The following is a 143,543-nucleotide window of genomic DNA, read 5'->3' on the forward strand; positions in this document are numbered from 1 at the left end:
AATCTATCTGCAATGCAGGAGACCAGGGTTCAAAATCTGGGTTGGGAAGATCCTCTGGAGAAGGGAATGGCAATCCACTCCAGTATTCTTGCCCAGAGAATCCCATGGACAGAGGAGCCTGGTGGGCTACAGTCAGCGGGATTGCAAAGAGTTGAACAGGACTGAGCGACTCACACACACACACACACACACACACATACAGCACTTCATCAGATGTGTTTGTATGGAGAGCATCATTCTTAGTGGCGAACCATATGGCTAAAACTAAGAAGCCCTTTACTATTGGGTGAAAAGCTAATCGTGCGTGCTGCTAAGGACATTTGTTGTGAACTTCTGGGAGAGACTGCAGTTCAAAAGGTGACACGTGCATGTGCTCCTCTTTCGGCTAGCACCAGAGCTTCCCTGGCGGCTCAGATGGTAAAGAACCTGCCTGCAATGCAGGAGAGCTGGGTTTGATCCCTGGGTAGGGAAGATCCCCTGGAGAAGGGAATGGCAATCCACTCTAGTATTCTTGCCTGGAGAATCCCATGAACAAAGGAGCCCAGCAAGCTATAGTCCGTGGGGTTGCAGAGAGTCGGGCATGACTGAGCGTGCACACATAGCTAGATGAATTGATGAAATAGCAGAGGACATTGAGGCACAATTGTTGGGATTAACGAGTCACCGTGGTATGGAATCCAGGTTAATGAGTCTACAGGTGTTGATAAGAAGGCAACAATACTTGTTTTTGTGCGACATATTTTTCAAGAGAATGTGCATGAAGATACGTTATGTGGGCTTTTGTTGCCACCCAACCCTACAGCTGCAGAACTATTCAAGTCTTTGCATGATCACCTATCAGGAAAACTGCACAGGTCATTTTGTGTTGGAGCAGATGGAGCGCTGCCCATGACTGGACGGCTTTCTGGTTTCACTACGTGCTTACAAGAGGTCACTTTTGAATGTGAGTGTACACACTGTGTCATCCACAGAGAAATGCTGGCTAGCCAGAAAATGTCACCTGAACTGAACAACTTTTTGCAGGATGTGGTTAACATTATCAACACATTAAAGTCTACGCCCTTGGGCTTCCCCGGTGCCTCAGTGGTAAAGAATCTGCCTGCCAATGCAGGAGACACAGGTTCGATCCCTGGTCCGGGAGGATACCACATGCCACGGAATGACTAAGCCTGTGCACCACAGCTATTGCGCCTGTGCTCTAGAGGCTGGGAATCACAACTACAGAAGCCAGCATGCCCTAGAGCCTGTGCTCCACAACAAGAGAAGCCACTACAAGGAAAAGCTGGAGCACCGAAACTAGAGTAGCCCAGGCTTCCTGCAACTAGAGAAAATCCTGCACAGCAACAAAGACCCAGCACGGCCAAAAGTAAATAAATAAAATAATAAAAAGGACATACCCTTAACTCATGTCTGTTTACGCAACTCTGTGAGGAGATGGACGCAGAGTACACGCGTCTTCTCTGATACAGAGAACTGACAGAGCTTTCTAAAGGTAGATCACTGGCCAGAGGGTTTGAGTGACAAAGGCTAATCCAGAGATTTCTTTTAGAAAAACAGTCACCACTGGCAGCATACTTCAGTGACACAGAATGGGTTGCAAAACTTGCTCCCTTGTGTGACATATTCACCCTGCTCAAGAATCTCATTCTGTCACTTCAGGGAAGAGTGACAACCGAGTTCAAACTGGCAGATAAAGTGGCTGCATTCAAAGCCAAGCTGGAATTATGGGGGTGATGAGTGAGCATTAGGATTTTTGACACATTTCAAACATTAGCAGAGATTTTTGGAAGACACTGAGCCAGGGCCCTCTTTCTCCCAGCTGGTTCATGATCACCTATCACAGCATTCCAAAGAATTGAAGCTTTACTTTTCAGCCTCAACAGACCCCTGAACTGGGAAGCAATGGGTCTGTAAACCATTTGTGAATGTCAGGTGAATCGACTTTGTCTATGCTAGAAGAGGATAAGCTGTGTGAAATTGCAAATAACAGTGGCCTTAAAAGTATGTTCAAGACAACTTCAAATCTCCAGACATTCTGGATTAAAGTCAAGGTGGAATATCTTGAGACTGCCACAAAAGCACTGAAAACTTGCTTTCATTTCCAACGTTCTGTTTTTCTGAACCTGGAGAAGGGCATGGCAACCCACTCCAGTATTCTTGCCTGGAGAATTCCAGGGACAGAGGAACCTGGTGGGCTACAGTCCATAGAGTCACACAGAGTTGGGCATGACTGAAATGATTTAGTATGCATGCATGCATCTTTCTGAGCCCGAGTTATCTGCAGTGACAACAACCAGAACAAGATTATGGAGTAGACTGGACTCGAGCAACACACTTTGGGTGTCACTGACTCCCGTTATCCCCAGATGGGAGCATCCAGTTGCAGGAAAAGAAACTCAGGGCTTCCACTGATTCTGAATTATGGTGAGTTGTATAGTTATTTTATTATATATCACAGTGTAACAATAATAGAAGCAAAGTGCACAATAAATATGCACTTGAATCATCCCCAAATCACCCCCTCATCACTGCACTATTGGTCTGTGGAAATATTTCCTTCACAAAACCAGTCCCTGGTGCCAAAAAGGTTGAGGACCACTGGTTTTAAGGATGAAATGATGGAAAACAAAGTGATTAAATCCATGCATAGAACACAGTTAGAGTTATGGAATATTTTTTTTCTTTTGGAGCATGTGGAATTATTATTAGTCTACTCCCTAGTAAGTGGAGAAATGTCATAATTCATTCTGAGTTAAATTGCTACCGCTGCATTCCATTCTTCATTGTAGCTTGGCTTAACTATGGCCTTCCAGAGAGTTTGAGAGTATTATCCAAACTAGGATAATTGCCTGCAGACAATTCTTTCAGTGTTTCAGAAGTAAACAAGCCTCTGTTCTAGAACTTATATTTTAGTGAGGGAAATAAATAATCAACAAATCAATAAATAATGTCAGACAGTGTTCATTGAAACCTTGCCAATGTAATAAACTTTACACTAAATTCACTGTGGTTTTCAGCTAAGAAAGGCAGAGGGGAAGGCACTTCTGTTTCCTAAAAAGGAAGTGTACTTTCCAAAGAATAAAACAACATCTTTTCATAAACAGATAAGTCATAAGTCTCATACAGATACAAAATAAACAGTGTAAAAATTTTTATTTACTCATTAACGAGGGGACCAGTGAAATCTTATAGAGTTGGTTTAAAGGACAATGTAAAGTACCCATTTATATCATTCAAATCAGGATTGGGAAATGAATTTACAAGTATCTGCAAAATGGCTTTTTCCAAGGAGGGGGATTCAATATGAAGTTTAAAGGACAAGACTATTTCCTCTTGCTATCAGTTAACTACATTTAAGAGTTGAACAGATGTTGCTTGAAAAAAACACACATAACCTAAAAGCTGAGAATTATCTTTTATTTGTTGGACTTAACTGAGGATTTAAGCCTAGGAGACATTCTCTCAGATAGCTCTGAGGGCCTTTTCCAAAGATGCAAACGGAGAAGCCAAGATACACAGTTTTGGGGGGAGGAGGGGCGGAATCGCAGATAGCAGAACACCAAAAGATTACTGCTAGTTAAAGATAGACCAGCTAACCCAGGCCAATGATGTTTTTCCATGTATGGGAAGATGCAAGAGTCTGGACTTATTAAAACTACTCCCTTGCATTTAGGCCCAGTAGCCTATTTTTCTCCATCCTGAATCCCGCATCCCTGGTTGTGGTTGCAAAGGCCACACTTGGTTTGAGGGCCACAGTTGACCACCACAATAGCCTCTGTTTACTTAAATAACAGGTTACGCTCTCTGGTCACACTTGACTGCACAAAAATGGAGCGCTCCCCTAGATTCAGAATACCCAGAAAGGTGAGCCAGACTATGGCCCGTTTTTCATGGAAGACCCCCATGAACCTCAGTCCATTTCATTATGTTTCACAATTTTTCCTTATAAAAGTCACTCAATCTGTAAACACCCAGCAGCTAAACAGTTCTGCCCTATGTTTTCCTCAATTCTTTTCTTCTCTGGCTGAGTAGCATGGTATTTCTTCGCTCCCAACAAAGAGGTACCAGAGTGAGAGGGGAAGGTTAACATCTGATCCCTCTAAACTCTGCCATTTAAGCAGCCAGGAGGGCCCCAGAGCAGGGGTTAGCCCCGCCCCCTTCTCCACGGGCACCGCCCCTGGCCAGCCCCATAATTGAGCTATGACGCAAAGGTCACGTGAGCAGCCGCGGTCCCGTGATGCGTTCGAGCAGTACGTGGCAGATTCACTCAGACAAGTCCTCCGTGCCCGGTTTCTGCCACCTACTGCATCTAGACTTTCTTTTTTCCCGTTAAAGGCCTCTCACCTCCCCGTTTTCACCTCGGGGATGGTGATGTACCAGGGTCCCTCTCCAACCCGAACTATCCTAGGCCCCTGAGCCTGCCCCCGCCGTCTAGTAAGAGGAGGGGAATCCATTAGCGCCGAGGAGAGTTGCGTCTCTGATTGGGTGTGAGATCCTGTCAATCCTCTAAGCTTTTCCAATCAAAACTCGCTTCCGCCTAGCTTCCCGCTCTTCCATTGGCCTGAGTGCGGGTAAGGCTGAGGAAAGGGGTAAACGGAGCTATCGCGGGAACAGCGCTCTGCCCTCAGTGCGCAGGTGCGAAGACTTTTGGCTTGAGGGCCCGGGCAGGAGGCCGGGCTTGAAGACGCGTCGTTTGGTTTGGCCTCGGTGACTGCGCTCTCCGTCTTCAACCGCTGGGCGGAAGGCGTTTGTTAGGGGTCCGGCCAAGAAAGAGGCCCTCGAGGTTCCCGATGGTGTCCATGACTTTCAAGCGGAGCCGCAGCGACCGGTTCTACAGCACCCGGTGCTGCGGCTGTTGCCATGTCCGCACCGGGACGATCATCCTGGGGACCTGGTACATGGTAAGGGCGGGCGAGGAGGGAGGAAAGGGGCCATGGTGGGGGGAGGATACGCCGGAGCGGGAAGCGGGAGAGAACTCGTATTCGAACGAAAGGATCCACTGGGAGGGGATGGGGCGGGGAGGCCTCGGAGACCTTCTTTTTAGTGGCCTCTTAAATTTGGAGGGGAAGAGATTTGTGACTGGGAATCGGAGTAGGGGTGGGAGGGAACAGGGAAATTGTTTTTTTTTTTTTTTTTTTTGGCAAGAATAAGAGGAGAAAAGGGTGTTGGGGAAGGCACTGGCGTTGCGGCCTGGGGTGGAGGAGGGCTGCGGGAGGAGAGAGCTCGATTTTGCTGTGGTCAGTTCTGGAAATGACCAGGCTGCGGGATCTTTTTGTGTGCTTCGGCGATCTAAAGGAACTTCCCCCCCTCGCCACCCCGTCAAGTGCTTCCTGGAATTTTTTTTTAACCCCCCCCTCCCCCCGGAAAGAATTAGGAGCGCACCTTCAGAGATGCAACCTAGTTTTAAACATTATTGTCTTACCTGAAGGGAGAGGTCCAGCTTAAGAACAGTTTTCTCTTGTTTCTGGAGCTTATTTGTTACAGTGTGTTTGGGATGTAGGCAGACAGGTCTCTGTTGTGAGTCTGTAAATTCGCTTGGAGTTAATACCTTTGGCCAGGATTTACTTACTATCTGCCTTTTTCCTAATGCAATAGGCTTTCTCCTGCCCGCTCGTGAGACGCTTTTCACCACAGACCCATTCAGGTTTTTGAGACCTTTGTCTAGAACCTGCTGTGTTTTGGTAACGTGCTAACGTTCCCTGGGTGGGGGTGGGGCGGCAGGATTTGTGTAATTCTGTGTCATAACCAGGTTGACAGTGTTACTGATTGGTGGTTCACTAGTAATGCCTTTGTGATTTCTTAGCACCATCTCCACTACTATCCATTTTCATTGAAGCTCATTTGTGATTTGTAAATATGTGATTCCGTTTAGGTAGTCTGGGGTTATGATGACTTCACAGAAGTTTTGACAAACTTCTCATTTTGGCGGCTTGGTCATCTTCGCTAATGACTGTGATTTTTAAAATTTTTATTTGTTTTTGTTTTGAGAGGTTGTGGCATAAGTGATAATGCAGCTTCTGATAACTGTGAACTGCAGAAAAGGAAGAGCTATATTATAGTCTTTTGTGTGTGTGGTTTTTTTTTTTTTTTTTTTGCCTTTCTCTGCTCTCATTTATTCCCAACCCAGAGGTTCCATCAAAATTATTACTGTTAGGCAAACACAAGATGAGAATCATCTTCAGTTAGGCAGATACAGTTTCATGCCCACGCACAGGGGACCTGAACTCCACGTTATTCCGTATTTACATTTTTTTTTTTTACCATCTTCTTTAATGTACATTAAAAACGAAACTTGAATGGGTAGGCTTATTTGCTTGTTTCTAAGCTTATTTTAATATTTCCTCTACTTTCATCTTCAGAAACATATTGCTATAATTATATCACCTTTCCCGCAAAGACCCTCACCCCTTTTGTATTTTAACTGATTTGTAATACTGGACATGCATTATATTTCTAATTTTGTTGTTCATTTTTTTTAAGGACTGGGTCTATGTTTCTTTTGTTTGTTCTTAGCTCTGCCTTCCCTAAATGAAGAATTCAAATCTTTGAGGTCCTCTTTACTATTCAACCTTGTTTCCCTCATCCCTGGAAGATGACCTTCCCTTTTACTTAGTTGAGAAAGAGTCCAGCAACCTGGGACTCTTCCATGCAAACTTAATCTTCCCGTTTCTTCTCAGATCCTTCCCTCCATTCACAGAACAAAGGATCTCTAACTCCTCGAAAAGAAAGTAAGCACCATCTCAATTTCAGCCATCTGAATGTAATTGGCTGTGTTTCTTTCCAAGGCAGATTTTTTTTTTGCTGCTATGGACTCAGTTCATAAAAAAGAAAGGAGTAGCAAGCAAAAGTGGGAGTTATAAACCATGAAACTCAACATACAGAGAGAAGAATTTTAGTAAGGGCATTTATTCTTTCAAAATAGAGAACAGGGAGTTTTACATCTGTTTCCCACTGGAAGGACTTGATGTGAAAACATTTTGCATAGCTCCGTTTTTCCATGCTTTAGTTTCGTAAAAAGATGCCATGAACTATTCTTTCTTTACATGGATTTTTCTAGTTCATGGAATATAATATGCTGCTTACATCAGTTCATCTGCTTTAAGAGATCTATTGCTCAGCTACAGTGCAAATGGCCGCGGTGCACATATGAAAAGAAGTTACAGGGACATGTGTTATTCATCTTTTGTCTTCCTATCAGCTGCCACACAGAGACTCTGAAGTGTTTTCTTGTCTTGACCGTGGCATCTGCCCTTAAGATACTGATGGCATTGCAATGAAGTTTGGAGCAAAGATCTGAAAGTGCCTTGTCAAGGAACGAGAAGATAATAAGTAATAACAGATTCAAATTAGGTTAAGGATTGGAAAAGGGCATTGGTTTTGTTGATTATAGTATTGCTGGTGACATTCAAAACTGTGGCTTCGGGATCCTGGCAACGTAAAGACATAATTTCTGCCTTGTTGGGGAGACAACATTTAAAAACCAAGACCACCAAGACACAAAGAGGACTTGTCCAAACAGAGCACTTTTTTTTGGCCAGAAGCTTCTTTACTAAGAGAAATGATATGGGAGTGGGTGAAGTCCAAGTACCTTGTCAGGATACGCTTCTTCCTGTATTTCAGGTGGGAGAATATTTATGATTCTCTTTGAGGTTGCCCCGTGCTGCTTGGAACCAACCGGGGGTGCAGTCCTTGATCCTGCTGATTGCAGATGCTGTAGTAGTAACTTTCTATTGGATACAGTGTCACTGCTTTCTAGCATTTGCTTCTGCTGAGGTCAGGTTAGGTGATTGTGCACTGTGTACCAAAGGGTTAATTATATGGTAGTAAATAGTGCAGAAGACACTGTGAAGCCAGAACCAGTTACTATATGTATCAGCCCTGAAGTGCTAGCCTTTGGCATTTAGATTTGAAGAAGCATGTCTGGCTTAATACCTAGTTTAAATAATAGGGAATTTCAGAATGAGTTCCAGATTAAACTCTGACGTTCATAAATTTGTTTTTTCTATCATTTAGTGAAAAATTTGAAGCCAGATTATTTTTAAACATTTTCTTAGGTTGGAAAAAGCCATTGGTTTTGTTGATTATAGTATTGTTGATGCTGTTCAAAAGTGTGGCTTTGGGATCCTGGCAATCTAAGGAGATATAAGTTCAGATGTTTATTGAATGGTTGAAAATGAGCTTTAAAGTCTACAGCAGCAGTGTCCTCCTTCATGGTTGATGGTGTACTACAGGAAGGCATTTAGAGCACTGGTTAAAATTGTAGATCTTGGAAAGGTGTAATAATATATAGCTAATTTTTTATGAGTGTCTTCACCATAAACAGTCTAAAAGTGAGGTAGCTAGGGAAAAAGTGAAGACAGGCTCCTCAAGCTGTATTCCTTCCCAGTCCTCACTCCTGACTCTAAATCAGTATGGCTTACTTATATTTCAGAGTCAGTATGTTTCCCCAAACACTTTTCAAAAACTTCATTGACAAAAACCTCAAATTATAAAAAGAGTGAAATAGTATAAAAGCCTTTCATTTACTTATACAATTTCAACTACTCACAGCCATTTTGCCAATTTCAGTTAGTTTTGTAATAGTTCAGTTGTTTTTTTGGTGAAGCTTCCTTGCTTCCAAGCCAGAAGCAGCTGGTTTCCCCACTGTTTATCTGGAAGAATTACTGCATACTTCTTGTGTGCACTTATTAAAAATGCTAATTACACATTTGACTTTTTCTCCCTACAACAGGATATCCTCTTTCAGGGAGAAAGATGCTATGCCTTTCTCTATAAAATGTGTGTGTAACAGTAACTTATTAGAGCATTTGAAGGATTCATTAGGCTATTGTTAAATGAATTGTCTCCTCCAAAATTAGTAGGAATATCTCATTTGTGTAACTGCACAAAAGGGTGAACAGCTGTTATGCATACATTAACTACATACACATTTAACAGCATTTTTAAAGACAGTCAGTTTTGGTCTTTATCTGATGACAGCTGTCTGCTGACTTGCCTGAGACCCTTATCGCGATACCCTAAGACATTGTTCTAATTATAGTCTGAGCAGAAGTTGGGTTGTGGCAGAATATGCTATGGGAAAACTAAAGAATAAGGATTTAAAAAAAATAAACGAAAACCAGTCCTCAGGAAACTTCTAGGATGGGTGTGGCTATGAAATGAGAAGCAAAGAGGAATTATTCTCCCGAGGCTGAGTGCTTCCAAAGATCTGATCCTATTCCTTTGAAACAAGTGAAATGTGACACATCTGTTCTTTGTTATTGTTTGTTTACTTACATAAAGTGTGCAAAAGGCTTATAACACAAACCATATTGTTTACCCCAGTAAATGCAGTACCCCTTCAGCATGGATGTGATCATTGCCCAGGCTGTTGATGTATATGCATATTTTCGGCATTCTGTACCTTTCCGTGTGACTAGATTTAGAAGTCAGTCATTATTTTAATTACATTTTTTGCTAATTTTCTTTCTTGAATGCAGTAAAAGGGAAAAATGAATCAGGAATAAATATGCTGGAGTTGTTTGTATGTAGTTGCTCTCTTCCGATTTTATATTACAAGATCACAAAGTTAATCTTATTTGTGTTTTGAAAAATGCTGCATGGAGCTTAATCAAAAGTAAATAGAACGGAGTCTATGAGCATAGGATAGGTACTTGGGTGAAGATAAGCTCACAGGATGAGTTTTCCAGATGAGTGCTTTAAAATGTTACATTGAAATGCTAATGAAATATAATTAATCAGTGAAGAGTTGAAAAATCCTTTTGAGCTTGTAATGAAATAGTGCTGAAATTTATCATTTCTTCTTTTGATTAGACCTATGATTTATTTTGTTTAATATTCAGGAGAATGACTCACAATGAAAAGAAACTTGAAGTGTCACTAATACTAGAAGATAATAGTGGGTGAGTCTGTGACGTACCCATGAAAGAGAAGAAAAGATTTTTATAAATCCTACATGTGATGCAAATATTTAAGGAAAAATAAACTCCTAAATATTTTTGATGTGTCATTTCCTTCACTTTGTAATTGAGTTTGCATGTTATTCTTCACATAAATATTTTTCTTTCCCATACAGAGCTTTTAAACTATGACAGTATTGTATTTAGTAAAGAAGGGTTTGCTGAATTGATCTTGAACTGATTTCCGTACACAGAATATACAGTGTCTTAGTAGAGATAACTGTTCAATAGTTAATTTACTTAATTGTATTAGCTCATAAATTACCTACCCTGTTCAAAACCCACTGCAATAAAAATGGGCAGTTAAAAATCAGCCATCAACTGGGGAGTCACCTTGAAAATATGATTGTCTCTTGTAAGATCTTTCAAGTGTTGAAGGCTGAAATACCTTGCTTTTGAGCAGTGCAAGGAAAAGGCATGTACCTGAATGTATTTAGAGAGTAGCAAACATTTTGTAGCCTTAGATAATGGTTTATTTTGGAAAGATCTCAAAAGAAGAGTTGCTTAGGAATGGTTATAAGTGATCCTGTAGTAGTAAGAAGGAAGATGTTTTTAAAAGAATGAGATTGCTATCCCAGCTCGGTCCTGTTATCACCTCAGTGAGCTTAACACATGGTATTTCACTTTGCTGAACCTTAGTTTAACTGTCAGCAAATGAGCATAAGTCATACTTTCTTCACAAGGTTGTTGTGAAGAATAGTCAAATAATATATGTAAATTTACTTGAGTTATAGTGTATCTTCAGAAATATCAATTGATTCTGAATTAGGTATTGTGACGTTTATCTTATTTAAAAAACTTGGGCTGCTTGTCTTCGAGAATGTGAAATGCCTTTAGCTGATAAGCTTGTTTATCATTCAGGGTGGACAGAAGAGAGCTCCATGATAGAGATTGTTTAAAACACTATTGATAAAGAAGCTCAGATGTCCCTTGAAAGTATCCCATGTTCACAAAGGGAAGGAAGGCAGATGCTGTGGACTTTAGATAGGGAAACCTACTCCAGTTCTTAAATCATTAGCAGGGTTGTTTTGAGCACTTAAAGGAAGTGGTGCCTCTTGGGATAACTGTGTAATTCACTAACAACTAGAGGTGTAAAGAATTTCCTTTTTGAATTGGAGTTACACCTTGGTAAACTAGGAAAATTCACCAGATACCAGTGATAGGATTTCAGCAGGATGTTTGAGAAAGTCTCTAGATGTTATTTTGGATCAGATATAGACTTTATTCAAAAGCTGCTGACCAATGGGAAGAGAAGAGCCTCTATCTGGCAGCTTGTCCTCAGCCCTGTTCTCTTGCTAGTGACTTAGGTGGAGAATCTCATTACATGATAATCATATTTTCAAATGCAGGAAGCTGAGAGAGCAAAAATCTATCCATAGGGTGTCAGAATTCAGATGGAGAAAATATTGATAGGCAAGAATGTTATAAGATGAAATTTGATTGCAGATAATATATAAGGGCTTATGCTTGGGCCTCTGAATCCAACTCTACAGGTAGATATAGGTGGTAGCTTCGCAGGATCAAGTGTGAAAAAGAATTGGGAGTTTTAGGGAGTCACTCATGTGACACCTAAAAGATTTATGCAGCCAGTGCATAAGAGAACCAGACTGTGTTAATTGAAATTTGTTTCAGACATGTTAATTGAAATTTGTTAGTTAGGATGTGGGATCTGAGATCCTGATGTGCTGTGATCAGATTGATCTTCTCTCATTTTACTAGTTTGTTGAGCAAAGTTGGCTTAAAACTCAACATTGAGAAAACTAAGACCAGGGCATCCAGTCTCATCACTTCATGGCGAATAGAGGGGGAAGCAGTGGAAACAGTGAGAGGCTTTATTTTGGGGGGCTCCAAAATCACTGCAGATGGTGACTGCAATCATGCAATTAAAAGACTCTTGTTCCTTGGAAGAAAAGCTGTGACCAACCTAGTAGACAGCATATTAAAAAAAAAGCAGGGACATTACTTTGCTGACAAAGGTTCATCTAGTCAAAGCTATGGTTTTTCCAGTAGTCATGTATGGATGTAAGAGTTGGACTGTAAAGAAAGCTGAGTGCCGAAGAATTGATGCTTTTGAATTGTGGTGTTGGAGAAGACTCTTGAGAATCCCTTGGACTGCAGGGAGATCCAACCAGTTCATCCTCAAGGAAATCAGTCCTGAATATTCATTGGAAGGACTGATGCTGAAGCTGAAACTCCAGTACTTTGGCCACCTGATTTGAAGAGCTGACTCATTGGCAAAGACCTGATGCTGGGAAAGATTGAAGGCAGGAGGGGAAGGGGATGACAGAGGACAAGATGGTTGGATGGCATCGCTGACTCGATAGACGTGAGTTTGAGCAAACTTCGGGATTTCGTGATGGACGGGGAAGCCTGGTGTGCTGCAGTCCGTGGGGTTGCAGAGTCAGACACACTGAGCGACTGAACTGAGGTGTTAGAGGAGCACTTATTCAGACGGGATAACAAAATATCTCAAACCATAGAATTAAGACCAGCAGGCGGAAGTTAAGTGATATAGTCAGTCTTTTTAAGCATTTGAGTGTAGCTCAAGAGGAAACAATTCCTTACCAGTGTACAGGAGATACTGTGGAGAGGCCTTAGACTTAACCTGATGGATCATTACGTACCTCGACATGGAAATTATATTTATCTGATTGATCAGCTTCTTCAAATCCAGAAATTCTGAGATAGGAATATGAATAAATATGTGACTCAAATGAGCAATTTGTGATCTCTCATTTTTCATTGTGCCTTTTAATTGTTTTATTAATATAGGATCAGTCCAACATCTTTTCTCTGAAATGACTAAGTTTATACTTTATGAAATATTTTAAGTGTTTTTAAAGTCGTGTATTTTATCTCACAGATAGTCCCCATTTTATGTCTTTGTTACTTCAGGGAAGATGATAGTTAAATAGAGGATATCTAAAGATTGTGTTGGGGACTGCTTCCTGATTAATAATATAGTTGATAAAATGTTATCTTTCATAGGTGGTCAACCTGTTGATGGCAATTCTGCTGACTGTGGAGGTAACACACCCAAACTCAATGCCAGCTGTCAACATTCAGTATGAAGTCATTGGCAATTACTATTCGTCTGAGCGAATGGCTGGTATGTTTTTAGTTGAAATTTTCGCCTGCTAATCACACACAAACACACACTTGTTAGGTAAAGGATTGATTGTTATACTTGCTGAGGCACAAAATGTGTGTGTAGGCTTTTCAGAAATACTCAAAGAGTTGAGCATTTGTAGTCAGAAGATCTAGTGGACTGCTAGGAGATTTCTGAGAAATGTGCATTGTCTGCATTGAAATACTGTGGAAAGAGGAGGGGAGAAGAAATTAGAAGACTGAGTCTTTGAGGGTCAGCTGGTAAGTATAGTAGAGGCTGGGAGGTTTGCTCATGGAGCACAATCCTACAGTAAAATATAGAATACGAATTATTTGAATATTTGGTGGTATCTTTTGCTCAGGGTCTCAATTCTCAATATATTTTTATTGTTTAGATGAAGATTTGACATTGGACTTAAAAATAGATTATTCCTAGAACATTCATGGAAATTACTTTTTAAAATTATTTATTCCCAATAGTATTTTTATTATTTTTCTCTAAAATGCAGTTTTAATTTTACATTAAAAATCATGTTAAAAATTTAATATTTGAACAGAAAATTATGCTTCAGACTTTTAGTGTGAACAGTTTCTTCAGAAAAATGTTCCCAGTTCACATGTGTTTTATATTTATAATATTACAGGATCTTAATTATCATATTTTTAGATTAGTTTTTGTCATAAACCCTGCACATTTTTACATTATGATCCCCTCTGATCCGTTAGTGAAGTGGTCTTTTTTAAAAAAAATTTGCTTATTAATTCAAATAATTATTGTCCTCAGGCCTAAGCTATTTCTCTAGAGCAGGTAGAGTTTTGTGGCCATTAATAATACGTTATAGTATGATGACACAGTTGTTCATATTGTGTTTTTTTAAGTGTTTTTGTTTTGTTTTTACATGAGTATCCTAGTTTTACTTTCAAACATATATAATCTTTTAATTTTGCTGTCAAATTCATACAGAGATACCAAGAATATATGGAAACATTCCTTCTGGCATTTGATTTTTTTTTTTTTTCTGAATAAATCTGTTTTTAATTAAAAATCAGAATAGAACAATAAATGAAACTTTAGCTTCTGATAATGATATTTTTTGGCATTTATAAACTTTAGGCTGTAAAATTTTACTGAATCTGCTAATGTCAGCATTTTCCTTTATCATGTATGTTGCTCTTAAAATTGAGGTGTAGAAAAGATTTATGGTTACTGATATTCTTGTAGGTCTATGCAACTGGCTCTTAAGTCACAAGTTTATTGTGTGTTGCGTGACTGTTGTTGCTGCTGCAGAGAAAATCACATTCATTATATTTTTGTTGATCATATTCTACTGAAGTCCTCAGTTCAGCTCAGTTCAGTCCCTCAGTCGTGTCCGACCCTGTGGACTGTAGCACGCCAGGCTTCCCTGTCCATCACTTCCAAAGCTTACTCAAACTCATGTCCATCAAGTCGGTGATGCCATCCAACCATCTCATTCTCTGTAGTCCCCTTCTCCTTCCGCCTTCAATCTTTACCAACATCAGGGTCTTTCAGATAAGTCAGTTCTTCTTATCAGGTGGCCAAAGTATTGGAGTTTCAGCTTCAGCATCAGTCCTTCCAATGAATGTAAGCAAATATAAAAATACATAGTTCTTGGTAATACAGTAGTTGGTATTTCTTTGGAAGGTAAAATTTTACCTTCCTACAGACCCGGTGTTGCGAAGGAAAGTTAATTTCTGATCACTGGCCTGATAACCAATTTTTTAAAAAATGAAGTTTGTGATTAATTATTTTTAATCAGCCAAACAGGCTATAACACTCAGTTTATATGAAATACTTCTGCAGCATATGCAAGCTGTTTTTCAGATAGGAATTTATTGTTAGTTATACTCACCTAGGAGATGGGTAAACACTTGGGACCTCCCAGAGGAGGTTCTGAATATGGTGCAAATCTGAGGATCTTCTCTGGGCTTTGAGCCCCTCTTGTTTTGCTTGCTTTATTGATTGACACCTACTGGAATGTCCCTTGTTCCAGGCATTAAATGTGTTTTGCACCCACCACCCCATCTCTCCTCTGTTTTGCTATTTGTTGCTCCAGTGGAAGACGTTGAGCTTCACTTTAATTATTTCAGTATTTTAAGAAGTCTAAATCAACTCGTAGTCTTCCAGTAACGGATTTTTGAAAGCTAATTGTTTGAATTACACATTTTGCTTTCAAGTTTGTTTATATCTGAATTCTTCCCTTTGAGAGCCATTGTGTGCTGCAGCAGGGAAGTTCTTTAAATCTTTAACTTTTAGTTGTCCTATATCCTCTAGGAAAATTTAGAGAGAAGTCTTCTTAGTTCAGTGCCAGATACTGATGCTGTTTGTATTTCCAAGTGATACATAACACTTAGCCACTAGTGTGAACACTGAGCAGGTAGTCTAATCATTCATTGTCATTAGTGCCTTTCAGGTTTTGATATCTAGCCAGAGCCAGAGAATCAACTTTAGACTCTTACAGTGCTAAGAAGCTCATCAGGTCAAGTGTGGGTGCTTTTTGGTTTGTTTTGTTTGAGATTACATGAGCACTTTGTGAAAAAGTTTAGTGGACGTGGATTAACGTAGAGAAAGGCAGCAACCTGAGGAAGGATTGAGGAACAAAGAAAAAAATAGACCTGGATGTAGCTGAGAAGCCGTGGTGAAGGGATGCGGAGCAGGGAGTTTGGATGTTGAGGTGGAAAAGAGGGATTGAGGGAGAACTTTGACTTGCAGGAGATTTATCTTAGACAAGAGGGGGCGTCTGTACAACTCCGTGTTTAAACAAATACCAACCTTTTGCTCCGGTTGAACCCTGCTTATCTCACAAGACTCAACTTGTGTTATTTCATTTATATTTTTTCCCTGATGCTAAAGGCAAAACTAATTGTTTTTTTGCTTCTGTTGTAGCACTTGCCACATTGCATTATAATTATCTGTTTGCCCATATTCAAAACTTAGACTCTGGGCAGAGAGCTGTCTCTGGCAGAGTACCAGGTTCATGTGCTGTCCTAAATCAGTGGCCATGAGTTGTAGCAGTTTAACAAATAAGAAAGAGCAAAGGCATGAAATTTTTTTTTTTTAAGGCATGAATTTCTTAAGCTTCGTTACTTAATAACATTTTGTCATAAAGAGTTATGCTTTTTGTTATATAAGTAGCTTAATTAGATTTTTGCTTCTGTTTTCATAGATAATGCCTGTGTTCTTTTTGCTGTGTCTGTTCTTATGTTTATAATCAGTTCAATGCTGGTATACGGAGCAATTTCTGTAAGTATTCTATACTTTTCTTTTAGAGTTTTGACTTTTACTGCGTGGTACTTAGTCATTCCATATATGTGATGTAATGTTGTGATTATTATTTTTCCCTCAGTATCAAGTGGGTTGGCTGATTCCGTTCTTCTGTTACCGGCTTTTTGACTTTGTTCTCAGCTGCCTGGTTGCTATCAGTTCTCTGACTTATTTGCCAAGAATCAAAGAATATCTGGATCAGTTAGTAAGTGTGTATGCTAATAAAACTTTAAAAATTTTTTTCATTTGTTAAAAATCAAAGCTTTTGGGTACTATTTTTATTTAATCTACGATTTTTTAAAGCGTTTTAAAGTAATTATCATTGCTACTGTTACTGACCATATTGAAATAAAAAAGATGAAAATAGAATATCTTCTTACATGTGGATAACTAAATATTAAAAGTCCTTAAAGATGGATATCATAGAACTTAAGGAGTAGTTCAACTTCTGAGTGTATGAAAAGGAAATAAATAATTGGACTGTGTTTGGCACTCTTTGGAGTTGTACTCATTGGTACTGTCAGAGACTGTACCGTCTGTCTTTGCAAGCATCTATAGCAAATATGTGAGTGCCTCCTGTATTCTTCACTCTATCCTAGGCAAACTGTTGGTATATGGTGTATAAATATAACATCCTTCTCTTCAAGGAGTAAACCATGTATTTGGGGAGTTAAGACATGAAAATCTTATTTGTAATAATAAACTAGGGCTTTTCCATGACAGCAGGAAGTGAGCAAAGGTTAATGCTATGGGATGGAGGGGCTGGGAACACTGTGGCCTGAAATAAGGTCTGGTGGATAGAGGTGTAGGATCCAGATAAATGAAAATTAGTTTCAAAAATGCGTCTTTTAGGTATTTTATTGCAACTTACTTTAGAGAGTCCATCTTGCATACTGCAAACTTATTGTTCATTCAAAAAAACATTTATTGATTGCTTCCTATGTGCAAGGCACTCTGCTCGAGGACTCTAGAACTCCTTTTCTGCTTTGCCTATTCATCCCTGCCTTTTTTTTTATAGCCTGATTTTCCCTATAAAGATGACCTCCTGGCATTGGACTCCAGCTGCCTCCTGTTCATTGTTCTTGTGTTCTTTGCCTTGTTCATCATTTTTAAGGTGAGTTGCTGACTATTTGGTGGGGAAGGGGGGCATTTGGACTGTGAGAGTGTCCTTCCAGACCTTCTTGTTGCCGTGTCTTCTCACAGCTCTCCCAGACTTGGGTTTCTCTGTAAAACAGTGGTGATAAAGCTTGTGACATTTAAGTGAGGGCATATAGGGAAAGCTGGCCTGTACTTGGTCCAAGTGGATGCCGGTTCCCTTCTCTATGGAGAAAATGTGGGGAGAGCATTATAAGACTCCTTAATTTTAGAGCAGGTAAACTTAAAATTAAATTTATAAATTAAAAAATAAAGTTAGTTGCTCAGTTGTGTCTGACTCTGTTCAACCCCGTGGATTATAGCCCACCAGGCTCCTCTGTCCATGGAATTTTACAGACAGGAATACTGGAGTGGGTTGCCATTTCTTTCTCCAGGGGAGCGTCCCATCCCAGGGATCAAACCTGCATCTCTTACATCTCCTGCTCAGGCAGGCGGGTGCTATACCAGTGGAGCCACCTGGGAAGCCCTAAAAGAAGAAAAGGCAATTGCCGCCAGTGGCTGCGCGGTGCAGCCACATTAAAACTGTAATTTTACATACAGCTGAGTTCCGAGTATATGTAAATTTTGTTTGTATTCCTTTAGGCTTATCTGATTAACTGTGTTTGGAACTGTTATAAATACATCAACAACAGAAACATGCCAGAGATTGCTGTGTACCCGGCCTTTGAGGCACCTCCACAGGTGAATGATCTTTTATGATATTAAAGCTTCACTAGCCATTATTGAGAATTCCCAAAAGAAGAATCTAAACCTTGACTTTCTCTTCAATGCTGTAAGTATGGTTTAGGGTACGAATAGCTTAAATCTACAAGTTTCAGCATTTCCCAGTTGGAATCCCGGGTATGTGGGCTGGAAACACCCTGCTCTGCTCATCTCATTCCATCTGGCCAATGGTTTTGACTCATGGTCAGTCTCCAAGTATTGCATTTTGAGGGGGAGATGAGTCAGTGAACAGCGGTATGAGTGATGCCAGGCCCTTGGCTTCTGGAACTTCTGACGATAGGATACCATCAGCTGAAGCTTGTGGTGTTTTCCAAAAACATCCATAGGATCCAAAGGGGAAGCTGACTTTCCTGTAGGGAGAAGAATGCAGTAGGTTCCAAGAGTCTGTTGGGAGGCCTCCTTCTCAGACCCTCTAGTTGCTGCTGTATTGCCTTCCAGCATGTAGAGTATATATGGCCCATGTAGCATCAGCCTGTCACGTTGGAGTCACTTAGCTTAAAAATGCCACTTTTTACTTAGGTATGCCCTTCACCTTAGAGCAGGCGATACAAGTGCTTGATGCTTTGACTACAGATTCTGATAAAATACAGCCTTGTACTGGAGGGTTCCTGTGGCAGGGTTCAGCGGGCCCTTCGCCCAGACCCTCCATTCCTGAGGTGACTTGGCCTGGCTGCTTTATCAGTCACAGTGGAGTGAGGGGAGGGCACTACATGTTGCCTATCAGGGTGTCCTGGTGAACTCAGGGTCTGTTCAGAAGCAAAATTGTTTCTGCCTTCCCTTCTTACCTTCCTCTTCTGTTATCCTCTCTAGTGATCTTGAATCAGACATATCCCCTGCATGTAAAGCTCCATGTTATTAGTTATCTCTACTCCCAAGAACTATAGTTGACCCTTGGACACCACAGCTTTTAACTAGAAAATCCACTAGTATGTAGATGTTTCTCAGTAGGAAATACTACAATACTACCCAGTCTGCATTGAGTCCATAGATGTGGAACCACAGATACGGAGGGCTGACTGTGTGCAGTGTTGGCTCCCCTAAAGCTCTCATTGCTCAAGGGTCAGGTATCCTGAGAGTCAGGTGTACTTAGGTAACAGTTTCTTTAGCTCTCCTCTGTGGGTTGGTATACCCCTGTTTAAGATATTAAATCTGAAACCTGAGTTATTAAGATAGAAATTTAAAGGAGAATTAAATCCAATATAATTTTTTCTTGTCTCTTTTCAGTATGTTTTGCCAACCTATGAAATGGCAGTGAAGATGCCTGAGAAAGAACCACCACCTCCATACATACCTGCCTGAAGAAATTCTGCCTTTGTCAATAAACCCTATACCAGCTTTTTGTCTTGTTCATTTTACAGAATGCTGCAACACAGGGCTCATCATACTTGTTTGATACAAAGTACATTTTCCTTTGTTTAAGCATTTATTTTCAAACACTAACAAGCTTTTTGGATATGTATTAAAAGTCAGATTTTGTTGTTGTTAAGTATGTTACATTTTAGTAGTTTTTTAAGACAATCTAGGTTAAGCAAGAGCAAAGTGCCATTGTTTGCCTTTGGTTGGGGGTGGGTGGGAAGGGGGCATTCTCTACACATATTCTTTTTTAACTTTGCACTTTCTTTATATAATAGTTTGCATTTTGGTTATTCGCTGCCCTGGATACTTTCAGGAAGAATGAGTTAAATATTCAGGGTGAATAAGTTCAGTTTAAGATCTGAAGTTTTCAGCTATGAAAATAGGAAAAATATATAACCTTTTAACTTGACTGTGGAAAATGATGGTTGCATGTTTCTTATTTGTATGTGTTTCCATCTTTGAGATAAGATGCTTTAATAAATCTCTTAAATATTTATTGTTGTTTTTAATCTATTACCCTTTTTTTGTTGAAACCCAACGTTTTCCATTATAAGCAACTCAGACTGCCACAGATTTTTGGCACTTTGAGAACAGCCATAACCAAGCTTGGTCGACCCGACCTGGCATTGTTTTTCTCCTTGGAATGGGAATGGTGGACCATTATGGCCTGTGATCACTACTTCATTCAAGGCACATTTTGTATTTTGGGAAAGGACAGGCCTTAGACTTTATGTAGAGAACAGTCATAATATTAATCCTAATTACTGCCCCCAGGAAAGAGAAAACTGTTAAGCAGTCATTTTCTTGTAGAGGGAAATCTATTGTTACCTAACGTTAAATATCCTAGTAAATATGCCAAAACTATTTCCTATTTAATAGTTAATTTTTTTTCCCCTCTGCTAGTGCTAGAGAAAAATTTTAGTGGGTTACATAGTATGTTTGATTCTAAAATCCAGATAGAGATAACACTGAAAGATAAATGTTTAGCCCTGTCTTTTAAAATATGAAGCAACTTTGGGACTTCTTGGTAGTCCAGAGGAGAAGACTCTTGAGCTCCCAGTGCAGGGTGTCCAGGTTTGATCCATGGGAATCAAGGTCCTGGGAAACTTAGGTCCTGCCTGCAAGCTACAAGTAAGGGTCTGCATGCCACAATGAAGATCTGAGAGTTGCAACTAAGGCCCAAAGCAACCAAAATTTAGAGAGTTAAAAAAAAAAAAAACAAACCACTTTCATTGTGAGTAGTTCATACATTTCATCATTTTGACACCTAAGTTCCATTCTTGTTCCCATAAGACTGTCTCATGAGATACTGATGCCCTCCTAATTGACAGAGTTCTATTATCCTAACTTCAGTTTTTGTTTTTTATCATTGAGTGTTATCAACCACCCAACCTTCAAAGTCTGTCTTCTGTTTGGCCTTCAAAATATTTTATTAAGGTTTGTCTTACCTTTTTAAGGGCTTCCTTGGTGGTCAGACGGTAAAGCGTTTGCCTATAGTGCGGAAGACCCGGGTTCAATCCCTGAGTTGGGAAGGTCTCCTGGAGAAGGGAATGGCAACCCACTCCAGTATTGTTTTTTTTTGTAGAAGGAAATGGCCACCCACTCCAGTACTCTTGCCTGGAAAATCTCATGGATGGAGGAGCCTGGTAGGCTACAGTCCATGGGGTCACAAAGAGTCAGACACGACTGAGGGACTTCACTTGGTGTCTCAGCGGGTAAAGTGCCTGCCTGCAATTAGGGAAACTCGGGTTCGATTCCTGGGTGGGGGAGAAGGAAATAGCAACCCATTCCAGTACCCTTGCCTGGAAAATCCCATGGATGGAGAAGCCTGGTAGGCTACAGTCCATGGGGTCGCAAAGAGTCGGACACGACTGAGTGACTTCACTTTCTTTTAAAAATCTATTCAGTATCCTTCTCTAGCTGTCTACATCTGCATTCTTCCATGCCACTGTTGTGGTTTTTGGGCATCTTGCTTCACTTTTCCAGTTTATCACTGTGAGTGTAGCTGCAAAAGGCTCCTCCGTCCATGGGATTTTCCAGGCAAGAGTACTGGAGTGAGTTGCCATGGCCTTCTCCCATTCTCTCTGATCATCTGACGAATGAACTTCGGTGAACTGGCTTTGGAGAATGACTTGTTGAGTTGGCCTGCCTCTTTTCCTGGAGTACTTACTTACCTCCATTACAGCTCATGTTAAGTATATCTGAGTTTCTTAGTGAACAACTTGGCAATAAGGCCTTTTCTTTTTTTGTTCCATCTATAGCACTTAGTTTAGAGAAGGCAATGGCACCCCACTCCAGTACTCTTGCCTGGAAAATCCCATGGACCGAGGAGCCTGGCAGGCTGCAGTCCATGGGGTCGCTAATAGTTGGACACGACTGAGCGACTTCACTTTCACTTTTCACTTTCATGCATTGGAGAAGGAAACAGCAACCCACTCCAGTGTTCTTGCCTGGAGAATCCCAGGGATGGCGGAGTCTGGTGGGCTGCCGTTTATGGGATCGCACAGAGTCAGACAAGACTGAAGTGACGCAGCAGCAGCAGCAGCACCATAGCACTTAGTTCAGTGACCTACACAAACTGGAGGTGTGGGGGGTAGGGTGCAGCGGGATGTTCACTGAATGAAATAATTTGTCTCCACAAAATTTTCACTGGTAATAGATTATTTTTAGTATAAATTTCAGGCAGTTCAGTTGCTCAGTTGTGTCTGATTCTTTGCAACCCCGGCGACTGCAGCACGCCAGGCCTCCCTGTCCATCACCAACTCCCGGAGTATACTCAAACACATGTCCATTGAGTCAGTGATGCCATCCAACCATCTCATCCTCTGTCGTCCCCTTCTCCCACCTTCCAATCTTTCCCAGCATCAGGGTCTTTTCAAATGAGTCAGTTCTTCGCATCAGGTGGCCAGAGTATTGGCGTTTCAGCCTCAGCATCATTCCTTCCAATGAACACCCAGGACTGATTTCCTTTAGGATGGACTGGTTGGATCTTGCAGTCCAAGTGACTCTCAAGAGTCTTCTCCAACACCACAGTTCAAAAGTATCAATTCTTTGGTGCTTAACTTTCTTTATAATCCAACTCTCACATCCATACATGACCACTGGAAAAACCATAGCCTTGACTAGATGGACCTTTGTTGGCAAAGTAATGTCTCTGCTTTTTAATATGCTGTCTAGGTTGGTCATAACTTTTCTTCCAGGAAGCAAGCATCTTTTAATTTCATGGCTATAAATTTGGCTTTATAATTTCATGGCTATAAGTGGGCCACACCACACTTACATTTAATTAATTTTTAAAAAAGATTATTTATTTTGGGCTGTGCTGGGTCTTTGTTACTGCCCACAGGCTTTCTCTTGTTTCGGCAAGCTGGGACCACTCTTCATTTTGGTGTTCAAGTTTCTCATTGCAGTGGCTACTCTTGCAGAGCACCGGCTCTAGGGCTTTAGTAGTTGCAGCCCACAGGCCTAGCAGCTGCGACTTGCACGCTATAGAGATTGGAGCTCAGTAGTTGTGGCGCATGGGCTTATCTGTTCCAAGGCATGTGGGATCTTCTCTGACCAGGGATTGAACCCCTGTTCCCTGCATTGCAAGGCAGATTTTTAACCACTGAACCACCAAGGAAGCCCCCACGCCTACATTTAAAGGGTCTTAAAAATGAGACCAAGAAATCTCCCCTTGATGAACTGTACATTTTATTCCTTGTTCGATGGTGTACCAATCTCCCTGTTTTCCAATCTGTGACTAATTTGTTCGGTCGTCATGGAATCGTTCCAATGTTCCTTGTAGGCAAATGCTAAGTGTGCCATTTTCAGGTCTCCTTTTGCTGAGAGGAGGAATATGTTATAAATAAGCCCAAGGGTTGACTGAAAGAAAAAGTTGTAATTTTGCTTTTCTGAGGTTGCTTTTTTTTTTTTTAGTAAAGTCACGACTTTTAAGTATGAGAAAATAATTTACAAGCAAGAGAATGTTGCCACCTAATGGAATAAGGACATGTGAGAGGCAGAATGGTTGGAATGAGCACAGGATCTGGAGTCAGAAGGATGAAATTCAATTCCTCGTGTCACCAAGCTATTACTCTCTCATCTTGGGGAAATTTAACTGGGATCTGAGCTTCAGTTTCTGCATCTGTAAAATCAAGAAAATGCAAATTCCTGGCCTATGGGCTTCTTGGAGTTGTTCTTAGGATCAAATGAGGTAACAGACATGGAAAGGTTGGCAGTTATAAAGCACTGTGCAAATATTATCATGAGGGGCTGTGTTGAGCAAGGAATGGGTAAAGGAAGGCCTGAAGAGGAAGTATTTGACCTGGAAACCAGAAAAAGAGTAACTGTTTTCTGGTCTGTTAGAAAGGAGTTTTGTATCTGTCATCATTCAGTTAGGTAGCTCAAAATCCGAATAAGGCATCAGGAAAGCTGATTTATATTCCTGGCCCTCCCAACAGTTGAATGAAATTAGTAAATAACTCTTTGCAAACAAGTGACTGCCCAGATTCCTTCTTCCTCTGACCTTCTATGACTTTTTTTTTTTTTTGGTTAAACAGTTAATTATCTTTTAAAGAGAAAAATAATTTTAAAACTTCCATATATACCCATTCAGTTATCATTTCTAGTGCTCTTCATTCCATTCATAGAGGTACACATTTCCATCTGTTACCATTCTTCAGCCAGAGGACATGTATTACTTTTTTCTGTGTTTCCCCCCCACCCCCAGCATGGTTCTGCTGCTGCTGAATTCTTTTGGCTTTTGCATGTCAAAAAATGTCTTTGATTTACCTATGTTTTCAAAAGCTATTTTCCCAGGGTATGGAATTCTAGGTTGTCAGGTTTTTTTTCACTTGGGACTTTAAAGATGTGGCTGCATTATCTTTCTGGACACATAGTTTCCACTGAGAAAATTGCTGTCTTCCTTAACTTTGTTCTTCTATATGGAAAGCCTCTCTCTCTTTTTTTTTTTTTTCCTTCAGGTAATTAAAAGTTTTTCTCTATCACTGATTTTGAGCAATTTGTTTATGATGTTCCTTGATTGTACATTTTTTTTTTACATTACGTGCATTTTTTATGTTGTGTGTGTGTGTTTTTAAACTTTTTATTTTGTATTGAGATATAGATAATCAGCAATGTTGTGGTAGTTTCAGGTGAACAGTGAAGGGACTCAGCCATACATATACATGGATATACATGTATCCATTCTCCCCCAAACTCCACTCCTATCCAAGATGACACATAACATTGAGCAGAATTCCATGTGCTATACAATAGGTCTTTGTTGGTTATCGTCTTAAATACAGCAGTGTATACATGACCTTTCCAAATCCCTAACTATCCCTTGTGTGTGTTTCTTGTGGTTAGGGTTCATTGACCTTGGATCTGTGGGTTTATAGGTTTCATCAAGTTTGGAAACTTTCAGCCATTATTTCTTCACATATTTCTTCTTGTCTTCCCCTCCCTCTCCTTTGACGATCATATCTGGTTGGAAAGATAAGAATAGACTTCCTATAGTGATGTGATTTGAGATAAGCCTTGAGAATTGGACAGATATGAACCGGTGAAGATGTGGGGTAGATGACTTGATAACTTATTTAATACCAAAAGCTCAAGAGGGGGAAATGGACACCAAACCTTCATGTCTGTGTGGCTGGAAGGATTGCAGTATCACTGGCAGAAATGAGGAGAATAAAGGAGAGGAAGTTCGCTGAAGAGGAGAGGATAAGTTCACTCTTGGAAATGCTTGACCTTGGGGTACTTTTGTTATCTGTGAATAGAGTGCCACAGGAAGGGTAATTGATGGAGTTCTACTTCCCAGGAGCAGGATTAGGACAAGAGACCCAGATTTTGGAACTTCCCTGGTGGCTCAGATGGTAAAGAATCTGCCTGCAATTTGGGAGACCTGGGTTTGATCTCTGGGTTGGGAAGATCTCCTGGAGGAGGGCATGGCTACTCATTCCAGTATTCTTGCCTGGAGAATCCCCATGGACAGAAGAGTCTGGCGGGCTACAGTCCATGGGGTCACAAGGAGTTGGACGCGACTGAACTATTAAGCACAGCACCAGAGGAGTGGTAGCTGAAACCACATCAGACGAAATTTCTGACATAGATGGTACACAACCAAAGAAGCCCTGTTCATTCAGACTTTCCACCCTAGCAGTTTATTCTAGGGAAAGAATAATAAATCATCACAGATCTGTCATCTGGCTTTTCCATCTCTCCTTTTTCCCCTTTATCTCAAGACCAGCATATTCCAGATTGAGGCTGCCCCTTAAGTCTGAGTGCTGGCATGCAGATATAGATCTATGAAAGACACATAACAGAGCAAGAAGTATTTTTGTTGCTAGAAGACCCTGAGATTTTGGAGTCATTCGTTACCAGAGCATAACTGAGCTAGAGTGGAGTGATAAAGAAACAGTTTCTTAAAACTGTAAAAATAAGAGAGCAGTAGTAAAGTGAGATTTTAAAGGAAGCTACCCATGATTTACTCCCTAACCTAACCAAATAGATTTACTCTCTACATGTGCCTACCTGCAAATGTGCTGAAACAGACCATTACAGTTCATGTTGCTTCTCCCCCTGCATTTCTTCAGAGAAGGAGCCTGTGGTGGAGGAACACCAACTCCCCCGCTAGAGGAGGCCAGAGGAAGGGCCTGTCTGCAGAGCCCTTGCCCAGCACAGAGCCGCTCTTGTCAGGCAGTGGAGTGAAACGGAGCAAAGCCATTTCCTCAGCATCCTTCGACTCTTGGAAAAAGTAATGCCAGGTTATTTCTTCTCTGACAAATTATCTATCATGCCTATTTACTATCCTGCCAAGGTAGGGCTAAATATCAGCCCTGTTTGTGAACTTTTATTAATATTTCCTGAAATCCTGGTCCTACTGTAGACTGTAAACCTGCACACAGTAAGGGAGAATTTACAGCAATTCAGCAGTGAACAATGCAGGCATCAGCTCTATGCTCCTGGAGCCTACAGTTGAGTGGGGTAAAGAAATAAATACAATATATATACATATGTTGGAGAAGGCAATGGCACCCCACTCCAGTACTCTTGCCTGGAAAATCCCATGGACGGAGGATCCTGGTAGGCTGCAGTCCATGGGGTCGCTAAGAGTCAGATGCAACTGAGCATCTTCACTTTCACTTTTCACTGTCATGTATTGGAGAAGGACATGGCAGCCCACTCTAGTATTCTTGCCTGGAGAATCTCAGGGACAGAGGAGCCTGGCGGGCTGCTGTCTATGGGGTCACACAGGGTCGGACACGACTGAAGTGACTTAACAGCAACAGCAGCAGCATGTACATATATATATATAGTACACTTTATATATATGTGAACCACACAGATATTGATACTTATATATGTATATATACATGAAACACAGGTATTGATACCATAATAAATTGGAAAGGAAGAAAGAGTAGGAAAGAATCTAATTAAAACAGGTTTTCAAACTGCTGACTGGGAAATAGTGAATCATGAACTCTGTTTAGATGTTTTTTTAAAAAAATGAAACAGAACTGAATGAACATGAATAAAGCAGATTAATTAGAGTCTGTCACATGTGGTAAGGGTAAATACTGTTTCAGGAAACTACTATTTCTGTTGTACACAACCCTACTAGATATTTATGTCACTCTCAGTTTATGATATAAAATGTAGCTGTTACAGTGGATAGTTGGATTTCCCTGGTGGCTCAGTTGGTAAAGAATCCTCCTGCAATGCAGGAGACTGGGGTTCGATCCTTGGGTCAGGAAGATCCCCTGGAGAAGGAAATGGCAACCCACAGTCCATGGGGTCTCAAGAGTGAGACACAACGTAGTGGCTAAACCACCACCAACACAGTGGATAGTGGTAAAAATAAGTTTGAAAAAACTAAGATATAGGGATGTCCCAGTGCCAAGGCCACAAGGTGGAAAAAAGCTTGGCGTCCTCCAGGACAAGGGGAAAGCCTAGTGTGGTTGATTCATGGAGAGAAGAGCACAGTTTCAGATGTGGTCAGTGTGGTAGAGGTGGTGGCCACGCAAAGAAGTTTGGAGTTTACTGGAAGTGAAGTTGCAAGGTTTAAGAAGAGATCTTAAGGTTACTATGTGGAGTGTAGATATTAAAAGGCAATAGTCTGAAAGTAGGAAGACTACACAGGCTCTGCTGGGACTCACGTTCGTTGCCGTGTTTCACCGTCCAGCTCAGCGGTGACCCGCTTTTGGAAGCCTTCCTGGTTTCCTCAGGCAGAGCCAGTCTCTCCTTGACCTCAGTATATTTCCTTAGACAGGTACACCATTGATGCTTCTCTCTCTACCCATGGGTTACGAGTTCCTGGAGGGTCCCCTGGGTGGGCTCCAGCCCTGCGCTGCCACCACCATCACCCCTGGGGGAGGAAGTGGGATGGAGGGAGAGCCTTTGAAGCCTGTGGTACAGTCTGTCCTTCCAGCTCAAAGAGGGCTCTCTGGGGAAACGTATGTTTGACTTTCTATTCCTGGTAATGTAAGTTCAAATGTTTAGGATGTTTGAAGTTAGGATGAAAGTATTTCTATTCACACTGCTAGAATCTGTGAGGTGTTTTTTGTTGGTTTTTTTTTTTTTTTTTTTAAGGAGAGCCCACAGCAAAACTTGGGTTCCCTGGCTGGGGAAAAACATGTAGTTGTGAGGAGCGAGGGGAAACTCTGAGGTGGGCAAACCTGGATGGAGCTGGACCGTGAAGCCTGGGCCTCCTGAACTGGGAGCCTGGGGGTCAGGAGGGCGAGTTGGGGGTCGACCAGGCCCCAGGTGTATGGCCAGGCAGAAATTTCGAGAGGGCTAGAACCCGGCCAGGAGGCAGCGGGCCGAGCCCACCCAGACGAGACCGGAGCGGCGGCGGGCCGGGGTCGGGCACCGCGCCGCTGGCCGACGGGCCCCAGACATTCCAGGTCCGCCGCGGGAATGCACTGGACCAGGCGGCCCGCTGCCCTGGACGGGTTCGCGGGCGGGGCCTAGGCTGAGGGGTGGGGCCTAAAGCCGAGGGGCGGGACCCCAGGCTGCAGGGGCGGGGCCCGCAGCCGCGGGACCTTTAAATTGGCCGCCCAGGAACCCGGCACCCGCCCGCCACTGACCCAGCCACTGAACGACGACCCACCGACGGACACGGGCAGCAGCGCTGAGCCCACCATGCCGCGCCACCTCCCGGGACTGCTTCTCCTGCTCTGGCCGCTGCTGCTGCTGCCACCGCCCCCCGCCGCCCCCAGCCCCATGGCCCGCCCGGGCTTACGCAGGTTGGGGACCCGCGGCCCAGGGGGCAGCCCCGGACGCCGCCCCGCTCCGGCTGCTCCCGCCAGCGTGCCCTACTCCGGGGTCGGTCAGCCCGGCGGGGCCCGCGGCGCAGGTACATGGCCTGGGCGGGAACGGGAGAGGGATCCCAGACCGAGAGGGACAGGAGAGGGTCCCAGGGAAGTACACCTTCATGGAGCGAGGAAGATCCTGGACCAGGGCCTGGCGGGCTGGATGGGTGGGCAGGCGAATCTGGAGTCAAAAAAGGAAACTCCTTGGTCACCCACCAAGTATTCCCTTCCCCCCAGCTCAAGCCAGACGTGGTGCAGGAAAAAGATCCCCTTCCCTGCGGGACAAATCCTGTGGGGAAACTGAGGTCCAGAGAAGGGAAGGGAGATGCCCAAGGTCCCTCCTAGCCAGGGCTAGACTTCCCTTCTCCTGAAGCTCAGATTCCATCAATTGCTGCCTGAGACTTGGGCAGAGAGGATGGGGCAGCTGTGGGAACTGCTGGGGGCTCCTCACAGCTCTCTGTCCCAGACCCCACCTCTTGTTCGGCTCAGTAAACCTTCCCTGAAATTCTGCTTTCAGTTCTCTGGCTGACCGTGCCCCAACCCCAACCTGTGCTCTCTGACATGCTCAAACACCTAGGACACTTTTGTTCTTTGGTGAACAATAGCAATTCACTTTTGGGTCAGTAGTTGGTGCTTGGAGCAGAAGAAACCTCCTAGAGAGCAGAGTTGGGAGGTGATCCAACACAGCCCCTGACAGCACATACAGGGGAGCTGAGCCTTGTCAAGGTGAGAGAATCCAGCAAATCAGGGTCAGAGCCAGGAATAAAGCTCGGGGCTCGGATATCCCAAGCATGGGTCTTTCCACTGCTTCAAGCTACTAAGTTCTTAGTATGGTTTACATAAGATTTTTATCTTCATTACCAAAAAGTCCAGCATCAGAAGTTGTTAAAGTCTGGCTTTAAAGAGAGGCGGCACCAAACCATTTTCTGGATGTCTAGTCTCATCTGGCCAGTGATGCTTCATGCCCCAGGTTGATTTGTGTTGTCCACCTCTAATGCACCTTTTGAGTAATGTTGAGGAAAAACACAAAGGATTCTTTCCTGCATCAGCTCCAGTGGACTGGATTTGCTATGGCAAGAGCACTGTCATTGAGACAGGGAGTGCCAGGGTTCACAGTGGTTACATACAGCCCGACCAGTGGGTTGCTTCAGGTGAAGAATGAGGATAGGGAAGAAGTCTTTCTCCCAGAGGTTATTTTACCTCTGGTCCTGATCCACATTCCTTGGAGAAGGGACTAGAAAGAGAAGGAAGGATTTCTCATGGGGTGGTCAATGTTCCCTGAGCAGCACTGGTCCTTTATTACTTGAAATAAAAACCAACATTAAATGATAATTCTTTAATAAGCACTGCATTCCACTCTTTTTCAAATTCTCTCCTTTTTGCATCCAGAAACTGCTAGGCTTTGCTATGGACTTTTATTTCTAGCGGAGTTCTCAGAAATTGACAATTATTGTGAGTAAGGAAACATTTTCAGAAATTCAGATTCTCATTTTCTTGATTTCTAAGAATCAAAGTGTTGTTATCTAGAAAAGGGAAGTGAGATTCAAAAACAATGAATGTAAAGAGGGTCTGAATCAGGAAGTAAGCAGATGCTCACAGAACATCCTGCTAAGCCCCCTGTATTTTCTATTCCTGCTGTGATAAATTACCATGAATTTAGTGGCTTAAAACAGCACACATTTACTGTCTAAGAGTTCTGTAGATCAGAAGTCTGACACTAAAATTAAGGTATCAGCAGGGCTGCTTTCCTTTTGGAAAGATCTTAGAGGAAAATCCATTTCTCTGCCTTTTTCACCATATAGAGGTGACCCTCATTCCTTGGCTCATGACATTTTTCCTCCATTTTCAAAGCCACCAAAGGCAGGATGATTCCTCACATGTCATCTCCCAGATCTCTTCTGCCTCCCTATTCAACTTTTAGGAGTCTTTGTAATTATATTGGATCCACCAGGATAACCACCCCATCTCAAATCTTCAACTTAATCACACTTGCAGAGTCTCATTTACCTTGTAAATAAACATACTTACAGGTTCTGGGAATTAGGTCATGGACATATGTGAGGGGAGGGCATTATCTTATCCTGCCCACTACACCCCTGTAATCTCCTATAGATGATTCCCTGTGAAAAATCAAGTGAAGGAGGAAAGGAATCTTGCACGTTTACTTGCAAGAACATAACCTCAACATGAGTAGGAACACCATTCGGGTGTTAGAGACAACACTGTCAGATACAGGGTTCATATCATATGTAGTTTTCCTCTTACTTAAATTATGCAAACACAGCCAGATCCATCTCCTGGGAAGATTTTCTTCTTCTTTGCTCTCAGTACATGGTAATCAGGGATGAAACGAAATTCTGGAGTTATTTATTTATTTTTTAAAGAATTAATTCCTTTTGACTTAGCTAAATACATGACGTATAGCATATTCATATTGATGGCTCAAAGTCACCAAGTAAGATGTTCACTAAGTACTTGAGATAATGTTAATTTTGGTGGCAGAAAATGCTGCCTCAGAGAGGCAATCATGCAATGAAAAGTCCCTTTGGGCTGGGAGTCTGGAAACCTGCAGTCCTATCTATATTCTACCACTTTCTAGCTCTACACCTCCCTGAGTCTCAGGTACCTCACCTGTATAAGGGTATAAAAGCAACTCTAGCTTGCATCTCTAATTGCATCTCTAACTTCACAAGGTTGTTGGGTTGAAATCCTGTGATATCTAAAGTGTTATTGAAGGTAGGATTTATTTATTGTCTTAATTAATACCTCTAGAAATCAGGCTAAAAGCAAGAGGATACTTACCAGTTTTTGTTTGTTTGTTTGTTTTTTAACTATACAGAAGCATAATTCCTATTGCAGACAGGGCTTTTTCTGTCATCAACTGCTTAGCTAGGAATTTAATTTTGAATAAATAAAATACCTACACCTTTTCTCCTTACACACTGAGTAAATTGCTCTCTTAAGAGTTTTATCAATTTCCAGCCAGCCTCCTATTAGGAAAGGAAAGAACCCTGAGTGGCATTTCATGCCAAAGGATATCATTTTGATTCAGGGCTTGGGGCTGTGTGTGTGTGTGTGTGTGTGTGTGTGTGTGTGTGTGTGTTTTGGGAAAGAAGGAGGAATGGCTTCTCTCTTGGATTTGATTTGGGTGGCTAGGAGAGGGAGGAGTATAGAATGAGATTAGAGGGGGAAAGGATAAGAAGGATGTGCTGAAAACAAAACTGTGTCTCTACAATGTGCCAAGTCCTTTTGTTTGGGAACGATACATGTTCCTTGAGGGCAGGTAATCTGGCTTATTATTATTATTATTTTTGTAGCCCCTTGGCTTAATACACGGTGAAAGTGAAGTTGCTCAGTTGTGTCTGACTCTTTGTGACCTCATGGACTGTAGCCTACCAGGCTTATCAGTCCATGGAATTTTCCAAGCAAGAGTACTGGAGTGGGTTGCCATTTCCTTCTCCAGGGGATCTTCCCAACCCAGGGTTCGAACCCGGGTCTCCCGCATTGCAGGCAGACGCTTTACCATAAAAAAAAAAAAAAAAAAAAAAATTGGAGAATGAAAAAATGAAAGAGAGGTGACTAAGAATTTGGTGGGGGCAGTAGGATAGATACCAGGTCAGACTCTGCCTCTTGAAACAAGACATGCTGACAGAGACGGACCTCAATGTGGACTAGATGAAGTGGTCACTCTTCCTTCCACTTTTTGAGGTTTAAACTCAGGACTATTTGGACCTCAGAGTTCACTAAACATGAGTGAGTGACCAGATGGAGGGAGAATTTAGGGCTGCCCTGGAGCAGTTTTCACCACCTTGAAAGTGGAGAAAAAGAAGGAAGTCACCATGAGAGCACCTGCGTGCCTCACCTCACACTCTGCCGTTGTCTGAGGGGCTGTGAGGCTTGAGCAGGCCATGGAGGGGGCATTGAGGCTGCCCTGAGTTCAGTTCAGACAGGGTTCAGGGATGGCCAAGGTGCCCAAGAGAGGCCTGAAGTCCATTCCTGTGCGTCAAAGAGGAACCCTTGAACAAAACTTTAAGCAGAAGGATGAAACTTTCCAGGTGAAAAGTTCAGGACATTCAAAGAGGGGAGATCTTTGAGGAAATGTCACACCACTGTGTGAATTCTCACTGGGGAATCCTGAAAGGCCTCAGTGCTTTCAACGTCCAAAGGGAGGGTGGTCTTGAGGAAGACAGCAGAGAGTCGGGTATCTGGGGCCAAGGATGCTGGTCACACACAACATTACCCTTCTGACTGTGGTCTGCTCACCGATTAGCCATGTACTGTTCCCCGTGCCCTTCTTTGCAGGTGTTTGCAAGAGCAGGCCCTTGGACCTGGTGTTCATCATCGATAGTTCTCGTAGTGTACGGCCCCTGGAGTTCACCAAAGTGAAAACGTTTGTCTCGAAAATAATCGACACTCTGAACATCGGGCCGGCGGACACACGGGTGGCAGTGGTGAACTACGCCAGCACCGTGAAGATCGAGTTCCATCTCCAGACCCACTCGGATAAGCAGTCCCTGAAACGAGCCGTGGCGCGGATCACGCCCTTGTCTACAGGCACCATGTCAGGCCTGGCCATCCAGACGGCGATGGACGAAGCCTTCACAGTGGAGGCAGGAGCTCGGGGGCCCTCTTCCAACATCCCCAAGGTGGCCATCATCGTGACCGACGGGCGGCCCCAGGACCAGGTGAACGAGGTGGCGGCGCGGGCCCGGGCGTCCGGTATTGAGCTGTACGCTGTGGGCGTGGACCGGGCCGACATGGAGTCCCTCAAGATGATGGCCAGCGAACCCCTGGACGAGCATGTTTTCTATGTGGAGACCTATGGGGTCATTGAGAAACTTTCCTCTAGATTCCAGGAGACCTTTTGTGGTAAGTCTTTGCTTCTAGTTAGAAAAGATGTTATAGTCAGACATCGTGTGTCCGAAGAAAAAGATTTATTCTTTTTTTTTGGTGGAGATTTTATGGAAAACTTAAATATAAGCAACGTTTTTTTTTGGTATGTGATTTTTTTTTTTCCCCTAAACTTAAGCATACTTTGTTGGCTTAGGAATATAGAGCTGCCTTATATATAAGTTGGTTTGCTCATAAAATCTTCCTGTTTGCATTAGAAATGTGAAGTTCTGGAAATATCCAGGGTAAATGATCCTGCTGTTCCCTGATGGGGTCAGAAAAAAATACAAATAAAAAACCAGACACCTCTCTTCTCCCCTCTGGCCACTGCATTTTTTCCAGATATTTTCTTTAGTTTTACCATCTCTAGATTTAACAGAACTCTGCTTGTTTTTTTCTCAGAAGACAGGGACTGCATCTGTCCCTAGAAAGATTGGCTGGCTTCTTGTCCAGCATAACTGTCCATCAGAGTGTATACTTAGAAAATACTCTAGTTTTCAGATTCAGCTCATTCTCTGATTATTCCTTGTGGAGGGACAAGATTAAGAACCAGGGAGACTAGGATTTCAGCTCACTTTTGAGATAGCAAGATGTAGGCTATTTTTTGGTTCTTCATTTTAATGTTTTAAGTTTTTAATTATTCTGCTACTGTCCTCCCTCTCCTTTCTTCCTTTAGGATGGAGTTTAAATCTGAACATGCTGATTTAATTAGAATTTTTAGCATGAATCATCCAAACCCATGAATATGAATCCATTCAAGGCTCAGGTTTATCTTTAATCACTGAGCAAAATTATGAATTTGTGGGACTCGAACTTTTTAATTTTTACTTTTAAATTTATTTTTTGTTTTTCTTTAAAAAATTTCTATCTTCCTTTGTCTCTTTCTATCTATATTCATTTTTTTTAATCATCTGGAGATAATCTTTCAAAACTCTGTAGAATTATCCAAGCAGGTGTGGACAAATTTCTAGTTCAGGTGAATTTTAAAGTGTAGATAACTGTTGCCGTATAATTTATTCTGCATTTGTTTTCTCAATATGTGTTTATTGATCACTGATGATACAAAGATAAGGGTAATTCCTGCCTACCATCAAGCAAAAGTCTAGGGCTGGACCTGAGACAAGCAAGTGAACCAATAATTACAGTTGTCAATTTCAAGGAGACTTTATACATAAATGAAAGTGAAACTCAGTAATCAACAGTTTGTCAGGAAATGGGAGATGAAGTCTCGGTCTGGAGCAAATTCTGACCTCATCTCAGCCAGACCTGGCAGGGGCCCTCTTGTGTTTCCTGCCTTAGGACACTGGGTCTTCTCAAGCTGTCCTTGGCTTTAGTGGCATTAACTCGGCAGTCATTGGTTTCCCAAAAGAAAATAGCTTTCTTTCTCCCAGGAAACCCCCCCTGTATTTGTGGGTGAGAACTTTTCCATGAAGATGCTGTTCTGTGGCAAGGTTGGGCCTCAAAGCTAGCACCTGGGGTTGGGCTTGAAGGACATAAAGTAACAAGTGGTGAGTGGCCACCTTTTCATCCTGGTACAAGAGACCTTCTTGTTCTGGGGGAAAAACGTCCTGTCTTTGGAAAAAAGACTGAGGGGCAGCTGTTGTAGTCAACCGACTGGAAAGATTATTCCATGAAAAGGCCCTTCTTGGAAAAATATTAGCGTTGTCCTGTTGCCAGAACTGTGGGGGCTGGGTGAACTGCCACAGGGGTGCCAGCCTCCTCCTACAGGCCTCCTTGGTTTCTCAGAAATGACCAAATACATGATTCTTTTATCAAAACATGTCACTTGGGAAAAAAGTCTGACATAAAAATGGCTCCAGGAGCAAAAAGATGATGCCATTTAGCTAATGTGTTGTGTTCTTTTTCTTTTACTGATTCGTATATAGCAGATAGGGCTTCCCTGGTGGCACAGATGGTAAAGAACCTGCCTGCAGTGCAGGAAACCTGGGTTTGATCCCTGGTTTGGGAAGGTCCCCTGGAGAAGAGAATGGACACCCACTCCAGTATTCTTGCCTGAAGAATCCCATGGACAGAGGAGCCTGGCGGGCTATAGTCCATGGGGTCGCAAAGAGTCAGACATGACTGAGTGACTAACACTGTCACTTTCTTTTTCACTTTTCATACAACATGTGAGTTTAGACTCCTTGTAGATATGAGAGTCACGTGCAGATACATTTGAGCTCAGGAACCCGTACCATATATTTAAAAGGCAGTTACCTGCATTGCCCTCCACCATTTGCATGTTCAAACATGTATTGCTGCCCAAAGAGTGATTGAGTTCCAGGCCTATGCCTGGGGATGAATTCTGTTTAGACTCACACTATAAAATCCTTGGAAACTGGCTTCTGGTTGCAGTGGGACAACTAGCTTGTAGAACTTTAGGAAGTACAATATTGTTCTCTTCTTGCTGTTGGAGAGCAAAAGTCTTTTTCTCTGTCTAGGTAGATACATTGGATAAAACACTGAATTGCCTGATTCATGTAACTGTTTGGTTTCAGCTCCAAATTCAAAAGTCCCTTTCTCCTTTGAGAAACTCAACCACAAGATCTATGATTTTAAATTAGTAACATTCCTAGTTACTAATTTAAACATTACTAAGGGGCAGAAATAAGCCAGGGGCAGAAAACAAATAGTCAATTTTTAGAGTGAACTAAAGATGGAATACTTTGGCCACCTCATGCGAAGAGCTGACTCATTGGAAAAGACCCTGATGCTGGGAGGGATTAGGGGCAGGAGGAGAAGGGGACGACAGAGGATGAGATGGTTGGATGGCATCACCGACTCGATGGACATGAGTTTGAGTAAACTCTGGGAGTTGGCGATGGACAGGGAGGCCTGGCCTGCTGCGATTCATGGGGTCACAAAGAGTCGGACATGACTGAGCGACTGAACTGAACTGAACTGAAAGATGGAATTGGAGAGGAATGTGCAGAGTGATTTTTTTTTTTTTGACAAGAGAGGAAGTATCTGAAATGCTTCTGATGTGTTGACACTGACTGTTGTAAATTATCTTTGCACAGCTCTGGATCTGTGTGCGTTGGGCACACATCAGTGCCAGCATGTGTGTATCAGTGATGGAGAAGGCAGGCACCACTGTGAATGCAGCCAAGGATATTCCTTGAATGCTGATAAGAAGACATGTTCAGGTGAGGCCTGCTTAAGGGACTGGCTAACAGGGACATATTTGGGGACTCACTCCCCAAGACTTTGGACTGGCCTTTTGCTTTTCTCCTATCTGCCTTGTGGCAGATTTACTGTTATCAACAACTTTCCTTGAAAAGGAACATGAGGAGGAAAGTGAGATAATACCTAAAACAGCCTATTACAGTAGTTATGGCTTATTTTAGAGAGAAGGGTTAGTAGGGGAAAAGGAAAAAACTCTTGGTCTTTTGAGATTTTTGAATTTTTCCTGGATATTATTTAATTTAATACAAGCTACTTTTACCTTTCTGTAACCCTAGGTGCTCATGGAATCTAGAAGTGGAAGAAAACTTAGGGAGGTTCTCACTCATCTGCTGTATGAATACTCACATACTGTCAATGAAGGGTACAAATTAGGTCCATTTTGTTAGATCCTAGAAAATAGTTGTTGAGAGGAAGAAAACTTAAGAGATCATTTAACTCAACCTGATCATTTTATAGAAAATGAAATTGAGATCCATCCCCACTGCCCCAAGAAGGGAGAAGACTTACCCATGTCATAGGGTCTGTCAGTGAAAGAACCAAGATCAGGAAGCGAGTTCCAACCCTCCCATCCAGTAGGCATCCTCTTGTGTCAGACTGACCCATTTCATTAGCATTGTGTGTGTGTGTGTATGTACATGTGTGTATGTGTGCGTGATGTGTCTGGTATGGCCCATAGTTATTTGCTTAGCATGTTTTCCATGTGTTGACATTTGTCCCTGGTCGTCTTTTGATAGCTATTGATAAGTGTGCTCTTAACACTCATGGCTGTGAACACATCTGTGTGAATGACAGAACTGGCTCTTATCATTGTGAGTGCTATGAAGGTTACACCTTAAATGAAGACAGGAAAACGTGTTCAGGTAAGTTGGGGCAGGGGCTTTACTATTGCCTCTCTGTCTACCTACCTCCCCAAGCCAGTGTTGGGGAGGTCATCTCAACGGGGAACTTGATATCTTTTTGTCTGTTGTCATCTTATGATGCCATCCCATTTCTTATGAGAAAAGTTAAAAATGGCAGTATGTTGTCTTATGACTTACTTGTGTGAGTGTGTTGTTCATTTCTGTCTCTGTCCCCAGCCTTAATTGTCCTCTCCAGATGCTGAAGACAATTTAGTTAAAATCAAATAACATCCCATCAGACACTTGTTACTTAAAAAAAGAAAAGCAGTAACTCTGCAGCGGAGAGACCTGGCAGACGCCACTTCCACTAAGTCATCAGAGTTGATGTCACTGGCAGTGACACAGTGACATCATGCTTCTCCTGTCGTCACGTGGCACACAGTGACATCATGCTTCTTCTGTCATCACGTGACACACAGTGATGTCATACTTCTTCTGTTGTCATGTTCTCAGGGCACAACAGCACTTCTGTGGTTTTCTTGCTAAAAGTTTAGGATCATGAGGAAACCTCAGACAAACCCAAACTGAGAGACATTCCAAAATGAGAGACATTCCATGAACTAATTTTTCAGTAATTTTCAAAAGTGTCACAGTCATGAAAGACAAAGAAAGACTGAGGAAATATCCCAGATTGGAGGAAACTCAGGAGATGTGACAGCTTAAAGCAGTGTTTGAGCCTGGATTGGATCCTGGGCCACAAAAAGGGCATTCATGGTAGAAACACTGGCAGACTTTGAATAAGGTCTTTGGTTAGTTAAGGGCATTGTATCATGGTTAGTTTCCTGGTTTTGGTCATTACACTGTGCTTGTATAGGATGTTTACATTTGGGGAAATGGGATGAAGTGTAGGATTTTTCAAAATGAAAAGTTCACAAAGATAAACAATAGTTTAAAAATATCATGTCAGTATAAGTGTACAAAAGTGCAGTTTGGGTCTTGAGTTCTGATGCTGTTCTGAGTCAGTTGATCTCTTTTGGACTTGGTTTCCTCATTTATTACAGGAGAGGACTGAGCTACAGTTTCTTCAAATGCGGATTCTGTGTCTTTCTGAATCTAGTATAATTAGTTTTACAACTGTTGGAATCCCTCTCATTCAGCATAAATACAGCAAATCTAAAAGGAATGGTTTAGAAAGTATTTGTGAGATACTTAGATGATAAAAGCTCAGTATAGGGGACTTCCCTGGCAGTCCAGTGGTTAAGACCCCATGCTTCCAATGCAGTGGCTGTGGGTTCAATCCCTGGTCAGAAAGCTAAGACCCCATATGCCACAAGGTGAGGCCAGACAAAGAAACAAACAAACAAACAAAAAAAGAAAAGACCAACAATATAAACTCGGCATAGATTATGAAAAGGAGTAGGGGAAGATAGAAGACTAAGTATTGTGTGTGTATCAGTTTGTTTTACTCAGCTAATTTCTAGTAAGAGTAAATATTACTGATGGCTTTGAGTGGTTTCTAGTAAATTCTCCTTTTTTGCATTGCTAGCTGCAAATAAGAAGATTTCTACATATGGGTAATAAAAGACCTCTCCACATTTAATTTCTTTTCTTCTGGACTTCCGCTTGGCAGCTCAAGATCAGTGTGCTTTGGGCACGCATGGCTGTCAGCACATTTGTGTGAATGACAGAGCTGGGTCCCACCACTGTGAGTGCTACGAGGGTTACACTCTGAATGAAGATAAAAAGACGTGTTCAGGTAAGGTCCGCTCAGTAAATTCTTTCATACGGGATCCTTTCTACTGCTGTGAAACCAACTTTCAATTCACCAGGAGAGAGATTCTTAAAGGTAAGGTAAGCAATTGGATTTCAGACATTCTACCATGCTTACAGACCAAGGCACACACTGCTAGGGGGGCAGTTTGCTCACTAGGTTTTGCAAACATAGCTCACTTCAGAAAATTACTGGTAATGGGCAGGGAGTGGGGGAATATAAGAAAAGCTAATTGGATGTACGGTCCAGGAAAATTTTATATCTCTGAAAAGCAAATAGGAAACTTTGGAGGAAGTCTGTGGGACAGTAACTATTTGGTGTGATAGGCTGAACTGATCTTTTTCCAATTAAAACTAGGCCTGGAACTTTTCTGTAGTGTTCGACTTAAAGCTGGATCATTTTTAGTAAAGGAGACTTTGTAAATGACTGAATTAGACCCACACAGATCTTCCAGTAAGTTTGAAGCAAGTCCTTCCCTGACAGTTTCTAGATGATCAATCTTGGGTGAATCTGAGGCTTATGACTTGGTGAGGGAGCCCGTGCCAGAACTGCTAATCCTCATTAATTTGATTTAAACTCACTGGGAGAACAGAGTGGCATTTATAATGTAAAAGCAGTCCTCTGAGAAATTCCTAGCTCTCAAGGTGCTGTTTAATTTTGGCATATTCAGTATTTTTTTTTTTTTTTTTAGATTTTATGTATACTCTCCTCTTCCTTGAGGAGGTGTAATATGTGACCTTTTCAAGAGAGATTAAAGGACGTGGCACATCTTGAATTTGCCCTTTAAAAAAAAAATGAGATCAGTAAAACAGCACTGAGCCCCTATTTTGTTCCCAGGACTGTGCTTAGTCGTGTGGGCATGTAAGGAAGCAGCAACTTCTGCCTCTGAGTTAGGACAGGTGGGGTGCAAACCGAAAAAGCATCATTTTTTTTTTTTTTTTAAAAACATTGGAGGATAATGGCTTTACAATGTTGTGTTAGTTTCTGTTGTACGACAATGTGAATTGGCCATAAGGATACATATATCACCTCCCTCTTGAGCCTCCATCCCACCCCTTTAAGTCATCACAGAGCACTGATCTGGGCTCCCTGTATTATACAGCAACTCCCCACTAGCTATGTTTTACACATGGTGGTGTATATATGCCAATGCTATGGTTTTGATTACTCCCGAACCAGTACCTTAAGAAAGCAGTGACTGGTAGCGAGAGTCCATAACTAAGGAGAGGCTGGGGGTGGCTGGAGGGCCGGGACTGGAGGAGTGGAGGGGGCACGGGCAAGGGGAGGGGCTTGTGTCAATTTGTTGAGGTGGGTGGGACTAGGTCACAAGGTGGGACTAATTCCCCCGGGGTGGAGAGGATTCAAGGCTGCTCTTCTCAAACCGTTTGTATCCCTGTTGATACTCGTAAGTGGGTCCTTTAAACTGAAGACCTGCGAAAAGGAAACAAAGTGCATTTACATGTAAACTAACAGATATTATGGAATAAAATGAACCACTTTATTAAAAAGAAGAAATCAAAGGAGATTTTCACTAAGACAGACTTCAGTTAAGGCAGCACTTCCAGGTAACGGTTCACCCACATTTTTCAGTGTCTGCTGGATGCCATGCGCTGTTCCAGGCATTTTAGCGACAGCCACACATTTACTGCTCACAGCAAATTTACTCATAGCAACTGAGTAACTTGCTGGTGGTCACTTGCTAGTGAGTAGCAGAGCCAGGATTTGAACCCAGGCACTTGATCTGATGGTTCGGACATTCTCAAACACTGAGCTACACTGTCTCATGGTGCAAAGCACATGGACAACAAAAGGAGATAGAAAAAGAAAGATGCGATGGTGGGAAATAAGTATTTATATATTTTACAGCAATAATGGATGCCATGCTAAAACTGGGGTACACAACATGGGGCAGATCCCCTCTACTGGCCTGCCTTCCCCTCACTGGGCAGTGGGAAAGCTAGTAAATTAACCGTGGGGCCCCAGATCAGGGGCTGGGGGCTGGAGGCATGTCCGCTTGTTATCTCTGGAGTCGCTGCTAAGCTGGGCTGAGGGGAAAAAGAAATGCTCTGCTAGTAGGCATTTTACTGGAAACATCTGAATTGTAGTAGTGAAGGGAATATCAGTGTGAAAGTTGGAAAGACATTGTGGTTAGATTATCTAGGGCCTTGTGTGCCATGAAAAGCTCTTTTCTAGGCAGTAGTGAGCTACAGATGAATGTAAAGAGAGTGAAAAAGCTGACTTAAAACTCGACATTCAAAAAGCTTAGATGATGGCATCTGGACCCATCACTTTATGGAAAATAGATAAGGAAACAATGGAAACAGTGATAAAATATGCAGACTTTAAGAAAATCAACCCCAAATATACATTGGAAGGATTGATGCTGAGGCTGAAGCTCCAATACTTTGGCCACCTGATGCAAAGAACTGACTCATTGGAAAAGACCCTGATGCCGGGAAAGACTCAAGGCTGGAGGAAAAGGGGACGACAGAGGATGAGATGGTTGGATAGCATCACTGATTCAGTGGACATGAGTTTGAGCAAGCTTTGGGAGATGGTGAAGAACAGGAAAGCCTGGCATGCTGCAGTCCATGGGGTTGCAAAGAGTCAGACACAGCTGAGTGACTGAACAACAATAGTGAGCCATGGAAAGTTTGGAAGCATGGAATGACACTTAAGAGGAGATTTAGAGAGGAACAAACAGTGTGACTCCTATAATGGCCGAGAAGGACCTATGTCCCCCAGGAAGACTTTGCTCCTTGTAATGTATTTGTGACAGATAAAAAATACATTCTTGTCCAACCATACACATCATCAGCACCATCATCGTTATTATTTTTCTCTCTCTGTGTGTGCATGAGCTCGCAGGTCATTATTTTCTGTACCACTTTAAGCATCAAAGACAGGCCCTTGGTCAGTACAATCTTTTTTTGTGCAGCATCAAATTTAACTCCGTGTGTGAGTAGGTCCCTAGTAATTTATTTTTGGTAATGGTGAAGATGATCCATATATAGCTGGAGAGCTTGGAGGTGTTAGGGAAAGGCCAGAGGTAAGTTCTGCAATAGAATTAAGATGCAGTGCAGCCCTCCAGGACTGTGGACAGTGAAAAAAAGAGAGGCAGAACCCAAAATATTTGCAATAAATAGCAGGGAAGGGCTGTGGGGGAGGAATCAGGAAGAGGCTCCCTTCTTCTGAAACATGGGAGACTGATGACTGAAGGATTCATATGTGCCCAAGTTGGGACCAAACCAAAGCTTCTTCCAGAAATCGGTGTCGTTTCCGATGGTAATTTGTGAATATTCTCTCTCCTGCCCCAACCCTGGCCAGTTCTTAACCAGTGTGCCCTGGGCTCTCATGGTTGCCAACACATCTGTGTGTATGACGGCAATGCCTCTTATCACTGCGACTGTGACACTGGCTACACCTTGAATGAAGACAAGAAGACATGTTCAGGTAACGATGGTCCCTTTAAGCCTCATCCATGCGCTTGGACAGGAGTGAGCTTTCCTGTCTTCAAGTCTGAAGGACAGTTTTGAGTCTTGCCTCTTACCATCGGAATCCTCCAGTGGTTTCCAAATGTCTTCAGGATGGAATGTTTCTATTTTTCCACCAGGCGTCCTTCCCACCATTGGTTTTTAAAGGCACCTCCACCCTGTTCTCCATAGTGAACATTTTCATTTCTTAACAAAGACACAGTATCACAAGGAGATGGTCTTTATCTCTACATTCTTGGCTTCTCCCTACATCGTGTTAAAACATTTTAACTTTGTATCATGGAGAATTTCTGATCATCAAAGCATTGAGAACAGTAGAATTCTCATGTAACCATCACCTAGCTTTGACGATTGTAAACTTTTCCTCAACATCTCTGTTTCTTCTTTGACACATCCCATAGTATCTTCTCCTCTTTCTGTGGCTCTTACTTCCTTTTATCTCCTAGAAGATGCATGTAGCTTAAGTCTTAAAAGTAGAAGTATTGAATCGTCGATTTCCCGATTTCCTATGATTTCTGATTAGCTGTAACATTCTGTGTACTGTCATTGCCTCCAGCCATTGAAGAAGCGCGAAGACTCATCTCCACAGAAGATGCTTGTGCGTGTGAAGCCACACTGGCATTCCAGGATAAGGTCAACTCATATCTGCAGAGACTGAACTCGAAACATATCCTTTTTGGAAGGATTTCTGCTTCTGCTTGAAGCCAACCTAGGTCTTACAATGGACATTTGAGGACATTTCACAGGATAAGGGCCTTATTCATTAAGTTTTAAGATGAACAGTAGAAATACACAGGCTTAATTTTTTAAGAGTTCTTTTTAAATATTTTAGGAGACTGTTACACCCATTTTTATTTGCATGTGAAAGTGGTGTAATTATTTTTCTAGTGCTTTTCCACAGCAGTATAAGCTCCTAATTAAGCTCTATTTAACCAGGGCTATCATCCTGATTCCTTAATAGGACTTTCTTACTCAGACAAGTCAGCTGATGAATGGAGTGTGATAACTTTGTTTAGCCAGGTGGTCAAAGAGCAGGTTTCAAAATGTAACACGGTACCACCTCAGAAACTTTCAAAAGCAGTTCTTTAGCCAAAGGAGTTATTCAGGAAGAGTACTTTTTCTTAGCCCAGCTGAAGTTAACAACACTGTTCCCAGGGATCTTCGAGGAGTATTCAAACTGCGATAGTTACCGAAAGAGTGTGCTTGCTGCTCAAAAGTCAGCAAACAGGCCAGGTTGGTGGAAAGTAAAGTTTGCTTTATTTCAGATGCCGGCATATGGGGGTGGTCAGGGCTGAGAGTTTTTATAGACAGCGGGTGGAGGACTACATGCAGAAACAGAACAGTCATCTTCAGATTGGTCCTCAGTGGTTTGACCAGCATCATCTTGGTTGTTTTAGGTGTGCTTAATCTTCTCTTCCGAGGTTCATTTGTTCTTCTCTTTGTGGCCAGTTCTCTGAATTGCCTACAGTCTGGTCATTAGGTAGCTAACTTCTTCCACCTAGTATTTTAGTATTGATGAGACAGTTCACAGGATATGGCTCAGAATATTATCTATAGCTCTTGAGAAAAAACTGAAGGTCCCTGACTATGCGTAATGACTATATTATTTAGTCTTTGTTTGTTTCCAAATTTCTCACTTCTCTGGTTAAGCTTATTCTTTGAGTAAAGTTTTCCACAGACAAAAGGCAGGCAGAGGACATGGTAAGGGGGCAAGGACCTTAGGGTTCAAGCTCTTGTTTCAGTAGGAGCTTACCTCGGAGCTTGCAGAGACATTCAAGGGATATGAGGGGACACAAAACATTTTAAAGGAATGTTTCCAAATCCTTCACTTCCTTAAATTGATCTGCTTACAATGCAACTTGGGGTCAGTTGGCAGTCTCTTTTCCCATCTCTCATTTCAGTGCCACCAATCTCCTAACTTTACATAAGAAAGGGATATCTCTAGCCTCCAACTAATAAAAATAAATGGGAAAAAAAATAAAAAAAAATAAAGAGAAGGAAACATTTATTGAAAAAAAAAAAAAAAAAAAAAGAAAGGGATATCTCTTGCTTACCCTGAATTTTAATAAGGTGAATTTCTTGGAAAGGTAAAATCTCCAGAGAGCCAAATAAAAGGACAATTCTTTTTTTAAGTTATTTATTTTTGGCCATGCTGGGTCTTTGTTGCTGCGCACAGGCTCTCTAGTTGCATTGAGAGGGGGCTATTCTTCTTTGTGGTGCACAGGCATCTCGTTGCGGTGTCATCTCTTGTTGGGGAGCCTGGGCTTTAGGGTGCACAGGCTTCAGTAGTTGTGGCTGGGGGGATCTAGAGTGCGGGCTCGGTAGTTGTGGTGGGTAGGCTTAGTTGCTCTGCGGCATGTGGAATCTTCCCAGGCTGGGGATCAAAACCCATGTCCCCTGCATTGGTGGTGGATTCTCAACCACTGTACCAGCAGGGAAGTCCCTCAACAGTTTTTTAAATTAAGGTTTCATAAACACATCTCTCCCGATTTATTTCATTAAGAGATACCTTTCTAATTAAAATTTACCTTTTATTTTTTTTAATGATTTTATCTCAAAATTTGTGATTGAGTTCTTGTTTGGATCAACTGTGTGCCCATCATAGTTGTAATGATAACTCAACCAAGGTGATTAAAAAGAATTAGAGCCTTTGGTCAAAGAAAATTAATTCAAAGGTAATCTAGATGTAAACGTGTATGTGCTTGTTGTCTGTATGAAGTTTACGTCAGAAACTGTAAGAGAGTGATCAAGAACAGATTTTCAAGATTCAAGTAGAATAAAATTCTGTGGAAGCAGCAGAAAGGAAATACAAATTTAAGGAGATATTTTATTTTAGAAGAACAATAGTAATAATTCAGTATGTTATTAATATAGGATACATTTAAAAGACTGGTTTAAATTTTATTTTAAAGCATCAATACTTATAATACAGCAAAATTGCATACTTTGTTACATAAAAGTTATGAAAATTTTCATATAATTTAAATATGCACAAGGTATTACTTGTCAAAATTATTTTAGGGGACATATGAACAAAAATGCTTGAAGACCGCCACTTTATATCCTGCTCTCTAAAGGACAGAATATCTGAGTTTTAGACAGATTAGATTTTTGGTGAGAAAATTTCACTCTTTCTGTTCCAATGAGAACTTACATTTTTCTTTTACCTTGTACTGAAGTGTCTGAAAGTGTGTTTACATTTTCTAATGTTTAAAAATATGTGGTTTTGGCCTTAACAACTAGTCACTTGATGACATTTTGGAGAAGTTGCAAGCAAATGAATATGGACAAGTACATCGTTAAACTACTCAAATGTTTTACCTGGAAATAACGAGCATTTGGTGCAGTAAATACTTGACCATACTCGAGTGTTCCTGCTAGAAATCTGCCATTACAAATGCTTGAATGCTACTGGATCTTCTGGTGAACCAGTATCATTTTTCTAAGGACAGAAATGTCCCTGATTAAGTGCAAATTTTAGTGTCTTTAAGCTATGACTGTGAAATAGTTGGTAGAAAATAGAAGGAAAGGTTTCATAATTTTTTTACTTCTTTACTAATTGAGCCATTTAATTTTTAAATGTTTGTATTAGTAAGATAATCATACTTAAAATGGAAACTTTTGATCTATTTTTTTTTCTTGATATAGTATAAACCAGTCTTGTTACTTTACAGTGTAACTTGTAGAGGGTATTTACACATAAAAGTTCATATAATTAAATTGAGATGAATATAGTTTAGAACTATATCGCTAACTTTTTTTGTTTTTTCTCATTTTTGCCAGGGTATTGTTGAAGCTGTGATCAGGGGATTGTAATACATATATCTAAATATAGTTAACACAGATTAAGTGAGTTGTTACATGCCATTTTTAATTCATTCTGATGTTAGAAAGAGACACACAACTACAGACTTTAGTTGTGAGTTAAATGTTAAACTATTTACCAAGAACAAAAAATTCTAAATTTACTTGTTTTACTTTAGAATTCAATCAATAAAATTATATATTTATAAATATTGCTATAACAACATAACCTAATGTTTTTGAAAATGTTCATGATAAGCCTGTTTTTTCCACTTACATATTTGATAAAATTTTTTTTTCAGCTTTAACGCTTATAACTTTTAGAAGAAAGTAGTTCTTTAAAATATAGATGATTCATTCTTTTTTGGTTTATGTTGTCTTTACTATAATAAAAACATCAATATCTATATATTATTGTCATGATTTTTTTTGACTTATATCAACTTTGTCTGTTCATGTATTTTCTTAAATTAAGCTGAATTACAATTATTTTGAAAATGAAACATTTTCTTGTCAATGAAACAATGTCAGTCAAAATAGTGTTATGACTCATCCTATAATTTAATCTCATGCTCTCAAAGTTAAAATTTTAAGTTCAGGTTAAATAGAAAGGCTTTGTTCAAGAATATTGTGGGAGAGGGAATAAAACAGAATTACATAAATTCAGATTAAATAATGATGAAGGTACATTAAAATAAACACCTGAAAAGAAACCCAGAAACAATTAAAAACAACTAAACTGTCAAGGGAAGAAATGAAAAACAAACACATCAAAGGCAATAAATATTATATGAAACATAATTTCTCAACATTTTTGAAAGGACCATACAGCAAGTGCTATCTTCCAAACTTCTTTGAGCACACAATCAGTTATATTAATATATCACAAAGAAATGGTATTACGGGGGAATAAATGAGAGCTCATGTACAAGGACTATGGAAAGGTATTTAGAGACAAATTTTTAAGGATGTGACCATCAGTAGCTTCAACTAAACATGCCTTAAACTTAACCAGTTGATTAGAATTCCCCCGGCTTAGAAAACGGATTTTTGTTTCCTGAGTCCAGTATAGGGAGCCTGTGATCAGGTGCCAGAAAACATATAGGGATATTATCTGGTGCTGAAAAAGATAACACATACATTTGAAAACAAGTATGTTTTATCCAAATATATTAAGTTTAGTAAGGATTTCTCAGGGAGACCTGTTTTGTGCATTTGGCGGGCACAATTGGCCAAAAGGAACATCACAGGATATATAAAAATGGCCTTGGAAGCAGACAGGAATGTTGGAATGGAAAAAGCATATTGGCTTGCTTAAAGTGTGGGCACCAAAGGAAAACAATTTAAGACTGAAAGAAGATCTGATTTTAGCTCCAGTTTAGATCTGACAGGAAAGGTACTAGGATTTATTGTCAATTTCCCAGTATGCTGAGTGAGACAACAGACTCAGGTCAAAGGATCTGAACATTATTTGCTGGGGATGGGGAAAGAATTCAGGTGGGGAAATTAGATAAATTGGAAGGACTGCTGCTGAAGCTCCAATACTTTGGCCACCTGGTGTGAAGAACTGACTCACTGGAAAAGATCCTGATGCTGGGAAAGACTGGAGGCAGGAGAAGGGGATGACAGAGGATGAGATGGCTGGATGGCATCCTGACTTGATGGACATGAGTTTGAGCAAGCTCTGGGAGTTGGTGATGGACAGGGAAGCCTGGTGTGCTGCAGTCCATGGGGTCGCAGAGACTCGGACATGACTGAGTGACTGAACTGAACTGAAAGTACAGTGTGTGTGTGCTCAGTTGGGGCCCACTTTGCAACCCCATGGACTGTAGCCCACTAGGTTCCTCTGTCCATGGAGTTTTGTTCCAGGCAAGAATACTGAAGCAGGTTGCCATTTGCTACTCCAGGGTATCTTCCCAATGGAGGGACTGAACTGAGCCTCTTGCATCTTCTTCACTGGCAGGCGGATTCTTTAGCACTGGGCTACCTGGAAGCCGCAAAGTATAAAGTACACACTAGATTATACAAATCAGCAGTGGTTTCTGCATATATGGTAAAAGGTAAAACCAGAGATAAAAAATAGGTAAGACTAAGTAATTCCATGGCAGTTTCTGCCCTATGTCTAAAATTGTGGTGGTTCTGTAACTCTTCAAACGTTCAGAAAGGACAAGAATTGAAGAAAGAAATAGGGTAGAAAAAGAATACAGAACAGTTGACCCTTAGCAAGAAAATAACAACACCTCAATTACTTAAAAATGGGAGGCTATGACTCAATGGTGATTATATGCTCTAACAGCCAAAGCTCACACAAATTCTTTTTTTTTAATTGAAGTATAGCAATTCACAGTGTTGTGTTAGTGTCAAGTGTACACATATTATTTTTATCAGTAGCTTCAGGCTGCAATTACAGCTTAAATGGGCTTCCCTAGTGGCTCTGACGGTAAAGAATTCGTCTGCAATGCGGGAGACCTGCGTTTGATCCCCGAGTTGGGAAGATCCCCTGGAGAGGGGAAAAGTTACCCACTCCAGTATTCTTATTTGGAGAATTCCATGGAAAGAGGAGCCTGGCAGGCTACAGTCCATGGGGTCGCAAACCGCTTAAATGAGTTGTTTTAAAGTTCTAAAGTTAATTACAAACAGAATTAACAAAATCTCTCCTACCCTGAAATTGCTCCAGGGGTCTCCAAACCCCAAAGGCACAAAGGAAGGTTTGCAAGGACTGAAAAAATTTGTCGGTACCTTCGTTTGACCAACGGGGGCCAGCCTACCAAATCCTGTAAAGTACTTTTCGTTTCCACAATGTTGGGACTTTGGGGCTTACACAACACCCCATCCTTACGACCTCATTTGAATGGGCGCCCTTACTGGGCTGGTACAGAAACCTCGGTCGAGTTCCACCGCGACCGTCCGAGGTCGTGGCCGGTCCTCAGAGCCCGTCCGGACCGAGGACACCTGAGGCTACGAGGCAGGGAACTGACAGTCGCGGCGCCGGCTGGGTCCCTGGGCAGGAAAGCCCAGAAGCAAATCCACCAGCTCCAACCCGGGTTTGGGCCCGCGACAACAGCTCTACCAGCAACCCCGACGTCCGCGCAGGCGTACGACGCCCGGTGATGCTAGGGCGACGCCGGAAGTGTCCCTTCGGCGCCCCGGATGCGACTGGGAGGCGGCGGTTGCCAGGGCGACGAGAGCTTCCAAGAGCCGCTGGTACTCGCGATCTGCAGCTTAGAAGAAGTTTCCCGTGGCGGGCTTTGACTGCTGGGGTCGTCCTCTCGGGGTTTTCAGGATGTTCTTTTACTTGAGCAAGAAAGTGAGTTTCCCAGGGTTCTCCCTCGCTCCTCCTCCGGTTTCTCAATCTGCAGGCGATTCCGGCATTCTGCCCGAGAGGCTATGCGTAGTGATCCAGGCTTCGCCATCCCTTCTTCCACCTTCCGGCGCGGTCCAGCCTCGGACTTCCTCTTGCGGGTCCCTGAGCCCACACAGTCCTTGGCGGAGGCAGCTCCTCTCTCGTAAGATTTTCCCATTCCTGCCCCTGGTTAAGTCCTTTGGCGGAGGCCCGCAGGGCAGATCACTGTGTGCGTCCCTATCTTTCCCTACTTCACCTGTTGCTTATCAGATGATTTAAACTCTTTGGATCATTACGGGCCGCTGTGCAGTAGAAAAGTAATAAAAAGGTAGGCAAAGTGTGTGTGGAAAGGGAATAAGGATTGGAGGTAGAGATTTATACCTCCGTTGCCTCCCCTGCCTTTTAAAAATCCATCAGGTCACCCTCATTGGTGTTTTTTTTTTTTTTTTTTTCCTAGTCACTGCCCTTCTTCTGTGGGCAGTTTTTTGTCTCTTTCCCAAATCTGCCCCGGGCAGTTCAAGGGACTATAATCATTTTCGTAACGGTTCACATTTCTGCAAGACCGTTTCTTCTGCTGCCTTCATCTCCCGTAGACTCACTACCAACCCCTTCGTGAAAAGTTGTGAGTGGCTGTAGTTGCTTTTCAGGTTGCTGTGCCCAATAACGTGAAGCTGAAATGTGTATCTTGGAACAAGGACCAAGGATTCATAGCATGTGGTGGTGACGATGGATTACTGAAAGTTTTGAAATTGGAGACACAGACAGGTAAATGAATGCAAGCCCAGATATTTGAACATAAGCGAAAATCATTTGTTCAGAGAGATTTGCTTATGGTGTTTGTCAGTATGCAATTCTGAATTCTTTCAAAAGGAAAAAAAACTCCAACATTTTGGGGTGTTCTAGAATATTTTTGTAAGGAAGTTCAGAAAATATCGAATGTAAACTTCAGGTGGCTTTTGCTGAAATTATCGATGGCAAATGAAAATGAATGAAGAATGAGAACTAAGTCATTACATTGTCTTGTGCTATGTGTGTTGATTGTGCTGTATTATTAAGAGTCTAATAAAAATGACGTGAATCACCTTTTCAGTAAGGTCACAAAAACGTCACATTTTGGCAGCTTATTTACAGGCCTGTGTTGTCCTTTCTGCTTTTCAGATATGTTAGTAATTATGCACCTAGTTCTCAAGAACAGAACATGGGATTTAAAAAAGTTGTTTTATTAAGAAGTCTCTTGTGTTTTACAGCTTGATTTCTCTTTTTCTAGTTCTGTGGAATCATAGCACACAGTTTCACATTTCTTTGTTATCTAGTGTTGCTCTAGGTTGGAGAGCTAGATAATCCCTGATCCAAATAGGAGATCTGGATAAGGAGATTGGAATCAGAACCTTGGCACAGCTGTAAGACTTCTGAATGTATTTCAGCAAGTTTCTGAACATCTTTGATTTTAGTCCAGTCTTTTGTAAAATAAGGAGTTGAACTAAGTAACATTTTGGATTTCTTACCAGCATTGCTTCTCAAGCTTTATCAGATATAGGAATCACCTGCAGAGGTTGTTAAAATGGATTTTTGGACTTAGTCCCAGAGTAGAACTGGAATAGGGTCTGAGAATTTGCATTTGTAGTGATACTGGTGTTGCTGGTTCTCAGACCACACTTTGAGTAACACTGTTTTACAGCTTTGAAGTGATAGTTGTAAATATTATTGAGCACTAGAAAGTGCTCAATCTGTATCTGGGGTGTTTAAACTTCACTGTCTAATTTGACCTCACAGTAATCTTTCGAGGTAGATATTTCAGATGAGACAACTGAGGGTGCTGATCAATGAATAACCTGCCCAAGGCCACATGGGAAATAAGCGACACAGCTGAGATTTTAATAAAAGGAATAGAAAAGAATTTTTCTTCAGCCAAATGGAGAACTGTAGCTGGGGAGGCAGCCTCTCAGATGATTCTGAGAAACTATTCCAAAGAAGATGGTTTTTAGCATGGTTTTATCTGTTGTCCGAACAAAGAATCTCAAACATAACAGGGAGGGTGCATTCTTTTCAGGAATTTATTTGCTTCCTATGCAGTGAGTCAGTGTGACTTTGGCTCCTGGGAGGGGAGCCTCATGGTTGAAGGAGTACTAGCATTGATGTCCCAGGAAGGGCGACATGGATCTCTGTCTTTAGAGTGGATATTCTTTACTTCTGGACAATGCATACTTTTCTTTGATGGTTAAAGCGGATATACAAGATATGTTTGATAGCCTAAAAAACAGACTGTTCTAGTTAGCATGAAGTTTAAGTTAAATAATATATAAACCATTTTGACTTTCCCATACCGCAGTATGTGAAAATTTCTTCTGTCAAAACTAAGTTTGTCTCAATTTCAAGCCTCATTTTTAATGGCGTAAGTAAAGAGAGAATAGTTATTTTGATGTGCTAGATTAATTATATGAAATAAAAAGCAAATTTGGAAGGTAGAGACTTATGTACCAATTTGAATTTGTCTTCTGTTGCTTAGTGATTTAATCTCTCAATGCTTTAGCTTTCTTAACTGTCTTAAAGGAAAATAACTTTTGTCTCTGTTACATTTCTCAAATACTTATAAGTATATGCACATATGTGCGTGTACCTATACATATTTTTATTTTGCCTAAAATATGTAGGAAGTTTTAGTTACATTAATAAATGGATTTATTATGCTTAATATTGAAGGCTTGTCAAGAAAAATTATTTCTTTTCCTTTTTTACACTTCTGATGAAATGTGGTTAGAATATTCTTTGAAATGTGTGAGAAAGATGAAAAATAGATTCTTGAATGATTGGAATATGGAGTTAATTATTTGTTTTAAAATTTAATAATGGGTATAAATCATGTTGAAAGAGAGAAATATGAGAAATATGGCTGGATGAGTCTTAAAAGATCAATTTATTGTATCACAACTATTATTGTTAAATACGATAGTAATAAAGTTACTATTACTCCAGTAATCATCACCAGATATTGATTGCTGAGTACATTTGAAGCACTGTGATATGCTAAAGATGTGGCTTTGTGAGTGCCATTTTGGTGTTTAGCTACAGGATAGTTAAATTATTATCATTCTTCCATATAGTATAACAGTCCTCTACATCAGTAAAATACCTACTATAGCAGTATTTTAATGGCTGTTTAGTATTCCATTTTGTTGATATATATAATGGTTTATGTATCCAGTTCCAGTGTTGGATATTTAGATGTATCCACATAAATTGTTTCCAACAGTATCTTCATATCTAAAGATATTTGTTAAAGATGTTTCTTTGCATGAACCTTTAATTACTTTCTAGTATACAGTTCTAGAGGTGGAATTTACTGGATCAAAGTTGATGTAGATTTATAAAGGTCATTCATATGTTTAGCCAGTTTACCTTCTAGAAAGCTTGCATTGCTTTGCATTCCCTGTAATGGTATTCCCAGTTTTCACTCTCTTACTTTAGAAGGAAAGGAACTATTAGAACTGATAGAACCAGTGTTTGCCCCCAGCTTTTTACCTCAGGTTAAGATGGGGAGGTGGGTAGTCTTTTCTCACAGACTACCTTCCACAGGTTTTGCTGGAGCCCACCTCCTCTCACCTTTTCAGGGCCCTTATTCTTTTTTATTCTCTCTCTCTCTCTCCTTTGAGTATCAGTCTGCTTTCTCCCTCTTTTCTCTCCCTTGCCAGCCAGTTTCATGTTACAAATCTAATAGGCAGCTTTTTTTTTTTTTGTCCTTATGCACATTTGACTGGTTCTTGAACTGTTAATTTTTTCAAGACAAAAAGAGAATTGCAATGTTTTAAATTATTGTTATATTTATACATATTGCTATCCCCTCCTTTATTTACTTATACATTCTTAGTCTCTTTTGCCAGATTCTCCTCTAACTGTTGGAATTCCTGAGAACTTGCTTCTGGGCTCTTTTCATTTTACATTCTCTTTAGACTTATTCTTTCATTCCCATGGCTTTAAATGCCCTCTGTGGAATGACGATCCCTAAATATATCTCTCCAGCCCAGTTCTGATTTATCAGACTTGGACATCTCCTCAAGAATCTTTCCACAGGCATCTCATACTGAACTCTTGACCTTCTCCTGTATATCTTCTCTCACTTGTCTCTGTTTCAGTAAATATCTTAAATTTCACCCATTTGCTCAAGCTGGAAGCCCACTTCTTTCCCCCTTCACATCACCTTCATCAACAGCCCTATGCTTCTGTCTCCAGAGTATCGAATCCATCCGTCCCCTCTGTCCCCTTCCACTGCTCTAGTCCCAGCCACTATCATCTCTCACCTCGACTGGCTGAGAATCAGCTTCATGGTTTCTTGCCTCTTTCTCATGTGATCTAAAAAAAAAAAACCCAAAAAGAGCCAGGTCATGTCGTTTCCTTTCTAACGATCTTTAAAGGGACGCCAGCCTGGGCCAGAGTTGCTTGTGGTGGAATTTGAGGAGAAGGGCCCTGACTGGAGATGGCATCTCTTGCTTTTCCTGCTACTGCTGCAGAGGGCGCAGTCTACTCATCTTCATGAGAGGAAATATTGCCGGAAAGCAGGCATTTGGGTGAGAGAAGAAGTGTTCCAAGACCATCCAAACCACCTGTATAGCCGTCTGCACAGCCCTTCAGAAACTGCAGGCAGTGGGAGTATCAGCTTTTTCATGTGCCCATGCAGTGAGACTGACACGTGAAGCTTCCTGCCTTTGTTAATCCAGACCAACTCCATACCTAAAGAACGTGCTGTGAATCCAGGCTCCAGAAACAGCAGGTCAGGGACCCATAGCTGCACCCATGGATGTGTGCATAGTCGCTTGCAGCCAGTCATGCGGAGAAGCCAGGCAGCTGAGTGATCCTGCCCGGGAGTCTGTAGAGCCTATAGCAGCTCCTTCTCGGAATCCCACCATCTCTTCGGGCGTTGCAAAAACGTCTTCTTCACATTTCGATCCTGCTTGTCAAACACACTGTGCCCTGCTTGTCAAACTCACTGTGCAACACGTAACGCGAATTTCTCTTGCAGTTGGGCTGCTGACCACTTTTATGAATGCAAAATGCAAAAACTGATGTTTATGAACGTCAGCCGGGTTTTCCCAAGATGAAAGTGCTCAGAGACTTACTGGGCTCGGTTCCTGGTGTTCTGAGCAGGGTTTTCTGTTTTCCTCTGTTCTCTCTCTCATTCTCAGTGACTTTATTACCATTAATCTTTGTAAATCCTTTGGATCTTTTGAGCTTGTGGGAGATACTTTGGATGGTTGGAATTGCTGATTTCATTCCGAAATTTCCCTTCATGGGTTTCATATGCCTTCTTTTATTGATGCCTCCTTTCATCATGCTTTTCAAATCCAAGGGTTATTGATGCTTTGAGAAGAATTCTGTCAGTATTACCAGATGCTTGTTCCCATGCCAGTTTGGTTTGTTTATTGGCTGTGGGGAGTTTAGTAATGTAACTCAGTGGAGTCTTGAAATCTTGGTGGCTATACTTGACCTCACTGAAAACTTTTGAATTTTTTTCTTTTGGATATCTGAGCTTTCAGATAGATTTGCGAATATTTTCTGCATAATAAAGTTCTGGAGTTACTGCTAGCAAAAGACAGTGTTCAGATGTGGAAGCTGTTTGTTCACTGTGTAAAGGAGAATTTAAAAAACTTGTTCTCGTGTGTCAGAATATGTTTTGTGAAGAGTCTGCACTTGATGGTTTAACAAATAGAAAACATGCGTGCTATGCAGAATTTTGAATTCAGACCATGTAAGCCAATGGAAGGATGGAACTACTTCATCAAACTTTCAAATGTGTTGGGTCCTACAAACCCTTAGAATCATGTATCACTAATTTTACTTGATTGTAGTGACTGTGACTATATGTATTAGAATGGATTTTCAGTCCTTTAAGTTAAGAAATATGTTTTTATGAAATGTTTTTAGAACTAGAATAAGGCTTAAGTGGGTAGTACATTTTTAAAGAGATTCAACCGGTGAGAGAACCCACTATTAAAAAAACAAGGTTCAACCTAATGTCTACGTCAACAACATTTATTCTATCCTAATTGTTTGAGAGATGATTGTGAAGTTATATATGTGTATTCTTCTTCATGTTACCAAGACAGTTAGAACTGTCTAGATAGTTAGAACCAATGGTTTTAGAGGAACTCAGATATTTTTTCCCTCTGAGATTGTTTTCAGAATAAAGAATATATTTCATAGTAATTTTAAGATACATGTTATCTGAAAGTAGAATTTTCTTCAGCATCAACTTATAAAAATTCCCACTCTTACAAATTCTTTTTCATAAATTAGTATTTTCATACTAATCAATAGATTTTCATAAATTAGTATTTTTAAATGAATGTTTCAAATGGGGTATTTTACATGTGACTGTCAGATTTTCTGGGAGAAGGAAATGGCAACCTACTCCAGTCCTCTTGCCTGGAAAATTCCATGGATGGAGGAGCCTGGTTGGCTACAGTCCATGGGGTTGCCAAGAGTCAGACATGACTGAGCAGCTTCACTTTCTTTCTTTGTATAGTTCCTTTTGGAGGAGGAAATGGCAGCCCACTCCAGTGTTCTTGCCTGGAGAATCCCATGGATGGAGGAGCCTGGTGGGCTACACTCTATGGGGTTGCAAAGAGTCGGACACGACTAAGCAACTAACACACACACACACACACACACACACACACACACACGTCACATTTTCTAAGTGAAGATTCATTTTACTGAGAAGACATTTTATATTACTATATTCTTCTCTGTACTATGATTAGTAATCTAAGAGAAAAAGTCACTTCAATTAATAAACAGCCTTTAAAGGCTTACATTGCACTTTGGATAACATAAAAACTTTTCATAAAGACTTCAAATTTTTTCCTGTGCTTATTACTTCTGCTTCATCTTATGCCATTCTCCCTCATTCAACTATATAGGCCTTCTTTCAGTTTGCTAAAGGCTCTAAAATTCTACCCAGGGGCTATTGCATTTGCTGCATCCTAGCCTGAAATGCTTTCCCCCTTTCTGTAACTGGCTTGGCTTTTTCCAGTTTATCCCTTGGTCTCAGGTTAGATACCATTTCTTCAGAGCTCCTTCCCTGGTTCTCCCTCCCTCCAATCTAAGTTAACTCCCCCTCTGTTTCCTATCTCTTATTATGCTTTTACTTTTCCCAGTTTATAATTTTATATATGATGGTGGTTTAGTTGCTAAATCGTGTCTGCCTCTTGCGAACCTATGGACTGTAACTTGCCATCTCCTCTGTCCATGGGATTCTCAAGGCAAGAATACAGAAGTGGGTTGCCATTTCCTTCTCCAGGGGATCTTCCTGACCCAGGAATTGAACCCCAGTCTCCTGCATTGTAGGCAGATTCTTTACCAACTGAGCTACAAAGGAAGCACAATTTTATATATATGCATATATATTTATGTGGGTGTGTGAGTGTCTATTTAATATCTGTCCCCTCAGTAAACTATATGGAGAAGGCAATGGCACCCCACTCCAGTACTGTTGCCTGGAAAATCCCGTGGATGGAGAGGCCTGGTAGGCTGTAGTCCATGGGGTTGCTAAGAGTCGGAACACGACTAAGCAACTTCACTCTCACTTTTCGCTTTCCCGGCGTTGGAGAAGGAAATGGCAACCCACTCCAGTGTTCTTGCCTGGAGAATCCCAGGGATGGCAGAGCCTGGTGGTCTGACATCTGTGGAGTCACACAGAGTTGGACATGACTGAAGTGACTTAGCAGCAGTAGCAGCAGTATACTATAAGGTTTCTAGGGGGAAAGGCCTTTTTTTCATCATTTTGTATTCAGAACCTTCCACAGTGCATAGCAGAGTGTAGACATTCAATAAATGTTTGTTGAGTGAGTGAATGAATGAATGAATGAATATAAGATTCTGCAAAATTGGATAAAAACTAGTTTCCCAAATCTTTGCTTTTTGATCTCTTTTATGCTTTTAGAGTTTTCAATCTAAAATAATAAATACTTCTTTTTTGTTGTCTTTCGGGAAGGAATAAATAGCAATAATAATTACTAATTATATTTAATATGCTAAGTAAAGTGTTCTTTTGTACATTTGGCTTTATTTCACCAGAATAATATCTTGCAAGGGGGTACATGTTTGTCCATGTTTCCACCATGAGAAAAATAGGTCAGAAGAAGGCATTCTTTAAAAAATTATTCTCATATTATTTAGGAATAGGGAAAAAAGCAAGAAATGTCAAAATCTTATAATCTGTCACTTTTGTATATTTGCCATAGTATGTTTTGTTTTTGTTTTTTCAGATGATACAAAATTGAGGGGTCTTGCAGCCCCTAGTAACCTTTCTATGAATCAGACTCTCGAAGGTCATAGTGGTGAGTCATGTAAATTTTTAAATCATATTTGAATAGTATTTTTAGGTATTTAGAACCACTTGTGTGTGTATGCTTAGTTGCTCAGCCGTGTCTGACTCTTTGCGGGCCCGTGGATTGGAGCCTGTCAGATTCCTCTGTCCATGCGATTTTTTAGGCAGGAATACTAGAGTGGTGCCATTTTCTTCACCATGGAATCTTCCTGACCTCGGGATCCAACCAGAGTCTCCTGGAGCCAAGGAGTCCAATCCACATTGCAGGTGGTTTCTTTACCCACTGAGCCATCGGGGAAGCCTTAGAAATGACTTGTGCGTGCGTTAAGTCACTTCAGTCATGTCTGACTCTTTGCAACCCCATGGACTGTAGCCTACCAGGCTCCTCTGTCCATGGGATTCTCCAGGCAAGAATACTGGAGTGGGTTGCCATGCCCTTCTCCAAGAAATGACTTACTTAATGCAAAAATGTCATTGTTTAAATGATGGTCTTATTTAAAATAATCATTTCTGTTTAGCCATAATTATGCAAAAATGTCATCGTTTTCAACAATGGTCTTATTTAAAGTAATCATTTCTGTTTAGTCATAATTTACATGGCCTAGAGTATTCAACAACTTTCACATGATTAAATAGCATCTTCAATAGGTATGAAAAAAGTAGCTATTATTTTATATATTAAAAATACTATCTGTCTATGGATAGGATATCCTCCTTTTTAAGAGTCTGTTTTATGGTCCCAGATTAATATAGACTGAAGAGACATGACACCTGAATGTACTGGATGATGGTAGACTGGATCTTGAACTGAGAAAAACAGCTATCTATTTAGGACATTATTTGGACATTTGATAAAACTTAAATGTGCACTGTGGGTTGGAGATAATAGTGTATGTGTTAAAATTTCTAATTTGTAAAACGGTTTTGAAAGAGAATGCCCTTGTTCTTAGGAAATATACAATAAAGTATTCAGGGATTAAAAAACTAAAAAAAAAAAATTTGTTCATATAACCCAGAGGTTTAAGATATGCTCAAGAGTGTGTTACTAATAGAATAGAAAACAAGGTGTGGCGCAAGGGGAGAGATTCAGAGACATAAACAAGTACTTAGTATGATGTCCTTTGGGCATCATAGTCCTTGGGAGTCAGGCAAATTGGGTAAATCTTACTTACATTTGTTTCTATCACCAGATCTATGGCACCTCTTATAGCTGATCCTAATTGGCCCCTTGGAAGGAAAGTTATGACCAACCTAGATAGCATATTAAAAAGCAGAGACATTACTTTGCCAACAAAGGTCCGTCTAGTCAAGGCTATGGTTTTTCCAGTGGTCATGTATGGATGTGAGAGTTGGACTGTGAAGAAAGCTGAGCACCAAAGAATTGATGCTTTTGAACTGTGGTTGTTGGAGAAGACTCTTGAGAGTCCCTTGGACTGCACGGAGATTCAACCAGTCCGTCCTGAAGGAGATCAGTCCTGGGTGTTCATTGGAAGGACTGATGCTGAAGCTGTAACTCCAGTACTTTGGCCACCTGATGAGAAGAGTTGACTCATTGGAAAAGACCCTGATGCTGGGAGGGATTGGGGGCAGGAGGAGAAGGGGACGACAGAGGATGAGATGGCTGGATGGCATCACCGACTTGATGAACTTGAGTTTGAGTAAACTCCAGGAGTTGGTGATGGACAGGGAGGCCTGGCGTGCTGTGTGATTCATGCGGTTGCAAAGAGTCAGACATGACTGAGCGACTGAACTGAACTGAACTGAATTGGTCCCTTAGCTGGCATAAAATAGGAATACACATGAAAATTAGTACTAGGCATTGTTGTAGAAACAGGTGATAATAGTAACTGTGTTCTGTGAACATTTTTGAGTAATATTAGACTGGTTAGTTGCCCAGAAACGGTACTGATTTAACATACTCTCGGTATTATAAAAATAAACATTTGAAATTAATTGTAGCTTCTTTTTGTTTTTTTTAGTGTCTAAACTGTTTTTATACATTTTTAGGTTCTGTTCAAGTCGTAATATGGAATGAACAATATCAGAAGTTGACTACCAGTGACGAAAATGGGCTTATTATTGTTTGGATGTTATATAAAGGTATATTAGGACAGCTTATTTAATCTTCCACAGATTGGAGTTTGGATTACAGTAGTTTAACAGAGAAATAACATCTTTGAAATAGACCCTTTTTACCTAGCAGTAGGAGTTCATGGGGGTGATATTTCCAGATTTATGGATTCCTACTTTTACCTTTAACCTTATTTCTTTTGAACTGTGACCATGAATTAAGAAAGTGAATTATGTGACTGTTGGTTATCTTCAAACTGGGCTTAGACTCTTGGCAGAATAGTTTCTGCTTGAGATAGCTCTCTTTTTCAAGTTTCCAACAAGAATTCGTTTCTCTGTGGCCAGTGACTGGAGTTAGTTTAGTAGATAAAAACACATTTATGAAGTTAAAAGCAATAATTCATTTCCTTTAATGAGTCAGTTGGCTTCCTTTTCCTTCATGGATATAGATTTTTATCTCAGCTCTGACTGTTGGCTCCCCATTTGTGCCTTTTGCCCAGAGTTGAAAGAGTCAGAGAAAAATTAATTTAGGTGTATCACTGTTACCAGAAAAATAACTCATAATACATGTTCTCTTGAGGCCTGTAGGCATCATCTTTGAATGGAAAGGGTACCTTAGCTTCGTGTGTGGTTTTAAAAATGCTTAGGGTATATACCTTTAAAAAATTCTTAATTAAAATATGCTGTAGTACACAAACTCATCTATTTATTTTTCAAGTTTATGTCTGTGTATATATGTATAGGGAGTAGAACGTGAAAGTACACGAGTTTAGAGTAGGTCCTCTCTGAGCCTCAGTCTTGATAGGTAGTACCCTGTTGTGAGTAGTTTTTCCATGTTACTTAATTACTTGCTTGGCTTTAGGCCAGAATTGTGTGTATGGGAATGTAATAAAGCCTTTTAAAGAACAAAAAGAAAACAAAATAGCTTTGTGATATGCCTTACATTTGGTTACACCTTGAGACAAGTCACATCTCACTTCAACCCTATGTAGAGAAATACAAGAACGTTTTTGTCACTCAGGTTTAGTGATGTTATATCACTAATGTGATGTGAACTTAAAATTTTTTTCAGTCTTCTAGTTTTTACACAATATGCTTACATTTAACATGCCTACAATTAATCATTGGAGAGTTTAGGCGTACTTATGAAGTAATTGTGGTTATTCTGTTTTTTGCTTGGTTATTATGTGAGGTGCACTCAAGAGTGGGAAAAATCAGTCTTTGAGAAAAATCACTCATTTTGGCCCTTTGGAAGCAAATTAAGTTTTATTTTTTAATTAATAGAAAAAAGAAAGGATAGGCATTTATTGTGTTTTCTGTGATAATATTTGAAGCAATTACTAGTCAAGGAATGAGTTATTTTTTTCATCTTGTTCTGTTGGATTTGAAGATTTTGTAGTTTTAATGTCTTAGGTTGTGGAAAACTTTGCAGTTATTTGTCCCATAGTCTGTTTTATGGAAAGTTTCCAACTCTGAAGTACAATTTATCAGATGTGAAAGTTTTGACTTGTCATTTGTTTTCCTTTGTGAATACAGGCTCTTGGTATGAGGAGATGATCAACAACAGAAATAAGTCAGTGGTTCGAAGCATGAGCTGGAATGCTGATGGACAGAAGATCTGCATTGTATATGAGGATGGGGCTGTGATCGTTGGTTCAGTGGATGGTAATGCATTTTGTACCTGGAGCTAAGGTTAAGATTTAGCTGAAGTTTTGATATTTAGAGGTTTAAATGTTATCATATATTAGCATTCTGACAGAAAAATAAATACAAAAAGAGAAAATAATTGCTGTACAATATGATGACATTTAAGAATCACTTATTTTAAGTCTTATTGTTTAGTCAGTAAGTCGTGTCTGACTCTTTGTGACTCCATGGACTGTAGCTCACCAGGCTCCCTTTGTCCATGGGATTTCTCAGGCAAGAACACTGGAGTGGGTTGCCATTTCCTTCTCCAGGGGATCTTCCTGACCCAGGGACTGAACCTGTGTCTCCTGCATTGGTAGTCAGAGGGACTAGATCAGAGAATAGGTAGAGGGATTCACTTTAGATTGGTGTCTGGTTGGGGACATACCTCTTCCTTTGTATTGGGGGCAAAGCAGAAAGAGTAAGTGTGGATTCACTTATTTTCTGAATGTCTGAAAGTGGGGGTGGGGGATTTTTTTTTTGAAAGTTTTTATTTTTTTTCCAAAGTAAAAGGTGAATTCTGCTAATTGGGGGTAAGGTCCTGAGTCAGAATTTAGAAGAGAAGGGAGAGAGTTGGAAACAGCTGCTATTTCAAATGCTTAGTAGAGTGTTTGGCACATAGTAGGTGCTCAGTGAGTATCTAATGACTGAATAAATTAAACAACTGAATGCTGTGAAGAATGTGAGAGCCCTTTAGGGAAACAAAGATTTCTAGAGCAGTTGTTAGGGAATCGTGACCTTGACATTTTAATGAAATAGAGAATCGTGACCTTGACATTTTAATGAAATAATTATGTTTTATGTTTGTTTTAGGGAATCGCATTTGGGGAAAAGACCTGAAGGGTGTGCAGTTATGCCATGTAGCATGGTCCGCAGATAGTAAAGTCTTACTTTTTGGAATGGCCAATGGAGAGATACACATTTATGATAATCAAGGAAATTTTATTGTAAGTGTATATATACTTTTATTTTTACAACTTTGTATGCTTATTTTATATATCATTTTTATATGTTTACACACATTTATTTATTATGATAATTTGTGTAATCAAGATAGTCTTTAATTCAGGTTTTTTTTTCCTTAGTTTGTTTTATTAAAAAAACATTGTGTTGCTTCAAGGTAAATTAGTGCTTTTAGTTCTGATTTTCTGGTAGCTGGAAGGATAAAACTGCAGTGTGTTGAAACTGAGGAATGATGGGTAGGATGATGTGAAGTTAACCGTTATGTCTTCTAATACCCAAAGCCGAAGTTTACATGAGATATTTTTTGTAGCAAGGTATTAAAGCTTGTGAAAAGGATGGCAGGCTTATACAGTAAGGGACAAAAATCAGGTCCTGGAAAGAAGGCAAAATAGAATAGGCTAGGATAGAATCTCAAGGAAAGCTCTGGCTTTGTGAGATCTAGCTATGGCAGATCTCTGACCTTACTTATGGAGCGACTTGTTTTTAGTCAGGGTCAAGACATCACATGAATCCACTCAGTGGAAGTGATAGTAACCAGTATCTACATGACACTTTGCTATTTTCAAAGCACTTTTGTATATCTTTGATCATTTGAGTCTCACAAAACTCTGTGAACTTTTTTTTACTTTTTTTTTTTAAATCCTCATTTTACAAATTAGGAAAACTGAAACTCAGGTGAAGTGATTCGTCCATGGTTGGTGAATCAGTAAGTGATGGAGCTTGCATTCAAAACCAGATTTTCACATTTCAGTGTTCCTTCTATAATAATACTCTATTCACACTAATGATACTACTGTTTTCAAATATAAAATACTAGCACACTGATTTTATTTAGATGAAAATGAAGCTGAACTGTTTAGTGAACGTCACTGGAGCCGTCAGCATTGCTGGGATTCATTGGTACCATGGTGCAGAGGGTTACGTGGAGCCAGATTGCCCCTGCCTCGCCATCTGCTTTGACAATGGGAGATGCCAAATAATGAGACATGAGAATGACCAAAGTATGTAATTTTTCTTTTTTTTTTAAATGTGCAGAATTAAAAAAATATTTTAAAAAATTGTGCTTAAGGTTGTAAAAAGTTCTCTCGGCTAAATATTTTACCATTTATTCCTTTTTTTTTGGACTAGATCCTGTTTTAATTGATACTGGCATGTATGTAGTAAGTATCCAGTGGAACCACACTGGCAGCGTCTTAGCAGTGGCAGGCTCCCAGAAGGTCATCACTCAGGATAAAGATATAAACATTGTGCAATTTTATACTCCATTTGGTGAGGTAAAGATTTTGTCTTTCTTTCCATTTAAATATGCAGTGAATAAGATAGGGGAAAAAAAGAATGGAGGAAAGGGTATATACTTGTCACTTTTTTTTGAAGGGGACATTTTAAATAAAAATGATCAACTATCAGGTGTATTTTTTTGATTAATATACTCATATTATAAGCCTTCATTTTATCGTGGAATTTATTTTATAGTCTTTACATTTAGAAAACCACGTTTCATGTAAAATCACTGGGGAATAGTTATTAAGAATATTTTCTCTGTAATATGCATATGCATCTTTTTCACAGGTGGTTTTTGAGTTGTTTTTAGTGTAATTTAGTAGTTTCAGATTAATTTTAGGGGGTTTTAATATGATATATTAAATGTGAATATTAAATATACATATCAGTCTGTCCTTCTCCCAAACTTCTGTTTCAGTTTGTTGTGAAATAATTGCTTATTTTAAGAAAATCTATCTTAAGAATAAATCTTAGGTGTTACTACATTAAAAATAAATATATTTTAAAAAATAAATACTATCCTCAGTATTATTATTAATAAATTTAATTTTCAAAGAGAGGTTACTTAAAGCAGTAGTAAATATCAAATAGGAGAATTAATATGTTATGCACTTTAAATAATTTAGAAAGTGAGAACTTAGTAACTAATATTAATAAGTTTTTACATATTTTATTTTCTAAACTTAGACTATATTAAGTTTCTTTTGGATATCCTGTTGGTTTTTATAAATTCACCAAAAACTTCAATAATTTCTATTTTTGGCTATACCAAAGTCTGTACAGTTGTTTTTACTATGTTAGTTTTTTTTTTTCTGTATTTTAATAACTTCTGTTGGGGTAAACAGTGGTGTTTATGCTGAAAGTTACCTAGTAGAATGTTCTCTCGAGAGTAGGTGGTCTCTGTTCATTATCAGCTAATAATATTTCTGGTAGATGCTAAAAGCTAAGGAAAAACAAAAGCACAGTTCTCAAGTTTCCTAAATAATTAAAAATCTGAATTCTAGTTATCTCAGTGTTTATAGCTTTCTTTTAATTTCACGTTCTTTGTTTGTTATTTCTATCTGTTGCCATTGGCTTATTTATCACTTTATTTTATCAGCTTATTTTTGTTAGTTCAGTCTTCTCTAGGTATAATAACATGCATTCAAAGGCCCATATGCTTTATCTTGCAAATCACCATGTTATGTGTTAAATTGAAAACTGTAAGTGGCTTTTGGTATAGTTGTAATTAAAAATATCTAGCCTAGTCCTTGGGGTATTTGGTCACTTAATATTTTTTGAATAAGTGAATATATGAGATATTTATTTTTGGATCTATGTTATTAGGAAGAACTTGGAAGGAACTTAACTAGAGATGTCAACTTAAGGAAAACCTCAGGGAAGAATTCACTTTTGATTCTGAGGGCTAGGCTCTTCTGGTCTTTTCGGTGTGGTCTTACTTAGCTATGGGAGGGGCTAACAGAGCGTGGGGTTTGTAGTCTGGCCCTGGCTTTGGCTTAGAACTCTGTTTCTACAGAGCTGTTCCCCTCAGAGAAGTCACTTAACCTCTAAGACTCAGCTATCTTATTTCCTCAAGCCTCTGCTGTAAACACTAAAGGAGGCAGCAGTGGGAAAGCGCCTACGCAGGGCTCAGAGAGTGCTCCCTAAAAGTCGGGTGTTTGTCCTTGCTGCTGCCGCCGCCTGCCATGTTGGCAGAATGAGATGGCAGCCTTCTTCTCAGAGTGTGGGTGTCAGGACCAGGAGTCGTTTTGTGAGAGCCTGTTTGTTTCCTCTGGCTTCATACAGACAGCAGGACAGATGGAGTGCACCCTCCTAGGTTAAAACTCCCCCCCTGCCCCCCATTGCATGCCATGGCAAAATGGAGTTTAATATATTAAATTTGATTTTAGAGCATATCTGCTTAAGAATGAGGGATACCAGTATAATTTATTAAAATTCTGGGGAGTATACTGTTTTGTGAAATACACATAGATTAAAAATGTTTTCTTTCTATGGCCACATTAAAAAGATCTTTGTATTCATCTATTCCATTTTTTAATTTAACCTTTAAATATACTGTCAGTATACAAAGAAATTCATTTGATTACATTATACATTTATTTACTTGATAGATTTTTTTTTTTGTACTTGTTTACCAAAGAATCTATTAAGGGATAGGGAAATAAAAGTGAATATGAGCAAGCTAGTGCTGTCAAGAGCTCACTGTCTAAATTCTCTGGAACCACAGAGGGAGGCAAGAAGGCAGGAAGTAATATTTAAGATGTATCTTAAAGGGTGAATAGGAGCACTGCAGGAGGACAAGGAATAGTAGGAAGACTTGGGGGAAAGGATTTCAGGCAGAAGAGAGATTATATGGGCCAAAGGAATGGAGGCAGAGTAGTTCCCTCGTGAGGAGAACACGGAAACGATGGTTAACTTGTAGGGTATTGAGCCACAGAGTTTTGGGCAAATGGGGGAAAGGCATTGTATACGATTCCAGAGAATGTGATGGTGGGTAGCTACTGATTTTGAAAAAGTATTAAACATTTTTAAAAGCAGACTAGGATATGATTGGATTGGTGTTCCAGAATGATAATCATGGTAGCAGGGATTGAATTGGAAGGGTGGGAATGAAAGAAGAAATAAAAGGTAAAACTTGTAGTTAGGAGGCTACTAGATAGTTCAGTCAAGAAAGAAGGCAGTTACGATGAAGGAAACGAGTGAAAGCAAAAGGCTGGGCATCTGGTGGCTGCTGAGGGTGGGTGGGGGCTGAATAAGAGGCAGGACTAAGGATTGAGTTTACTACTCCAGTATTTCATTGAATCTAAGATGCACAATTCTTTTCCAACCCTAAATTGGAATGCATGTTAAAATCAAAGTTGTCCTATTTTAACTTGTAGCAATGTGTTTTTCTTTCCTAAGTTGGACATTAAAAATAAAGATGCTTATTTAAATCTCTGGCATCTTAAATTTGATGAAATTTGATACTGAATTCTTTGGCTATAGTTTGTTAATTTCTCCTATCATACATTTGTTTTTCATTATAAAAATGGAAGGAAAATGATTTGAAGTATGTAACAACCTTTCATAAAATAATTTTTGTACTGCTTTTGATCTCTGTGAAGTGATAGGTGGTATTTTATTTAATTGTGATACTTTAGGTTAAATATAATTATTTTTTTCAGCATCTGGGTACTTTGAAGGTTCCTGGAAAGCATATGTCTGCACTATCTTGGGAAGGAGGTGGACTGAAAATTGCACTGACTGTTGATTCTTTTATATATTTTGCAAATATTCGACCTGATTATAAGGTGAGTATTAAGAGCAGCTGTAAAAAAAAAGGTGTTTTTTATTATATAATTTTATTATAGTTGAAAGTATAGTCTCTGTATTTTGTATATATTCATAGCCACTTTGTTTTAGAAAGCAGCTGGAAGGAGGCTTTTCAGTGTGAACACCGTAGAATTAGTAAACTAGTAAACTTTTCTGGAATACTATATATAAAGAGTACCAAGTGTGCTAAGTGTGCCGTGTGCTTCCCGAAACAATAGTAAAGACAGTGTTAATAATGTTGACACTGAATATCAGTTTATCCAAAATTATGTATAAATTTGTCGGGAGAGGGAAAGCTCTTAAGTTCTGTAATCAATACACATATGATATGGAAAGCAAAACCAAAACAGTTTACAGCTAAAAGAGTTGTAAATGGCTACCCCGAGGAGGAAATTAGGCAGAGGGGGTCCTGCATTTTGTTTTTGTTTTAAGTAAACCACGTAGAATTATTTGACTATAAACTATGTGCATATTGCTACTCTGATAAAAAAGAAATATAAAAAGTGTGGATGAGAGAAAAAAGGCAAAGCAGCTGTCTTTGAATTTTGGCTTCAGGATTTGAAACTGAACTTCAGAAGGGATCACTCTTCCTGTTGTCCCCCACACGGCTGTTATTGACTATTGAAAAATCTGACATTTTCACCACTGAAGCTTAAACCTTACAAATTAAAATGAGGAAAGTTAAGCCCAACTTGTTTTTGCAGTGCTTTTTTTTTTTAACTGTGTTTATTACTTTTAGACTTGTTATTTTAGTGAGAAGAGATATGAAGCTGAATATTCAGTCCCTCTCTTTTCTATTTCTAAAGGATTACTTTTGTCAGCACTGATAAACCACATACCTGCAATATTTCTAGAGGAAAAAAATATAATGATGTGACTTTCCCAATGTTAATTGCTATTTCTCTCATCCTTTCTCTTCCCTCCCGACTTCCCTCCTTCTGTTCCCTCCCTTTCTTCCTTCCTTTCTTCTTAGTGGGGTTATTGCTCAAACACCGTAGTTTATGCTTATACCAGACCTGATCGTCCAGAGTACTGTGTTACCTTTTGGGATACAAAAAACAATGACAAGTATGTTAAGTATGTGAAGAGTCTCATTTCTATTACTACCTGTGGCGACTTCTGCATTTTGGCCACAAAAGCTGATGAAAATCACCCTCAGGTAGGTGTTCCTTGATATCTTAAAACTTAGATGGGTTTAACTACTTGGCTGGATTGGGCTCTAGTTATCCATCTTCTCAAGCATAGCCTTTCTACTGGCAGGTACAGAAAGTATTGGTTCTATTGTCCAGGTCTGTCTAGACCTCTGTTTGGAGAGTTCTTTGACTCCATCGGTTCTCTGTCCCCTGATTTTTTTCTCTAATCAGTTAATCCATTGGCAGTTTATACTGACTGGTACTGAAGCTTTTTGTCTCTGAAATATATTTAAAATACCACAGTCCTTTTCCAATTTAAAATTCCATAAGTAAAAATGAAAAACCAGATGTCTAGTACAAAGGCTCAAGAAATTATGTAACAATGGCCATTTATAACAATTTGAGTAGTTTTGACATTTAGAAATGTACTTTTATGTGGAGTTATATTGCTTTAAAAGTTAATGTCTCATAACATAAATAATATAAATAATGCCCTTAAAAAAAGTCTGCTAGTCGTTTAAATATTTGCAGAAGTATGCAAATTTTTCAAAAAAGGACTACCAGTGTCTTTGATAAATTATTTTGTCCCACTAAAAAGCATAGAATTTTTAGTTGAAGGCAGCCATTTGAACAGTCACACTTGGCTCTGTTCTCTCCTGAAACTCACTGAAACAAAGGGAAAGGTATTTTTTAAAAAGCCACAAGCCTATAGGGTCCAGAAAGGGTGAGGAAACAGCAACATAATTTTGGAGTTTAGAGAGTAGGGGGATTAGTGGTAATTACCTTAGCAGACCCAGGAAAGTGGAATTCTGTCTCCATCAGTGGAGAAAGGAAAAAAGCAACCAGTTTGTATCACAGAATCCCAGAGACATGGGACTTGATGGTGGTACCTGATAAGAGAAAGAGTATGCAGGAGGGTACTTTGGGGGAAAATAAAAAGGGTGTATAAAGAAGCAGATTTCTAGATTCCCCCCCTCTCTGAGCCTCTGAACAGCTGTGCTTCGCACTCCAAGGGAGACTAGTTTGCCCTCCAGAGAGGATACAAAGAGTCTCTGCATTGAGGGGCGCTAAGCATAGGGAAGGGTAGAGGGACTCTTGGTGAAAACAGGGCAGTTAAATGAATGCTACCCCAATCTTCTGTTCCCGCTTGGTTCCAGAACAGATTTCATGGGATCAGGAATCATACTAGCATTTGACTTACCAGCTTAAAATACTTTGGAGAATTGCTTTCAAAATTCTGAAGGAAAATGTTTTCCCACCTTGAACTCCATACCTTAGGTAAACAATTCATTAAATATGAGGGTGGAATAAAGACATTTTTAGATGTACGAGATCACCAAAAATTTACCTTCTGAGCTTCCTTAACTTCGGAAGGGACTTCAGGATATGGTTCACCAGAATGAAAAACCAGGAAAGAGGAAGAAACAAGATCACCTGATGACCATGGGGAGGAGTGGTTCCAGGTGACAGTTCTGCATGTGCTGAGAGAGTGGATCACCAAAGGAGAGCAGGCCACGTGGCTCCAGAAGAAACTCAAAATGAAATTAATACAATATTTAATGTGGTTGAGCTCCTGAGGGGAGACATATGTAACTGGGAGATAATGGGGGACTTGAGTTAGTATTAAATACAGAGAAAACTAAGCAAAGAGAAAAATAAACAAAGGCAATTATCCACAACAGGAAAAGCAAAATATGCTTGAGAGGAAAACAAATCATGTTGTACCTGACTCAGCTGTGAACAGCATTTATGGAGTCAAAATAATGTAGTCACTGAATTTTTTAAAAATTAAAGTTATTTAAAAATTGAACTGTAATACCAGTGTAAGCCTTAAGTTCTGATATAACAAAATTATAGTGGAAAGATGGAGGGGTGAGAATGTGAGATGGAGGCTGGGCAAGAAGGGTGAAAGAGGGTCGCGTGTTTGGCTTTCCCAGTGGGTAGTGGTGTATGATGTCGCAAGTTGAAACAAAATGAAGCAAGAAGCAGCACTGTAAACACGTCACTTACACTTGGGGAGGTAAATATCGAAAGAGTGAATAACAGGAGCTGAAAGTAATTACTCTTGGGAGCAGGAAATGGGAAGTTGGGGGGATTTTGTAAGAAGTCTTATTTGGTTATTTAAACTATGAGCTGAGCATGTGAATGATAAGCTTGTAAAACACTTGTATTTTGTGGCAGTAAATAAGTTTAAGCAGTGGAAGAGTAAATCATAATATTTTATTATAATTTTTACTGTTTATGTTTATGAAATTAAACAAAGTTTGAGACACTGAGAAAAGAAAACATCTGTGCATAAATAGAACATTGAGAATGGGCTTGTTTGAAAATATTATTCTAATCTGAAAAACATCTGTTAAAATAGTATTCTTAGTACTAGATATGGAGAAGATGACTAACAGCAAAAAATGAAATTATCATTAGAATTTTCTTATATAAACTATATGTTATGCTTGATTATTTTTCCTAATAGTAATCATTGATAATTATTTGTGTATATGTTAATCATTAGCATTTTAAGTTATTTACAGTGGGTTGGATTATGTTTTTTTTCCTGAATTAACTGAATTTTTCTGAATTTCTCATGTCATTTATATATTGCTTCAAAGGAGGAGAACGAGATGGAAACATTTGGTGCAATGGTAACAAATTAAGTTAGCCTTTATATAGCTGGTTATAGGATAAAAATGAGTTTTGAATATAGCTGATCAGCAATTTAGAAATACAAATAATGAAATGTAGTCAGTGTACTTGTGTTTCTTAAATGGTCTCTTAAAAAATCAGTGTTCCACTATATGTAGAAATCAGCCTTTGTTTAATTTTAATTTATATTTCTTTACTTTTGTGCTATAGATTATCTTTGCTATTCTTTGTATTTAATTTTTATCAGTTCTTTCTATGTTAATGATACTTGAAAAAGAGATCAACATGGTTTGTTAAGCATTATTTCTTTTATTGTGCATAAGCAGGGGTTTTGATACTTTCTATTTTATTTGTTCACAGTTTGTGCTAGTTCTGTGTAATTCTATTGGCACACCTATGGATCCCAAATACATTGATCTTGGTAAGGAAATGTTAATATTTACTCCATCTTTATTCAAGTCTTATTTGTAAACAAATTTTAAAATGTAACTGGTATTATTAACTAGGATGTTATTCTCTAAAACAAGGATGAGCATACTTCCTGGCATGCTTGGTTCAGATTTGGTACCAGTCTATGCCTGTTGTAGTAAAATCATTAGTAATGTCCAGTTTCACTCTCAGAAGGCTCCTGCTTAGTACAATAATTATAAGTTTACTCTAGAATTCACAATAATCTCATGACTGCTATACTGCCATTATTTGCTTTTAATGAGAAATAAAATTGTTTGAGGATTGGTATCCAATGTGATGATTAGTATGTAATATGCTGAGGATTATAGAAAGAATTTTGCCCATGAAACCACTCTTATTACCAATAAACTGCTTGTAAGTACCTGTCTTCCATAAATAACACTTTAGCTGCTTGTGGAAGAGAGTTTTCCCTGTCCAGATTTTTCTGATAAAATCAGTATATTAATAGGAACAACATAAAAAATATTCCTGACTTTTTGTTTTCAGAAGACATTTGTTGCTTTAGATCTATCATTCCCTCTAATAGCTCTGAAAGTAACCATAAAAGTTTCCAAATCTTATTCTTAATATTTTGTCAAAAGTTGTTAACAAATATTTTGTTGCCGTTTCCCTATAACTTCCAAAATGATGTTTTTTAAGTATTCGAGTTTATTGGATATGGTGTTAGAAAAAATAGTAGGTTTCAAAAATTGAAAACTCATTGAATTATTGAATTATTTTTTCAATCTGAGAACTAGTCTTTTTTTTTTAGATTTCACATTGAGCCTTAACAATCAAATGTTAAACTCTGCCTTCTAAGTATTTTGCTAAGGACTTTGAGTGATACAAGCAAATGTAAAAAATACTTGGTGGTTTTGTTGCTAAGTCATGTCCGACTCTTGTGACCCCATGGACTGTAGCCCACTGGCTTCTCTGTCCATGGAATTTTCCAGGCAAGAATACTGGAGTGGGTTGTCATTTCCTTCTCCAGAAGATCTTCCTGATCCAGGGATTGAACTGGGGTCTCCTGCATTGCAAGCGAATTCTTTACTTACTGAGCCACCAGTGAAAAATACTTAGCTGGTCTCAAAGATTTTATACTCTATGTTTAGGGTCTTGGTAGCTCATTTTTAAGCATTGAAACCTTTCAACTTCTTATGTTCACTGTTAGGTTTGTTTATATGTTTCTCTATATTTATATATGTACATTAATGTAATATTCTTTGTAAATGTTAGTATTCTTTAGCTTAAAATTGTTGCAGACTCCTACCACATGAATATCTTCTATTTATTAAAAATGAGTCTTAAATGTAAAGGATAAATTACGTCAATCTTAAGATTATATGTTTTTTTCTTTTTAATATCAAAAGTTTTAATATAGAATCATAAGGATGCTAGGGTTAGCTTCAAAGTAATTTTAATCACAGGCAGTCTGTGTTTTAATAAAGCCAGATGTAAATCCTTTACCTTCAAAAAATGGCAAATGCTTGAGGGCATGATTATTTGTATTTTTGGGTCTTGAAACTTTTTTATCTTGTGGTCTTGCTGGCTGAAATTTTAACAAGCAGTTCTTTCACTGGTCTGCAGTAAACCCAGCCAAAGACTCAACATTTTTGTTTCATACATATCCTGTAAAATTCCTTTTTAAAGTTTTTATGCCAAATTTTCCTGAGGACTGGAGGCTGAAGCAAAAAAAAAGTATTTAACTGATATTGTCCTAGGAAGTATAATTTTTGTCATCTGTTCTTCCTGAAAGCCTCTGTAGAAACTTTGAAGAAGAACGTTGTATATTATTATATATTATACAAAGTTTAGTTCTGTTGTACTGTCCATATAGGAGCCAGATACCATTTGGGGGACCTCTTCTTTTGAACCCTCAATTCCTTCTGTGTGCTTCTGTCCAACGTACTTACTCTGCACTGTGATTATTGATTTTCTTGTCTATTTTCCCTACAAGATTTTGAGCTTCCTAAAGATCTGTCTACATTGTTTCATTTCTGTATCCCCACTGCCTACCACTGTGCTTGCCCAGTAACAGATGTTTACTGAATGTATAAAAGTATTTAAAAGAGAATCAATTTATTTAACAAACGGCCAATGAGCATATACTATCTCAGGTACTGTACTGGGTATGAGGAATAATGAGAAGTTAATTCTCACATTTCCTGTGGGATGTCTAAACAAAGAATTAAAATATAGTTCATCTGTTGCTAGTGACTGTTTCTCCCCTGCTGCGTCTTCGATATTGTGCAAGGTGCTGGCTGAGTGGATATCCATGCATGAGGACATTAGGGACACTTTCTCTACTTAGAGAAGCTTTCATTTGAGCTGAGTTCTGGAGGATGGATATTTCTTTGAGTGACATGTAAAGAAGAAGAAACAGCATTTTCAGAGGAATGAAGGCATGAAAAGTGCCTGATAAGTACCAGTTGCCTGTGCCACAGCCATAGTGGGGAGAGCACATAAGAGCTTTCTAATCTTGGCCTGTAGTTCATGCACTAAGTCTCCTGTATATGCCAGCGAGAGGTAACGATGAAAGTCGTTCAGTGCAGGTTCACTTACCAGCTCTTTAAAAGGCTGAGAAATGAATAGGTAGGAAAGTGGGGGAACATTACGATGCAGACATTTATTTCAGGTCTCAGCATTAAAATATAATGTTACAAGCAGCTTTTACTTATATGTGAATTCCTAGATTGTTTTAAATTATTTTACATCGTTGCTTGGCTAGTAATTACTACTATTAGTGTTACAAGTTTCAATTAATGGAAGCAGAATTACTTTAACATTTTTTCCAGTAATCTTTACAGAGATTTCAAATTTTTTTTTCCAGATATTGAATAGTTGAGAAGGACATGGACTGCTTTTATCCTGGCTGTGTTTTTTTCCTAAAATATTGTATCTATTATAACATGGTCTTCTAACTTTTTCCTAGAGGCTTAGTTCCAGGAAACTTAAGAACTAAACCACCTGGATGAGATAGATAATAAATAAGGATCTAGCATGATTTATGTAGATAGGATTATCTATGCATATGAATTTGCCAAAATTACTGCCACAATGATTCAAAAGAACACATTTCATATATATTTTTGTTTTTTGTTGTATTGACTAGTGAATTTATATAGTTTTATTATAAAAAGCAAAAATGATAGCAACAACATCTAACTGTTATTAACCCTTAAGGAGAAACAGTCTGCCATAGTGGTTAAGAACACAGACTCTGGAACCAGATTGGCTGTGTTCGTGTCCTAGCTTCTATTGTTTTTCTAGTCGTGTGACTTCAGCGAGTTATTTAACCATTCCATCCTTCAGTTTCTTCATCTGCTAAGTGGGGATAATGATAGTGCCCACCTTACAGGGTAAGTATGAATTATATATGTGATACATTAATTATATACTAATGTAATTACATAACGTACCTGACATAATTTTTAGAAATTCAGTAAATACTGGCATTTAAAATTACTATTATTATTATGTATTCTATGCCAGACACTATACTATGCTTATATTTATCTCTTAATCCTTCAAGTAGCTCTATAAGGTTGGTAATATTATTATCTTCAATTTACAGTAAACAGACCAAGGTTCAGCTGGAATAAGTAATTTATCTAAGGCCTCCATGGGGTCGCAGAGTCAGGCATGAATGAGCGACTGACCATGTACACAAACTTATAGCAAGTGCTTGTGATTTGAATCCAAAGTTTGACTTGTGTGAACCACTAACATTTAAATTTTGAATTCAGCTAATAATAAACTTGCGATTATTTGGGCTGTATCAAAAAAAAGGAAACATGCCTATAATTTTTAATTGTAGCTAAGCACTGGTTAAAAATGCTTTTATATGGTTAGGAAACACTGTATTTTTTTAGAAAGCAGTTAAGGTTTGTGAATTTACTTCATATCACACTAAAGACATAATAGTTATTTGTCAATAGTCAAATATTTGTCTGACTATTTGTTAATAGTCAGAGTATCCATGGTAGAATTTACTGAATATTTAGCAGATATCTTATGATTTAGTGCAGAGGGGATCAGCTAAAGCTGAGCAAAAGCTGGGCCTGGTCTACTCCTTCGTCTCACTCTGGGCTCCCCCTGAATTGGGGCCTCTGCCACCATCCTCAGGACTGCCTTCCAACCAGCTGTTCTTTATAGGAAGGCTTCTTGCTCCCTCTAGAGTTTGGTAGCAGTTGGTACACATTTTGAATAGAGAAATGACAATTGTAATGAAAAAAATTTTTTTTAATATAATTCAACTTACTGAGGTATTTAGCATATAAAAATTCTTGCATTTGAATCTCAACTTGTTTATCTATTCAATTAACACCATACCATCAGTCTAGTTTCTAATTTTTTGTTCAGTTCCTATTCTCTTACTGCCTTAAATGTCCTTTATTTGGACTGTGGCAAGAACCCCCTGGTGGCTCAGACAGTGAAGAATCTGTCTGCAGTGTGGGAGACATGGGTTTGATCCCTTTAGAGAAGGGCATGGCAACCCACTCCAGTATTCTTGCCTGGAGAATCCCTGATGTACAGAGGAGCCTGGCGGGCTGCAGTCCATGGGGTCACAAAGAGTTGGACACAACTGAGTGACCAAACATAGTACACAGCATAAGAACTCCATAAATGGTAGCTGTTATCAACACTTTCTCATTATCCTGACTTTATTAATGATTACTTTGTACAGCGTTTGTGAATTGAAAAATGTATTTTGTACCATTTTAACTGTGAATTTAGAAATTAGGTACTAAAACCATCTTTTATGAGTTTTTTGTTTTTCTATGTTTTGTGTGAATGTGTGTATTTAGTTTTATATTGTTTAGTTTGTTTATTTTTGCCTGAATAACCTTGGACAAGTTATTTTATACCTTTAATTCTCTGTTTCTTTATCTGTTTACGATGGATTTGATGACACTGTCTATTTCATCAAAGGGTACACAGTGGAAATTTAATTATTCACTAGGAAATGGAACAGATGAAAAGATGTTTAAGATAATATATTCTTAGTGGGAAAGAACTTTGAAGAATATCTTTTTCTAAATTAATGATGGGTATATACCTAGGAGTGGAATTGCTAGGGCATATGATAATTCTATATTTACCATTCTGAAGAACTACCAAGCAGTTTCTCAAAGTGGATGCACCATTTTACATTCCTACCTTTTCTTCACATTTTTGCAAATACTCATTACTGTCTGACATCTTGATTCTAGCCATGCTAGTAGATGTGAAGTATTATTGTGATTTTGATTTGCATTTGCCTCATGGCTGATGATGTTGAGCCTCTTTTCATTTGCTTAGTGGCCATTTGTATATCTTCATTGGAGAAATGTCTATTCAGAAGTTTTGCTCAATTTTTAATTGGATAATAAATTATCCAATTTATTGTGATATATTATTGTTATAAGTGTTATTTGGACATTCTAGATCTAATTCCCTATCATATATTTGATTTTCAAATATTTTCTTCCTTTTGTGGATTGTCTTTCACTTTTTAGATGGTGTCCTTTGGAGCACAAATGTTTTAATTTTGATGAACTCTGGTTTATCTCCTTTTTTTCTTTTATTGCTTGCATTTTTGGTATCAAATTTAAGAAATCATTGCCTAACCCAATGTCACAAAGATTTACACATAAGTTTTCTTCTAAGAGTTTTGTAGTTAGGTCTTTGATCTCTTTTGAGTTGATATTTTTGTGTGGTCCTACAGGCTTTTGACTCTTCTGATTTCTTAGACTGTGTTTGGAATATTCCGTCTGTAAAATAAGGGGTTAGACTCATGATCACTTAAGTCTTTGGTGCACAAACCTTTTGTGATTCTAATTGTAACCAAATTGTCTTTCTGGTCTTTTTAATAGTGCCATTATTTGTTACAATGACCAAAACCCATGTGATAGCAGCTTCAAAAGAAGCATTTTATATCTGGCAATATCGTGTGGCAAAGAAGCTTACAGCATTGGAAATTAATCAGATCACCCGGTCTCGAAAAGAAGGGAGAGAAAGGTATATCTTTTAATGCACATTTTTTAGTGGCTCAACCATATCACATTTAAATCAGACATAGCTATTTATAAATTGTCATGCTTGAGAACCGTAAATACTTTTGATTGTTAGAAATAATATTTTTCCATTAATTTGAATATCTTTCAGATTTGTGTGTTTAAATTTTTAAATTAGTTTTACATTTGGCTGTACTGGGTCTTTGTTGCTATACTTGGGCTTTCTCAATTTGCGGCAGACAGGGACTACTCTCTAATTGCAGTGCATGGGTTTCTCATTGCAGTGGCTTCTCTCGTTGTGGAGCACAGGCTCTAGGATTTGCAGACTCAGGAGTTGTGGCTCACGGGCTTACTTGCCCCGTGGCATGTGGGATCTTTCTGGAACAGGGATCAAACCAGTGTCCCCTGCACTGGCAGGTGGATTCTTAATGGACCGCCAGGGAAGCCCTGTGTGTTTAATGAGAAGTAGCATGTGGTATAATAAAAAAAGCCTTTAGAGATAAAGACTGGAAGCCTCTGTTTTCATAAGGAATGGCCATTCTCACTCATCTGCTCTCGCCATATTACAGTTGTAATGCTACACTGAAATGTGATTATTCAATTGAAATCGAAATGTCTAACCAAAACTTCATTCCTATGGGCTAGTGGTACAGGTTTTTCTACGAAAGTGGGGTGATTCTGTTGTCATAATCATCACAGGAGAGGCAGGTCCTTAGACACAGATATGGAGAGAGTCTGTAGGTGGGCAGAATTGGTCCCTCACCTTCTTTCTCTTGCCTTGGATTCCAGGGGCTTGGGGGTTGGAGCTATTTCTTATAAGTGGGGGTAAAGATGACTCTACTACATGGAGAAATTAGGAGCCCTGATGGAGGGATTCTTTGTAGTAAGTATTGCCGTGCACTTAGTGTGTTTTGTAAGTTATGTTGTCTCTGTTAGTGATATTCCATGTTTCTTGCTCTTTTGTTGTTATCCTGAGCCTTTAAGCAAAGCATTTGGTTGAGTAATTTTAACCTGATGATTAATGAGGGCACAGGCCTGTGTCAGTGGTCGTGGGCAGCAAGCAGACTTTTCAGAAATCTCAGGTTGCTTTTTTCAAATCATTTCCCTTCAAACATACTTGAGATCTTAATGCAGCCTTCCCTTCCTTTTATGACTCACTTGTGTACTAAGGTAGGCGACGTAACCCCAGTAAAAGTATTTTGGATGTATGAATTCATGTGGAAGCAGAAAAAAAAAAAAAAAAAACAGTTGAAAGAGAGTCTATGTTGTCTTCCCTGTACTCCTGAAAGATTCAGTGCAAATAACTTCTGGCCTCTTTGAGGAGAGTGTGTGGCAGTCATAGCAGTAATAACAAGAGACCTGGAGTTTGTGGGGAGAAGGTAGATCTTAGGACAAGGTTGGGGAAGAAAAGTCTAGCCTCTCCACGGAGTGAGTGTCCCCCGTGAACGAGCTAAAGCGATTCTGGTTTTTGTTTAGATAAAGAAGTCATCATTTCCTTATATTTCTGACTGGAATATAATTGCTGGTTTTAATGACTTTGGGCCAGTTGTCTCTGAACTTCAGTTTCGTCATCTGTAAAATACAGCCGGCGATGGTGATAAGAGCCAGCACTGATTGAGTACTTCTTGTTACTTCTTGCGTGCCAGATACTGGTGCATCTTGTCAGTACTCATATTATTCCTGTTTCACAGGAAACAGACACAGAGGTGCCCAGCTGGTAAGCAGAGGTGGGACATACTGCCAGGTTTATCTAGCTCTGAGCCCCTTGACTCAAGGTTGGCCTTTCTTGTAGCACCCTACCTGTTTTAATAAAGGGATTTGGGTCAGGTGATCTCTTGAGAGACCTCCTATCTAATATTTGACTTTTACTTTGTGAAAACTAAGTAGAATTATTAACTGTATGTACTTAATGGAAATGTATTAAGTAGAAATATGGTTATCTCTAAATTGGTATACCTTCCCACGTTTCATACAGTTCTGTCACCTGTATTTATTTAACATTCGATCTCCTTATTATATTGATGAAAATACAAATGTGACTTCAATTTAACAATGATGAAATTTAAAAGTAGAAAATGGCTTAATTTCCTGTGATTATATTACAGCTACAGTGTCTCAAACTCCGTTTTATGGATCAGCTCTGTACATGTGTGCTTTACAAACATTATTTAATTTATGCCTCTCAAAAGTCCTGCAAAGGGCAAATTGTTAGCCTTCTTTTACAGATAAGCAAATTGAGGCTCAGAGAAGTTAAATAACTTGCACAGGGCCTCAGAGCTACTCAGCGATGAGTCTTCTCTGTTTCTCCATTCATCTTAATGTTTTTTTCAGCAGAATTATAGAGCACCTGACAGTGTGTGGCTGGCACTAGAGATGTAGGCTTTGCCTCTAGGAAAATCACCGCCTAGTGGGAAAAGCAAGTCAACTTGCAGCGATATTGTGGTGTGAATAAGTGTTACAGTAAAGGTATCCGAGAGACAGTACACCTGAAGTGGTGCCTCTTTATAACACAGGAAGCTTAGGGGAAGGTTCTTTACTTCAGAAAATCCCATTAACTAGAGCTTCCCAAATACACTTAAGTTTTACTTTTATTAAGCATATCTATAGAAAGGAAATTATGGAGAAACAACAGAGACACTTGGTGCTTTAGAAGTTGTTCCTTACCAGTGTTCATTGGGAGAGTAAGGGGAAATATCTTTAGTGGCTTATTGAAATTCATTGGAAATCTGTGATTCAATGTCCAGATACAGTTTTGGCCCAGCTTTCAGGAACATGGCACTTGCATACCTAGTAAACATGTGGTAGAGGTAGTTTCTGCCTTTATAAGGTTGAGCTGTGTCAAGAACTCTTTAAAATAATCAGAACATTAATATTAAATAACAGTATTCATTGGTGTCATCCAGTCCTTTAATTGTTCTAGAGATCATGAAATAGTATTACCCTTACTTACACTGTCATTGAATTTGAATTTTTTTTTTCCAGAATTTATCATGTTGATGATACTCCTTCTGGATCATTGGATGGTGTGCTTGATTATAGTAAAGCCATTCAAGTAGGTGATTTTATTAGTGCCAGCATATGTTAATATCCATAGATTTGGAAATACTGTAATTTTATTTTGAGACATGAAAAAATTTGTTTCCAGTGAATAGCATATTATTCTAGTAATTCTTTTAAAAATTTCTATTCTGATTCAACTTGTTCTAGATCTGCTATGTTTTCTTCTTTTGATTTAAATTTTTTTTTTTTATTTTGACACAATCTTAGGCTCATAGGAAGCTGCAAAAATAGCACATAAAACCACCTTACCCAGCTTCCCACATGGTGACATCTTATGTAATGGTAGTATAATATCAAAATCAGGAAATTGACATTGGTAATGATTCTGTGAACTAGACTACAACTCAATTCCTTATTCGGTTTTCACTAGTTTTTACATGTAGTTTTATGTAACTTTATCACCATAAAGGAACTTGCCTCATGCTACTTCTTCATTTTTATACTCACTCTCCACCCCTATCCTTGTCCCCTGGCAATCACTAATCTGTTTCCATCTCTATAATTTTGTCACTCTGAGAATGTCTTACGAAGAGAATCATATAGCACCCATTTTTCTTTTTAAAGATCCACCCAGGTTGTAACAGTGCCATACCATTTACCCCTTCTTTATTTTGGCATATGCTGGCCCTCTTGCTAAATGTTCATCTTTTACGACCAAGCTCTCTGGTTTGCCTCTCTTCCCATTTCGGTGTAAGTTCAGGCTCCTCCCTCTGCGTTCTTGTAACTCTTGTGTTGACCTCTATTCTGATCACACTGTACTGTTGTGAAGCGCCGGGTCCACTGTCTTCCCCACTAGACTTTTGAGTAATCCCTGAGGGCAAAGATTATATCCGAGAATCTCCAGCGCTTCAATGTCTGTCACATAGTAGGTGCTCAGTAAGTAAATAGTGGTTAAGTTAATAAATATATAGCTGAAGTATACTGCTTAGTGAATTGCATACCACCTTATACCAGATCAGTCATTCAATAAATGTTTATAAAGAGTAACATTGATTTATTTTAGGGCACAAGGGATCCGATTTGTGCCATAACTGCATCTGATAAGACCTTGATTGTGGTAAGTGGTTAAAAAAAAACTTATTCTATGAACAGTAATCTTTTACGTGGTGAAAATGGGGCAAAAGAATATGTTTTGGATTTGAATCTCATCTTATGGGCACCTCAAGTTTTACTAGGTCCAACAAAAGAAATAAAGTTTTAAAGGTTGCCTCATAAATTGTTAATCATTTGCAAAAAATAACTATGAAAGTAGTAGGCTCGTGGCCAGCTGGGGAGAGTCTGTCACTGGGTTGAATGAGCCCTGTAAAGATTGGCCAATGTGGAATAGATTGGACAGTGGCAGTAGGTCTCGGAAAGTTTCCTCTCTATGCAGCCTGCTTTGTTTTGTGCTGGAGAAAGTGCTTTGGCTCAGCTGTTTTCATAAGACTTAGACTGAAGAGGTAGTGTGTTTGCTAGCCAAGAAAATAAAGAAGTCCGTGGCAAAGTTTTGCTGAATTTTTCAAATAAAATCAGTGTATCAATGTTATAGTGTCTCTTCTTGAGCTCTGATATTTGAAAATAGAGATTTTAGAAATAAATGCTGAATATAGTAAAGCTGGTAGAGTCATTAAATTTGAATTATGTAAATAGATCCTTGAGTGTGTATATTTCCAGTTCTAGTTACATTCTTTAGACATTAGCTAAGTTTATGGGGGGAAAATCTTAAGAACATTGTATTCATTTTTCTCACCAAATGAATTTGGTGTATGTTTTAAGCAGTTTGTCTTACAGTCAGCTCTGTGGAGAGTCTTTTCTTTTTATATTCTTTGTTACACAGCACGTTTTTTGGTTGTATTAGTTGTGTTTCTGACATTTGCAGGAAAAAATAAAAAGAAGATGCAAGTTAGATCAACCATAAAAATGGACTTAATTCCTAAATGAGAGAGTCTCCCTGTAAGAAACACTCAGACAGTTTTAATACTAGCAAAAATTTTAGTGGTAAAGATACCTTCTGCATTGAAAACTTTCCACTGTTGAAATATAAACAGCTTCTAAAACCATGACGTTTTCAAACTCAAAGTCATAGGACCTACTTTTTCAAAAACAAAATCTGGCTGCATACTTCAGTATATTAAATCTTTTAAAGCCTGTACCTGTCTTTTGTACATTAAAAAAATATCCGCCCTCGTTACCAGTCCCTTGCCCTCCCCAGTCTTCCTGACAGGCCCTCTGCAGAAGCATGCTCAGAGGAGAGACCTGCCCCTGGAAGAAAGGGAGCGGGAATAGTGGGCTGAGGGTGGCCTCCTGTTTTTTCCCATTGCCATGGCCCCAGGCACAGCAGGATTTCACTGTCTGTTGCTCTGTTGATTTGTCAGCCTTGAGGCTTGCACAGAGTTGCATGGAAACTTACCTTCCGTTCTGTGTTTAAACACACTGAAATAGTACTCACTGTACCACTGCTTTCTGATCATCGCCCTTTGCCACAAACTGGTATCATATAGATGGCTACAGGATGACAACACAGACTTTCAGTGACAACTGTATTCCTATGGTGGTCTTATGTTTATTTTTCATGTATATGAAATTTAGTTCAGTAGGTGCTGTATATGTTAGCTTTCATTGTACCCTGAATATTAACCTAGACAATTATAAATAACCCTAGATATGTCTTCCATGTGATATAAGACTTTGTGTATTAAAATGAATTAGGTTTCTAGTTTTCTAGAAAGGTTTCTGACTTTTTTTTCTTGGATATTGCATGAAAAAAATTAGATCATCTTCAGCCACTTTAAAAAGGTTTTAAATTAAGTTAGGAGGCAAATATGTACTCAGAACATTATGAGTATCAGAATTGAGAATTCACTGTGACACTACCACTTTGGATTTGAAGCAAATGTATGAACATATAGAGTGACCTGTAGTTGTAATTTAATGTTATTATGGTAAATAGGCTTTAGTAATCAAAAATATTTTCTGTAGAGTCGTGAATCTGGCACCTTTCAGAGATACAGTCTTCCTAACGTTGGTTTGATTCAAAAATACTCCCTTAATTGTCAAGCCTACCAATTATCCTTGAATTGCAACTCTAGGTAAGTCTGAAAACTTTCCATAGGTAGACTGTCATCCACTGGGATTGTTGTATTTATGTAACAAATGCAAAGATGTGTGTTTGTTTTCAACTTGTATAGTTCAGTGTGGTTTTACTATACTATATTTGTATTTAAATATTATATTTATTAGGAATACACACACACACACACACATAGATGTTTTTCTCTAATTGGGCAAAGATGTTTTTCTTTAATTGGGCAAAATATAGAAATTCTACTGTAGTATTTTAGGTTATTTGCATACCAGTTGCTTTAGTCCCTTGGATACTTTTTTCTCTCACGGAAGCAAAATGGAAAGCACCCCATGTCTTCTATCAAATTTATAAATGTTTGCTTAAAGTTAGTTATTTAAAGCCATTTCTACCTTCTTCCTGGGTCCTGATGAACTTATTTTGAAGAATGGTGGTAATTATATTCATGAATGCTAGAGTACTGTTTCTTCCCCTCCTCCAATTTCATTACCTGTAGCCGCCTTGCTGTCATCGACATCTTAGGAGTTCTAACCTTCTTTGACTTGGATGCTCGAGTGACAGACAGCACAGGACAGCAAGTCATTGGCGAGTTGTTAAAATTGGAGCGAAGAGATGTCTGGGATATGAAATGGGCCAAAGATAATCCTGATTTGTTTGCAGTCATGGAGAAGACAAGAATGTATGTTTTCAGAAACTTGGATCCTGAGGTAAAACCCAGAAATGAACATTAATGGTACATAAATAATGAGCCAAAAACCAAAACCTGGCCATTTCTCCTTTGTTTCTTCAAGAAATTTGTTGGTGTTGGCTGCATGAATTTTGAAAATAAATAGGAACATTTCTGTGGAACTCAAAAATATTTGGTCTTAAGTGGGGTTAATATTTATCTTTTAAATATTCTCTACTTTCACTGAAAGGTACTTTCTAAGCATTTATCTGTTCTGTTTAAAAGATGGAACCATAGTCACTAACTGTAGAGTCTTTATTTCTTCCCTTGTCAAAGTTTTAAAAAAAAAGAGAATCTGTAGTCTCATTTACCAAAGTTGCTTAAGGCAACCTAACCAAAAAGTGGTTTTGAAATTCCCTTGTCCTTTCATTTTATTTTGCCTGTTCTGTGCTTACCTTTGTCTCATTTATATTTACATGAACTTTATCAGCCAGTAATCCATGTTCTTTCTCATCCTGATAATCTTGTGGACTATGACTAATAATCTACTCTCTCTGGTGTGTCACAATGCTCCTTTCTCACTGATTTTTAAAGTTATATTTTCTATTTTCTACTTGTGACTCACATCAACTGATTTTTAGGTGTTGAACTTTCTTGTCAGTCTGCTCTGTAACTCTTAGCTATTGTGTTTGGGAATTCAAAATTTGAGTGGTAGCCTAATCAAAACATAATTAAGAAGATAAATCTTTTAAACAATTTTTGAATTACCTGTCGATTTTCAATTTGGAATTTTCAATACTCCTATTGTACTCCACTAGAGGAAATAATAAGATGTGACTTGATAACGTGCTTTATGGCAGTAACTGATGTTTGTTTGGACCTGTAGTTTCCTTCTTGGGAAAAAATTACATGCTGGGGCCCCTGAGCTACTGAAGTTCTTCTGTAATAATTTATTTAGTGGTAAACTATTTGCCCTTTTAATATCTTAAACTATTTTCAGTTTTAATATCCTAAATTATATACTAAGGATCTTTGGGTTGGCCAGTGACCTGATGTAAATTGCTCTCAAAGGCTTTGTTAAAACTTTTAGGTGTCTTATGAAGTCATTCGGTCATGACCGACTTTTTGCAACCCCATGGACTGTAGCCTACCAGCCTCCTCTGTCCATGGAATTTTCCAGGCAAGAGTACTGGAGTGGGTTGCCGTTTCCTTCTCCAGGGGATCTTTGCCACCCAGGGTTTGAACCCGAGTCTCCCACATTGCAGGCAGACGCTTTACCATCTGAGCCCCCAGGGAAGCCAGGTGTCTTGTGGATCTTTGTATTTTTAGACCCTGAGTAACGGCTCAAAGGGCTTCCCTGGGGGCTCAGACGGTAAAGAATTGCCTGCAGTGCAGGAGACCCAGGTTCAGTCCTTGGGTGCAGAAGATCCCCTGGAGAAGGGAATGGCAACCCACTCCAGTATTCTTGCCTGGAGAATTCCAAGGACAGAGGAGCCAGGCAGGCTCACGAAGAGTCGGACACAGCTGAGCAGCTACCACCACCAGTGGCTCAAAGGAAGGGCATTCAGGGTGTTGCCTTTAACCTGTATAAGCACAGCTGTCTTTCAAAGGTTTAAAGAAAACTTGACCTTTCCAAAGAAACAAGTGTGAAAATTTGGCAGGTAATCATGGGATAAACTTGAGGATGGAAGTGAAATACTTTTTGAATGTTAGGGTCCATTATCCGTTGTTGGCTCTACTCACACTGATTTTGAAATCATGTGCCTGGAGAAGTGAGAGGATTATGCCTGGCTGTTTATAATGTGTGTGCAGCACACATGGTGAGTCCAGGACCAGGGCAAATCTTTGCTTAGTGGAAAGTGTTTCTTAAGTAGTTTCAAAAGAACAACCTTTTATTTATTTATTTTTGGAGTTTGTTGTCTGGCTTGGCAAGTACTTCAGTTTTCTGTTAGATTTAGAGGTAGGTGAATTTCTTAAAAACTTAACCACTGACTGAATTTCTTTATAAACCGTGCTAAGCTGTTGTTTTCATTCAGATGAGAACACTGTCTGGCTGTGGTCCCTGTTTGGTCAGTTACCCTGCTTGCCATGCCTCTAGTACATGAGGACATAACTCTTCAAAACTGGACTTACTTGACTCCTTTAAGACATCGTATTCTGTCCTAAAGGGACAGAGGGTCTTCCTATGCCATCTTGATTCTGTCTGATCACTCACCTTACCTTTGCTTCTCATTTCCTCTTTGTTTTTGGTATTATTTTTTATCCACAGGTCATCTTTTATGACTTTATCTTTTGTCTGTCTTGCTTTGTTGAATTATCTAGCTAGAAATAAAAAATTTTCTAGTGATGAACCTTTTTATACAGGTATACTTGGTTTACATGCAGTACCAAAAGAAAGCCTCTAAGAGGCTCCTATAATTTATAAGAAATATTTCACCATGTGTACTTTTTTGTGAGTTGAATTTTGTTCTGATTCTTTCTGTTCATAAAAGCATACTGTTTGCCTTTATGTAATATGATTTTTTGAGGAAGTGTAGGGATTTTATAAAGTTTTCTCATATAATTTTAATCAATTTCTACTTTTTAAAGAAAATATATATTTTAAAACCTAATGAACATATATAATATGGCTCCAAGAGCCTCAGTATTAAACTTAGACATACTAAGTGCAAACTAAACATCATTCAGTATTTACTTATTTTCATCTTTTTAGTGTCTTCCTATTACTATAATTTTTAAGTTTCTATTATATATGAAGCGCTAACTTTCAGAATTATAAATCTGATACATTATTGCATTTGGATTTTAGGTTACTTTCTATTTTTTTATGACTTTATACATATTTTGAAAAATTGCTTTCTTGAGTTATTTTCATTATCAGACATTATCCTATTCTTTTTGCAGTGTTCTTGGAGGTAGTAATTATATTGGGAGTTTATTTCTTTTTTATATAATATTTATACCTATTTTTTCCACTAGGGGTTTAGGACAGCTGCTTTACACTATAATATGCATTTGCTCTACTTTATTTCTACAAGCCTGTGTAACACTAGGACAAGAAAGAGACATATAGCAGGCTCATGTATTTCCATGTTGGCAAATTAAATCTCATATAGAAAATGAATCTATCAACAAAACCCTCTGGCTAATGTTACAGAGGACATACTTTTCATGGTATGAGACTTCTTTGATATATATATATCTATACATATACACATACATATATATAAATATATATATATATATATATATATATATATATACATTTAGATACAGATTTCATTAAGAATTAAATCTAATGTTACATAGAATGAATGAGAATTATCAAACTGTATAAACCATCTTTGGATTAATTCAGAAGCTGATGCTGGATCCCATTAGGGAATTAATACTGATTATGTGAGGTGTGATCATCATCATGTGGCTATGTAAGAGAACATCCTTATGTTTTAGAGATACGTACTGAAATAGGAGTGAAATGTTATGATGTCTCTAGATTTACTTTACTTTAAAATGCTTTAGCCAAAAAATTGACTAAAGTATATCTCCAAACTGTTAATATTTAGATGATAGGTATGTGAGTGTTAATGACATTCTACTTTTTTGTTTTGAGAATTTTGATAATAAAATTTAAAATTATGATAAGTCAAAGAAGGAAAATTTTGTACTTTTAAACATAACATTTGTTTTTGTCTTTAAAGGAACCCATTCAGACTTCTGGATATATATGTAACTTTGAGGATTTAGAAATTAAATCTGTTCTCTTGGATGAGATATTAAAGGTAATTCTTATTAAGAAACAGTTACATTTCTGTTGTTGGCTTGACTGGAATTCGTTTTTGTCCTGGGCAGTATGGGGGTACTGGTTAGGAGTGTGGGTTACAGAGTTCCAGCTCTCCTTTGTCACTGGCACAACCTTTAGACAGCATCCTTCCTCTTCTAAAGTTTCATTTTCCTTTCCTGTTTATGAGCTTGTTTTTATCTCTATAAAATGTGGGTAGTAATAGCACCTTTCTTACAGGATTGTTACTTTGTAAGATAATGAGTAGAAAGCAAGTTAGTGGAGTGCTAGGACCAAGAGCTCAAAAAGGGTTGTTAGTTGTCATTATTTTATGTTTGCATAACAGAGAATGCTGAAGAAATATTTGATAATTTTCTTTAGTCTTTTTCTTGTTCTAGAATATTTGAGTAACTTCTTGTTTGGAGGTCCACCTTCCTTCCATTTTTATTTTCAGGTTTTATAAAGTGATCTGTTTCTAAATTCCAGATAATTTTTGAACTTCTACTTTGACCTTCATCGAACATTCTTTGAGAATTTTTTACTCTGAGAATATATTGCAAGTTTACTTTCATTTTCCCAAAGTGTTTATTTTCCTATGTACTATGTATGTTTTTTGGAATTGGGAGAGTAGATTTTAAATTTCCAGAAATGTTCCATTTTATAACATGTTTTCATATTAAAATAAATATCAAACTAAAGTTTGATCATGTAAATTGCAACTCTTTTATTGTGATCCAGTCTTTTCTGTATTTGATGACCACACAAAAGGAGCAGGAATGGCCCCCACCCCAAATTTTGTTTGCATGTCAAGAGTATTAACACCACAGACATACCAAAAGGGTGTAAAAAGATCTTACCTACATAGTGAGGTTTTTTGGGGAGAAAGGACAGCTTTCCTAAGCTGGTTCAAAATTGATTTGAGAGCAAGGAAAGGAGACAGGCTAGGGTTTTTGGGTAATTAGAGGGTGGGGCTAGAGTGAGGGTTCCCATATGTAGGTAGAGTTATGTGTGGTTTGAAACTCCTGTGGCACCAAAGGATGGAACACTTAACGCTTTCTTAGCACCTTGTCCAGATGTGAGGCAGAAGGGGAAGGGGTGGGGGTGAGGCTTAAAAGCTCTCAGCAATCAAACTTCAAAAAGGAAGGTCTAAAGTTCTGTTGCAATCTAGATATTTTAACAATTGCATGTTAAATTGCTTCAGCTGTGTCCGCCTCTTTGCGACCCTTTGGACTGTAACCTACCAGGCTCCTCTGTTCATGGGTTTCTCTAGGCAAGAATACTGGAGTGGGTTGCCATGCCCTCCTCCAGGGGATCTTCCTGATTCAGGAATTGAACCTGTTTCTCTTAGGTCTCCTGCACTGGCAAACTGTAACCAATATATGGAAAGATAGATTTGATATGATGGATTAGATAAACAGGAATAATTTTGTAAAAGTGGCCTCATTGTATAATCTACTTTTTTAGTGTTCAATTTAATTTTAACAATTCGGCAGTAAATCTGAAGGAATTATAGAACTTCAGATAATTTTTTTTTCACCACAAATGTTGCTGTTTTTCTGGGTTAAGAAGGAGAACTATGAAAAACTAAAGAAACTAGTGAAATTAAAAAAACTACTGCTTTTAAACTACATCTTAATGTTTGGTATTATTGATTGTGCACTCTAAAAGATGATGTTCTTACATTTTCTACCTCTTTCTCTCCTTTTTTCATTAGGTATATTGTTATTTTTACTTTGTCAAGATTTAGAATGTTTGCATTTTGTTTTCTAACCCTATTTTTCCAGTTGTTTAGTCTTATATTTATTTAAATGAAAGCTACCATCAGCCTTTTTCTATATTTTCTCTGTGCATGAGTTCTTAATTTTGATTAATCTTGTAGTTGGCTGGATTTCATCATTATAGCTTTTTTCAAGACAGGCTCATAGTTGCTGATTGCCTTGAATTCTGGAATGCTTAAAAATGATGATATTGACATGACTATATTGATACTTATGAAGAATTTTAAAAACATATTTAACTGGTTAGATGTACTGTAAAACTCTTGACACACTGGGCACAGTCTGTGTGTATCTTGTACTGGGCTGAAGAATCACTGCAGTACTATTGCCTGGTTTACCGGTAGGGGCTGTTAAACTGAGGGAAACCAGGTTCTCTGCCTGACTTACTACATGCAAAGCCATAAAGAAAAGAATATTGTCGTATCTTAGTTCCCTCTGAGGCCTTGTTGACCCAGGAAATATTCATCTGAACTGTGGATTCCTTCAAGCATACAATTTTAAGAAATAACATGAGTGTTGTACACCTAAAAATAATAGAATGTTATAGGCCAATTGTATGTCAATAAGATAGGAAAAAAATAACATGAGAAATTTCTTGGAGGAAGGAGTGCAGAAGAAAAAGGTAAGGAATTAACATGCATTAACACCTTTGTTGGAGAAGGCAATGGCACCCCACTCCAGTACTCTTGCCTGGAAAATCCCATGGACAGAGGAGCCTGGTAGGCTGCAGTCCATGGGGTCACTAAGAGTCGGACACGACTGAGCGACTTCACTTTTCACTTTCATGCATTGGAGAAAGAAATGGCAACCCACTCCAGTGTTCTTGCCTGGAGAATCCCAGGGACGGGGGAGCCTGGTGGGCTGCCGTCTAAGGGGTCACACAGAGTCAGACATGACTGAAGTGACTTAGCAGTAGCAGCAACACCTTTGTATGAGGTGTTTATTTGTCGTTACAACTGTACTTGATAGATATTTAGATCAGGAAGGTTCTTGGTGGATAAAATTATTTACCTAAAGTTCATCTGTTCATGGATTCAGCAAATACTGTTTGGGAACAAGTAAAGGCAGTTCCTGGCCTCCAGTAGAGAAGTTGGGGAGGTGGACAAGAAATTCAGCAAGTAGAAGAGGGTTAAGGGTGCTGTGGTTCAGTCAACAAGTGTATTTCTTCAAAGGTCTGAAACAAGTGAGTGTCAGGTTGGTTCTGAGACTGAATAAGGTGAATAACACAGCCAGGCATTGTGCTCAGTGTTCGATATGGTATTATCTCATTTAATCCTCACAATGCTAGAAGGTAAATTTGATTACCATCCCATTTTTTTTAGATGAAGAATTTGAGGCCTGGAGAAATCAGCTGGCTTGCCAGTGATACCCAGTTAGCAGTAGGCACAAGCATGATTTGGCTCCAGGCTCTCTAGCTTCAGAGTTGGTGTGTGTGTAACTGTAGTGCTGGATTATGGGTATTTTCCAGAAAATTCAAAAGACCCACACATGGGAATTTCTTTTCTTCCCAGCTTTTCTCATAATATGATGCAGTTGTTCATTTCCTTTTTTTTTTTTTAGACTGTAAGAAAGAAATACATACTCTAAAGGCAACTATTTAGATTTCTCTCTTTTCATCTTTACTTTTAGAATCCAGAATATCCAAACAAGGATTACATCATTAACTTTGAGATCAGGTCCCTTCGAGATAGTCGAGCAGTGATCGAGAAGGTTGGAATAGAGAATGCTTCTCAGTTCATCGAGGATAATCCACACCCCCGACTTTGGTATTTAAAAATAAATAAATAAAACCTCATGAAGTATCAAGTGTAAAATCTCAGCCGTTGTCCACTACTCTGATACTAGACTCCTGGTGGGAATGACTTTCATTCTTGCTCTTCTTTTTAAAATACAGAAATTTAGAGGTGGAACTATTCAACATAAGCATAATATTAGGACTTCCCTGGTGGTTCAGTAGTTAAGACTCCACACTTCCACTGCAAGGGCCATGGGTTTGATTCTTGGTCAGGGAAGTACTGTGTGCAGCCCAGTGCAGCAAAACAAAAAGGAAAACGTTTATAAATTTGTTAAAATAATCACTTCCCACTGTTTCACTAGAAGCAATAGGTATAGTAATTCTGATTCAAGACTGGTTTATCTATAGTTCACCATAGGCTTTTACTGTTTCTCTTTTTAATATAGGCGCCTGCTAGCTGAAGCAGCTCTTCAGAAACTGGATTTGCACACTGCAGAGCAAGCGTTTGTGCGTTGCAAAGATTACCAGGGCATTAAGTTTGTGAAGCGCCTGGGCAACCTGCAGAGCGAGCCCATGAAGCAGGCAGAGGTGGCTGCCTACTTCGGCCGGTTCGAGGAGGCGGAAAGGATGTATCTGGATATGGACAGAAGGTAAGTGCTGAAGGTGCAGGCATCTGGACTGCTCCCAGAATCTGCATTTTTTTTTTTTAAACAAATGATTGTAAAATAGACTAAATACATCACACCATTTCTTTCAAAAAAAAATAACTTCAGTTTGGATTCCAACCCAGACATTCAACATGACCTTAATTTATGCTTTGTAATTCAGGGGCAACTTTCTTCTCTGTCTTGACGTAATGTTAATGACTGGCCATGGGAGATTTTTTTCATTTGGTAGGGAAAAAACCCATGTAACTACAGAGACTAGGGGCTTTATCATTTATTGTACCACTCATTATTTAGGTTCTCTGTTTTGGTTTAGCTCATTATTTAATTTTCTGTTGTCAAGGAGCATGAAATGAAATTCCAAGGTATTTAGGGGTTGAGTTTTATTCTTTACATTTCAGTTTTCTTTATATAAATGACTGCATGAACTTCATTTCAGCTGTGAACATTTATATCTAGTTTTTATTATTTGTACTATCAGGAGATTGCTATTACAACTCAAGCTTTGAAAATAAATATAAAACCAAACATGTAAACATGAAATAAGCCTGATCATGTCTAAGAAACTGATGAAAAGAAATGATTATTATTTAAGGGATTATTTTGCCAAGTAAATTGAAAGCCTACGAGAATAAGAGGCAGAAAAGTGTTTCTTTTTTCCTGTTGCAGGTTCTCCCCATTGCCTCTTCCTTGGTCAGGCTAAATTTCTAAAATGTTTAGAGAGTTACCTTATCTGTCTCTTCATTGCTGTGTATTCTCAGTATCTGAGAACTGAACCTAGCACATAGCAGGCACTTGCTAAATGCTTGTTGAATGAATGAATATCTTTTTTTTTTTTCTGTAGAGATCTGGCTATTGGCCTCCGGCTGAAGTTGGGAGATTGGTTTAGAGTACTCCAGCTTCTGAAAACTGGATCAGGTGATGCAGATGACAGTCTCCTTGAGCAAGCCCACAATGCCATCGGAGACTACTTTGCTGATCGACAAAAGAGGTAGGTCACCCATCTGGACGCTCCCCATCCATTCATTCCACACTTGAAATTGTAGCTGCTTGTGTAGAGTACTTCCTTATGAAATAATGCCAGGGAAATGAAGACCGTCCTTCCAGATCCCAGAACTCACATAGCCCTAGTTACCAGGGAGGAGCAAGGGAGCCTTCCGGTTGTCAGGTGAGCATTGTAAGACTTTGGAGTTTCAAAGTTCAGAAGACGCATTCTTTAGCACCAGGTGGCTTTCTGCTGTTTGTTTGCTTGTTTTATTATAATAGCTGATTTTCAGAAATCATTGGTGTTTATTCTGAAGCTGTTGTTTTAATCAGTATGCTTACTTATTTATGTCAGTGTTTGGAAATACAACTGTGTATCAGAGTAAAGCAGTATTTCTTAAGAATATTCAAAGAATATTGTAACTAAAATATGCTATGCAGTCTTTTTTTGGTTTTTCAATTTATATGCTTCAAAGATATTTTATAACTAAAGATGATGATTAGAGTAATATTATACTAGTGCTGCCATTCTAATGAAAGAACTTTTTTGGTGAAAGTGCTTATTTATCAGGAGATTCACATTAGATTTTCTTTTCTTTCTGTAGGTTGAATGCTATACAATATTATGTACAAGGCCGGAACCAGGAACGCTTAGCTGAATGTTATTATATGTTAGAAGATTATGTGGGATTGGAGAATCTTGCCAATTCACTTCCAGAAAACCACATGTTGCTTCCAGTAGGATATTATACATTTCAGTTTTGGGAGTTGTTAGGTTACTTTATAAAGCTTTTCTATTATAGTGAAGAAATGTACTTTGCAATATGGAAAATTAATTATAACTTCACAGTTTCTAAGACGTGGAATGATGCTATAGATATTAAAACAATTTTCAGTATTACAGAATGCTTCAAAATGGAGAAGGAAAAAATCAATCATATTCCTACTATTTTAACATGATTACAGTCTTGTGTGGGGCTTGTCAGTTTTATAACATTGCTTTAAAAATTAGCTGAACACATGAAATGTTTACAGATGAATTAATAGGTTGTCAGAGATTGTCTTCAGAGTGATTTGAGGTGGGTGTGGGGAGTAGTGCATGTGTGTGTATGTTTGAAATTTGCTATAAGGAAAGTTTAAAAAGATAGCTCGACTTTAGTAGGCTATATTAACAACAAAGGATTTAACGTTTAAAAAAAGAGTGAAACTAAAGGCAGAGTTCTCTGTAACTTTGTTCTAAATTTTCTTCTTTGGGCTCTTAAATTAATTGTTGCATAATTAATGCTGCCACTGCTGCTGCTAAGTTGCGTCAGTCGTGTCTGATTCTGTGCAACCCCATAGACGGCAGCCTACCAGGCTCCGTCGTCCCTGGGATTCTCTAGGAAAGAACATTGGAGTGGGATGCCATTTCCTTCTCCAGTGCATGAAAGTGAAAAGTGAAAGTGAAGTTGCTCAATCATGTCTGACTCTTCTTGACCCCATGGACTGCAGCCCACCAGGCTCCTCCATCCATGGGATTTTCCAGGCAAGAGTACTGGAGTGGGTTGCCATTGCCTTCTCTGGCATAATTAATGGGGAGAGAAAAACCATTTAGATATTAAAAAAGGAAAAAACAAAACAAAACAGATAGTATGAAAATTGGCTAGTACAGCCCAATGGGATTTTTTGTTGTGGTTCCCCTCTTCCATTTTTGGCCTAGTTTCCTGAACTGATGAATAGCCAACTTGTCTGGGACATTGCTTAATAGAGGTATTTGAGAGCCCTGTGAGTGTGAGATTTCCTTAAGCCTCTAGTTAATGATTAACACTGAGTATCACGTCAATCCTTTAAAGGTAGTTTTTACCCACTAGCTTGGGGTTTGTTTTGGGGCCTGGCATTTCTGTAAAGTCGCTACTGAAGTGAAAGAAGACAAGAGTTCAGTATCTTCAGAACCTGGTTGAAAATCAGATCTGGGCGGTGAGCCAGTGAAGCACAGATTTTATAAAAAGTGATGCCTTAGCATCCTTTCTAGTTTGTAGCCTCTGCCTCTATGTCCGGTTAAAACGAATATTCTGTGCTGTTTGCTGTACAGTCACTAAGTTGTGTTCTACTCTTTGCGACCCCATGGACTGCAGCCCTCCAGGCTCCTCTGTCCATGGGATTTCCCAGGCAAGAATACCGGAGTGGGTTGTCATTTCCTTCTCCAGGGGATCTTTCTGAGCAGATGCCTTAGTTATCCTTTTTGGTTTGTAGCCTCTGCCCCTATGTCCATTTAAAAGAAAAGTTACTGTTGCTACCAGTAATTATAATATTCCTATGGAGTTTTATAAGTTAAAATGTAAGTGATTTCCTTGTTCTGTGAAATCCGATGGTAATGTTTTGTCCACAGGAAATAGCACAGATGTTTGTGAGAGTTGGAATGTGTGAACAAGCAGTGACTGCATTTTTGAAATGTAATCAGCCGAAGGCAGCAGTGGATACCTGTGTACATCTCAACCAAGTAAGGAGCTGAAAGTCACCAGAGTGATGCTATAAAGACTGTTGCCAGGACAAGGGTTGGAAATCTTGAGACAGATTTTGTGAAAGGAGCCAGATATTTGTTTACTTGGTTGAGGACTGAGAAAATGTCAGAATTTGCACTTACCTCTTGAAGTGCTACCATTAAGGGTGACCCCTTCATAACTAACTCAGTATGAGAACCTGAAAAAACCCTGTGCTTTTAGTCTGGCAAGTTTTTGTCTGGAAGTCATTTCATAATTTTTTGCATTTTATTAGGGTTGTGTTTTGTTTCCAAAGAAGGACCAGTTAATGGTCATTGCACGAGGAAGGAATTGAGTTACTTTATCAATATTTATTTTGGCAAATCTATTTTCTTTTCCTTATAGAAAATATATATTTGATATTTTCAAGAGCTGGAATTAACTAAAATGAAAATGCAGAATTGTTGAAATTGTTCACTATCCATGTATTCTTTTAAGAATTTTTTGAAGTATTTTATAAAGTTCCATTTGCTTTATAAAAATAAATGTTAAATCTGATAGGATTTTTCCTAACTGAAATTCCATTATTTTTATTATTTTATTATTTTTATTGTATCTTTTTCTCCCTCATAGTTCATGCAAAATTAGAATTATAAGATTAATATGACTATAAACTTTGATGCTTTCTTTTTCAGATGTTCTCCTTAAACACATCAGTCTTAGATCATTTGGTTATTTTGACATGTTTGACTTCTAAAATTTATAATTCCTCTGATTTAAAAAAATTTATATACCAGTTTTTAATTTTGATATAGTGTTATTTATTATTATAAACTTAAAGCTTTATTGTATGTATTTTTAGACGTATCTGACTGTAAATGCTTGGGTAATTGTATGTTGTATATATTTTTCCCAAGTGGAACAAAGCTGTTGAATTGGCTAAAAGTCATAATATGAAAGAAATTGGTTCCCTGTTAGCAAAGTATGCATCTCATTTATTGGAAAAGAATAAAATTCTTGATGCCATAGAACTCTATCGGAAAGCCAATTACTTTTATGATGCTGCCAAGCTGATGTTTAAGGTAATGTAATAATCTTGGTGAGTATTTTATTTGTTTTAGTTACCAATGTTTTCTTATATACTAAAGAATACATTTTCCATTCTTTGGAAACAAATATTTGTTACAGCAAAATCCCTCTCATTTTGTTACTATCATAGTATAACTATGTGTTATCTTAGTAGTATTACCGTTTACTAAAAAGGCTGTTAATTAATTTTAGCACCTTCAGTCAGTTCAGTTCAGTTTCTCAGTCGTGTCCGACTCTTTGCGACCCCATGAATTGCAGCACACCAGGCCTCGCTGTCCATCACCAACTCCTGGAGTTTACTCAGACTCATGTCCATCGAGTTGGTGATGCCATCCAGCCATCTCATCCTCTGTCGTCCCCTTCTCCTCCTGCCCCCAATCCCTCCCAGCATCAGAGTCTTTTTCAATGAGTCAACTCTTCTCATCAGGTGGCCAAAGTACTGGAGTTTCAGCTTCAGCATCAGTCCTTCCAATGAACACCCAGGACTGATCTCCTTTAGGCAGGACTGGTTGAATCTCCTTGCAGTCCAAGGGACTCTCAAGAGTCTTCTCCAACACCACAGTTCAAAAGCATCAATTTTTTGGTGCTCAGCTTTCTTCACAGTCCAACTCTCACATCCATACATGACCACTGGAAAGACCATAGCCTTGACTAGACGGACCTTTGTTGGCAAAGTAATGTCTCTGCTTTTTAATATGCTATCTAGGTTGGTCATAACTTTCCTTCCAAGGAGTAAGTGTCTTTTAATTTCATGGCTGTAATCACCATCTGCAGTGATTTTGGAGCCCTCCAAAATAAAGTCTGACACTGTTTTCCCATCTATTTGCCATGAAGAGATGGGACCAGTTGCCATGATCTTAGTTTTCTGAATATTGAGCTTTAAGCCAGCTTTTTCACTCTCCTCTTTCACTTTCATCAAGAGGCTTTTTAGTTCCTCTTTACTTTCTGCCATAAGGGTGGTGTCATCTGCATATCTGAGGTTATTGATATTTCTCCCAGCAATCTTGATTCCCATTTGTGCTTCTTCCAGCCCAGCGTTTCTCATGATGTACTCTTACTGATTCCTAAAAAACTGTATATTTACTTAATACGGAAGTTAACAATTAGAGAATTTTCAACTACTATAAAGTACAAGTTCCTGTAACTGGAAATTAATCCTGTTAATAAATTTTCAAGTCCTTTTAAATGTGCAAGTTTTAAAGATGTTACACGTTTCATAGTAGGCATTTGGAGGGAACATGACTAGTATGGAATTAACGTAAGCAAATTTTACATTCTGTTCTATTCTTCTACCATTTGATTTAATGACAAAGGAAAAATTTCCTTTGAATCATTTAAACATTTAAATTTCTGGAGATGTACCATGGTAAAGCCATCTTATCTCTAGGTACTTGAAAATTATTTTAAAAATCTGTTATATAAAATACTAGCCTTTCAATGAAAGCTTTCTTCACTCTGAATTATTTATCAGCATCTGTTATTTTCTAAAATTGTTTTGCATTCTAATTCCAATGGTTAAATACTAAGGAAATAACTAATTACTTATCAGTACTAAGGAAAAGAAAATGTGTTTTAAAATATTTGTCATAAACAGATGGTACTTATATTTCACCCTACTGACTTTCCTCCTCATTTTAGAGAATCAGATTTCAGAAATGAGAACATTTGTACAAACATAGATTAAGAAATATCTTCCCCCAACTCTTTAAATATTTAAAGATTGCAGATGAAGAGGCAAAGAAAAGAACTAAACCTTTACGTGTGAAGAAGCTCTATGTGCTGTCAGCTTTACTTATAGAGCAGTACCATGAACAAATGAAAAATGCCCAACGAGGCAAAGTTAAAGGAAAGAGCTCAGAGGTAAGGTGGAACATTAAGTAATGTTAAGTCATGTGAAGCATTTAAGGGAAAAAAAACCAAAATGATCAAACTTCTCTTTATGGATAGACCATTTAATGTACTTATTTGTTTGCATTTATTTTCTTAAATGATAGTAGGAAAAAGAATAAATGATTTGGAATTAGTACTCACATTTAGACATCTCAATTTGGAAATATTGAAAATGATTTTTTTTTTACTAATCTGTAATCTTTGATTAATTCCTTTTTTGGTAAATCCTTTTTAATCAGTGAGTTTTAAAAGCTTCCATAGAAATATGTGTATTTTTTAAATTGTAAGTGAGCATTGTATTAACATAGAGTTTAATCAATTCTATTTAAAAATTTGATTATTCCTTGGGGAGGAGAATCCTTTCACAATATATCCGTATATGAAATCACCACAATCTACACTTTAAATTTCTTACAATTTGATTTGTTGATTATACCTCAGTAAAACTGAAGAAAAAATTTGATCATGTCAGTTTAAAAAAGTATGAATTATAATAGAGAAGTCTGTGGTGACAGTTCTGTAATGATGAAATATGCTAATTTATTATTATTATTTATTTTGGCTGTGCTGGGTCTTCATTGTGGTGCAGTGCACAGGCTCAGTAGTTAGGATTTGTGGACTTAGTTGTGGCATGCGAGATCTTAGTTCCTCTACCAGGGATCAAACCTGGGCCCCCTGCATTGGGAGCACGGACTGTTTTCCCCTGGACCACCAGGGAAGTCTCCTTCCCTAGATATTTTAATGTATAACAGTTTCAGAAATCATCTCTATTGGAAGGACTGTTGTTAGGTTTGTGCTGACAGCAGATGTGGGTCTGCTTTATTTGTAGGCCACTTCTGCTTTGGCTGGTTTGCTGGAAGAAGAAGTTCTGTCGACAAGTAGTTGTTTCACTGATAATGCTTGGAGAGGGGCTGAGGCTTATCACTTCTTCATACTGGCGCAAAGACAGCTCTATGCGGGCTATGTTGACACTGCACTGAAGACAGGTAGGTGTAGTAACTCATATATGCAACATATCTTAAAAGTCATAAATTAAATATGAAGGGCAAACTCCTTCAAGTTACTCTTATATTAACTTCAGTAACACTTTTTTCTCTTTTGGCCATGCCCTGCAGCCTGTGAAGATTAGATGTGGTAATCAAAATAAACTATCTGAGCTGATAACTTAGAGACTCAGTTTCACTTCCTTTTTTCTCAAAGTTCTATTTTTTCAATAAGATAGACTGAAAAGCAGTAATCTGTTCAAAGAAACACAAAGAGAAAACACGATTTCATACTTCGCTTTTGTTTTTTTAAACAAAAGGAAACATGATACTGTTTTGAGAATCCACAGAAATTTCTAACATTTATATGGAAGATATGTTTTATAAATACAACACATATAAAAATTATAATTATACAATAATAATAATATGTTTATATATATTTATATCTGCAGTGTATTTTGACACCAATAATTTTTGGTATATTTCTGAGTGGTGCAGCCATGTGCGTCATTTGGTGGTGGTAATTTTTATAGGCCCTGAGCTGTTGGCTGGTGTTACAGAATTTGGTGGTCATTTACTTCCCCTACTAGTTCTCTGATCACCTACCATTGTTCTCATTAACTTTGCTAACATTCATGTAGGTTAAACTGAGCCAGCCTAACATTCTTCCCCATGCGTGTTCATGATGGTGTGATTGCTTTACACAATCCAAACTGCCTTCTCTTTCCTAGCTCTTCACCTGAGAGACTATGAAGACATCATCCCTGCAGTTGAGATCTACTCTCTGTTAGCACTCTGTGCGTGTGCCACTAGAGCTTTTGGTACTTGTTCAAAAGCTTTTATTAAACTCGAATCTTTAGAGACCCTCAGTTCGGAACAGAAGCAGCAATATGAAGATCTTGCTCTAGAAATCTTCACCAAACATACTCCGAAAGATAACAGAAAATCTGAATTGGACGGACTTCTTGAAGGGTAAAGCCAACCGTAATTAGTAGATGTCATTTTTATATAGATTTTTATATTTAAATTGTATAGTATAATGATGAAATCACTAAATTTTAAACTCTCATACCTTAACTCCCTGGCGGCTCAGCAGTAAAGAATCCACCTGCAGTGCAGGAAATGGGGGTTCACTCCCTGGGCTGGGAAGATACCCTGGAGAAAAGAAATGGCAACCCATTCTAGTATGTTTGCTTGGAAAATCCCACTAACAGAGGAACCTGGTGGACTACCGATCATGGGGTCACAAAGATTCTGACACCACTGAGCGACTAACAACAAGCCACCTTAACATTATACTCAAAGCCTATTTCCTTTAGTCTTAACAGTATATTAATGATTTCTCATTGCAAGAAAAGTTTTTATTTGAAATTTACCTTGAAATGTTTTCCATTCTTCAGGTTTTTTTTTTTTAGTGTAATAAATAAGGTTTTAAGTGATTAGACATTTTAAAGTGTAATTCTTTCTCCTCTTATTTTTACAGAGGGGAAGGGAAACTGCCAACGTGTGTTGCCACAGGAAGCCCAATTACTGAATATCAATTCTGGATGTGCAGTGTGTGTAAGCATTGTGTCCTGGCTCAGGAAATAAATAACTACAACTTCTGTCCCTTATGCCATAGTGCAGTGGGATGAAGAACTGACCAACTGCATATACCAGGAGAGTTTATATAATAAGGTTGATTCCATACAGTTTATGTAAAAAGCAGCATTATTTCAGAGTTGTATTTTTATACAAATATGTATATATATATGACAGAAACTGGTTATGCCTCACTGGCTTCTGAACTTTGGGTCATCTGTTGAGAAATCCACAGTTGAGACAGAATGAGTAAAGAGAAGGTCACCTGCATGTGGTGGGGCAACTCTGCTAGGCTGTTCTTTTGGATTTTCATAAAGGGTAAAATAAATATGAGGCTGTGAGATATGAAAAAACCAGACTGGCTTTCTTCATATATCAGGAAATATAGCATCTTACTATCTCCACCATTAAGAAGGGACTACCACTCTTAATTCAAGTTTGAAATGAAGGGGAAAAAAATTGCTAAATGGCCAGGCTGGGATCAGTGCCCATCCCTAGAACAATCCCAGGGTCCACGAAGAAGGGCAGGGTGTACCACAGATGTCTACTCTAGTATCACTAATGGTATCGGAAGTGAGACATGGGTCTGGAAGAGCAGTAGTCTTATAAGGCAATACTCTGGAAGCTGGAAGGACTGAAGCTGACCTCTGTACAAGACAGAGATCAGGAAGGGAAGAAAAACAAAACCCAGTAATATATACACATAGACATGTTATGTATATATATAATTTTGTGTAAAAATACAACTATGAAATAATGATGCTGATTTTCATATAAAAGATATAGAAATTGACCATAATAGGTTGGTGGTTTTTATGATACTACGGAAATATTCCAAATAAGAAAAAAAATTTCTCACGGTGTCAAGGTTACTAATTCATTAAACATTTTTGATGGAGAGGGATGGGGAAGTGTGAGAGTGGAGCAAAGTTGAGTTTAGGGAATTGACATAACCTGTCTTAGGAGGTTGTGGGCGTGCATGCTCAGTCACTCAGCTGTGCCTGGCTGTTTGTGACCCCATGGACTGTAGCCTGCCAGGCTCCTCTGTCCATGGGATTCTCCAGGCACGAATACTGGAGTGGGTTGTCATGCCCTCTTCCAAGGGATTTTCCTGACCCAGGGATTGAACCTGTGTCTCCTGTACCTGCAGGCGGATTCTTTATCATCAGCAGCACCTGGAAAGCCCAGAGGCAGATTAAACAATTGTAATACTGAAATAAGCTCTGTTTCTAGCTGTGTTTAATTAAATAAGCATTGAAAATGTTCTCTGTTTTACTTTCAGAAGTGATAAAAAAGCATTTAAAGACTTTTTTTTTTTTTTTTTTACAATTTAAATTGTTTCTAATAGCTCTTTAAAAATTTATTTTTTATTTTCATAGCTGCTCTGGGTCATCGTTGCTGCATCCAAGCTTTCTCTAGTTGCGGAAAGTGGGGGCTACTCTCTAGTTGTGGCGCGCAGGCTTCTCATTGCGGCAGCTTCTTTAGTTGCAGAGCGCAGGCACTAGGGCTCGCAGGCTTCAGTGGTTGCTGCGTGTGGGCCCAGTAGTTGTGGCTCACGGCCTCCAGAATGCAGGCTCGGTACACAGGTTTAGTTGCTCCACAGCATGTGGGATCTTCCTGGACCAGGGATCAAACTGGTGTCCCCTGTATTGCAGGACAGATTCTTAACCACTGGACCATCAGGGAAACCCAAATAGCTTATTTTTGCTATCTTTTCCTTTTTACCCACTTTCTTAGTTTCATCTAAGAGATGGCAGTTGGCATGTACTCTTCATAATATTGTGCAGAACACTTGACTCCATTTATGATGATGTAAATTTATAGAAAACATCCAGTTTGTAGTTATAGTTTTAGTTGAAACATTGTCACCAAGCTGGACCTTTTATCTAAACAACTCTTGGGTTTGAGTGATTCTCAATAAGTACCTGTTTTGATTTAGTCATTAATTTTAAAAAGAAAAACTGTAATCAGTCATGCATAATTTCTTATCTATTTTATATAGCTAATAATGTTCTCTTATTTCCCATGAACTTACATCTTTTTATTATGTGGCTGCAAACCAGACTTTAGCACTATTTTATCAAGATTATTTACTGAAGTTTGACTGACATTTAATAGAGGCAATAAAGAGAAATATACAACATTGATGTTGCAGCTTCAGTACTTAGGTTAGTTAATCCAAATGTATTATGTTTTTGGTCCTTTAGAGACAAGTTAGGCCTGTAGCAGATAGAGAATAGTGAGCTATGAGGAGAGGTTTGGAGCTTAAATGAGTTCATGTAGATAGTGGGTTGCTGTGCCTAGTTAAAACGAGAAGACCAGAAGTCTTCTAAGTCTCTGTGTCCATGTGCCTTGTGGAAAGTTACCTTGATAAATGGTAGCCTCCAAATACACTACCAGGCAAGTCATTCCAGAAGTCATGGAACACAAAGGATTACACACCAAAAAATGATGCCTAAGTCACATGGTTTACTGAATCAACTTAATGTACACAGTGAGGAACAAGGAGAGAGTGATGGGAGAGATTAACACTGTTAGTGAAGGATGCTGGTCAGGCACACAGATTCCAGTTCTCGATTCCTGAGTTATGTACAGTTCTATGTCCTCACTCTCTCTCTTCCTCACCAGCTTCCCCCTAATGGTGTGGCCAGGAAGAGGACCACAGTTGAGACTGGGGGACTCAGTCAAGTAGAATGTGCCTGAGGCCAGTGAGGCACACTTGCTCTAAGGAGGAGGCAGGTTTCCCTGGTCCCAGCTGTAGGTGCCTCTGAGACTGCTTAGCAGTCATGGATTCAGTTGTATTTCCTGGCTAGAGGACAGGTGTCATCAGTGGGTCACTGAGTCAAGTCCTCACACATACTGAGCATCTTCTAAGCCTCCTGCACACCCACTGTGCCATGAATACTTACTGCCTTGGTTACCTTTTGTATCTTCATCAATATTAGATGTGCTGTGCTGTGCTGAGTCGCTCAGTCATGTCTGACTCTTTGTGACCCCATGGACTGTAGCCCGCCAGGCTCTTCTGTCCATGGGGACTCTCCAGGCAAGAATACTGGAGTGGGTTGCCATGTCTTCCTCCAGGGGATCTTCCCAACCCAGGGATCAAACCCATGTCTCCCGCATTGCAGGCAGATTCTTTGTCATCTGAGCCACCTGGGAAGCCCAATATTAGGTATAGTCACACAAATATGCTGTATTTACTTTGTATAACATGTCTCATAAGTTTCTAACTTATCTGATTTTAACATAGTATGTTTCATCAATCTCATTTGTTTTCTTCTATGACAGAATATAGTATTCCCCTCAAATCAGAAAATAACATCCTAGAAGGACAAATATCATATGATATTGCTTATATGTAGAATCTAGAAAACTGATACAAATTGAACTTACTTATAAAACAGACTCATAGACTTAGAGAACAAACATGGTTATCTAGGGGAAGGGTTGGGGAGGTGAGAGATAGATTGGAAGTTTGAGATTGATATGTACACACTGCTATATTTAAAACAGATAACCAACAAGGACCTATGTATAGCATAGGTAACTCTTGCTTAATATTCTATAATATCTAAATGGGGAAAAGTGAAAGTGAAAGTCACTCAGTTGGGTCCATCTCTTTGTGACCCCCATGGTCTATACAGACTATGGAATTCTCCAGAATACTGGAGTGGGTAGCTTTTCCCTTCTCCAGGGGATCTTCCCAACTCGGGGATTGAAACCAGGTCTCCTGCATTTCAGGTGGATTCTTTACCAGCTGAGCCACAAGAGAAGCCCTAAATGGAGAAAAGAATTTAAAAAAAGAACAAATGTAATATGTATAACCGATCAGTTTGCTGTACACCTGAAACTAACACAACATTGCTAATCAACTATAATATAGAATAAAATTTTTTTAAAAAGCAAATCTTCCCTAGGTTAAAAAAAAAGAAAATAGCATCCTGACAAAGACATTGGCCCTAGAGGATGCATCTCCTGTTGAAGGTAACTACATCTTCCCACAAGATTTTCTATTTTCAGGAATGAAAGTTTACTTCATTAATGAGAGAAATTTTCAGAGATGTAGGTTTAAGGATTCCTTCAGGACTGCATGTTCAGAGTTGTGATTTTTGGTTCTTGGTCCTAATGCCTGAATATCTCTTTTTTCCCTTTCTCATCCCAGAAATCGGCTGAGAGCTCTTAAGTTAGATTGTCGTTCTCCAGTCCTTCCTGTGACTTGTTGATTACATTCCCATTTGCTTAAATTCAAAATCAGCTGTTGATTCCTCAGACTTTTCCTAACAGTTCTTTTGGGAAGTTTCTTTTGGAGCCTTCTCATTTACCACTAAATCCTTGCTACCTGAGCCCTCAAATTTTCCCTCCAACTAGTTATTTCAGACAGATTCTGAGTTATTGTCACTACTTCTTGGTCTGTTTAACACAGAAACCAAAACCTTTAAAAACAAACTCTCCTACCTTGTACACATACTTATCACATATATATATATGTATGTGTTTATATATACTTATACACATACATATAACCACATGCCTCATATTCATATATATATTGACAGACATACCTGTTTTAAGAGCTTAGGACTGTTTGGGATTTATATCTGTGAATGTTTTAGTGATCTGTCATAATGTCTTGGGGACAGATAGATCTTTGTCCTGCTTGAAAGTGGTGCTAGAAAAAGACTCCCCATATGAATTGACTCAGTTGGTTTTAAATATTTAACATGAAGGAAATTTCCAGATAACTCTCCTCTGATGAAAGGGGCAAAGAGAAGCAAAATTGTCATATGTAACAAATATGTGGAGGGAATTTGTATAGACAGAATGAGGCATTATAATGAATGTCTTCTTTTTGTAATAAACACGAACTGACTCCCTTTAAGTAATGCTTCTTTTTATCACAAAATTTGGCCTGAACGTTAGGTTAAGTTTCAGAGTAGCAGGGTAGGCCAAAATACTGAGATAATGGACCTGACTGACAAAGCTATACAATAAGTAACAGAGTATTATGTCCTGCTGTGATGCCCAAATGCTAATTATGTATACACGTTTCTGCTAATATATAATTTGCAATTATCTTTTTGTATTCTAAGAGCTGAGATCTTAGATTTTATGTGGCATTCAGTGAAAAATATAAAAATAAATGCTGAGGTAAAATTGTGTTTTACCTGTAATTTATGATAACATGATAATTTGTCTTCTTTTGACTTAAGTATTTTGGTGGGGGTTGGGATGATGGGCATTGGGCTCCAGAGTGGATAAAGGGAGGAAGAGACAGGAGGTACAATAAAAGGTGTACAGTATCACCTTTGCTACCAAGAGGAAAACAACTTAGGCAAATGTCTGATGACTGGCGGTTGCAGCAAATAACTCCTTAAGAGGTCATCTAGAGTCCACATTTAGAAATGGGGGAAAAATTGTTACCAGACCTTTAATGAAAAATCAAAAGTTCCTAATTTGATGTTATAGCTCCAAAGTATTACTACTGTGCTTCTAAACTGAAAATAGCGATATTATGTTGCCCCCTACTGTTTATTCTTACCATTTTCTCAGTTCATTAAAAAAAAAAAGAACACTTAATGGTTTTTGAGTATAAAACTAACATGTTCATGGTAGAAAACTTCAAAAGTACATAAAGAGTATAGATGAGAAAGTAAAAATAGTTTTTTTTTAAAAAAGGCATTAATTTATCTTTTAATTGAATTTAGAATAAGAAAAAACGGGGGTGAAACTAACAGTGTTCTGTAAATTTTCTTCATAATCTCGTTCTTAAGATTTCTCTAAAATTAAAAGACATTAAAACACTTAAGAGTTACTACTTTATCTACTCATTTATTTGGTTATTCTACTTACAATTTTAGTTAGTAAAATTTAGAGGAAAACGGAGCTATCTTTACACACCCACTATAATAGCTAGGATCGAAACTGACAAATGCTGGTGAAGCTACGGAGTAAAGAAAGGCCAATGCCTAGCTGGTGGAAATGCAAAGTAGTACACCCACTCTGGAAAAACTGAAGTTTAGAAATTCTCTGTATATTCTGGAAATATACATGTACAGTGTGTGTGTGTATGTACACCGCGCTCCGCCCCGCCCTATTCGCTGTAATGAAGGGCAAGCTCATTCCACCATCTGCCACGGCCTTAGAAACCAGTTTGGGACTACCGAGCTACTGCTTTTCTGGAAATCAGGCAAGTGGGACCAGCACCTACAGCAGGAGCGCACATGCCAATGCACCGTCTGCTCAAGCTTTGCTGGAGTACCGGAGCCTTCCGCCAGGAGCGTCACCGATCTCGCGAGACGACGGTTCCTTGGAGGACACAAAATTCCCCGGCTGCTAGGGCCGAGGATTTTTGCGAAGTTAAATTCCAAGGTGCAGAAGTGGCTGTGGGTTGTCGCCTCTAATCGCTCGGAGAAAGCTAGGACTCCGGCCGCCATGGACGGGCAGCAAGGGCAGGAAAGTCCCACAGCCCTAGCACTAGCCCAGGCTCATTTCAAGAAAGGGGAATACGCGGAGGCCGAAGCGCTGTACTCCGCTTACATTCGCCAGTGCGCCTGTGCAGCCTCGGAGGGAGCAGCTCGCGGGAGGTAACTATCGCGAGAAGTGGGGACAGCGGGGTCTCCGGAAGCTGAGCGGCAAGGGCTCCGCTTTACTCTACATCTGGCGCTCACCCGCCCAGCGGGCGGACGTTTGTTCTTCACGGAAAGGCGGCCAGGGAGCGTGCTAGGAGCGCAGGCCTCCGCACTTTGCTCCGGGACTCCGAGAACGGTGTCCCGACTCCATGTTAACTCTGACCGCGAGTCTTAGAGCGGATAGGGCTTTCCCCCCATGTCATTTTAACAAGACCTGGTGAGGGCGAGGTGCCGCGCGGGTGCCACTTGAGCGCACAGCGTCGCGACTCCAACCGTGCTCTGAGTTTTCACGTGTGAATTTAAATATGTGGAAATAGTATAATGAACCTCCAGGTGACCATCCCTGGGCTTAAGCATTGTCACTTCACCCAGGGGATCAGGTTATTCGCCCAGGGATGTCTCAGAATACATTTCTAGGCGTTAAAGGATTTAAAAAGATACAACCACAGTCCCATTATTCCTAACGTCATTATTCCAATGTCATTATTTGGAGTTTTCCTGTTTGATCAATAAAAGTTGTTTTGTATGGCTGGTTGGTGTTTTCGCGGTTGGTTCAAGTCAGGATGCACATCAAGTCTCTCAGCCTTTAAGGCTCCCCTTCATATTCTCCCCTTCAGTTTATTTGATGAGGAGGATATCCTCACCAAAGGATATCCAGTCCTGTGTCCTGAGAGTTTCCCATATTTTGGATCTTCTGGATTCACCACCGGTCCCCCGCCCCCATGTCATTTAACGGAGTCCTCTGTCTTGTGCATCGCTTGTGAGCTGGTAGCTAAGTCTTGAGGTTTGATCGAATTCAGATCCAAAATTGTGGTGAGAATACTGTTATAGGTGGTGTGTACTTCTGTCAGAGAGCATGTAGTGTCTTTCTTTTTTGTGATATTAGCAACCCTGATACTGACCAGGGTTCCTGGCCTTCCCTAAACAAGAGAAATTGATGAGAGGCCAGACAAGGAATTCAGGCAAGCTTTATTGAGGTCTCTGCTGCAGCAGGGCAGGGCGAAAACAAGTTTCCGTTGCTTGTTCGGAGCAAGGGGTGAAGTTGGGGTTGTGTCCAGGGATCTCGAAGGCTGGTGGGGTGGCTTAGGTGGTTTGCCCACCTCTTTGGACTAAGGTTTTGAATGCAGGGGACATGTGAAGTACCCTGTTTCTGCTCCTGGCACGCTGTTTTTGCTTCCAGCACTTAAGTGGCAGTTGGGATTTTGTTTGGTTTGTATCTTCTTGTCCATAACTGGCTCCAACTGCAAATGCACTCAATTATTTTTAGTTCCTTAGAGTTTTTGTATTTTGTTGCTGGAGAAGACATTTGTCTAGGTGCAAGCACTGCAGCAAATCGTCCTAAGTCCCAGCTCTCAGCCTGTCTCAACCTCACCTGCTAATACCTACTCTCCCAAAGCATCTTATATTTACGCCTGAATGCGAAGCATTTGTTGTACTCCAAGATTGCCTTTGTTGTTCTTGTTAACAGTTCTTGTTGTTAGTGGTCCAGAATGAGAAAAGAAAGACCAGAAAGGGGATAATGAGCAGTGTTTTTCTTGACAGTTGAGTTGTCTGCCCTGTCACCCTCCTCTCCTTTCAGGGATTTGATTTTTTTTGACCGGATGCCAGCTTGTATTTTGTGTATGAGGCTCAAGATTCTTCTGTTTGTTAAACTCACATGGAACTAAATCAGAAAAATTAAGTGGCTTTTTCATTTCAATAGTACACCAGAATAATAGTTAATAGTTTTGAACAAGCAATAAGATGATACCACACCTTCCCCCCAAAATTAGTAAACAGAAAATTTAGTTTTCTATTCTTGTTTCAAGCTGGAAGAATAGACTTATCTAGTAGGTTAAAACACTTTTTTGTTTTTAAATTTTCATTGAGGTATAGTTGCTGCTATGCAATATGTTAGCTGGACTGTGCTAAGTTGCTTTAGTCATGTCTGACTCTTTGCAACCCCGTGGATGGTAGGCCGCCAGGTCCTCTGTCCATTGGATTCTCCAGGCAAGAATACTGGAGTGGGTTGCCAGTTCCTTCTCCAGTATAATATGTTACAGGTGTACAGTATAGTGATTTACAGTTTTTAAAGGTTATAGATCATTTATAGCTATTATAAAATATGGTCTATATTCCTGTGTTGTACAATATACCTTTGTAGCTTATTTTATACCCAATGTTTTATACCTCTTAGTCCCCTCTCCTTGTTTTCCCTTCCCCCTTCTGTCTGTCCACTGGTAACCACTAGTTTGTTCTCTATGAGTCTGCTTCTTTTTTTGTTATATTTAAAAGTTTGCTATATTTTTTAAACTTATCTAGTAAGTTTCAAAAAGGATTTATCAGCAATAAGCATAGCATTGTTACTGCTCCATTGTTATTGTTACTGGTGAATCTCATCCTGAGAGCACAGATTTGTTGTGTGGCAAATGTAATTTATGCCCCTTACCAGCATAAGAAAGAAAATCTGCAATGGTTTAGTAGAAGATTGCTCAGCAAGCCTGCATGAACCTTCAAATTTTCTTATAGTTTTGAAATTCTTCTAGGAGCTCCTGGTTAAACAGAATTCTATCATTTTCAACTTTCTTCTTTAAATATATTTTTTAGAGTTCGTTTATTTTTAAATAATGAGTCACTGAATCATTTTGAAACAGTATTCTCAATCTTTGCATGCCTGCCGCTCTGCATGGTTTATAACATTTTCTTTTAATATCCAAAAGTGCAACCTTAGCCATCAACTTTATTTCCAAATATTTTTTCTTTGCTAAAGTTAGCAAGTGAAAAAAAAAATCTACGTTTGGATTAGGTAACTTGGTTATATTCCATTAAAATAAACACTATCATTACAAAAATCTCAATGTTAAAAAAATTTGGCTTTAACTGTTAGCCCATGTCTTTCAAATATGAAACAATTTCCATATGGAGAATAGGCTTTGAGAATTTGTTATAATGAGGTCTAATTCTAAATCAAATATCTGATGATCCTCTGATAATAAGACATCTATAACAAAGTTTTGAAGCTTAGAAATTTAATGACTAAAAACTTACTGAGTCCCGAGGCTGCATTTTACTTAAAACTCTTTACTGGGCAGCAGTTCAGCTAGTGTCATAACAGGGCTTGGTGACTGGAGTGCCCCCTTGTTCTCTAGGATTTCACGGTGGTGCTTGTGGCATCCTGAAGTGTCTGTGTACCCAGTCTGTCAGTCCTAGTTCACAGAAACAGGTGTTTTCTAAACTGCAGTGATGCCTCTCCACGGATAGGAAACTTCAACTTGAAGGAGACCCCCTAGGCTGTGAGTACCCCTCCTGGCAGCAGTAGTTACAGTACCTGAGATCGCAAGGATTAAGATGTTGAGAGAAGTAACTTTTCGTAACACTGACTGCAGTCACAAATATTTTCTGAGAACTAGATTTTACGCTGTGGAGCTTCATGAAGACTGACAGATGAGGTTAGCCTGCACCTTCCCTGTTTGGTTCAAACTTGAGAGTCCCCTTTGCAAAAAAGAAAGGAAAACAGAGTCTTTCTGCAGAGCTCATTGAAGTTCTCTGTGTAGATGGTTTGCCCTTCTACAAGTAGTGTGTGGGGCTGTGTGGGGATGTGTCTTGTTGAGCTGGTGGTTGGTCAGAGCTGCCTGGATGTCTAACCCTTCACAGGAAAGGCTGCTTGCTCACAGCTCCTTGGGCAGCCTCCGGAACCCTCAGATGCGGAGCCATTTCTATACACAGGAGTCCCAGTGTAGACCTGAGCCGTGATGTCTTTCTATCAGGAAGCCAGTCGGGCCTCCGGAGGATGTCTGCTGAGGCTGGAGGGAGGGCAGGTCATCCTCAGACAGCACACCTGGGGATCAGTATCTTGGATTTTCACTCAGGGCTGACTTCTCTTTCTTTACTGGTAGAAAATGATTTCAGATCTCACTGTTTGAAGATCGTTTAAAAATTTGAGGATATCATTTTACGACATGTCCACAGCGAACTTGGACTTTGGGCTGGCTTTCTCCCCTTGCTCGGTTCAATTCTGAGTTGTTTTCATTGCCCAACTGGCATGTGCTTTAAACAATCATTTTAATATTACATTCAGCAAAACAAGGTGACAATGAACAGGAGCTTTGACCACACAGTAAAATGAACGCGCTTTTTAGATTGACATTGTAGTGCTAAACAACCCTGCAAAAGTAGACAGCGGGTTTAAACAGAAACTGACTCCATGGGTTTATTTCCTTGCACTCTGTTTCTTCCGCTTGGTTTTGCAGTGTCGACACTGCATGTTATAGGCTGTGAAGTTTGACAATACCCAAAAGAGAGTGAAAGTGGAAACAAGGGGTAACACTGTGTTTTTAATGTGGACTTTTTGTTTAAAGCAAATGCAGCCCTGAGGATTTGGCTACTGCATTTAACAACAGGGGGCAAATCAAGTACTTCAGGGTTGATTTTTACGAAGCCATGGACGACTACACATCTGCTATAGAAGTCCAACCCAGTTTTGAAGTTCCTTATTACAACCGAGGCTTGATATTGTACAGGCTGGGTAAGAATTTCTTTCTTCCCTCTTTTGTCCTTGACAGGATTCTGTGAATTCAGAGCTCTCAAATGTTGTAAAATGATGTAGTAATCATCCAGTGTGAAACTTAGGTGAAATTTAGTTTTAGAGCCAGGAGCAAAGGAAGTGTACCTGAATTTATTTTAGGCTTTCAATGGGTATTAGAGACCGCAGCGGGGGACTGGGGTGGGAATTGCACCCGGGCACCAGAGTGAGAGTCATCGCATTACTTTATGCCTGTGCGTGCCCAGCTGTGAAATGAGGGTAATGCTCCTGAGCCACTGTGCAGCTTTTCTGAGTTAAAAGCTTTGAAGGCACTTGTGCTACGCCTGTGCTGAGTTGCCCAGTCGTGTCCCGACTCTTTGGGACCCCCATGGACTGCAGCCCGCCAGGCTCCTCTGTTCATTGGATTCTCCAGGCAAGAATACTGGGATGGGTTGCCATGCCCTCCTCCAGGGGATCTTCCCAACTCAGGGATCGAACCCAGGTTTCTCCCTCATTGCAGGCAGATTCTTTACCAGCTGAGCTACCAGGGAAGCCCAAGAATACTGGAGTGGGTAGCCTCTCCCTTCTCCAGGGGATCTTCCCGACCCAGGAATTGAACCGGGGTCTCCTGCATTGCAGGTGGATTCTTTACCAGCTGAGCTACCAGGGAAGCCCGATTGAGACAATATGTAGTAAAGGGATTTTAGATTTTGGGACTCTGGGGACTGTGAGAACTGTTTCTCCTTTAAAGCATTAAAAAGAATATTCACTTCCTGTTTCTTAATATTACTGTAATTGTATTAAATAGGGAATATTTTATTGAAAGTTTATGTTGATTTAAGGTATTTGCCTGTTAAATCCCCATAGGTAGCCCATAACTAATTTTAAGTATATTGTTCTATAATGGTGTGCAGAGTTACTGTGGTACACACATCGGTATATCGTTATCAAGAGGAAAAAAATTCCGTTAGTAGGAGTGGTTGAAAGCTTGTAAATATAAAAGCAGAAGTATGTGTATCCAAATTTACTATGAATAATATATAGAAATACTCAGCTTTTTTTCCTCTTTTTCATTCCTCCCCTCTCACCCCCGTGGGTTCTTGTACAGGATACTTTGATGATGCTTTGGAAGATTTCAAGAAAGTATTAGACTTAAATCCTGGATTTCAAGATGCTGTTTTGAGCTTAAAACAGACTATTCTAGACAAAGAAGAAAAGCAAAGAAGAAATTATTGAAAATTTTAACTCATGATCCTAATGGCTGGCATCTCCTTGTCTCTTAACTGAAAGCTGGTGTTAAACTATTTTGATTTATATTTAAGATAAAGAGATTCATGCATCAGTGCTGAAAGTTAAATGCTGTACTTGACGTAATTGATTTTTAGGTTGAGTAACTATGTTGAGTAGGTATGCTTTTATAAAGTGTAAATAATTAATAAGAATGTACAATTGTATCTTATTACAGTAAAATATCTTAAGAAATGTGTGGTATTTTCTTCAGGAAAACTGTTTTGCTATTTTTTATTCCCAACTTTTTATTTAAACAGTTTTACCTCCACAGAAAATTGGAAGTATGGTACAATACACACTTTTAAACTTTTCACTGAGATTCACCAGTTGTTAGCATTGTGTCACATTTGCTTATTCTCTGTATTTAAATATATAACTTTTTGCTGAACTGCTTGAAAATAAGTTGCAGATATCAACCATACTTTACCTTTAAATATTCCAGTGTGCATTGTCTAAGAATAGAGACAGCCTTCTTTATAGCCACAACACCATTATAATACCTAATAAAACTAATAATTCTATAATACCATCCATGCCCAGCCCATATTTGAATTCCCCAATTGTTTCCAAAATGTCTTGTGTAGATTTTTATTTCTGGGATCTGGAGTCAATCAAGTTAACACTGCGTTCTGTTGTTAAGTCTCTGTGTTTTTAAATCTACAATAGTTGCCTCCTCATTTTCTCCCCATGGCATTTACTTTGAGAGTAAAACTCTTTTATTTTATAAAGCTAGGCCAGCGAGACATAATATTTGGGCCTAACAATAAACATCTTTCATGAGAGCCATTTGAAAGAATTCAACTTACATTTTTTTTTTTCACTAGTAATCATTGATAAGGTAGTTAAGGTTTAAATATCAAGCATAGTTTTCTGTCTCTGGATAATGACAGTAATGTTTGCCATCATCAACATTTACTGAATACTCAATATAAGCCAAGCACTGTTCAAACTCTGAATAATAAATTCTGAGTGGAATGGGGCTGGTTAGAGAGGTGAAAAACTGACGAAAAGCACTTAGTAAATAGAAGACTTTTAAAAAATCTGTTTTATTTGGGTGCTGCCAGGGAACAATTAGGCTGTGATGAGGCTTTCATGAACTGGGAAGAATTTGAAGGGAAAACAAGCCAGAGTCAGCCATGTCTCACCTACATTTGTGTGTGTGTGTGTGTGTGTGTGTGTGTGTGTCTTATTGTTGAAGTTTTGGCTTTCAAAAATTCAGATCCTGCATCTGGGGATCTCCCAAACTAGTTTATTATTGCTATGGAAAAATGGTTCTGGGATGGAAATGGCCCTAATTGAGAGAAAAGAGTATGTTTGCCCAGTGTCCCCAGAGGAGGGTCAGAACTAGTAAGTCATAACTACCAGATGCCATCACTATCGTCAGCCTTCAAAGAGTTTTATTTTTTGTGGGTTTTTTTTTGTTGTTGTTGAGTTTAAGTGATCTCATAAAGCGGAAGACGTAATTGCCTCATTTGTAGTTCATAAATACTATCTGGCCAAATACTTTAAGAATCTGGGCTGCAGGTGAATGAATATTAAATGGAAATGAAATTAGAAAGTAAACAAAAAGTCCCTTTCTGGGATGATTCACATTTTCCAATATGACTTATCTATTTGTTGGAAATGTCTTTTAAAGAATTTATAAAATTGCATTAAAATATAGAAAAATTCCTCTTAAGAAAACTTGTTTTATAAACATATTTTAAAACTTATTTAAAAAAAACCAAAGTCCATAGACCTTGGGAGAGTTTAAAGCCAGTCTACCCAGAAAATCAAATACTAGAAAAATGCTTCAGTAACTTTATTTTCTCTTGGCTTATATTCTCTTTTCTCTTGACTGGGGTTAGATATGAAAAAAAAAAACTTGTTAAAAATTTGGTTTGTAGGGTTTTATTATTTGACATTTCTTCGTCATTTATCAGAAAAAAAGTCATTGAAGTTCAGAATCAGCACTTGCTTATTTGGAACCGGACCACTTATTTTCATCAGGTTACTGGGAATTACTGATTTCCAGTTATTTTCTTTATAAATTTCCTCATTTATTTATTTCCTTGTTCATTTTCTTTAAAACTTTAGACCTCACACATTCAGATTCTAAATTTCTGTTTGAGTGAATAATACCTTTGTTATGTGCCTTTTAAAAAAGATTCTGTTTTATGTTTGTTATTATTTATATTTCCCACATTTCAGTATCTGTTGAGCTCTTTTTTTTCTTTTAACCAGAAAAGTATCCAAACTATGCTGTTTTCCAGTTTTTCTCTTTGAAAACAAGGCAGAAAATTGTAGATTGTTATAGTTTGTTCTTTACAAAGTAAGGTAAGAGAGAATAAGTGGATATATATTGCTCTTGAGCTTAGAAAATTACTTTTAACTCTTAAAGCATGGAGCTGTGGGAATTCCCTGGTGGCCCAAAGGTTTAGACTCCGTTCTCCCAATGCAGGGGCACCAGGTTTGATCCCTGGTCAGGGACCTAGACCCCATATGCTGCAACTAAGAAGATCCTTCATGTCGCAACTAAGACCCAATTAAACAGATAAATATTTAAAAAAATAACATGGAGCTATTTGTTTCTTTCCTGAAATCTGGAACTGAATGAAGCATGTGAATTTCCTTTATCATAGCAAACCTTAGCCTACCTGCTGGATGAGCAAACAAAATTTCGAAGTCAGCTTTTAGTCATTTTCTGTTTGCCCATTTCCAGATTTTTCCTGTTTTTTTCTCTTTCACTGGTCTCTCCCTGCCCCACCCACCACGCTATACATAGTCTTAGCCTTCTCCCATTTTGCAGACATTAGCCTGTTTCAGTGGACATACTGTATTTCAACCCTGTCATGCAGTGAAAATCAATCCAACATTTACACTGACACTCAGTATTTCCAGCTCTGCCAAATCTAATCCCTCTTAAACATTTAACTCTATGTTTCAAGTAATTAAACCCACATCGTGTTTAACAACTTTAATTTGTCCTTAAAAATACTTCTTTTAAATGAAAAGCCATGAAATGAAAAAAAATTGATGTTAATTTTAGTTGGAAAAATTAAGAATCCCGTTTTAGCCCAGATACCTAAATGCTTTTTGCAGATAGAAAAATATATCCATTGAGTGGTAAAGACAAGTTTATATAAGTTTTAGTTTGAAATTACACAATTACATTTACAACAGTTACAGAAACTATATAATGTTTCCTTTACTCATTCCCCACCCCCATGTCATTAAAAAAACTCACTTTATTGAGATACAAAGTGTACACTTCAATGGTTTTTAAGTATATTTGGAGTTTCTGCACTGTTCTTACATTTTTCAAGCTTTTTGGGTCTTATGGTATTCTGGCAGGCAAACTGCATTTCATGAAGTTATAACACAGAAAAACACTTTTGGGCAAATTAAAGGCGAAGCATTGAGAATGTTTCAAAACACCTAACAGGACACTCACAAAACAGATGGAAGAGTCTTAAAAACTGCTGTCTCTTCTGATTCCATCCAAATAAGTAGCATGATTCCAATTTGGCTCATGTGATGTCCTCCGACTAGAAACTTGTGTGGAGTAACCAGGAGGTATGTCTCTGCCTGAAGCTGTGATGCCGAACTTTCACTTCTTATGGCATATTTATTTAATGTGTTTTGGTGAACAGGTTGTTATTTTAAAAAACAAATTACTGACAAACATATGGTGTTACTTTCCAAGAGCCAAGTGAAGAGGTAATGAAACAGTTGGTACATGAGCTAAGTGTGTAATTTTAAAAGCTTCCAGATAAATGCACATTGTCGTGTTTTCTGTATTTCTCAAAAATATGACATTAAATTATGGGAAAGGGATTCCAGTTTAAAATGGAGTTTGAGGAGAGGCAGAGGAGACCTAGAGAGATTGAGACTTATTTAATTTCACATTTAATGTTAAGGGGACTTAAACCACTACATCATTTCATCCTTTATGAAAAGAAAGAAGGATGAGAAATACAATCTTTTTTTTTTTTTTTTTTGAAAAACAAAGCAACTGGTAGGATAAAAAAACCCCCTAATTGTTATTAAAGTAACAAGAAGATGGAAGGACACGTCCACATTGCAAAAGACATGATGAAAAAGAAAAAGCCTACAAGGAAGCCACAAAAGCAGAAATTATGACCTGTGAATATGCGTTTAACAGGGTGAAAAGAGCACTACAGTATAATGCCAGCTCTGTGTCTGTTAGCACAAACACACACACGTCGGCGAAGTGATGAAGATCTCATTTTTCGCAGGAGGAAATTGACGCTAAGAAATTCAGCGACTTGCCCAAAGTTATGTCCCAAACACATATGAAATTCAAAACTGCTGTTAATATCAATTAGTTTTTTGTTGCTGGTTTCAGCGCGAAACAGATATGTGGATTTGGTCTTCCTTTTTTTTGGTCCCAATGCAAAATTGAAATTGCTCATAAAATGTTTTAGTATCCATCAAGGTGGGTATCAAGACAGTATTAAAATATACTTAGGTTTTATATAGCATTATTATGATTCTAGAATTGCTTGTTGGTAATTTTCCTGCCTGATTGAAAACAGACACACAAGATGGTGAAAAGCAGATTAATATTAAAAGCAAACTCCATTTGGAAAATTGAAAGTCACAGCTGCCAATATGTAAATTTGTATCTTATGTTAAGAAAAAGTATCCAACATTTGTAAAGAAAGCAAAAGGAGGTTTGCCTAGCTTTTCACTATCATACTGAGCACAGTCTAACAAACCCACCCACAGAGTATCTAAATTCTCCAAGGCTGTGTCTGTCTTTTATTTCCTATTTACTCTTTTTAAAAAAATTTTTGTTTATTTACTTTTGGCTGTACTGGGTCTTCGTTGCTGTGCGTGGGCTTTCTCTAGTGAGGCTACTCTTTGTTGCCGTGAGCGGGCTTCTCATTGCAGCGTCTCTCCTTGCAGACCACCGTCCATAGAGTACACAGGCTCAGGAGTTGCAGCTTGTGGGCTTACTTGCCCCATGGCATATAGAATCTTTCTGGACCAGGGATTGAATCCATGTCCCCTGCATTGGCAGACAGATTCTCAGCCACTGAACCACCAGGGAAGTCCCCCAGTTTACTCTTGATTAGGACCCAGACCCTGTCAAGTTACATGTAACTTGAAGATTTTTTTTTTTTTTCCCCAGAGAAGATGCAAATGATTTTAGTCTGGTAGACATGATAACCCTTGGTTTTTTGGCTTGGAGGACATTACCTAGGTTTGATTTTAACCCAGTAACTCTATTCCTGAGTAAAGCTGGGACCTTCCTCGTGGACCACTACTCAGTGCCTCAAAGGCTTTCATCCTGGTGGTTCTCTGGTTCTTGAATTAAATAAACACTTGTCATGTAAGGGTTTGAAAGCACGCACTGGCTCATCACTCACAGAAGAAGCGGAGTTCTCACAAAAGCTCCTTTGAGGAAACTCGTACTTGCTGTTTCCTCTGCACCCTCACCCCAAGGCCAGGCCCTCATGACCTTCAGATCTTCGCTTCCTTATCACCTCCTCTGACCACCACATTTAAAATGCAAACCCCAAGACTTCCCTGGCAGTCCAGTAGTTATGTGGGTTCCACCCCTGGTCAGGGAGCAAAGAATCCACATGCATTGGGGCTGAAAAGACAAATCATAAAACAGAAACAATATTGTAAGAAATTCAATAAAGACTTTAAAAATGGTCCACATCAAAAAAGAAAAAAAAAATCTTGAAGAAAAAGCAAATCCCGATTCTTACCTCACTTTAGGTGTGGAGTGAGCAAGTGTTTGATGTCTTATTTCAACACTGATCTTGAGAACGGGCCTGATTTACAGTTGTTTTCATTTTATTTAAAACAGCTCATGGTTCTAGTTTAATTTAGAGAAAGAAAGATCTCTAAAAGACAAGGTTAAATTCTGCAAGGACTTTCTGTTTTAATAGGGCTTTGTAACAGGGACCTGTTATGGGCTGACTTGTGTCTCCCCAGAAGACATGCTGAAGTCTTACGCATGGTGCTTGAGAATATGGCCCTATTTGGGGTTGTTGTGATGTAATTAGTTACTAATATGAGGTCATATTGGAGAGGGGTAGGCCCTTAATCTATTATGTTGTTGATCAATCGCTAAGTCTTATCCAACTCTTTGCGACCCCATGGACTGGAGCACACCAGACTTCCCTGTCCATCTCTATTTCCCAGTGTTTGCTCAGACTCATGTCCATTGAGTTGGTGATGCCATGCAACCATCTCATCCTCTGTTACCCCCTTCTCTTTCTGCCCTCAATCTTTCCCAGCATTGGGGTCTTGTCCAATGAATCAGCTCTTCGAATCAGGTGGCCAAACTATTGGACCTTCAGCATCAGTCCTTCTGGTGGATATTCTGGGTTGATTTCCTGTAAGATCCAGTATGTTTGGTGTCCTTATAAGAAGGAGATTTGGATGCAGACAGACGCAGAGGAGAAAGCCATGTGAAGACAAGGCAGATACTGGAGTGATGCTGCCACAAGCCAAGGGTCATCTAGGACCACCAGAACTGAACGAGTCAAGGAAGGACCTCCCCAGGAGGCTCTGGAGGGAGTGAAGCCCCACTGACATCTAGATTTCAGATTTTTAGTGTCCAGAACTGTAAGAAAAAAGGTTTCTTATAAGCCACCCAGTTTGTGGCACTTTGTTATGCTTGGCAGCCCTGGGAAACTAGAAGAGCACACAGTATATATCCAGTTCCATTTCTAAACCTTTTACACATATGCCTTCGTGTTCTTGCACCCTCAAAACCCAGCTGTTTGCGAAGAGGGGTGAGCATTTCATTAGAACAGGGAAGGGGAGGGAAGAGAGGGCTCTTGTTCTGTATGGTCATGACCCTAAAGGGCCCAGGACCAAGCTCCCTACAAAATAGGCTGGTTTTCCCTGGCTGCCTGCAGAGAAGTTCACAACCACCCATGTGCCTTCAAGACACTCAGCTCTTGGAGAACCGAGGCTCCACTGGCTGGAGAATGGAAAAGAAAAGTGGGAGTTCCTTCAGGCTGCCAAACAACAAGCCATTACAACAGGCCAGGTGAGACGCCATCCAAGTTGGCGGAGCCGGCAGGACTGGGAGCCGTCTGTGGGGCCCCTCAGAACAATAATCATTTCCATTATGAAGACCAGCTGCCGGGAGACTTCTTGGAACAGCCACAGCCTCTTGGATGCGGAGCGTGGGCTGGGTGAATGGAGCAAGGCGTCTGAGCATGGAGCCACAAGCCGCCATCTGTCACTGATGCCCACACGTGACAATGGCCAGGGGCCACGTCTCTACCCCACCTCCCTGCCTCTGCTCTGGTGTTCTCTCCTGGAAAACCCTCTTTCCCGCATTTGTTTAAATCCTGTTTATTCTTCAAGTCCCAACAACTGCTGTCAAACCTTCCCCTGCCAAATCAGCCCAAACTCATCCCATTATTCTCCATGTTTCCATTGTGGCCTCGAAAGAGCACCTTTGCCATTGAATGTAGTCCACAGGCCAGCAGGGTGGGCATCACCTGGGAGGTTGTTAGAAGTGCAGACTCCAGGCCCTAAGCTAGACTTACTGGCCCAGAATTTATATCTTCATGAGCTCCCGAGATGCTTCATCTACACACCAGGGTGTGGGAAGCGCTGGCCTGTATGGTTCTCAGAGTGTGGTTTCTAGACCTGCAGTACCAGAATCACCTAGGAACTTGTCAGAAGGTAACATCTGGACCCACTCTAGACCCTCTGAATCTGACTCCCTGGGAGTGAGTCCGGGTGGGGCCTACCCTTCTCCAGGGTACCCGATGCACACTCAAATTTGCAAACCACTTGTCTGTATCATTCAGTCCAGCATCTAAAGATGCTATCTCATCTCCAGTGTGTTTTTCCAACCCTTTCAAGCTGGGGACCCTGAGACCAGAATCAGTGTTTATGTACATCTCTCTGGCTCTAAGGCCAGGTCTAGGTATGGGACGCCTGGTATCCAGAGTAACCGACCAGTGTCTCTATTCAAGCACGTGGTGGCTGAAGAGAAGAGGAGAGGATGAAAGGGGAGATGCAGGGAGATTTCTTTTTTTTTAATATAAATTTATTTATTTTAATTGGAGGCTAATTGCTTTACAATATTGTAGTGGTTTTGCCATACATTGACATGAATCCGCCACGGGTGTACATGTGTTCCCCATCCTGAACCCCCCTCCCACCTCCCTCCCCATCCTTCCCTCAGGGTCGTCCCAGTGCACCAGCCCTGAGCACCCTGTCTCATGCATCGAACCTGGACTGGCGATTCATTTCACATATGATAATATACATGTTTCAATGCCATTCTCCCAAATCATCTACCCTCGCCCTCTTGCCATTAAAAAGAATACATTTGAATCAGTTCTAATGAGGTGGATGAAACTGGAGCCTATTATACAGAGTGAAGTAAGCCAGAAAGAAAAAAACCAATACAGTATACTAACGCATATATATGGAATTTAGAAAGATGGTAACGATAACCCTATATGCGAGACAGCAAAAGAGACACAGATGTATAGAACAGTCTTTTGGACTCTGCAGGGAGATTTCTCATTGTTCTGAGTTTCCTGAGGACTTGAGTTGGGGGCGGGGAGACTTTATGCTTCTCCTCTCAATTGGGAGACCAAGTGGGTGTCATGGAATTTGGCATAATGACTCAATAGCTCATCAGGGCCTGATCTGATTCAGAATCCTGTTTCCAACAGTTTTATGTGGGTTTTCCGCCCTGGAAAAAGTCAGTGCCATCAAGCCAGGAAAACAAGGCTGGCCGAGTGTGCCTTTCCTGGGTCAATAAGCCCCTCCTCTGGGCAAGTGGAAGTGGCTAGCTATTCCGGCGCGTGGTGTCAGAGAGAAGGATTTTCAGACACCACTGTGTCCTGTCACCACCAATCACCCCCACAGCCAGCAGTCCCGTTGGGAGCAGACTGTTCCAGAACGTGGCCTCAAGTGCTCTTCCTGCTCGGCTGCTAGCTTTCAGATTTCTAGACATAATTCCTTTTGAATTGCTTAATGGGCATATAATTTTCACTGGAGTCATATGACGCTTGAGCTGGAAAAAATCATCTCCTTTGTTTATTATTTATTTAAAAGTTTTTTGGTTTTTTTTTTTTTTTTTTTTTGCCATGCCATTCAGCTTTCAGGATCTTAGTTCCCTGACCAGGGATGGAACCTGGGCCCACAGCAGTGAAAGTCCGAGTTCTAACCACTGGATCACCAGGGAGTTCCCTAAAAGATGTTATTTTTTTTTTTAAAGAGAAGTTTTAGGTTTACAACAAAACAGAGAGAAACTAACAGAGATTGCCTATATATCATCTACACTCACACATGCATAGCCTCCCCAGCTAGTACTGTCACTCACTAGAATGGTACATTTTTACCAAGGATAAACCTACATTGATGCATCTCAATCAGCCAAAGCCCATAGTTGATCCTAGGGCTCATTCTTGGTAGAACATCCTATGAGTTTAGACAAGTGTATGCCAGTACATGGGTTTCCCTGGTGGCTCAGGTGGTAAAGAATCCGCCTGCAATGCAGGGGAGCACAGAGGAATTTTTAGGGCAGTGAAAATAAAGATATAGGACTACCAGACCACCTTACCTGCTTCCTGAGAAACCTGTATACAGGACAAAAAGCAATGGTTAGAACCGGACATGGAACAATGGACTGGTTTAAAATCGGGAAAGGAGTACATCAAAGCTGTATATTGTCACTCTGCTTATTTAACTTGTATGCAGAGTACATCATGTGGGAATGCTAGGCTGGATGAATCACAAGCTGGAGTCAAGATTGTAGGGAGAAATATCAACAGTCTCAGATACTCAGCTGATACCACCCTAATGGGGGCTTCCCTGGCGGCTCAGACAGTGAAAAAACCTATCTGCACTGTGGGAGACCTGGGTTCGATTCTGGGTTGGGAAGATCCTCTGGAGGAGGGCATGGCTACTCAATATTCTTGCCTGGAGAATTCCAAGGACAGAGGAGCCTGGCGGGCGATAGCCTGCTTCTACCTCAGTCCAGATTGAGAGGATGACAAACAGAGAGACAAGTGCCTCAGCCACCGGAAACCCAATCCCTGCCGATTCTGCAGGGAAATTTGTTCTTGGGACAAATTTAGGTGTAAGGATCAAAAACTTATTCAGATTCAACTTGAGTCAAAATGGACTTTAAGGATCCAAGTTTCATGGGATCCAAGATTGAGCTTGGGGTGGTGGTGGTGGGGAGGGGAAAGCCACTGCTCCCTGCCACCTGCCCCCAGTCCAAGCCCACAGGTGTCCTGAGGAGCCCAGGACAGAGCACTGGGGTTTGAACCGACTGGTAATGCAGCCAGGCGTGTTTAGGGGGAGGCCGGTCCTCTTCGGGAGCACTGGGTTGGAGGAGAAGCTTACAGAGAGTGACTTGGAATGAAGACAGTTTGTCTGCCCACTGCTGCTCTGCCACGTCATGGGGCGTGGTGCCGCTGCCGCCCGGGAGGAACCCAGAGGAGCACAGACTCTGAAACCTGGGCTGCTCCCAGAGAGGAAGGAGAGGAAGTGGTCCAGCTATGCAGTGTGAGTTCTTCATTCCACCTATCAGGGGAGTCCCTCTAACCCAGGCTGGGGAGGGATGGGTACAGGGGGGAGAGATGTCTTTTCTATTAGAGCTCCACTCACATGGAAGGAGGCTTGAGTGGGCTGGGGGGAATAGTCTTTCTTCTCCTCTCAATAGTCTAGCTGCAACTGCCTTGACTCAGGCCACCATCCACCCTACCAGCATGTAACAGCCTCTGCTTTTTACGTTCAGAGCCCCTTCCCCTTTCAAGAAGGCTCTGAGTTGCTACACCCCTCCTGAAGTCTTTCTCACCCTCCTCAGAGCTATTGTTCCTTCTCGAAATACGTGTGCTCATTAGCTTATACTCACTACGTAGGGCCTTATGCTTTTCAAAGCAATTCAAGTTTTGATCAGTGGTTATAGCAAATCCAGTTTTCTTAGGAGCCCTTTAAGGGTCTCCTTTACATGGGCCAACGCATGTGTATTTATACATGCTCAGTTGCTCAGTCGTGTCTGACTCTTTGTGACCCCACGGAGTGTAGCCTGCCAGGCTCCTCTGTCCATGGGATTTTCCAGGCAAGAATAACGGATTTGGTTGCCATTTGCTCCTCCAGGGGATCTTCCCAACCCAGGGATCGAAACTGCATCTCCTATGTGGGCCAATACTTGCACTTAAACTTTGTGTTTCCTTTTCTTTGATGTTCTTGGTGTTTCTAAAATCCTGATCATGAATTAGGGGCTGGAGGTCCTCAATGGGGAGAAGCCAGCATTTTGAACCGGCCTCTGAGGCCCAACAGGGGTCCAGCCCCAACAGGGACTCTGTGGCCAGAACTCTTCATCACCAAGGCCAAGAACTACACCTCACTCAGCCCACCCCGGCCCTTACAGCTAACCAAACCATGATGTTCAGCTAGGTTAACAGGATGGACCACCCATTTTTATAGTGAGATACATTGCCCCCCTGAGACTGTTACATGGGCTAGGAAGGGAAGACTGGGCCGAGTGGAGGCTTTAGTCCATTACAGCATGTTCTGGAAAGGAGACAAGCTCCATAATTGGGCCTGGGGGGAACATTCTTACTGCCTTCCTCAGAGACCACTGCAGGACTGGCCAGGAAGGGCCCCACAACTGTAGGCCTACATCTGAGGCCATTAGATCACAAAGGGCCATGCCAAGATGGCCTCTAAAGCCAGACTGTGTTCTGTCAGCTCCCACAGAGGAGTTAATATTGATCCCTGTGGGAGTGAAGATGCTTACTTGGTCATCACTGGAAAACACTGTCACCTGGAGAAGTGGGCTTTGTACATGTTGTTATGGAGACCAGGACTGTTCCTGACAGGTTAGGACACGTGAAAAAGTAGGGACAGTTCGACTGGAGCTGTTGAAAGTCCTTGTGGAGAACTTAATTCCTGAGCAGCGTCTTCCTCCATGGAAGGACTCCAGATGCGATGAATATCCTTGTTGTCAATGTTTCTTCTTTGCCGACTGGAGACTAGACAACAGGGCTGAGGTCATTCGCCTCTTATCATAAGCTCTAAGCAACAGGCTTGGAGGGCCTTTGCCGTGGAACTGTGAGAATGCTTCCTGTTTAATGAAGGGGTCAAAATCCCCGAGTTGGAATACCACTGACAGGGCAGTAGGTCTGACATGTCCTGGGGTTAAAGGTGTTTAAAATTTGAAATCTGTTGATATTTATGGATGCCCTACAGGTGGTCCTGGAGAGAGCTAACAGAGTGGCCACAACTGTGACAAGGAAGCAGAAAGCAGGTCAGAACAGTGGCCAGGACCTTTAGGTGCTGTCCTCTGAGGAGGAAGAAGGCAAGGTCTCAGGGTGGGCAGGGCCCTCAGGTGACAAATGTGTTCTGAAGTTCCCTCTCAGAACTCGACTTTCTGGCTAACAGGCACATAACCCCCATCGTCACTGAACTCAGGCCATATGGTTAAGTATACTTTCCTGGCCCAAGTTCAAGGTGCATGTAGAGGTGGGGAGTCGCTGAGGCAGGAAGACTAAGATTTCTTGGCTCAAGTGGACTTTCTTCCAGGGCTTCCTTCCTCTAGAAGGATAACCACACTTGTTAAACATCTCATAAAATGCCTGAAAATTAGCATAGCCAGACACTAGACAAGCTTGATGGGTGAGGGCCAGGTGGATTGGGCCAAAGTCTTTAGAACTCACCCAGATCTGCAGGCAAGGCCTCTTCCTCGGGCTGAGTGAGCAAAATGGGCCCAGCTGAGATGGTGCTGTGATTCACAGGGAGCTGTTCAGAGAACTCAACAGAAAGGCGACTTTGTAGGCTGGTCAGGACTTGAGGCAGCTCTCAGAAGGTTGAGCTCATCTTGGGTAACAGAAGGGAAAGATGAAGCTCTTCATGGCAGAACTTGTTAGGGTCATTGCTCTACAACTTGGTAGAGGTTGGTGCTCACCTTCTCTGCTCTCCGCTGCAAGACACTGGTCTGGGCAATGCCTATTATGGTCCAAGTGTAGACAGGCTCAGGTCAGGTAGTGTAGACATGTGTGAAAAGAGAAGTGAGGAACAGTGGAGACCCCCTAACAGGACGTCTATGAACTAGAGGCTTTACCATCACTTTGAAAGTCTTCAGTGACTTCATAGATCAAGCCCTTATTTTATAGGAGAACGTAGTGAGGTATAAAAAGGGCAAATGACTGGTTCAAGGTCACATGCTATCAACCGGCTAATCAGAGGATGCAACTTAAGCCAGGCTTCATCCTGCCAGGATTCATCTGAGTTACTAGCTACCATTTGTCAGATTTGGCCTGGACGTTGATGCCAAGTCACCAAGCAGTATGTGTCAGCCTGGATCTTTTCTCAAGAACCTAGGAAGTACTTGGGCCTGGGGTTCCCAGGGTACTTGCTCAGTGTCCCCAGGCTGTCCCTGTAACTGGGAGTCATGTTTGGCCCTTTCTGGTTCTTGGCAAGGTCACCTCTTCCGGTATGGATTAACCACATGCTTCCCTGTCAGCCTCTTGACTAATGAGGAAGGACATTTATAACTCCCTCACTCTGGGATACAGGGTAAAAGTCTTCCTCCAATAGGTTGTTCTCTTTTCTGCAGCTTCCAGGAAGAATCTGGAGACAAACAAGGCATGAGGCACTCTGGAGAAAGCTTGCATCCATCAGTGAACGCCTGCAGCCCATTCTGGACCGTTCTTATACATGAGGAAGCTGGTGTGGGGCTGGAGGAAACTTCTTGGAAGTTGGGGGGAGATCCTGACTGAGAAACTGCACAGAGGGGCTGGAAAATCCTGCAGGTGGGCTCAGGTGACATGAAGATCCACTGGGAGATTGGGTGCCCCATGTTAGGGGCCTCCCTCTGGCATGTGAGGTGGCCTTACAGAATATATCATCTTCATGGACACCCGTCATAGGCTTCTTATGTGGCAGGTACACACAGGGGGTGCAAGGTTCAGAGAAGCTCCCCAGCTTCTCATGGGCCCCCCAGGCCCACAGTCATGTGCCACCTCCTCTGCGGGGGCTCCATGGGCCACACACATTCCCAGGACCTGGTCCAGTCAACACCCACATCCAGTTACGTCTGCAGAGCAGGGAATCTGCCCAAAGTTATAGGTCCCTCCGGTGTACGTGTGTGTTAGTTGCCCAGTCGTGTCCAACTCTTTGCAACCCCATGGACTGTAGACTACCAGGCTCCTCTGTCCATGGAATTCTCCAAACAAGAATACTGGAGTGGATAGCCATTCCTTTCTCCAGGGGATCTTCTGAACCCAAGGATTGAACCCGGGTCTCCAACATTGCAGGAGGATTCTTTACCGTCTGAGCCCCCAGGGAAGCCCATAGTTCCCTCCTAGGGACCTGAGCCATTCAACTTCAGCTTCCTCAGCATTACTGGTTGGGGCATAGGCTGGTCAAGGCTATGGTTTTTCCAGTGGTCATGTATGGATGTGAGAGTTGGACTGTGAAGAAAGCTGAGCACCGAAGAATTGATGCTTTTGAACTATGGTGTTGGAGAAGACTCTTGAGAGTCCCTTGGACTGCAAGGAGATCCAACCAGTCCATCCTAAAGGAGATCAGTCCTGGGTGTTCATTGGAAGGACTGATGCTGAAGCTGAAACTTCAGTACTTTGGCCACCTCATGCGAACAGTTGACTCATTGGAAAAGACCCTGATGCTGGGAGGGATTGGGGGCAGGAGGAGAAGGGGATGACAGACGATAAGATGGTTGGATGGCATCACCAACTTGATGGACATGGGTTTGAGTAAACCCTGGGAATTGGTGATGGACAGGGAGGCCTGCCATGTTGCAATTCTTGGGGTCACAAAGACTCGCACACGACTGAGCAACTGAACTGAACTGAACTGAGGGACCTGAATTCTCCTGAGACATCCTCAGGGCTGAGGGCTTAGTGGGGGCACCAGCTTTGACCCCACCTCTGCACTCCAGGCAATAGCAGGGCACCACCTGACCATAGTGACGGCATACAGCCAACCAGCCTGCAACTCTGTGTTTCTACATCGTAAATACCCGATTTTCTGCCTCTAACCTCATCAGAGCTTGCTTCCAGGAAGGGATCTAGTTCACGGCAGATAAGACTTAGATACTAAGGGACTGCGTTCCATGTAAGTACTGAGCTTAGTTCACATTCACAGAGTGAAGAAATGAATGAATTAGTTTCTGGCCTGGAGATATGCATTCTGACTGGTGTTCCTCCCAATTCCCTGTCCCCATTTACACGTGCTCACCTCCATGTGGGGTGTGGGAAGGCCCACAGATGGAAGGATGGGTGATGCTCAGGGGGAAGGCAGCTCTGCTGGGAGGACTGGGAGGACCCTCCATTCATTACTTCCCCACCCCCAGCCATGCCAGTCTTACCCTGTGGTCAGGGAGGCTGGGGTGGGGGCCAGGAGGTTGCTCTGGGGACATGTGGCCATAAGAACCCATTAGAGCGCTTCCTTTGTCACCAACAAATTCGGGGCAAGGCTTTGATTTTTAGAAAGTCCAGGCCGGCATCCTCCAGAAGATCCTGGGGACAGAGAGGCTCTCCTGAAGCTTGGAAAGCCCCGGTGCAGCAGGGGGTGGGGGTGGGTGGGGTGGGAGGGTGGGGTGGGGGGTGGGGGGTGGTGGGGAGTGGAGGCGGGATAGGGGATCCCTGGGAAAAGGTCCCCCAGCTCTGCAACCCCTATGGGAGCTCCCCAAGGGAACTTCCATCAGATCTGGTGGTTTGGGTGCCCTCGGTCTGGGCCATGGTGGGGAGGGCTGCAAGGAGAAAGGGGCAGGGGAGCTGGGACCACCTACCCGGGAGCACGGTGACCTGGGAGGGGGAGGATCACCTACCTGTGAGAATGGTGACCTGGGCGGGGAAGGACCACCTACCCAGGAGTATGATGACTTGGGTGGGGGAAGACCACCTACCCATGAGAACAGTGACCTGGGCGGGGGAGGACCACCTACCCAGAAGCATGAGGACTTGGGCGGGGGAAGACCACCTACCCGTGAGAACAGTGACCTGGGCCGGGGAGGACCACCTACCTGGGAGCATGGTGACCTAGGAAGAGGAGGACCACCTACCCAGGAGCACAGTGACCTAGGAGGAGGAGGACCACCTACCCGGGAGAACGGTGACCTAGGAGGAGGAGGACCACCTACCCAGGAGCACGGTGACCTGGGCGAGGGAGGTGAGGCAGGAGGGCCGGGCAGGCAGGGTGAACTGGGGGACTGACCAGGGGGTGGGGGCGGTGGCGGGGTGCTGGGTGCGGGGCATAGAAGGGTGGTGGTAGGTGATTGATGGGGGTGGCCCTGAGGGGCAGGTGAGCACCGTGTGCCACCCACCCCGCACCTCTGCTCCACCTGGCTGGAGGTGATGTGGTGGGGGAGGCGGGACCTGGGACCCCAACCAGCGACTCCCAGCTCCCAGTGTCTGGCTTCCCATGGGAGGATGGGGGACACTTTCGGCGAGGTGAAGACGTGTCCTGGTAGCCGGGGACAGAGACTTGTTGGTCATGACATTTTTTATCTCTTGAGACCTATAATCTAGGGACTTTCTTCTATTCATCATCAATCAAGACCGTGTGTGTCAATGGCCATGGGCTTCATGGAAATCTGAAGAAATAGCTGCAGGTTCACCATCAGGTTCCAGGAGCCCTTCAAAGCTCTGTCCCAGATAGAGTTCAGCTTCTGGGGCAGTTTGTCTTCTAATGGTTCTTGGATCTACCTCTTAAAAGGAAGAAAACAACCTACATATCTAACTATCCATCCATCCTAAAATGTGATTTAAGTATAAAAAGTGCTTAAAATAGATGCACAGTTTAAAGCATAGTTATAGCAGACACCTCATGATTTTGATCTCCCACAGCTAAACAGGGCTTGCATCCTGGAAGCCTACTCCATCCTCCTCAGTGATCCTGATTTATTCACTCAGCCTTACCTGCTTTCCTAGTTTTAAAGTTGCTTTTGTGGCTATAGTGTCCTTCCAAAACTGTTCCCATTCTCTTGAATATGTATGTTGTTTGCAGCATTCAGATCTTATAAATAATGTGAGAAACATAAGCATGATTTCCTTAGGATGAATTCTCAGCTGTGCAGTTTTCAGACAACGGACACCTTTATTTTCAAGGTTCTTGTAATATGTTGCCATGTTTTTTCCCCACAAGGAGTTTTGCTGATTTACACACCCACCTGCAATCCAATCCAATCCAGTCCAGTCCAGTCCAATTCAATTCAGTTTAATCTGATTCATTCCTACCTTTCTCTCCTTGGGAAGAAATGGTGGTTCCACATGTAAGTCCCAGTTTCATTACATCCTTGCCAACACTGGGTTTGAGTTTTCTTAGACTAAACACATCTAAGACTAGTCTTAGTTTGCATCTCTCTGACATTGGGAAAGCTGACTATCCATGTATGCTTGCTTACTAATTGGAATATCTTCCAAATTGTATGTAAAAATTGTTCACTTACCTCTTCAGATGTTGATGTTTTTCTTGCCTATCTGGATGCACTATTTATATACTAGAGTAGTTGCTTTTCTTGACATTTTTGTGTCAGACTTTTAGAGCTGAGTAAAACCTGGAGTTTGTTTGGTCCGGATACCCCCTCCCCTTCCCTTCATTATGCCCATGACCTAACTCTCAGCACATGTGAATGTGACCGTATTTGAAAATAGACTTTTGGAGGGTGGAATTAAGTTAAGGATCTTGAGATGAAGAGAGCATCCTAGATTATGAACAGCAGAGAGTGGCAGCTGGGTGATATCCCCTTTCTGGTCCCTCACGTCTGTAAGACGTGAAGATCGATCCTACCCATCTGATTCTCTACAAGTGTGGATTCTTTGGGGCACTGGCTTCTTGCTCTGAAGTTGCTCCATATTTTCCTTTCTGTTCTATGGATACTGTTGTAGATGCTCTGTTACTGATACCCATGGATCATCAGGAGGGGCTTGGGATACACAGCTAGCCCGCTAACGTATGGAGATCAGATTCACTGAATTCCTGGGCAGAGCTGGAAGAAAAGATATGGCTTTTTAGGGGTTATGTCTCTGAGTGTGACCTCATTTAAGAATTACTCAAAGAACCTAGGGGCTTCCCTTGTGGCTCAGCCGGTAAAAAAAATCTGCCTTAATGTAGGATATACAGGTTCAATCACTGGGTTGGGGAGATCCCCTGGAGGAGGGAATGGCAACCCACTCCAGTATTCGAATCCCATGGACAGAGGAGATTGGAGGGTTACAGTAGATCTGGAGCTATGTTGTCCAAGTTGGTAGAATAACACGAGCGGCTACTGAACACCTGAAATGTCAAGGCTGCCGATGAAGAATTGAATTTTTAGAAAAGTTTAGAAAAATAATTTTTGACTTTGCTGGGTCTTCATTGCTGCTTGCAGGCTTTCTCTAGTTGTGGCAAGCGGGGATTACTCTCTGGTTGCATTGTATGAGCTTCTCATTTTGGTGGCTTCTCTTGTTGCAGATCACAGGCTCTAGGTGTGTGGGCTTCAGTGGTTGTGGCACACTGGCTTAGTTGCCCCATGGCATGTGGAATCTTCCCAGACCAGGGATCGAACCCGTGTCCTCTGCATTGGCATGGGATTTCTTAACCATTGGATGACTAGGGACTGTATTTTTAATTTTCTTTGAATTAAAATTTTTAAAATGCTCATTTCAGTTCTTGAAAAAATTTAAAGGATGTTTGCAACAACAGATTCACATTTGTAGTATGTGAATCTACTTTTCCAACTGCCAAGTTTCTGAAATCTAAATATAGCTCAAGTACTATCGATGACAATTTAGTGTCCAAATTGAGATGTTCTGTGTTAAATATATACCAGATTTTAAAAGTTTAGTGCCAATAAAATAATGTAAAATATCTCGCAAATTATTTTTCATGTTGACTGTGGGTCGAAAAGATAACATAGTTAGACACACTGATAGTGTTAGTCACTCAGTCGTGTCCGACGCTTTGCAACCCCATGGATCGTAGCTCGCTAGGCTCCTCCATCCATGGAATTTTCCAGGCAAGAATACTGGTGTGAGTAGCCATTTCCTCCTCGAGGGGATCTTCCTGAGCCAGGGATTGAACTGGGGTCTCCTGCATTGCAGGCAGATTCTTTATCATCTGAGCCACCAGGGAAGGTTCTTAGATATATTGGTTCAAGTAAAATACAATTAAACTTAATGGTACCTGCTTCTGCCACTTATTGGGCTTCCCCGGTGGCTCAGCTGGTAAAGAACCCGTCTGCCAACACCGGAGACACAAGAGATGCAGGTTCAATCCTTGGGTCGGGAAGATTTCCTGGAGAAGGAAATGGCCACCCACTCTAGTATTCCTTCCTGGAAAATTCCATGACGGAAGAGCCTGGTGGGCTACAGTCCATGGAGTCACAAAGAGCTGGACACAGTGAGACACACTGCCACTTACTGGTTCTGTGGCTTAGGTGACCGTTTTCTTCTGATTTCCTTTATCTAAGATTACTGAGTTGATACCCCCTAGACTCATCCCAGGCTGCAACCAACTTTGAGGCTGTAGGGTTGATGCTGACATTGGTGGGAGGGTGGTCTCTAGTCACATGGGGAGGCTGGGCTTTGGGCAGGGTCGGAGCCCCCAGTCCAACAAGAATGCCTCTTTCCCCCATTCCCCGCAGAAGGAGGTTCCTGGATGGAATGCTGGGCCATACAACGTGGACTTGACCCTTGGGCAGCTTGTGTGGAGAGTGATCAGGGCTGGGTGGGGTCCCAGACTGAGAGTCTCTGTGGAAGGACAGAGGAAGTATGATTACTTTATTCCATACTGAGCTGTCTTCCACACGTGCAATAGAGCTGAAGCTAAAAGAGGAACCCTTGTTTTATTTTTGAAAAGAACTCTTTTTAAAAAAATTTATTTATTTTTCATTTATTTTTATTAGTTGGAGGCTAATTATTTTACAATATTGTGTTGGTTTTTGCCATACATTGACATGAATCTGCCATGGATGTACGTGTGTTCCCCATCCCGATCCCCCCTCCCTAAAATGTATTTTTAATTGGAAGATAATTACTTTACAGTGTTGTGTTGGGTTCTGCTATAGAGCAACATGAATCAGCCACGAGTATGCATATGCCTGCTCCCTCTTGAAGCTCCCTCCAATTGGGGTGTCCCCCATTCCACCCCTTTGGGTCCTCACAGAGCACTGAGCTGAGCTGCCTGTGTTAGACAGCAACTTCCCACTAGGATCTGTTTTATACGTGGGAATGTGTACGTTTCAATGCCACTCTCTCCGTTTGTCCCATCCTCTCCTTCCCCTGCTATGTCCACAAGTCTGTAGAAAACCCTTATTTTAAATAATAACTGAAGAACCTGTTATGGGAAAGGCACATTCCCATACACTATCATTGCATCTTCTTGGTCACCCTGTGAGATAAGTTCTCTTCAAGCCTATTTTTGCTGTTCAGTTGCTCAGTCGTGTCCAGCTCTTTGAGGCCCCATGGACAGCAGCACGCCAGCCTCTTTTAGACAAGAGGAAATGGGCTTATAGGAATTAAGTGAATTGCTCAAGACCACAGAGCTGGTTAAGGGCAGGGGCAGGATTTGAACCCAGCTCTGCCTGAGGCCAAGACTCAGGGTCTTGGAAGGAAGTTGCTCACAATGACCCAGAGGGCATCTGGGCTGCAAAATGCCCTCAGAAGTGCTTTTTTATAATCCCACTGCCCCCACCCCCCTTCTTCAGGGATGGGACCCATGAGTCCTGGTGGGGTTGTCGGCTTGTCTGGGTCCTGGTGGAGAGCCAGGCCTGGAGCTCGATGACTGCTGGGTTCCCTCTGCTCCCCGATGCCAGACCTGCTGGGAGGCACCTGGGAGCTTGCTGCGTGTGTCCCTGGGGAACAGAACCCTGTTAGAGGGTCAACCTGACTGTCCACAGCCAGCATGGTCTGAATGAGGCTCAGCTGCCCCACTCTCGTGCCTGGTATTATTCCTTTAAATATTTATGAAAGTGGTCAGATGGCCCTGCGAAGGTGAAGGAAGCCTTGATGTCCTTCAATGAGCCTGGCATCTTGGAGTCCAGAGGATGTGGGACGAAAATCTGATATAGCCACTTAGGTAAACATGATGAGAGGAGACGTCCTGCCCTGTCCGGCCTCTGGGCCTAAGAGTGTAATATTCTACGTGACCACTGGGTGTCGCCCTCACTCCACAAGTGGGTCTTCTGCAATCTAAGACGTGCTGGCCTCAGGGTCCAGGAGGTGTGTTCCATTATCTGCTTTGCTCTGAAGGCAGTGGGCCTGCCTTGGCCAGAGATAGCACCAGGGAGCGCAAACTGTTTGTAGGCAACATCAGGAATTTACTGGGATTGCTCATAGGACATTTTCTGTGGAAGTCTCTACCGTGTGGGCCCCGAGGTTTATCCAATTAAGAAGTCTCCCGGCTCTTGGTGTCAAGGCCGTGTTTTTGCACCTGCGATATCCCAGCTTCCTTATCCCAGGGGCTTGGAAACATTGGACACTAAGCCCCTGACCTTACTTGAGGGATGGAAGGGCCTGAAAGATCCAGGCAGATGAGGTGCTGCTGAGACCTTGACATTGCCCTGGTCCCCACAGAACATAGGCCTGTCCTCATGGACTCTCTCAAAATGCTGGGGGCCAGTGGGAGGGACCCACCACCTCCATGCCAAGACTGAGGGTCAGATGGGGGAGTGCCTTGTTCAAGGTCACTCAGCTGGTTGGGGCTGAGTTCCCTCCTGCCATAATTCCATCCAGAAAATGGTGCCCCTTATGGGTTGAACCATGTGCCCCCAAACTCACGTGCTGAAGTCCTGACACCCAGAACCTGAGAATGTGACCTCATTTAAAAATACACAGTTGCTGATCAGGCCATACTGGACTGGAGTGAGCCCCAATCCAGTATGACGGTGTCTTTTATAAAAGGGGGAAATTTGGACACCTCTCTTCGTGGTGGCTCAGATGGTAAAGAATCCGTCTGCAATGCAGGAGACCTGGGTTCAATCCCTGAGTTGGGAAGAGCCCTTGGAGAAGGGAATGGCAACTCACTCCAATATTCTCTTACCTGGAGAACTCCATGGTCAGAAGAGCCTGGCAGGCTACAGTCTATGGGGTCAAAAAGAATCAGACTGAGCGACTAACACACTTGGACGCAGATGGCACCCAGGGAGAAGGCCGTGTGAAGGTGAAGGTGGAGGTCAGGGTGATGCCTCCACACGTCAATGATACCAAAGATGCCCAGCAAACCACCAGAGGCTCCCAGAATCTCCCCCACAGCTCCTACAGGCCCTGGCCTCTGGAGCTGGGAGATGATAAACTTCTGTGGCTTAAGCCTCACAAGTGTGTGGTCTTTGGTCACAGCTGCCCCAGTGCACTAATGCAGTGCCCAGGTCTGAGAAGCTGTTTCAGATCCTCAATTCTTCCCTCTGGGCCTCTGACTGGTCACTGGCTTTTATCTCCTTACTGGATCCTCTGACTGAACAAGTCCTCTTTCTCTGCTCTGCTTCTCCCCAGCCTCATATTGTGGACTTTGCTCCAAAATGACCAGCCTGTATCAGTCTTCCCCTGAATCCATTCTTCTAAGAAGTTGAATTCTATTGGAGGCAGCAGATTCATACTAAAGTGTGAGTGACTAACACCTCAGTGGTATGAGTTGGGGCGAGGCCTCCCTTAGCTCTTCCAGAGGAACATCTGTGTTGAAGAAAGTTTAATTCTCTAAGAGGGCCCTTTATTGAATGCAGAATAATTTTGTCATGTGAATGTTTGACCTGTCAGTAATCCATGAAATATGTTGTCTTCCTTAGGATGAGGGTGGAGTCCTGGAGTCTGTGTTAGTGCTGTGGACCCAGGACGGGTTCTGGCTTCTTCGCAGCTGAGGCCTCGGGAGCGGACCCATCCCTCACCCAGCCAGGAGAGGCCCGGGCCGCCTCCCACCTCTCTCCTCAGTGGGGAGGACCGAGATCGGACCTCCTCCAGCCCTTCTGCTTAGTACCACCCCCCCTCCACCAGCTCATAAAAGCAGGATTGCTCACAGGGGTGAGGGTGTTTTCAGCTGTTTCGAGTAGACATGTTGTCCCTGGGATGGGTGGTGCTGGCCGGCAGGCCTGCTTGGCCTCCTGGGAGTCGGGCTGGCAGGATGCAATGGGGCCCAGGAAGTGCTGGTACCAGACAGGCCGCACAGCTTGGCTGTAATGAGTGGTGACCTACAGTCATCGGCTGTGGCGGGCTGGGGGGGGTGGGGGCATCAGGGGGTACTAGGGGAGGCGTGGAAGGCAGGGTGGCCCCCTGAACTGGGTGCAGTGGTCTCTTTCTGCAGGAGACTTGGCGTCCTGGTTTCTGGGTGGACTGGGAAGGTGAGCAGAGTCACTGGTGGATGGGGAAGTGGGGAGGGGCTGCACTGGCTGGATTGCCCCCTCACAAGCCAGTCTCCCTCAGGACTGGCAGGGCCCTCTCTGCAGTCCGGTGTGCCTGGCTTAGGTTAAGTCATGCTGTGGGGGCAGCTCATGGTGTAGGAAGTGGCTGTCTTTCCAGAAGATCACTGTCCACTGTGGCGATACTGCAAACTCTGAAACACTTACTCTGTCTGGTCACGGCCCTGAGCTGATGGCTGGGTTGGGCAGAACAGACTGTGTCCAGTAGAAATAGGAGCAGGAGAGGAAGAAGGGCATTATTGCCTGTCGAGGAATTCAGGGAAAGCTTCCTGGAGGAGCTGGAATTTGAGCAGGGCCTTGAGGGATGGGTGGGTTTATCCTAGAGGAGGGGGTGGGGAGGCCATCCTGGCTGAAGAGACCCTGTAGATGGAGCATCCAGGAAGGAGCGGTTGTGGGACATGTAGGCATCAGGCAGCCGTTCCAGGCTGTTCCAGGGCCTCTTAGCAGGAGAGCAACACCATCGAGTCCTCCCCGTCTCTCTTTTTTTTCCAGCATATTTTATTACTACATCTTTTATTTATTTCTCTTAACTCATTTCTTAATTCAAATGACTCATTGGATAAGACCCTGATGCTGGGAAAGATTGAAGGTGGGAGGAAAAGGGGACGACAGAGGATGAGATGGTTGGACGGCATCACCGACTCGATGAACATGAGTTTGGGTGGACTCCGGGAGTTGGTGATGGACAGGGAGGCCTGGCGTGCTGCGGTCCATGGCATCGAAAAGAGTCAGACACGACTGAGAGACTGAACTGAACTGAACTGAACTCAAATGCATTAGCGAGGAACTTCAGTACAATGTTGATAAATTAATAATAATATAATAAAATTAAGTATCATTTATGATTATTACAAAAAAATCCTTTAGCATATAAGAAACATAACAAAACTTCCTTAATCTTATAACGGACATCTATTGGCTATTACCAGGGGTCTCATTATCCCAACTGCTGTGTTCTCCATTCCCTTCTCTTCTCAAAGCGCTCACCATGGTGACCTTCCCTCTCTTCCTTCCGCACCCCCGGCCCCGCCCCTCCGCACCCCGGCCCCGCCCCTCCGCACCCCGGCCCCGCCCCTCCGCTTTGCCCTGAATGCCCTTGTTGCTGGTATCCTACGGTCATGTCCAGACCCAATCCCACCTTGTGTGTTGAGCTTCCTCAGCTTCTCTCAGCCCTCCCGCCACGCCAGGCACCACTCACTCTTTGCCTCCTTGAAATCATTTTCAAATCTCCCTGTGTTATCATTCTGTGAACACTGGTCAGGCCTCCATCTTGCCGGGCATCATCAGAAAGTCGCGTACCCAGCCTGCAGAAAGTCACAGCCAGGGGCAGGCTGACACACCAACCAGTCCCCGCGCCGTGCGGCCAGGCCTGGTTCATAACAGGGTGCAGACCTGGTGTCTGAGGAACGTCCTGGCTGAAGCTCCATCCAGCTGCCTCTCCAGGCATCTCTGAAGTGTGGTCCCCTTCCTATCTTACCCGGGCAGTGGCCAGGGCACCTGGGTCCCCAGCGCAGTGAACAGGCCCTCTTGCTTGGGTGTGACATTGCTTGCTTGTCTTTTCCTGGTATTAGTTCACTCAGGGTTTAGCAGGGCCCTTATTTGGAGAACCCAGCTTCCTGGGATGAAGTGGAAAGCTGAGCATACTCAGACCTGCTGGCCTCGTGGCAGCGCTGTCAGAAACTAGATCGTGTTTCTGTTTCCCCACCAGCGCTGGGAATTGAACTATGTGCGGAAATACAATTCATAAATTGATGGACTTTATTTCCACTGTTCCCAGGCTTTAATTTCCAGAAACAAAATGTCAGTGTTATGGCTGAAATTCTCTTAGTTTTAGGAAACCCATCATAACCCAGAATTGTTTATGCATAGTTCATATATTATATGACAAGAAGGGTTTGGAGAGTAATGGAGGGTCACGGGATTGTGGTTGCACGGAAACAAGATGATCTGAATGTGGTGGTCCGTTATTTATATTATCCAGATCCCCGTCCTTCCCTCACAGCCCCTCCCCAGGAATAAACCCAGGGGGTCGTGGTGCTTCTGGAAGACGAGGCTGCGGGTAACCTGCTGCCTCCAGACATGCCAGGGTCTATCACTCAGAGAGCTTGCACATAATGTGTGTGCTGGTGTGTGTGTGAGTGTGAGCAGGTGTGAGAGAGGGTGTGAATGAGTGTGTGTGGGTGTGAGTGCTGTGGGCTGTGTGTATGTGTGTGAATGAGTGTGTGTGAGGGTGTGGGTGTGAGTGCTGAAGGCTGTGTGGGTGTGTATGTGTGTGAATGAGTGTGTGTGAGGGCGCAGATGTGAGTGCTGAAGGCTATGTGGGTGTGTATGTGTGTGAATGAGTGTGTGTGAGGGTGTGGGTGTGAGTGTTGAAGGCTGTGTGTGTGTATGCTTGGATGAGTGTGTGTGAGTGTGGGTGTGAGTGCTGAGGGCCGTGTGTGTGTGTGTGAATGAGTGTGTGTGAGGGTGTGGGTGTGAGTGCTGAAGGCTGTGTGGGTGTGTATGTGTGTGAATGAGTGTGTGTGAGAGTGTGGGTGTGAATGCTGTGGGCTGTGTGGGTGTGTATGTGTGTGTGAGAGTGTGGGTGTGAGTGCTGAAGGCTGTGTGGGTGTGTATGTGTGTGAATGAGTGTGTGTGAGGGTGTGGGTGTGAGTGTTGAAGGCTGTGTGTGTGTATGCTTGGATGAGTGTGTGTGAGTGTGGGTGTGAGTGCTGAGGGCCGTGTGTGTGTGTGTGAATGAGTGTGTGTGAGGGTGTGGGTGTGAGTGCTGAAGGCTGTGTGGGTGTGTATGTGTGTGAATGAGTGTGTGTGAGGGTGTGGGTGTGAGTGCTGAAGGCTGTGTGTGTGTGTATGTGTGTGTGAGGGTGTGGGTGTGAGTGCTGAAGGCTGTGTGTGTATGTGTGTGAATGTGTGTGAGAGTGTAGGTGTGAGTGCTGAAGGCTGTGTGGGTGTGTATGTGTGTGTGAGAGTGTGGGTGTGAGTGCTGAAGGCTATGTGGGTGTGTATGTGTGTGAATGAGTGTGTGAAAGCGTGGGTGTGCCCTGCATGTGTGTGAGGTTAGTGTGAGGCGAGCATGGCTGAGGCGGGAGAGTTGGCTCCAGTGCTGCTCCACCAGTTCGTGCCAGCGTGACCTCTCACCTCAGTGTCCGCACCTCTAACTTGGGGTGGTAGCGCTGACCTCAAAGGCCACCAAGGGTTTCATGAAATTTGTGTATGAAGAGTGGAAGAGAAGGGCTCCTCTACCTGCTGGGGTTTCTGGAAGCTTCCTGGGAGGTGCAGTGTGTCAGGGCTGAGCGGGGTCCGGGTCTTTCCAAAGGCCTGTGGATTCCGGGGTTACTGTGCCCACCTCTGTTCCCTCCCCTGGATCTTGGGGAAGCTGCTGTGTGTGCACAGTGGTCTGGGTGGGAACGGGACCCTCCTGTCATCTCTGCTTCTGGCGTGAGATGGACTATTGGGGAAAAGACCCCCCCAGGGTCAATTTTTATCCCCTCAGTTTTGAGCAGAATGTCAGTTTTATCCTGTCTTTTTACAGGATGCTCCACATGTACAATCTGCATTTGCTCAGCTCGTCACTCAGCCTTGCTGGATGGCCTCTGTGAGGAGGGAGACCAGCAACCACTTCTAGAAGCAGCTCCGGGAGCCCAGGCGTCTGCAGCCTGTGGTACCCGCCAGGCCCTGGGCCCGTGTGCTATGCTGTAGGACAGCCCTGGGCAGGTGGTGGTGAGTCTGGGGTGCCTGGCCTGGGCCCCTCCTCAGGTGCAGTCTGCAGATCACCTGTCGCTGCTGGGGTCCTCTTTTCAGACCCCAAACAACATTTTCAAGTGGCAGAAACTGACTGAAGCGCTGAAGATCATAATTTGGATCATTTGACGTATTAATAATTTTTGCTCTCACTTAACAGAACGCGAGTCTGCCTTCCTCAGTGGAGATGCATGCAGGCCCCCTTTAGGGGAGGCCAGAACCTGTTCCAGATGACAGCTTCTGTCCACACGGCGGCTGTACCCACGCTGTGCCCCTGCCTCGGGTAGAGGCTCTTTCTGCTCCAGATGCAGCCCAGGGGACCCGATACTTCAGAAACCGGAGAGGAGAGCTTCTCAGGGCAAGACTTCTCCTTGGTCTCTGGCGACGGTGCTGGGGACACCCATGATTGATACCCTGTGGGTCCTTCTCACCCGGATGCAGGCCCTCTTTTGCAGCCAGAGGCCTGGCAGGTGCAGTCAGAGGGGGCAGATGAGAAGGGGGTGAGACCCCCTCCCTGCTCATCACAAGCTGTCTAGGAGCACGACTGGAAAGTCAAACAAGTAATAAGGGAGTTGGACCCCGAGTCTCTTCCTCCACAGCAGACTGGCAAGAGAAGGAGAGAAACCGCCAAGTCACCGGCTAAATGTCGCCAGCCTGGAGGGCTTCACACTTGGCCACGGGGGTGATTCGTTGTACTGGCAGCAGACAGGCACACACGGCGGGCGTGGAAAGTCTCTCTCAGACGCACCAGCGGCTCAGTGCTCACCCGATGCATGGCTTTCTCCAAGAAGAAAAAAAGGCCGAACTGACTGTGAAGCTTGCTTCATTTTTCTCCTGAGTAACTGTGTGCAGGACTCGGAAAACCACTTCATTCCACAGCGAGGCCTGCTGTGCTGGGCACTGCAGAGGCTGCGAGGCAGACTCTTCCTGGAAGGGGTGAAATACACGGTGCAGTTCAGCAGCAGGAGAAACAGTGTCGTTTCCGAAGACATCAGTCCGTACTCAGGCTGTTTTGATTTACTGTTCATCTGGGGAGCCTGGCTCCTCCTGGAAAAACATGAAATTGCATTTTTAAATAATTGCAATCAAAATCTTGCTCTGATAAGTACTTTCTGATTTCCTGGACTTTGGACAGCAGCCATTTGGGGTCAGGAGATGTGTGCGTTAGACATTTCAGTCGTGTCTGACTCTTTGCAACCCCATGGACTGCAGCCCACCAGGCTCCTCTGTCCATGGGATTTCCCAGGCAAGAATACTGGAGTGGGTTGCCACATCTTTCTCCAGGGGATCTTCCCAACTCAGGGATCGAATGGGTATCTCTTGCTTCTCTTCCATTGCCAGGAGGATTCTTTTACCACTAGCACCACCTGGGTCAGGAGATAGTCACCCTGTAAAACATGTTCTTGAATGTTTTTTCCAGCTGATTTCCCCCAGGCTCTTGTCAAGAGCAGAGTGGTGCTGCCTCCCACCCCCAGATTCTTCATCATGTTTAAAGACTTCCTGGGGTCCGGTGGAGGGAGATAGGGGCTGGGACAGGCAGCTTGCATGGACCACAGGGCAGGTCTCAGAGCCTGCCTTACTGGTGGCGGCTCTGCTCTGACTTCCTGGACTTGGAGGGAACAAGCAGAGGGACAGTCAGGAGGTGGGGCCACATCTGTGTTCTATGAAAATTGACCTAGGACTCCTTACGAAGCCTGCCTGCCTTCCCTTCCTTCTTGAGGTCAAAATTGATAAAACGGGTTATTGAGTCATCGTCGTGATGGGCCCCAGGGTGTTGGAACCTGTTCAGGAGCCCAGAGGTGAACTGAGGCAGGATGCATGGTTGGTGCTGAGCAATGAATGGATGCTGTGACCTGGGCTCTGCAGATGAAGGGGATGTCAATTAGCAGGGGCTGTGGGTTTTCAGACTGAGTTGTTTGGGGGAGTAAAGGGAGACGGAAGAACCCATATTTTAAAATGTGAATGCAAGGAGAGGAAACAGATGAAGAAAAGAATTTTGGTGTTTTTTTTCATTTTGCCTTACAAGTTAATTTGGGGGGAAAAAAGCCTTTGAAAAGCTGCCAGCACTGAAACAGTGAGAGTTCAGAAGTTATAGAGTCCTACTCTGGTTTCAAATCAGGTACTTAACGGTCCTTTCTCATCATTCAGCACGGAGACATAGCCCCCAAATGTCTCCAGAATTTGATTTCGTTCTCCATTTCAAGGGGGAAAAGCATT

The 143,543-nt window shown here is 40.9% G+C and overlaps 4 protein-coding genes, 1 long non-coding RNA gene and 1 pseudogene across 8 annotated transcripts; 5 read left to right on the forward strand and 1 right to left on the reverse strand.

Annotated features, from left to right (window-relative positions):
• The first annotated feature begins 4,261 nt into the window (after nucleotides 1-4,261).
• Nucleotides 4,262-20,078, forward strand: LAPTM4A (lysosomal protein transmembrane 4 alpha). The gene is made up of 7 exons (XM_020898293.2): nucleotides 4,262-4,901; nucleotides 12,948-13,068; nucleotides 16,253-16,329; nucleotides 16,433-16,555; nucleotides 17,369-17,464; nucleotides 18,088-18,186; nucleotides 19,453-20,078. The coding sequence occupies exons 1-7, from the start codon at nucleotides 4,791-4,793 to the stop codon at nucleotides 19,525-19,527; spliced, it is 702 nt and encodes a 233-aa protein (XP_020753952.1). The 5' UTR covers nucleotides 4,262-4,790; the 3' UTR covers nucleotides 19,528-20,078.
• Nucleotides 20,079-33,100: 13,022 nt separating this feature from the next.
• MATN3 (matrilin 3) lies at nucleotides 33,101-47,276 on the forward strand. The gene is made up of 7 exons (XM_020898295.2): nucleotides 33,101-33,752; nucleotides 36,794-36,919; nucleotides 37,694-37,819; nucleotides 39,429-39,554; nucleotides 42,897-43,022; nucleotides 43,620-43,730; nucleotides 46,311-47,276. The coding sequence occupies exons 1-7, from the start codon at nucleotides 33,101-33,103 to the stop codon at nucleotides 46,364-46,366; spliced, it is 1,323 nt and encodes a 440-aa protein (XP_020753954.2). The 3' UTR covers nucleotides 46,367-47,276.
• A 2,755-nt stretch (nucleotides 47,277-50,031) lies between these two features.
• On the forward strand, nucleotides 50,032-103,068 carry WDR35 (WD repeat domain 35). Of its 3 annotated transcripts, none has more exons than XM_070451353.1 (28): nucleotides 50,032-50,174; nucleotides 50,858-50,975; nucleotides 58,472-58,543; nucleotides 60,541-60,633; nucleotides 62,140-62,268; nucleotides 63,103-63,236; nucleotides 64,088-64,253; nucleotides 64,381-64,526; nucleotides 67,698-67,823; nucleotides 68,819-69,004; nucleotides 71,588-71,620; nucleotides 71,982-72,042; nucleotides 77,927-78,071; nucleotides 81,050-81,119; nucleotides 82,131-82,184; nucleotides 84,086-84,195; nucleotides 84,685-84,895; nucleotides 88,557-88,637; nucleotides 92,044-92,180; nucleotides 92,596-92,799; nucleotides 93,659-93,805; nucleotides 94,404-94,536; nucleotides 96,167-96,277; nucleotides 97,175-97,339; nucleotides 99,066-99,206; nucleotides 100,066-100,222; nucleotides 100,954-101,194; nucleotides 101,706-103,068. In XM_070451353.1, exons 1-28 carry the CDS (start codon nucleotides 50,151-50,153, stop codon nucleotides 101,854-101,856), a joined length of 3,546 nt encoding a protein of 1,181 aa, XP_070307454.1. In that variant the 5' UTR covers nucleotides 50,032-50,150; the 3' UTR covers nucleotides 101,857-103,068. The 3 variants fall into 3 exon arrangements, with proteins under 3 accessions (XP_070307454.1, XP_020753955.1, XP_070307460.1); XM_070451359.1 differs by lacking the exon at nucleotides 50,032-50,174 and adding an exon at nucleotides 50,263-50,538; XM_020898296.2 differs by lacking the exon at nucleotides 71,588-71,620.
• On the forward strand, nucleotides 50,984-56,034 carry LOC110140041 (E3 ubiquitin-protein ligase RNFT1 pseudogene; annotated as a pseudogene).
• Nucleotides 103,069-103,162: 94 nt separating the features above from the next.
• LOC139029930 (uncharacterized) lies at nucleotides 103,163-108,095 on the reverse strand. Of its 2 annotated transcripts, none has more exons than XR_011482253.1 (2): nucleotides 108,012-108,095; nucleotides 103,163-104,956 (listed from the first exon to the last, which is right to left on the reverse strand). It is a non-coding gene; the product is annotated as an uncharacterized lncRNA (long non-coding RNA). The 2 variants fall into 2 exon arrangements; XR_011482255.1 differs by having other exon boundaries at nucleotides 108,008-108,074.
• Nucleotides 108,096-108,141: 46 nt separating this feature from the next.
• On the forward strand, nucleotides 108,142-114,534 carry TTC32 (tetratricopeptide repeat domain 32). Its single transcript, XM_020898297.2, has 3 exons — nucleotides 108,142-108,387; nucleotides 112,770-112,936; nucleotides 114,042-114,534. The coding sequence occupies exons 1-3, from the start codon at nucleotides 108,236-108,238 to the stop codon at nucleotides 114,167-114,169; spliced, it is 447 nt and encodes a 148-aa protein (XP_020753956.2). The 5' UTR covers nucleotides 108,142-108,235; the 3' UTR covers nucleotides 114,170-114,534.
• Nucleotides 114,535-143,543: the final 29,009 nt, after the last annotated feature.

Source organism: Odocoileus virginianus, chromosome 2 (assembly GCF_023699985.2).
Source record: "Odocoileus virginianus isolate 20LAN1187 ecotype Illinois chromosome 2, Ovbor_1.2, whole genome shotgun sequence".
NCBI classification, from domain to species: domain Eukaryota; kingdom Metazoa; phylum Chordata; class Mammalia; order Artiodactyla; family Cervidae; genus Odocoileus; species Odocoileus virginianus.

Coding starts and splice junctions, on each gene's coding strand:
- LAPTM4A (XM_020898293.2), top strand. CDS start 4,791: ATGGTGTCCATGACTTTCAAGCGGAGCCGCAGCGACCGGTTCTACAGC. Junction 13,069..16,252: donor TTCGTCTGAGCGAATGGCTG/GTATGTTTTTAG, acceptor CTGTTTTCATAG/ATAATGCCTGTGTTCTTTTT. Junction 18,187..19,452: donor CCTTTGAGGCACCTCCACAG/GTGAATGATCTT, acceptor GTCTCTTTTCAG/TATGTTTTGCCAACCTATGA.
- TTC32 (XM_020898297.2), top strand. CDS start 108,236: ATGGACGGGCAGCAAGGGCAGGAAAGTCCCACAGCCCTAGCACTAGCC. Junction 108,388..112,769: donor GAGGGAGCAGCTCGCGGGAG/GTAACTATCGCG, acceptor TTTTGTTTAAAG/CAAATGCAGCCCTGAGGATT. Junction 112,937..114,041: donor CTTGATATTGTACAGGCTGG/GTAAGAATTTCT, acceptor GTTCTTGTACAG/GATACTTTGATGATGCTTTG.
- WDR35 (XM_070451353.1), top strand. CDS start 50,151: ATGTTCTTTTACTTGAGCAAGAAA. Junction 50,976..58,471: donor GAAATTGGAGACACAGACAG/GTAAATGAATGC, acceptor TTGTTTTTTCAG/ATGATACAAAATTGAGGGGT. Junction 58,544..60,540: donor GACTCTCGAAGGTCATAGTG/GTGAGTCATGTA, acceptor ATACATTTTTAG/GTTCTGTTCAAGTCGTAATA.
- MATN3 (XM_020898295.2), top strand. CDS start 33,101: ATGCTGGTCACACACAACATTACCCTTCTGACTGTGGTCTGCTCACCG. Junction 43,023..43,619: donor AGACAAGAAGACATGTTCAG/GTAACGATGGTC, acceptor CATTGCCTCCAG/CCATTGAAGAAGCGCGAAGA. Junction 43,731..46,310: donor GCAGAGACTGAACTCGAAAC/ATATCCTTTTTG, acceptor ACAACTAGTCAC/TTGATGACATTTTGGAGAAG.